The sequence below is a fragment of the Cotesia typhae genome, unplaced genomic scaffold, assembly GCF_013202065.1.
Source record: "Cotesia typhae breed Kobodo isofemale line unplaced genomic scaffold, CoteBio_Ctyphae scaffold_13, whole genome shotgun sequence".
Lineage (NCBI taxonomy): Eukaryota > Metazoa > Arthropoda > Insecta > Hymenoptera > Braconidae > Cotesia > Cotesia typhae.
The window spans coordinates 18,256,539-18,400,717 of record NW_027423774.1 but is presented as its reverse complement, the minus strand read 5'-3'; the positions used below and the strand labels follow the sequence as shown (position 1 = coordinate 18,400,717).

At 30.7% G+C, this 144,179-nt stretch overlaps 1 protein-coding gene and 1 non-coding gene across 2 annotated transcripts; both read left to right on the top strand.

Moving 5' to 3' along the window:
* The first annotated feature begins 55,572 nt into the window (after positions 1-55,572).
* Positions 55,573-118,177, top strand: LOC141535459 (uncharacterized). Its single transcript, XM_074255393.1, has 8 exons — positions 55,573-56,182; positions 62,136-62,518; positions 73,370-74,440; positions 77,271-77,416; positions 105,080-105,214; positions 114,995-115,184; positions 115,450-115,652; positions 116,716-118,177. Exons 2-8 carry the CDS (start codon positions 62,338-62,340, stop codon positions 116,740-116,742), a joined length of 1,953 nt encoding a protein of 650 aa, XP_074111494.1. The 5' UTR covers positions 55,573-56,182; positions 62,136-62,337; the 3' UTR covers positions 116,743-118,177.
* A 17,738-nt stretch (positions 118,178-135,915) lies between these two features.
* Positions 135,916-135,987, top strand: Trnad-guc (transfer RNA aspartic acid (anticodon GUC)). Its single transcript has one exon. It is a non-coding gene; the product is annotated as a tRNA-Asp (tRNA).
* The last annotated feature ends 8,192 nt before the right edge of the window (positions 135,988-144,179 follow it).

The following is a 144,179-nucleotide window of genomic DNA, read 5'->3' as shown; positions in this document are numbered from 1 at the left end:
GTCATCAAAATTATACCTCGGAGAAGCAAAACCGAAAAAAATGGATGCGCTAACGTAAAAATTGATACTTCGATTGAAGTTTCTTCTTTATATGGTCATCATCTGCATTCAAAAATTATTCATCAAATTATTAATATCACGGTTCGCAATAATTTGTATACTGATCAACAACAATGTTGCTCATACGTAAACTCTATATTTATACGAATTATGTTAATTAATTTATGCGTTGAACTTCTTATAATTAAAGCAACCTGGTTTTCGAAGCATGATAAATGATAACGAACAATAAAACATCTTGCGAATATTTAATATTGCTGCTGTTAAGATCTACCTTCTTGATGGTAGATGGTACTTCCGTTGTGATTCGAACGTACTTCATGTCAGTATACAAACAATAAAAATGAAATAAAAAAAAAACTCAAAGTACCTCGTAAAATACAATAATAAAACATGCGTGGGTTAATTTTCTTGTTTAATTATTCATTTGTTATTTTTATAATATATATATTTTTATATTGTTTTATGACCAATTGTGTTTCTTTTTATTTCAGACTACGGTATTGCACGCGAAGTGAAGGTTAAGGCAAAGGGGTATGGATAGAAGGCGTTTTAACATTTGATTTTGGTATCATTATGCGTGGATGTAGATATATAATGCATCTATATCGGCGTAGCATATCGAGGACTCGCAAAACTCGCAACTCGAACTGCTAAGATCGTTACAAACAGCAGTAGTAGTTTCACTTACTGCTAAAGAAGAAGAAGAAGAAGAATATTGTGAAGAAGAAGTAGTAACCGCGTGTGCACACAGCCACACAATCTTCGCACGCATCGACATGTGTATTTAAATTAGTCGCCACTGCAGGCTCTGCTGGATTACAGACGTGAATAAAAGAAGAAGTAGGAGAGGAGAGAAGAAGCAGAAAAAGGTAGAGTATAAAATAAAATATATTTAAGACGATGAACGATGAGTAAGAGAGTAGACGGTTCAGGTACATGTATAGCGACGTTAAATCGACGAAGATACGAAAATTTATTCAAATTTAGTGACCGAGAAGCTTTAATTAGTACGAAGAATTGGCTCCTTTTATTTTGCACCCAGCACCCAGTGAAATAAAATGTCGCTAGGGAGATTGAAAATAAATAAGTTCGCTGAATAAGTTGTCTTGATGAAAAAAAGAGCATCGATGGGCTGGGGATAGGAATGAGGATGAGGATGAAAAAAATGAACAACCGAAACGAAGTAATAAAAAAGGGACATCGGGTGTCGATCACGTGTCGCTGTGCAACAATACGCATTGTGTCCGTGTCAGGGCGTGGATTGTATATCTCGTTGACTACAGACATATCTGACGCGATAACGCGTTATCCAGATGGCATCGAGCGATGACTACACCTACACCTACTCCCGTGATGCTGATGTTTTGCTACTGTTAACTATATACAGTCATTATTCCTCTACATTTTATAGTTGCCCATCACACCATCGGTAGTGTCAATTTTGGTTTTTTGAGCCAGGATTTTTTTGTTCAAGAGGTTGTTTATGAAAGAAATTAGGTTTGAATTCAATTTTTGAAAAATTGGTTTAAAAATTGATTAAAAGAAAATTCTGTTTAAAATAAATTGTTAGTTATAGTATTGAAAGTAACTGATCAAACTATTTGACGACTTTCATGACTGATAACCCCACCAACAATAAATTGACACCTACTAGATTTTTTTTTAAGTTTTGAGCAATTTTAAAAAAGCGATAAGATTAGAAATTGCATTTTATTTTTGTTATTTATTGATCATTTTTTTAATAGAAATATAAATAACAAAATATCTTGATGATTTTAAAATTGATAATATTGATAATAATAATAAAAATTTAATATAAAGAGATAATGTATCTCTTGTATGTAAAAATCTGGAATTCGTCAAAATTCCAATTTCCATGTATTCTTTTTGCGCGTGATATTCATGTGCATCCAGGCTTTATATCTCGGGACTCTTATCGCGGCTTTTATGCTTTTATATTTTATACAGTAAATGTATATATGTCTCGGATACATTCATATATAGCATATATATACAATATAATACCGTACAGAGCGTATGCGAAACGCGGGACTCCCTCTTTTCATCTCTCATTTTTTCATTATTATTATTATATATTTTTTATTACTATTTTTTATTCCTCTTTTGTGGTTGACTGCAACGCGAGCACACGAGACATGGTTGCATGCGTACGGATATTATATACCAGTGGCGTATATATTTCCTGGTCTAACCCGCGACACAGCCCCACTTGTGTATATCGCGAGAAGAAACATTTTTCCAGGGTATTACTTTTATCGGCCTCACGTACTCAACCTCCTACACGTACATTGTACATGAATGCATACATTTATTTTTTTTTTAGTAGAATTTTCTGCATCATTTTTTTATCATGCATTATATTTTCATTTTTTAATGTTACTCCCTCTGTCTGATACATAATACGTGACACCATCCCGAGATCATCATCTTTTAATTAATTGCCTTTTGTCTCATTTTATACTTTTTTACCCTAGAGGGTCGCGGAAAAATATTGGAAAAATTTCTAATGATGATGGGAAGATTTGAATTATTTCTTGCATTTCACTTTCTATTTTCAAAAAAAAATTTTTGCTGGGACAGCATATTGTGGTACCAATTTATAATGTTAAAATAGTTATAGCCAGTCATAAATTAAAATAACAAAAAATAACTTGTGAAAGTAAGCACATATCTCCTGTGAAAAGAACAATTTTTTTTTTTATTGAATGAAAATTAATTTATTTAACATAAATATGTTTTTTGAACTTTTGGAAATTTTGAAATAACCAATTCAGATGTTATCTACCTTGAACATCATCGAAGACCAAGAATCGAATGTATTAATTCTAAAATTTTATATTTATTCTATCCTTCGTTACTACCTCAAGTGTTGACCAATTATTTCAACCATCATTAATAACTGTCGCGTTCTGAAAAATTTTGCTCCTGGATATATATATCAGTCGACAATCCACCATCTATCAGCAATCATCAGCCGTCAGACTTATATGGTTAGGTGGTTGTCTATACATCTGGTATTTACTTTCTTTTATCCAAAATAATTAATCTACTTAAGGATGTGGAATAGGCAGCTAGTGTCCGACTTAACAAGTTAACATCTCAGCTGTCACTCAGCGTTCAATTGATTGATAATTCAAGTGTCTGATCACGAGTACACGCAGCTAATACTTTCGAAATAAATATTGTCGTATGATATCAATTTTCATATCAACTTTTAAAAATATCAGTACGAAAATTCTGTAGATAATATAAATTCTGTAGATGGAATTTAATTACAATTTTTATTTAAATATTTGAACATTTACTTATATAAAGTAAAATAAAATATAAAATCCAGAATCCAATCCCGTCCACAATCTCCCCGACTATCTCTGACGTCTGGTCAAGACACACAGGAATAGTATTACACAGGGGACAGAGGATGGTATAAATAGTACAGAATAACAGCTACTGTAGAACTATACAGCGACGTACTCAGCATACACACCGATGCAGAGAAAACGAATGAAGCTGGACATTCGGACAGCGATAGCGAAATTTTCGTGAGTTTTGTTGGGACCAGGATATGCCAGTAAGCTCAAGTAGATATCGATCTCTTCATCCCCAAACCCAACTACCGGCTACCGGTAGAGAGCCAACGTCGCGGTTTTAACCGCGTCACTCTCGTCAACCCACGGTGTCCGGCGTTCCAAATACACGTATCATTCCCTCTACTCGTTTCTATACTCTTTATCCTCTTTACTTTTCGCCTAAACTTCTTTTTTTTTTTTATTCCCCTTACAGTCTCGTCCGCCCTTTTATATCACGGGGGTTGACCGATCCCCAATCCCCAGTACCACTTGTTCTATATACATCTACACAAAAAGTTGAGGTTTTATACGCAACCGTTTCGCTTTACTGCTGAGTTTTACTTCCGAGTTACGCCTGCTGATGGAGATGACGACGATTTTGGTTAGAATTTTTTTTTAATTTTCCTCAGTTGCGAGGGTTGAAAAAGTGCTGGACAGAATTAATGTCATGATAAAAAAATGTTTTCAACGGAAAACAAATTATTTTTTTTTTTATTAGACTTTATGGCTTAATTCTTTATTGAATTGTAAAGAAACTATAAAAATGTAGTTAATGTTTAATATCGTTCTAAAAAAGGTGAAGAATAAAAATCTCTCCTTGTAAAATACTTTCAGTGATACAAGTAAAATCAAGGTAAAAAAAAAATAGCATGTTCTATATTCGTTAAGTAATCCGTGAAAAAAAGTTATGATTTTGCCACAGATGTCCATACATCGGAAAGTTTGATATGTGAGTATTAATAATTGTTAAAGGACCTGATATGACTTTATATGGCCATATGTGGCCTGATATGGTCCATATGTATCCATATATAATTTTTTTACAAGTGGAAGTATGGAAAATCTTTAATAGGGGGCGCATGATCGCTAAATTTTTTCCTTAAAAAAAGTTGTTAAGTCTGAGCTGTTAAATTCTAAAATAAAAATTATTTTTTTTATCATACTTATAGTTTGATGTGGCCATACATAACCAGATGAGACCATACTGTCGAAATTTTTTTCACGGATACGTAGAAAAAGGCTTCTATTAAAAAGAAACGGGATGAAATCATTAAACTCGAGCTTTGAAAATTGCTGCAGCCAAATACTTTTATTTTTTGGACATTGAATGGATACAAATATTACAATATAACAGTATAATAAATGGTAAAGAACGATTCAATTAAGAGTTTTCGGTTCTCCCAGCGTGATATCGACCCGGTTTTGGCATTAACAAGTGGCTCTGAGACCACCCCCAACACCTTGGTATTTTTTAACCCTTTCAATTCTGTTGAGTATTTTATTATTATTATTTACTCTCTTAGACCCCACGCGTATTTTTCTGACGAATGAGATCATTATAGTCCGAGGGTGCGAAGTCTGTTGGAGGTAAATAGTTTTCAAAGTTTATTTTAAAAAAATTGATAGTGAGCTCATAGCTATATTTTAAGTATGAAATTATTTAATAAACTAACAAATAAAAGTGAAATTAGCGATAATTCTAAGGAGGATAATCTAAAACTTATGATGTAGTCGGAGGAGGGAATTTCTCTGTTATGTTACTCTTAGGTCTTTCAGGTCATAATTGATAGACTGAGACACCGGTATAATGCGGTATAATTTGTCCAACTCGACGAACACAATCAGACTTATTGCCGCGAACGGATGCATCGCATCTGTAATCTTTTATAATGTCTCGGTTCGCATGCATGGGAGAACTGCACACCGTTGTTACAAAACCATACTCTCATCCATGTTTATATTCCATGTGTGTCCTGGAATATGCCCTTATACCCACTGCTACTACTACTTATGTACACATTCACGACTACAAACTCCATTAACATCCTTAGATTTTTTAAACTTTTTATTTTTGTATCCCCAGTTCTTTTATTTAGCTTCTACGTGGTGGCCGGGTGCTCGATGCACACTACGCAGATCACACGCGCAAAAGAGTCTTGTTACCGAGAGATATTTATTCCGGCCATTAAAAAACTCGACGAATGAAAAATAGTCCGGCTAAATGAATAATAAAAATAATATTACGTTTGCATGATGAGTATTTGGCTACCTGTGTTTATAATTTTCTATACCAAGTTACACCATTAAACTTACTATTTTTGTTTGATAACAACAAACTTGTAATTTCACTCATTTATCGTCTTGTAAAATTTTCTTACTTTTTATAATTTTATTAACCTTTATTAATCAGAAAAATGAACACAAAATTATTCATTTTTAACTCTGAATTTTTTGGTTTGTGCTTTAGAAAAATCAAAACGAATTTTGATTTTAATTTTTCAAATTTATAAAATAAATTTAATTAAAAATATTAGTAACTTTAATTACCAAAAGTAAGTAACTAATTTTATTTATTTATATTTGAATTAAAAAAATTATGTACAGTAAAATTTTTTGGTCTTTTGTATTGAAAAATTTTTCATTAATGTATAACATTTTTGTGATTTAATTTGTTACAATTTCATTAAATCAAAATGCAAAAATTAAACATTTTTTGTATGAATTTTTTTGACGAAATGTTTGAGACTTTTTAGACGAAAATTTCATTAACAAAAAAGACGACTTACAAAGGGAATTGGTTGTTTAATAATGTTATTCAGCATCAAAGTCAAATATTCAAACTTGATAATTTTTCAAAAAATTTTTAAGAAAAAAAATTCCTATCTAAAAACGTTCAAATGATTAAAAAATAATAAATTAAGCCCACAGTTTCAAACAAAAAATTCACTCCACTATTTTCGAGCAACCTTCCCTTAAATTCAATAATTATTGGTTATGGGTGGTGTGCCTAATATATTTTCCCCAAAGATCGAAACATATTATACGGTATTTCAGTTCGGGTGTGAAAGGTTCCGAAGATGAAAAATGAATTGTTTGGCAGGAGGGTATTTTTAAAGAAAGAAAATTACTATTTCTATTCGTTCATCCATATAGATATTCCTATAGTATAACATATTTATACACAAAAATAAGTATCTCTTATAACCATGCTGTGTCTTTTTAAAAAGGTAGAGTATAAAATTAACCCAACACAGTCTGCATAATTTACCTTTAGTTTAGGTTAAAGCACTACTACCCATCCCAGCTCATAAAATCAGTGACTTATGGATGTCTCACTGACACGGGTTACACGATTAAGGAAAAAAACTATGGGCTTTTCCATGAATCTTTTGTCTCACAGCAAACTATACGGGTGTATCTTGTTCTATCCACAATATAAATTACCGCACGTACTAAATATCTTTCAAGGTGGCCATCGATACATAGCCCGAAAATCTTTTTTAAAACTTATTACCTGAAAACAATCGAAGCTACTTTTCAAAGATCGGCAAAAAACAAAAATAACATTTTTAGTTTGAGATAAAATAACTGAACACTTTGTATAAGACTATACGCGTACTGAAAATTCTCCGTCGTGTGGTTCCTTAGTGCCGTTAGACTCCCTGCAGGTGGTAATTATTTTTCTACGTTTTATAAAAAAATTAAAATAAAAACAAGGCATATATCAGAGCCCATTGTATTGAATAAAACTAACATTGTGCTAGATTTAAAAAATAAAAGTAATTTATTAATGTTTAAGTATATAAAATGGCGCCTCCGCAACAATGGGACTTTTGTAACGTAGTTTTTATAGCTATTCATTCATTTATTATGTGCACACATATTGTAAATATATATGTATACATACACTAAGAGCTTATGTTGTTATATATAAATATCAACATAAATATAAACACACTATTCAGTAGCAGTGGGTTCTTGATTCTTGAGAACAAGAATAAGACGTTGACACATGGAGCTAAACATTTGTATTGAGCCGTATAAAGTCGAGCGAAATGTAATAAATGACCCAATAATAACAGTGTTATAAAAGGATTTGGGTATATAAAGGATTATTACTGTCTGATGCTTTGTAAAAATATATCCGGACTGCTGAGTTTAGTGCTTATGGCCGTTTATTATCATACAGTTGTGCTTTTTTATTACTTTTCATTCTTCTTATTCTGAGAGAGAAAGAAATGAATAGCATTAGGTGGAATTGAATCATAAATGTAAAAAGTATCAGAAGAACTCTTTTTGAAAAATACTTCAAAGAATAAAGTGTAGTTTTTTTTTTTTTGATTTATTGAAATATTTAGAGCAACTTATAGATCAAATTGTTGCTAAAAATTTAGTAGTATTTCATCGATTTTTGAAACGAAGTGTCGTTCGTCAAACTATTTTGAAAACTAATACAAAAAAATAGAAAAATTAAATATTTACAAATTCTTTTAGAAATATATTTCTTATAAAATTCTAATACGCAGAAAAAATAAATTTCTTGTGCCAAAAAAAATTTTAAGGAACACAAAAATTATTTTGGAGCAAGAATAAATTTTCTTGGCTCAAGAAACTTCGACTTCATTCAAGACATTTTCAATCTTCCTTAATATTTTCTTGAGCCAAGAAAATTTACACTCCAGTCAAGAATTTTTTTTTTCAGCGTAGAAAATTTAATATGAACTTGAATTTTTTTCTTCATCAAGCTCAAGAGTTTTTTTTCTCGAAACAACTTGACTTTTTCATTAGCGTACATTATTAAATGAACTCCAGCAATTTAATTTAATAATAAATTCAAAGTCACATCTGACATAAAGAAAAACAAAAAGTATGGTTTTTTTAGTAGCGTATAAATTCCCAATAAAAAAATCTATCAATGGACATTGATATTGTTGGTTGATCATATATACATAGATATGTGCGATTAATCATCGTCTGTGTGTCCGGTCGAAGCCCAGGTAGCAGAAACTCTCTCGAGGACTTCTCACGCGACCGGTATCTCGTCGTCGGATATACCACGGTGGAAAAGACAGGGACGATTAATATTAACTCTCTCTGCAGAGAGGTTTGGATCCTGCTTGCATGGGTGTGTGTGTTGTGTGTGTAACACGTTAGTGTGTGTCGTACCCGGTGACTCGATCGAGCGTGTTATGAGTCTAGCGACTGGACACGTCGTCGACGGATCTTTTTTAATTTATTATCGCTGAGAATCGTGATGACGTGTGCTATGAATATCATTTCATTTTCTCCATCATTCTCTTTATTTTATTAATATTTTAATGGTATCCCGCAGTGAATGGTGGATCCTGATCTCTTTTTTATTTTTTATACATTCATACATACATACTGGGTATTTCATACCTTGCCTTATACATACCCATCAGATCTTTTCCGTTTGATTAATTTTATTATCAATTTAATCTATGGTGATATATATTTACGCTCCACAATATAAATGTATAACGTTTGACGTCGTCTACTGCCTACTGCCTTTTATTTTTTTATCACCGGTAGCTTATGTATACATATATATATATATATATATATATATATATATATATATATACATATTATTTGCGTGTACGTGCAATTTAAAGGACAAAGAAAAATTTCGTCCCTTACAAAGCGCTTGAAATAATTTAGTACACATTTTTTTTTTTTTGTTGGATCCATAAGAGATTTTTCGTTTAGTGGATTTGTGTATCTGTATATATAATGTGTGTAACGAATAAGAGTAGACATTCTCTGAAAGAGGGTGTGCTGTTGGTGGTACTGGTGGTGGTGAAGATCGTGAAAGAGGGAGAGAGGCATTTGGTGGTAAAAGTAGTGCAGTTTCGCGATAAGGGACGCAATCCGATGCGCGTGCCAGATAAGTGGCTGATGCCTTTGGTACCGCGAAGGGGATGCTTGAGGTAATAGGGAGAAGGGTGGAGAAAGGGCTTTTGAGACACGGGGGAACTTGAATGTAGAAGTAGGACGTTTTCGTTGTGGACGATCGCTGTAGAATCCTGAGTGGTTGTATACACCCAGAATCTGAATCTGAGTTTGGATTTTAGTTTCTGTGGGGTTAAAATGCTCTCTCGGGGCGTCCTAACACCCCAATGCTGCTCCGGGGGATCTCTAGTTGTGTGGATATATATATATATAAACTTTTCTGTTGCTTTAGTTAGTTGCCATACTTACTAGTCGAGCAGATGAGACAAAGATGGAGATAAAATTATACAAAAGGGGATGAAAAGTCATTCTTGAGCCAAATAGTCGGATTAAGGGACTCTAGATCATTAATTGGCTCGCATCTTTTGTGTTCTTTTTTATTTTTTTTGACTGCGGGTATGGAGAATCGTTTTTAAAACTGGATTATGCTGATAAAAGTTATCTTCTAGATTTTTATGGCTTTTGAAGCTGATTAAGAAGACAATTGATGATAAAGGTTCACTTATTAGGTTGATAATTGACGTTTTAATTTTAAGCTTCGTATTTTAAAATTTATCCGATAAAAAATATTAATGTATTCTTCACGTTAGTTGATTACATTTATTCAAGCATGAACTCAGTGCCCAAATCTTTTGACATTCGTGTCAGCGCACACGTATTACTCGTTACACCAACATTCTCATAGTAAAATACTCCATTCATTTATTCACATAATATATACTATTACATTAAATTGTAAATAATGATTTGCATAACATTTATAAAAAATATCTTCATTTTCAGAATTAATTACACACTGATAAAAAAATTAACTTGACTCATTTCTTAACTTAGAATGTTTATTAGAAATACTAATCAAAATTTTTTATATATTTACTACTTACATTGATCAAAGCATTTAAAAATACATTAGATAAAAATTTTGTATCATTAAAAATGAAAATTCTAAATCAAATTAATTTACACCTCAGATGATGTAATTTTTACATTACTTGGTGAAATATTACTACCCTCTTGTTGTGTGATAACTTGAAAAGTGTATCAACTAAAAAAAACTTACTTGAATTACTAATTCAGAAACAAATAATTTATTACACTATTTTTTTATAGATGTCCCCGGAGCAAAGACTTCTCGGAAGCTGTGAAATCAATCAAATGGGATAGCGTCGCGAAAAGCATCCGAACCTGGAAGCCTTGAATCTCAGCAAAGGTAAGTCTCTCTGAGAAAAATAAATAAAAATAGTTAAACAGTCTTAGTAAAAATGCAACTAAGAGACCATGGGGACTCTAGTTCCCATGGGTGGGCAGGTTGGCCCACCCATGGTTAGCACACAGTAGACTCTCGCGCTACGCGTCCATACATTCAATATACAAGTTATTCGGTATCAGTTTCTTCTATAACTTCTCTAGTCTCTTATATTACAAACTACGACTCCTATGTAGGAATAGTAAAGGCAGAAATATTCCTAAGGACGACCGACGACACTTGCCAGCAAAATGAATTGAGTCCTTCAAACTCATGACAGCGGGACGCCTCGAAGAAAGGAAAATAACTATCCGAAATCCTCACTAGTCAGTGTGTTGTGCATTTATATTACATTATGCCTTTCGCTCTTTATACTTATACTCAACTATAACTTACAACTTGAAGTATAATATAATAGACAACTATAATAGTTATAACAACTCACGCCTCTGCTCTCAGCTCTCTAGGTTTCACTTCATACCACCTTTTAAGCTATTCATTTTCGTTAACATTTCTTCACATATATTCATACACAATTCTTCACTTTGCACCGCATTGTTGACTAAACTATGGATTACTTGCTTTGTTGAACCACCAAGAATCCCATAGGATTGCACAAACGTACATATTTAACGCGAGCCTTTTTATTTGCATTCAAGCTCGAGCAACCGGCCCTTTGAAAATGATACCACTTGACGCTTGACATGCTCATCTGCTGTTGTTAACTCATCTTTGTTTTCTTAATAGAAATCATAATATTTTATAAGTTAGTAAAAAGATCTATTACTCGAACCCACATTCTTGTAATAATTTATTTTCCATTTAATTATTATCGTTATTATCATATTTTAATACCCAGGTAGAATCACATAAATTAATTTGACGGAACATCGTTTAATCAATTGCCGTCCGGAAATAGGAGACATTATAATTCAATTATTTTTTCTCATCAGCATTTATTGTGCAATAGAAATTTATTTTATTTTATTTATAATTTATTTTTATTGTTGAGGAAGTCCAATCGCGGACTATTTTAAATAAGAGGAAGAGGTAGTCAATAGTATAGTAAAAGTCAAATTTTTTGTGATAATTGTTGGATGTTATAGTCGAATTTTATGAGCCTGTTGTGGGATTTTTTGATGAATTTTAAATCTGTTATATAATTTTATATGCTTAAAAAAAAAAATTAACTTGATTCGGCTGAAAAAAATTTTAAATTAACAAACTGTTCGTGGTTTAAATAAATTTTAATAGATTTAAAATTTTTTTTCTGCTTAATTCGAAATAATCAAATCAAAATGTTAAAAATGTTCTTGGTCCAAAATTTTTTATAAATTCATATTAACAAAAAAAATTTTTTTTTTTAACAATTCTTAAATCATTAATTGTCATTAAAGTTCATTTTTTTAAATAAAATTTTATTGTCATGCATTTATTGATTTTACCACTTAATATTCAAGACTAATTGGAAAGCCAAAAATATTTTAATAATATTTTTTATCAATAGCATTTGTTTACCTTATCAAATTTTTCAAAATTTCTACCAATTAAAATTGTTATTAATTTTATTACGTAAACTAAAGTAATATTCTATTCGACTCGTGCACCGGCGATCAGATTTTCTCATTAATAACCCACTAAAACATTTAAAACCATGAGAATAAACAAAATTCACACGGTTCTTACGATTTACCGCCGATATCATTGCAATGAATCATATTATTCGAGCCAAAGAATATGAGACACTACCCACCAATATAAAAGCGACGGGTGTTTACATGGACATATCTAGCGAGTGTGTAACGCACGTACGTGGATGTACATCAAAAATGCAGATAATAACAACAGGAACAAAATTTAATATCGACAGCGCGGTTAATTGAAATAGCCCATTTCTCGATTATTCCATCGAGTTTTACAATGGACCCGCGTTCGGGATGTTGATAAACTACGTCATAATGTTGTGACTCGTATCGTAATGTCATACCTTGGATAATTTTATTAGCTCGAATGCGACATTAAAAGTTATCGAACGCTCATCTAATAGCCATTATATTGGATGTGCCGAATCTGTGTACAAAACACGATAACCCAATGTCGTCACGCGTATCATTTTCTGTAGCTCCTATGTGTAATGTGTATAAAAGATGAATTGGAATGAATGATGCTGTATATATATTATATATATATATATATATATATATATATATATATATATATATATATATATATATATATATATATATATATATATATATATATATATATATATACATCCCCACGCCCCAATATTCATCGGAGAAATTGTACGTGTATTATTTAGCCTGATCAGATTTATTTGGAGTGCGTAGTATGGATCATAGATCTAGTGTCTAGTCCGTCTATTCTTTTGGGACTTGAAAAATTTCTCTTTTGGTAAAATCAGTCTCACAAGCATAACATTGGGATAAATAAAATAAAACCACTTGGAGACCGCAGGGGTGGAGTTGTTTTTCCGACAAGTTACTATGAAAATAAAAAAATCTATTCGAAAGTTTTTTACCGTCTTTTGCGTGATATAATAGAAGCTAGAAGCGAACATACAACATAACCTATAGATGCGGTGTTAGGTGTAGGTATATTGCTTAGTCAGGTAAAATTAAAAGGATCCGCTGTGAAATTGAAGTCACTATGGAAGTATTTTATATACGGATGACGTTTTATAGGTTAAAAGGGATTTGGGTGACATCAGTGACTGTCAGAAATCAAAATTTAATGATATGCATCAAAAATTGAAATTATTTCTCTTTTTTTTCAAAGTTTCCAAACGCCGATTAGCAAAACGAATTGTCAGTTTATATCAGATGGTGATCAATGATCATTTTTAATGGATTTCATAGTTCACGGAAATTATATTTTTTCCATAATGTGACTTTCGAAATATTTTGACATTTTATGTCTTAGATTGACGGATAGGTTAAAAAAAATATTGGTTCAAAAGTTTACCTATAAAAAATTTTTTGATATGAAAATCGACCATATTAGGATACATCAAAGAGATTTTGTAGGGGGGATATATGTTTACATAAACATAATTTGATTTTAATAAAATTCGGAATAATTATTCTTTGGAGATAATACAAGAATTATAATCTGAAAAATGTACTTCCATTTTAGCAGTCGAATTGTAATGACCCGTTTTTGTAATCGTAATAAATTCAATATTTATGGACATGACATTGCTGGTGACCGTAAACGACTCGAAAAGTGAATTCCAACGGACTAAGTTCGGAATAATATAAATAAACCGTAAAGACAAAACGATTGAAGGAATAAGGAATTTGACAAAAAGCAGAACCATGCATGTGGAGATAATTTTCTTTATATTTACAAATTCTTAAGATTCGGGATATTTATTTTAATATTGATCGAATAAATGTTTAAATGGATTCCGAAGAATGTAAATGATAAATTTTTTGAAAGTCAGGTTGTTTTTGAAACATTTTCAATACATAATCGGATTACCGTTTAGTTGGGTTATGAATTTGAATAATGTATTTAATATGCACGGTTGAACTAATGGCTGCATTAGAAGCTATCTGGTGGATCAATGATGACTGGTCGTATTTTAATCTTAATTTTATGCGAGCAACAATGAAACATATTTCCTTTTTAAAAAATCTTCAATGTTTCTGGTCCTGGTGCATTCTTTATTTGTCAACAAGCAGAAACTGTCAGGCTTTGATAGTAGAAGAGGGTTACAGCTAGAAGAGACGCTTTTCCTTTTTTCTGAGACTGATGGACCCTAAAGGAGAAAGACAATGTCCTGAAGGAAAATATGTGATGGTGATGAGGATGTATTTTGTGTCGAGTTTAACCATCAAAATATGCCGAGAAAACGTCAAAACGCCACCCAAAACCAGACGGATGTCCAAAAGATTTGTTTAGATTTAGATGTAACCGAACACCAGTTTCTTATCTTGTTTTCTTCTACGTCTTTCATTTTCTTTTTTTTTTTATGACGCATCACATCGACAGATACGAGCATTAATCGATAGTTTATATTTTATTAAACAAAAATAATTATTATCATTGCTCCTTTTGATTTTTGGAATCGTTGAAAATTTTTTTAAATCTAAAAATTTTATTTCACCAAAAATGATCCTAAATTCCGTTCATTCTGTTTCAAATTTAAATGAACTGATCAAAATCTTAAAAATTCCAAAACAGATAGTCAAAAACGATAAAAATAGGATCAACAAAATCGTTTCATTAATTTTTTTTTTTTAAGAACATTATAATAACTCACTGTACGTGAATAAATTTTTCTATCAATGCACCCACATATGTATTTAAATGTACATAAATACATAAAATAAATGTTTCCAGACGTAAGCCAACAACGGCTCCTTTTTTCCATTTCTCGCGTGCTTTTCTTCTATTACTATACAACTCACTGGGAAATAAATCGTGGAAACAGTTTTGCTGGTAATCAAACCAAATTGATTGTAAGCGACTCAACATTACGATCTGTTAGTCGTCATGTATAAACGACGCCAGTAAAGTTTAAAATAATACAAAAGCGATGCCAATATTTGAATCTCTATTCGCCATTTACTCCATAAATAAATAAATAAATAAATAAATAAATAAATACACGCATGTGTACAATCTCCGGGTAGTAATCGATTCAATCATCATTCACAAACTTTATTTATGCTTCCAAATTACTATCGAGCATACAGTGGCACATTTTTATTATTTTATTCCATTAAATGTTTTATTACTTAATCTCCAGCAGCACGATTATTAAATATTACGAGGTACATACTTTTGAGAGCTGCTATGCCGTTTATTAATGATTTTTAAAATTCTCCTCGAGACTTAAGAGACCCAATAGCTCTCTGCTCACTGCTCTCCGGTAATTGAAGCGCAAAAAGATTAAAAAGTTCTCTATAAGCCCTGGTGCATACAGTACAGGGTGGTTACGCGTATGCAAATAAGAGCCTCCCGTACTCTCACGTTCTCCTTTCGACTCCACCCCCGTCCTCAGGCGCTCATTGTACGAATACCAACCAAGGATCTTGTGTATATAAATTCGCTTCCTCGCAGCTCTTTCTTATTTATTTATTTATTACTTTTTTTTAAGTTATATTTCTTCTCTTTTCTTTTTCTTCTTTTTTTTGCACAGTTTAGTTTCATCTTTGTCCGTCTCACTTGCTCTCATTTCGCCCGTAACGGCATTGTCCCAACGTGAAAAATGAAAACGCACACAGTGAGCTGCTGTTTACATTATATTTTTTTATATACGCATTTTATACACAAACATACATACGGACCAATGAATGTATGTACATAATATACGCAGTGGCTCCAGGTGAATTTCATATAATTATACTTCAAACATACGCGATACTATCGAACAAGATTTCCGCCTCAAGAGCTTCACTAACTTTTTATTTATTTATTTAAAAATTTATTTTTTTTATTACACGTAAGTAAAGCTTCATTCTTCGATTTATTTAAAAAAAAAATCATATTTATGTCCGCCAGAAATGGTACAGTTTTGTTATCTGAAAGAAATAAAATGACGGCGTAGTATTAAGGTTTTGATACGAAAAAATGAGGTTTACACCGTCCGGTTTGATAGAGTATTTACGACACGATGCATCATGCCCGTACAATGGCTCATATAAAACGTCCGTGGAGAAAGAAAAACCACCCTCGATGGTATAGGTACTAGTATTGCCATTTATGTTATATGTTTACAGATATATATGATACTGTATACGGCATAGGATGTATAGCTTACCAACTCGTTTTGCCGGGTAAAAACTACCCCCCAGTATGTTGTACACTCTTGGGATTCTATCGTATCGGAACTCGACAGATAACTCTTATCTCTGGCAAGCAGCATTCTTACTGGATTTCGTTTGGGGGAGAAAGGAGAATCTCAAGCTTTTTTAGCTTCTGCTTTTACTTTTTATCCAGTTAAAAAATTCGCTAAAAATATATAATACATATTACGCATAAAATATCCCTCGCTTCTACATATGCATGTAAATTAATCATATAAATTTATTTGAACATAGATCATGCATCAAATTATACCTGTTGGAAAAAATTTAGTTGATAAGAAATAATTTTTTATAATTTAACAATTTGAATATTTTCATAGACTTTAAAATAATTAAATTTTTTTAATTGACAAAAAAATTTTGAGATTGCTTTTAAAGCATTCAAAATTTTCTATTTATACTGATACCAGTAATGATTATTGACAGTGATATTGATTATTAAATTAAAAACCAGTAATGATATTATAATATTAAAAAGAGTAAAATCGGTTAGCGTTTGATGGTTGATCCCTCGGTCAATTTAAGAGGGTGACTCCGTATAAATAACTGTTAGCACTCGGTGTGACTAAACTTAAGGGTTGGTCACGGGTTGGTGAGGGTGTGCTCTTCGAGCATAAGATTCATCCATCCAGCACAACACATCTACATCTGTACATTCATAGATATTACACATTCATCGAAGCAAGTCGTAATTGGGGTAAAATGTTAGGGGTTCGCACACGGTCTTTTCTCCCTTCCAAAGACACTTTCGGACCGATATACTAGATTGTAGGGTGGCTGTGATGCTAAATCGTCCAAACATATACCTCACGCTCAGTTTAACCGGCAAATATGCTTTGGATTTACTTGGATTTACTCGTCCGAGTTGTTCGATAACTTGAGCAATTAGATTTGCTTATCCGCTATCAATAATTAATTTATTGTAATTTAATCCATTTATACGCTAATTATTCATGTAAATATTATATTGATTTATTTAATTCATTAATTATCATTCATCCTCTCAGTTATTCGTAATACATTTATTGAGTAATCGCGACACATTTGCAGCAGGTGGTTATCTCAATTACGTCGAGGGTGAGTTGTCATTAAACAAGCTGTGGTGACGACTGAGGGTTGTTTTGATTGCTCTTTTTGACCCGTTGGAGACAGATGTCAAATGTGTGTAAATTCCCATCGAGTTTGTGTCTTTAAATGTTAATTCCCTAGTTCTATTCTAGAGCTACGAGGATGTGTATGGAAATAAGAAAATAGCCATTTATACTATTATTTATAGTAATCAATCTCAATTTATATAAAATTGTAAAAATGTATTATTCAGATTAAAATTTATTGTATTTTTAATAATTGCTATCTTACATTCTAACTGAATAAACAGTAAATACCGCTATAATATATATAGGAATTACAACTATGTAAAATGGTACGGTCCCATTTTATTCAGCTTTCATTACTGTATATAAATCAATAAGTTACGACGTAACGATGAAAAATTGATAACGACAGAATATTGGTCGTTAATCTTGACGCCATCATAACAATGACAAATTTAATTCAAACAAACATTTTAATTATATATTTTTAAAATAATTTTCAAATTTTGAAAAAAAAAATCATGTTGAATTTTTAATGCGATAATTTAATCATAATTTTTATTAATTCTTCAAGATTTTATTATCAAGCTGTGATTAATTTTATCAAAATTTATAAATCATTTTCAAAATTTGCTTATTAATTGATTGAATTCTTATATTTATTCATAACAAATTTATTTATCAGTGTATAAACTCACTAATTGAATTATACACAAACATATGAGAAATAATGAATGAAACTAAGTAAAATGTCTAGAAAGAAAGAATTCTTAGCTCTAGAATAAACTCTCTTGACCCGAACAAATATTAAAAAAGAAAAAATTCATTTTGGATGAAATGAAATTAAAGAAAATTTTTCCTTTGCTCCAAAACAACTTCAATCTTTTTTTTAATTTTTTTGATTCAAGTAAATTTTTTTCCATCTAGTTATGGTTAACATGTTGGCATAACCGAAGCTTCTGTCAAAATTGTAAGAATAATTTTTTCAAGTAACTCTTGTCGTTACAATCTATAGATAATTATAACATAGTAAATGATAATCATTTTACTTTTGGAAATATAACAATTTTTTTTCTCCGTATATTTGTATTAATAATGTCAAAAAAATGACTTTCAATGTTTCTTAAAATTTCCACAATATTTTCGTTGTTCACTTGGAAGGAGAAAAAATATCTTTTATCATCTAGCCGGAAGGTGTCGACGCAGGATGGAACTTGATCGTGGATATTCTTTAAGGAAGTGGTTAAAAAAAAAAAACGTATACAGTATGCAGTAATAAAGATTGGAGTTTACTATTATATATAATGTAGAATGTAGCTGGGGCAACGAACGACTATGACTACTCCACGGCAAGAAGAGGAGGATGATGATGATGAGGTGGAGGAGGGAATGGAACGGGGAATGAATGGAATTAGTGAGAAAGCTTGATGAATAATATCGGGTCTATCTGCGGGAGCAAGACTCGAGATTGAAGCGTATCTCTGGAAGTATCTCCATGGACTATGAGGTACTCTCGTCTTCCGTTGCTTCTCTTTAACGTTAATCCAACCTCTTTTCTATTGCCAATCTCCCCTTTATACTTTCTTCGTTGCTGCTGGTACTGGTGGTAGTGCTCCTTCTCCTTGATCTTATATACATTTCTTTATAGCGTATATATACAGAGCCAGCAATGAGTTGAGAAAATGATGCACGTGGGTGGAAGAAGGGCACAGAGGATAAACTTTTATACATGCACTTGGGATGATCAAAGAGTCTCTCTCATCAGTAGTTAGTAGTTGGTCCACTATCGCTTTAAAGAGACTCGTCAAAGTGGTCCATGAATTTACAGAGCAGCTTTTTTGGACACATCTTTTCAGAATTTATAATTCAATTTGGCTGATGATTTGCTTTTGATTTTGCTCTTGCTTTTGGTTATTCTTTTTTTAAGGTGCTTTTTTTTTTTTTTTTAGTCACTTTAACTATTTTAATTAATTCACAGAGAATCGTACTTTTTTGTTTTAATTGAATCGTGAGAATAAGAGATACAAATAAAATGGCAATGCGTGATTAATTTGATTATGTTTAAGGTCTCCAATAATTTGATTTTATTCTTAAAGTCTTAAAAATGATGTTCTTATGGCTCATGATTTTTCTCTCTTAAATAGAGTAAATTTTTTCATCAGTGTAGAAAATTTTCTACAAATCATTAAGTGTTACAGAACATAAGATGAAATATTGATTGCTTTTTTTGTATTGCTATTTTTTCTATCATTCTAAATTTGGGTGTGTTGCGTATGTACATAAGAATCGTAGAAAAAAAAAAAAAAACAAAAGTAAAGTGACTATAAACTATGATGAATACATAAATTTCGAAAATGTAAATAAAAACATTGTTTGAGATTAGGTACCACTTGATTATTATTTCGTGAGACCGATAATCTACAGACAAGACACCAATCAGACATCCTGTTATCCCGAAAAAACACCCATGCTTAAAAGTTACATAATAAAAATAATAAAGCAAAGATACTTTGAAGATGACATTTATTTCTTGCGGATACAAACCAAGTTACTTATATGTATATAAGTTAATCTTTGTTTTTTAGTCTGCTTAGCTACTGCCACACCCTTTTCTAGATCTGTGTCTTCAAGGGGTCCAGATCATTGAGAATTCATCTTCTCTCTTTCTCTTCTGATCTCTGGTCTGTGCTTGTTCCTGTCCTCATCTAAGTTCATCAATTTAACGATCGTTTAGAGACCTTCCAGATCCAAGTCTAAATCATGAATTTTCTTGGCGATCGAGAAGCAAATCGCTCGGGACCGGATAAAAATTTAAATTGCCTGATTTTGGTTGAGAATTTGAGCCAAGAGCATACTTCGGTAACCATTAACCTACTGTGGTCTGGCGTAATACATTACTAAGAGCTAGATCTTTACGGGAAGATCGGTGTGGTTTTGGCTGGCGTCTACAATCCACGACTTATGACTGTAGCTGGTGATGTCTTGAATGGATCGTTAAGAATGGAGAATGAAAGGAAAAATTTTAGCGTCGGTTAAGATATTCCATCGTCCATCGTTAAAATAGTCCGCGGTCATTCATGCGTAGCTCATCATCTCGCATCTTGTTTTTTAAAACTTGTTCGACGATCAACGAATACAATACATGGGATCTCGGACCAGGTCTGAGGTCTACTCGTTTATCATTGCAGACATTTGTTTTTACCTTTGAGGATAATTAAGAATCCAAATTCCTGAAATTTCCGGCTGAATGGATAAAAGTTTTCTTGAGGTAATAGAGTATGGTGACCGCAATGCAATGGATTTCATCACATATAGACACTATTTGGAAATTTTTACAAAATTACATTATTTTTGAAGGGTTGAATATTTAAGAACATATAAAAGTCTCTACGGAATAAATCTATATGTTTAACATCAATGAAAATATGTATAAAAATTTTAACACATATCCATGTGTCTTTTTGCCAAAAACGTAAATAAATAATTTTCTACATGCATAATTTTTGGAAAACATATTTATTTTCATAAATATCTGATCCATCTGTTCATATATGAAAATACATATGATTGTTCTGAATCATATATATAATAAAAAATTTCTTCTATACATTTTTGACAAAAATACATTAAAAAAGATGTATGCGTTTGAATGTAAATTTTTTTTATAGTTTTTTTACATGATAAACATACATATTTTTCCAAGGATAAATTTCCTTGGATCAAGAAAATGTTTAAGAAAACTAAAAATTTCTTGAATAAACTCAAAACTTCTCGAATGATGTCAAGATTTCTTGAGTTAAGAAAATTCACTCTTGTTCTAAAATAACTTTGTTTTTCCTTAAAATTTTCTTGACGCAAAAAAAATTTTTTTTCTGTGAAAATAAATGAATTAATCATCAAATTTTATACATATAGTGAAAACTTATACATCATTTTTTCACTGCGTAGGAGGACCTATTAAATTATCATGATCTGATGACATTTATTTTTAAAATGATTGAACAGAAGTAATCTTGCTACTAGAGTAAACATTTTTATCTCTTTACAAAGATTAATACATCATAAAATCAGAAATCTAAGATCTACAACTGATCTAAATATTTTTCAAAGGTTGGGTCTACAAATCAAGCGTAGATATAAGCTTCCAATCTTTATTCAAAGATAAATATTATTTCCCGATCAGTATCTGATTATTTTTATTTTCATTGATATAATAAAACTAAAAATACAGTGTGTACATATAAATATTTATAAACCACAACAAAAGAGCCAAATAGAGCTTTTTGTCAAAAGAATAAATTGAAAAGTCTCGAGAGTGTTTATGACTTATAAATTTTTGGTGATACTCAAAAGTAAAAGTCAATGAAGTCTTGGAGTCAACATAATAATAAAATAATAAAAGCATCAACCAGTTCCAGATGGTAGCGTTGTATAATACGAGGATCGTTATCTATCGAACAATTGGTCTGGTGAGATGAGATGTTGGAATAGGAAGACCTCCTGCCGTCGGTAATCCAACCGCTATATTCTGTATTCTGTTGCTGAATCCGACGTTATGAATATAATATCATATTATTATATTTCGTAGACAAGCTTCTTGCTTCCTCTCATAATACATATATTTAAATTATTTATTGCTCACATCCTCTCCATATAGAACGCGTTATACACCACATAATATCATGAAAATAATAATTTGTAATAGAGCCAAATTCGTAGTACGAGTACGAATTCAAAAAATATTTTATTTATACCTGTTTATATTTATTGGTTGATATATTGAGTGCAAACAATTGAGGACAAATTGACATGGCAATGACAATATTTGATGCTTTGACAATATTTTGAATGAGATCACAATTGGACAATGACTGCGGGCAGTTAGGGAGGGCTTCATACAAATGTGTCGATTTTTAAATAAAAAATCTTTTCTTGTACAGATAAATATAAAAAGCGAGAGAATAAAAAAAAATAAAGAGGCTTGTGTCGTCACTCGAGTGCTGCACATTTTACTGGCATTGTTGTAACAATGGACCCTTACAATGCCCACCAAATTACGGACGTCTCAGTCAAAATATGTCCTATAGTCTCGGCTAGAATCGTAATCACTTGTACCATCTACAATTCACATTGCTAGAACTTTATTATATATTGAGAGAGCTTGATTCTGATGGTGGAGTGTACATGGCATGTAGATACGGCGCGATGCAGGCAGCAAAGCACCTCTCGACATTTTGGTGACCACAAACTAAGGGCCAGCTGTATTTTGAGTTATCAACATTCTCCGATCTGCGGATTTTCGTTTTTATAAGGATGAGGGCTTACTCCCCAGCGTGTCGTTTTTCATTTTTTAAAACCAACTTTTTTACATACACGTGCATGGATCTTTGATTGGTGGGGCAGACTTTTAGTTTTGGTGGGCGTGTGGGCTAGATACACGCACGATCGTCAACTTTAAACTTCCTCGATTTCTGATACCAGGTACTGAGCTACTAAATGAACTAGAGATTTCAGAGTTTAAAGAAAAAAGTAAAAAAAGAAAATTTTTTATGGCGGTAACCCGTAATCGAGACGATCTGGGGCACGTGGCGATCATCTCAGATTATGTTTTACCGTAGCTCAATCATATCTGAGATATCGGAGAATCAATTGTCGGGTTTGAGTTATCTACTGATATGATTATTTAGTTGAAAAGGTTTTTGAGTATTTGTTACCCGCTAATTGTGACATAATGTGATAGTAATCATAATCGCTGTTTAGATTTCTTTAATTTATGTTTATTTCGATAAGCAATCTGATTTAACCTGACCTCACACATTGAGTTCTTTTTTTATTTTCGGGTTTAAATTATTATAAGTTATAAGCATAAAAGATGAAAATTTCTTAATAATTTTTTAGACGCGGTACTTCATCGTTTTTTGGCCATAAAAACTGAATTAAATTACCAACAAGTTTTCTTTTTCAATCTATTTCTGTACATGGCGAATTTAAGAATTATTTATTAAAAGTTTATAAAATTTCTTATGTATTTAGATTGATGGTTGATTTAAGTAAGATTGAAGTAAGCTTAGTATCGAAATAACTCGAAAACATGGACCCTGATTTCTTATTGATCCAGGAGTAGAGCGCGCGCGTAAGCGCGCAATTTGAATTCCTAGTTCTATATTTACATTTTGTTTCCAGTTTAAAAACAAATAAAGTATTTTATTTATAATTTTCTTTTGCAAAAAAATTCTGTTCAATAATCAATTGATTAGTCACAAAATAAATAACTGATAAGATTATTGTATTGAAATTCAGTAAGAAAATTTTTTATAAAGTCATTTGATATACTTAAATCATTGTGTACAATAAAATTCAAATGTCATCCTACCTTAAAATTTACAACTTTTAAGGTGACGTGAAGAATGATTTATAAAAAATTAATGGTTATTTAAAAATAATATTTATTAATTGTATTTTGTTAAACAACTAGTACATTAATTAGTATAACATTCTATAATTTTTTTCATTAATTTATTTGAATTAAATTATTAATTTTTCTTTTGAAATTTTGAACCTTTAAAAATTGTAAATTATGATACGCAGTTGCGTTAAAAAATATTGCCGTTAATATCAATTTTCACATAAATAAAAATACAACATTTAAAAAATGTAAATACCTAAAGAAGACATCAGTGAAATTTCACACTGACACTTTAAAAAATCCAAAGCTATCCAAGGGACGTCTCATATTTATCAGTAGCGATCTAAAAAGCTTTTCTGGGGATGAAAACGGTTTTAGTCATCAGCGTCGACATTCTTCAGAAAGATTTATTCAAATGTATAATGGTAGGTCGGATGTTATGCGTACCATCAGTATTATATCCAAAAGTTTCGCGTCCCGGAAAATTCCCATGTGCAGCGATGGATTCTCAATTCTCAGTATAAACATCCACAGAACAGAACAAAATACAAGGCGCTCTTATAATGACGACTCAATCCAACGATTTTTTGCTAAACGATTATAATACGCGAGGGCGCGAGCGTCAGGCAGCTGTCGCCATTCGAGTCTATTGTAAAACGATGTTTGAGTGTTCCCGAACAGAGAAGAACACCCGGTATTGTCCTGCCTCGAGATCAACGATAACGCCAGTCGCGATACGATCTCATCTGCATCCCACTTCTTCTGTCTCTCCCTTACTTCATACGTATGTATACATACATAAGTATACAATCTCATATAAAGTCTCTCACCCTTACCCTCTGGATCAAGCTCCAGCTCCAGCCCCATCGTCATAAACCTAATACCAAAAACCCTATTCTATTATATCCTTACCTCATGTGGACACTGTCGATGTTGTTTTTTAACCTCATAAGAGCTTCCGATCTAATTTAGATTACCGTGTGAATAACAATTAATTGTTGTTGTACCTTAATATTCGTTTAAGTCATGAATTAGACAACCGAATAAACTTATACCTGGTATAAAATCGTTATATGACAGTTTTTAAATACAAATTTGAATATCGTTGCAGAGAAATCTTTTACGTTGTATTATTAAATTTTAATTCGTCGACTAGAAAATATTTTTATTGTGAAATTAAATTCACTACAGAAAATCATTTATTATTTTTTTTCTATCTATAATATTTTAAACACAATTTTTAATTTAAAATTTACATAAGTAATCTTTATAATTACATTAAATTTGAGCAAAAAATTAATTTCTATAATTCAAGTACTGACAAAATGAATAATTTTCTGATTTTTATCAAATTCGCAACACATTATTCTACATCTTTAAATCTACCCGTGAAAAAATTTTCTGGTAATTCTAATATGACTCGATCTAGTCTTATATAAATGTATCAAGCTATATATGAGAATAAAAAAAATTAAAATTATAATTTTTAATTTTGATATAATTTCTTAAAAATTTTTACGTCAATTAAAGTGTCATATTAGATAAAAATTTGTTAATTAGTTAATTAAACTAAAAAACGAATTTTTATGTACTATCTGTCAGAGGTTTTCAACACTATCTTTCATCAAAAAATTATACATAGACATATCAAGTCAAATATGTCCCGATACGGCCTGATATAAATACGGTGACATCAGACCATATAAAAAATTTTTTCATGGTTGTCCAAATCTTGAAAAAAATCTACTTCACACCCTCAAACTTTCATTCACCTTCTATACTCCAACAAATGATTTTTTTTTTAAAATAACTTCAAGACTCTTTTGACTAAAAATTTTATAGATTGGATCTGAAAATTTTTTGCTATGATTATACTAAATGAAGGAGTAAAAACAATTTAATGGGGACACTACCGTTAATAGTCTAAAAATCCATCAGGTGTCTCTGAAACAACTTAGCCACGCGCAAGAGAAACACCTGCACACCGATTATCACAGCAAACTTTATATCGACACGTCGCATAAAGTTATAAGGTCTTTAATTTTTTGGGATTGCACCTTGCAATTTATATACGTTAGATCCCTCTTATTATGTGCCACCGCGATAATTTCAATCTCATAAATTTATATCAACGTTGCGCGTTCGGTAAGGCCTTACGTATATGAATGTACGAACATACATGTATAATATTTCCTCTCGTTATTTTTTTCGTTCAAGTCTTATTTTTCTCCTTGAGTCACTTTGCCGAAATTATGAACGACACATCGGATCGGACGACTTCCGAATCGCAAAATACTTCTGCAAGGTGTGCCTTTCATATAACATAAGACATGTTTATATCTCGTAATACGATCATTTACACGATGACCCGAATGAAATACTCATTTAAATAAATTCACTAATAATAAATTATGCCTACATAACATTAAAAAATTGTAAAATGCTAATTTTTCCGTGCATCAATTTTATATATTTTTAATACAAAAAAAGCAACTCAGCGGGATTTTTTCTGATCAAAAAAAAAATAATCAAAATAAAATCTAAAATATTTTTTATAAAAAAAATGATGATAAAATAAAATAAGACACGAGTGGATCTCGCGGATGAATCTGCGGGTTTACGGAGCGTGGACTGCAGAAGAGCGCAGAGAACCGCGTCTATAATTATTCTCGGTATGGAATATATACACATATCTTTTATAAGGAAGGGTTCACCATCAGCGTGCACGACGACGTATCCACAACGGTATCTTTATGGCTTATTGCTGCACCGCTTTGGGCAATTTCGTGATCGGTCTCTTCTCTTCCCCACCTTTATAAAAACAGACTCATCTTCGAGTACACATTACACATTACATATATAAGTATACATACTATGAATTTTATATTTATAAAGATGATAAGAACATCCAGATACTTGCATTTATTTTTCAAGTTCACGGATCGCTGAAGCTTTACTCAGGGGTACATTCGTACATTTTCGATCTTATATACATCGCCATAGATAACAATAAGTGACTGATCTGGAGAAGTTTTTGTTATTCGGACTTCACTTTATGTAAACGAGTTCATTTCTTTAAATTTTGACCTTTAAATTCCTCTTTCCTTCATACCTGATAAATGAGATATTTTAAAAAAATGGACCAAATTTTTTTTCTTCAGTTGGTCTTAAAATTTTGTCCAGAAATTTCGAAATAAAGATTCTATTAAAATTTCAGTCTGTAATATTAACATTTAGAAATTTTGAATCAAAATTTTCCATTTGGCACTTGAATAAACATTGCGGTGAAATTATGATTATTATTATTTAGATATAAATGGATCATCTACTTCAAACTGTATCTAATCGATGTGTTCTAACCGGATTTTTAATTCGAAATTTTCTCAGAAAATTTAAAAATTATACGAAGAAAAATTTGTTGATTTTTTGAAATTGCGTATTGATCATACGCAAATTATCATACATTGTCAAAATTCATGCATTAATCGGTACATTTGAACTATTAAAATTTTTTGTTTATTCCTTTCGGTTAAAAACATAAATAAACTGAAACTCAGTACAATGTCGAGCTTCAAGGGTGAGAAAGGGTAAAAAATAAAAGTAAAAACATGAAAGAAAAATATAAATAAAAGAACGTGAGTACGTGACACAGACGTCACATTAGATTTGGAAGCGACATGCTCTCGCACAATCATATCTTCAACTCATCTTGCCCTTTGCACTGGTGCTGCTGCTGTTGCAAGCAGTATAGAGACGAGAAAGAAAAACGAGGAAGCTTTACACCGAGCTCTACAATCTACAATACGTCAGTACATCTGAGTACCTCGTACATCCACATCCTCGTTCTCGTTCTCATTCTCGTTCGCGTTTACACACATGAGAAGAAAAAGATGAAACGAGGGAGCGAGCACGAGAATACTTTGCTTTTCGGCGACACGCAGATACGACCAGATTATAATCTTTAAATCTACGCTAACCAGCCAGCAAGCTACGATCGAGTCTAAGAATAATGTAGATAACATTCATAGCTTACCCTTTTGCCATACTTCTCCTCTCTTCAATTTAATAATAGCCGCACATGGAGGATTTTCAAAATGAGTATATTGTTGATTCAAAGTTCTGCTTCTGCTTCTGCTTCTACTTCTTCATCATCATCAACATCACCATCAACATTACTGCCAGACTATGTACATAGTCCCAGTCCCTTTTGATATACCATCTACCTTACATAAATTATTCAGACCCATTTTTTTTTTACAAACATTAATTTTAACGTGTCACTTTTAATTTACGTTACGGTAATTATCATTTTCTTTGTGCTGTGATTTTTGGAAATCTAAATAAAGTTTAAGTAGACATTGTTGGTTTAAAAGTTGTGCCGTACTGTTAAAAAATTTATTTAATTTAAAAAACATGATTTTACAGAAGACTGATTTTTTTTCTTCTTGTTAACTCGAAAAATTATTTAAATTTCAATAATTCATTATTGTTGTGCACAGAAAAAAAAATGTTCTTGAATCAAGTATATATTTTTGAAGAGATCAATATTCTTGATTTAAGTAGAAAAATTCTTGATTTAAGAAAATTTTTCTTGATTTGAGAAAATTTTATTTAATTCAAAAATTTTTTGTTTTGATTCAAAACAATTACCTTCTTTAAAATTATATTCTTGATTCAAGAATTTTTCTCTTGAATCAAGTTAATTTTTTTTTCTGTGTGTTAATTACAAAAATGTATAACCCAATTAACGATCTCTCTTTTAATTTTCAAATTATCAAATACTGAAATTAATTTCATTGAACTTACTTGTTTAAAATATTATGATGTAAGAAAGTAAAAAAACAAAATAGTAGAAAGTTGAATGAGATTCAGCTGAACAACATAATTCTCTAAAATTCGGATAATCTTCGAAGCGCCCATTGTAAGAGTCCTAATCTCTCTATTGTTTCCACTCTCGGTGGTTTTCTCTGGCGAGTTTAGTGTTTCTGGACCCATGGCTTTTGCTTTCACTTGCTCTTGTCTGTAGTAAGACTAAAATCGAGAGAGTAAGAGGTAATTAGCTGTAGGGGGTTAAATAGGACCTCGGGTGTTGTTGCAGTCCGCAGAGTGTAACTTTGTTATACCTAACCTTAGGTATAACTGTTAAGAGTAAAGTGAATGGATAGTCGCAGACTATCCTCTATTCTCTATCTTTTACCCCTGGTGAAATATTAGCTGGCTACTTTTAATCCAGTGATCAAGTACTAGAGTCGTTACTTGAAAGTAGAGCAGGATTTAATCCTTCCACAATACCGTAAAACCTAAAACCGAGTTTTAGTAACAGCAATGTCTTTTTTTTAAGAATGGTTTTACTTTTTTTTCAATTTTTGGTTACTCATGCTAACTAAAACTAAAACTTTTAATTTTGAATTTGAGAGAATTTTTATTACAAACGATTTATGTTTGAGATTATTCTCTTTCCAGTTAGCAATAAAATAATTATTGTTACATTGAAACATTAATTCATGCTCTGCTGCATACTGTCCAAGAAGAATTATACGTAAAAAAATAATGTAATTTAATTATGAAACAGAGTGGTCTGGAAGTCATTTGAAGTAATTTTACGGTGAAGTTAATCGGTATCTTCAGAGTAACTCTTTTCTATATAAATTAATACTAAGAGTTTATTAGTCTCGTCAGCAAGACGCCAACGACCCCGACGACGGGCGCCAAATCTCCTCGTCAATACCAGATGAATACACTATTGGCCATTATGTACTTCTTTACACAGAATTTAAACTAAAAAACGGTTTACTGGCTTCTATTAAATTTGTAAGCCAATTTAACTGTTTTTATTTTTCGTGTCTGCGATAGAACGCTAATAAGATTATTCTGATGTTGATACTCGTCTTTCATTCCTATTCTTGAGTTGGCTTTTTTTGACGGATAAAAAATTTTAAAGTTTCACATGCATTAAGTAATTTAATTAATTGAATACATTATGAAATTAATTTTTTTTTTAATTTTTCAGAAAGTTTTTAACGTAATTAAAATCGTACTTCAGCTTCACGGAAAACAAGAATCATCATTACCACAAAATGTTGTTGGGTCTAATTCAATCCACCACTTTGACTTCACTGTGGATAAAAAATGATGGATGAAGAAGTTAATAAAGGTGAGAATTTTTTTATATTACAATAGTTCCTAGAATTCATCTTTACGGAAAAATGATGTATCCTGGGAGGATGTATTCAAATTTGCCCAAAAAATGTATACTCGGGAACATATATTTAGTACCTGGAAATTGTGACAGAGGACGTAACATCCGCAAAATTCGTTCCTGTTTACAAAGTTTTATTTTGGATGTTTTATATTTTCAACCAAATGACGATAATGTTTACTTTAATTTTAATATTTCCAAATATTTTTCAAATTAAATTAAAAGTATCATAAAATCATAGTATTAGAATGAAATATTCTTACACCACAATGAAAAGTAACATCTACTGTTGTTATTATTTTTAAAAAATTAATAAAATTTTTAATTCTTCAACTAAAATTCTATAATCCCAATTTAATGGATGAACATAGAGTTAAATAAGAATTAAAATTTTCCAGAATTTCAAAAAAGTTAGAAAAATTTATGTCAAAAATTGTTAAACTAAAAGCATAATAAACACAAACTATGCCATCTGGTGAAAAAGAAATTACCATTCTAAACTACAAGATTAGTAAAGTATTTAATGTCTGGTCATGTCAAGATGGAATCTCGTGTCCAGATAAAACTGGAGTATATATAGGATAGATACAGCCAAGAGGCATCGATATTTACAGGGATTAACGTGGTGAACATTGTTGGGCCTATTTTCGGATACAATGCTTGGTGATGCTCTTATTACGAAGACGCTCTCATTATTTCGGCGCCAACTCTTTTTGTTTGGAGGGATTAAGCTGATCCTTAAACCAGCGGGCATCCAGGACTTCTCTCTACTAGATGGAGGGGCTTTACCTCTGGCTCGACTATATCTGGCTTGACAACGTTCCACTCCTACAACTATGCCATCTATTTCTTTTCCTCTACCTTTGCTTCGAATGCGACGATCTATTCCCCAGACATTAAACACAGAATTCTTTAGTATACGGTTCGGTTTTTCTTTAGTTTCAGAGTACGAGTCCACTCAAGCTCTTGAAAACAGAAAAAAATTCTCTGTTTTGGGGACAATGTCTTGAGACAATATGGCCTCGGGTTTCTCCGTTACTCTGTCGCTTTTACTTTTTTTTTTTATTTACCTCAAAAAGACATTAGTTGGATAGAAAATTTAAGAGAGAGTCCTTCTTCTATTTATTCCACTCGCATCGATGTCGAAGGTGTTTGGGTGCTTGAAAGATTTTTGAGATCGCAAGATTCTACTGTCGAGGATCTCGCGAGATTTTCTTCAAGGATAACACTCTTATTTTATTTAGAGCAAATCTATAACAAGTTTAAGCCGACCTGCTTTACTCATTCGAGTACAAACATCCTTTATTTTATTTTACTTTATTTTTTTGTCATATATGTCAATTCAGTTTACTTTTTATTGTGTTTATATTTCTAAAATATATTTTCATGGTATATTGCAAGCTTTGACAGCAAAAACTATGTTTTGCTCTTTTCTGAAGATTGATTTTATAATATCCTCATCTGGATGGTAATAAGCAATAAAGTCTTGACCAAATTTTTGAAAAAAATTTTTTGACAGTGTAATTGTATCACAGAAACATGAAAAAATTTTTTATAATATTCTCACCTGTAAATGATGAAATTTTTCGGTCTTTATTATAAATATTTAAATTTATAAAACTTCCAACTCTTTCAATTTCCATCCCGCTAAATATAATTGGTAAATTTTGAACATCTATACATGTGTAAAAAAAAATTTACAGGACGTTTGTGAAAAAATGTAAAACGAAGTGGAGAAATAGAAAACTCGCGACAATCAACCCCAAAAAGCTTTCATACATACATGCTAGAAAAAAAGACAACTATAATACACACGTCGACAAGTAAAAACGTCTCGTTTAATTTCGTGGTTTAATTATTTTTTAAATTAAGCCGCCAGTTAGTGTTCGAAGTCGATATATAAGGGAGTGTAGGTGCATTCATATTTCCCGACGTGTGTTCATACACGTACATGAATTTTTATAGATATACGAAATAGTCAGCTTCAGCCATACGCGTGCATGATCGTGTTTTATTCCTTGTCGAGATATGCCAGTCGACCAGAGACTCATTCGGAATAGAAGGGATGACCAGTGAGAGTACAGAGGACGAGGGTTGAAAATAAAAAAAAAAAATTGTCTAAAAAAAAAGAAATTCTGTGGGAATGTTTCCAATGTGAACCATTCGTCTCTCTCTCCATTCGTTTTTATTTCTTTGTTTTTTTTTTTTTTTTTTTTTCATAGCCGGTTTTCATGTCCCTCACTTGCTTCCTCGTTTCTCGCTCCCACCTTTTATCTTGTCCTCATCCTCATCCCTTACTTTATTTTCTCTGAATGCTTTTCTGCTGTATTGCAAATCGAGAATAAGGAAAAATTATTGTATCTTTTGCGAGCGAACACATGCAGCCTCATTCTTTTTTACATAGACTTATTTGTTGAGAATAAAAATGTATCGAGAAAATTTGATAACATTGTATTGTTCTTTAGAAGCCGTGAAATTTAATGTAAGTAAGGATTGGCATTATATAGATTGGAATCATTGTCTTTTAATCATTTATTAAAAATTCATCTATAAATTATGTAATTTTGGATTTTTCAAAATAATCGATTTAAATTGAGAAACACAAATCCTTTTCAAACAAATTTTTCCCAGGTTCATTTGGCTCCTCCCTTATCTCCATCCATTCCGTTATCTCTTGACTTATAAATATAAAATGTCCATTTAAGTTAAAAAAGAATGATTAAATTTAAAAACGAAAAAGAGGTTGCTGTAAATTTTTTTTCCTGGCGTACAGTAAAAAAAGGAGGAAATAAAAAATAGGAAATGTAGCGTGTGTGATGTTGCCTGCGGCCACGTATCTCATAAAAATGACCTTTTCCGCGCTTGAGCGTGTGTACCAGTCGTGCGTGTGTAGTGTATACCTTGGTATAAAAGTAACGGCGGCGTTGGTATATATCTAGCAGAGATAACAGCGATATCTCTGATATATTACGCTGTTCTATAGAGTGTACACCGGCACGAGAGAACTCTCGGTAACACCGCGTGTACACCTAGCTCTTGCAAGGGTAATAGTAGTACCCGGGCTGAAAAAAAATATTAAAATTAAATTTTAAATATAAACTATATATAATACATTCGCGAGTATATATTACGCAAAATAAATTAAAGAGTTTCTATTATAATAAATTTTATTTTTTTTTATTCATTTGTCACAAAAAAAAAAAAAAATAATGAAATATATTTTATTTTAATGTAGAACACGTGGGTTGATTTATTCCGGCGAACACGTAATAAAAAAAGAATAAATGCTAAAGTTTTGATGTTAAGAACGTGCGAATGAGAATGTTTTTTTTTTTTTATCGGCAAAAAGTTCCCGGGTTGATGGTTTTTCGTGTGGCGAAGAATAAAAATAAGAGTTGAATAAACGAAAAAAATAATCTCGCTTGTTCTCTTGGCTGGCACTTTTACATTAGCGAGATAAGTCGCTTGGAGTAAAAAAGATGAAAATAAAGGGCCGGGGTGAAAAATAAAAAGAAGAGGAGAAAAGCGTGTGACGATGGGAATAACAAGAGCAAGAGGCTGGCAAGTACACTCTTTACAGTGCGATCGCTCTGGAGTTTCGCTAGACTGAGGTTGGTATCCTGCTCCTATTTCTACTCCAACTATGGGATCAGGCGGTCGCAGGTTTCAGCTTCTGCCGGCGGATGTAGAGTCGAAGGAGGAGGAGGCGAAAGGAGCAACGTGGATACGGAAATTTTTTTTCACCCTTTCTTGCAATAAATCTGCTCGCGGGAATTAGTTTTGAGATAAAGTATAATATCGGGCCCTGGGCGAACTGACGTCAGAGGCTTGGAGTATTTATGGGGTTGATAGTGTCAGTCGTGTGCGCGGTAGCAACCCCCGACGTTTCCACCCACCGTCGCGCCCTCCTTCGTCTATTCGCGGTCCCACCCGGTGGATATGTATATATATATATATATATATATATATATATATATATATATATATATATATATATATATATATATATATATATATATATATATATATATATATATATATATATATATATATATATATATATATATATATATCTGTATTTCGCAATCCTCATGCATATATGTATATATACAGTGAGCCGGATAAATTATTGGAAAATAGTGGAGGGATACGCAACGTTTGGTTGAATCTTCCGCGGAACTCCGGCGATTCTTCAATTTCTCTGTTTTGTATTCAACGGGACCTTTCCTATATTTTCGTGTCTCTGATTTACTGCTCTCACGTTTTCGCTCGGTTCTTTTTGCTTTCTCTCTTTACATTTCTCCGCATCAGCTACCGCGATCGCGAAATTTTATTTCCTCCATGGCATACTCTCGTTTATATCTTCCCAATTTATTCATCCGTCAGTTAATCCTTACATTTTTTATCCGTTGTGTATTTTATCCGATTCGATTCTCTTATATTCTATTTTTTTTATTTGTTTTCTTATTAATAATTTTACATGTATTGAGCAATCAATAATATTAAATTTTGACGGAGAAAAAGAAAACAAGGAGAAAAAAGTTCTGCTAAAAGTCTCTTGTAATAAAAAAAGTGGTAGAATAAATTTTCTTGACTCAAGAAAATAATCAGAAAAAAAAAATTTATCTTGAACTTGGATCAAATAAAGTTTTTTTCCGCTCTATAACTACTTCGATTTTCCTTACAATTTTCTTCGTTCAAGTAAAACATTTTTTTCTGTACTATAATTATACTTATCATGATTTTATGGAAAAAATTTATTTAAAAAATCTATAAAAAGGATACTTTCAAAAACTAACTTTTTTGACGAGTTTCGTGTATATTTTTTACATTTGCATTATAATTAAAAAATTTATTTTAAACTGTTTTATACTTTCGTAATTATATTTTTGATCTTTTAGAACCACAAAAAAAGACAATTTTTCATACCTATCACAACACATGCATAGATGAATAAAAATGTGTATTTTATTGCCCAATACAACTGGCAATGACCAATAGATAAACCGTAAACATAAATATAAGAAGTGATTACAAGCTGAACAACAAGCAGCCGGATGTGCACTTGTATTGTGACATTTAAATCAACAGATGGCTGGAATAGACGTTTGATTTGGCCAATTGGCCACAGCGGGTAGTCAACAGCCCCCTAAAACTAACATTGTGGCGAAATAAAGTGTCTTTATATACCCCATACATTGAGTAAACTGTCGCCATATAAATAAACTCTGAATTTTACAATACATGTCAAAATGATATCATTAAATAAAGACTATCATTAAATAGAAGACAAAGTCTAAGACGAAGACGGCATAACCATCAAGTATAATTCGACGATAAGGACCATAATAATTAGAGAACCATCCAAGAAAGGGTTGATCTTGATCGTCAAGAGATGGAGCCACATGTGAAGGCCAATTAACCTGAGAATGAGGACCCCGATATGATCGTAAGTGCGTGGATACCGAAATTATCGGTGATTAGAGCACGTCCTGCCACTAGAATCGTCTAATTTACGCAAATTGCACACCATCAGTGCTCCATATCGCTTATGTGATGTTACACTAGAATATAGACAGTACAGAGAGTAGATACTCTCTCTCTCTCTGATGCTGCTGAATAATTCACCAGTAAGTTTCTCTCAGCCAGAAGCCAACTGATGCCTCTACTATACGGGCGCATCATGATTTCGCGCAGAATCTGCTAAACTAAGATCTAATAAAGCGACAAATCAGTTTTAATTACCCACTCTAATACCCGGTCTATGCTTTAACGACACCTAGACTCTGTCAATATCAACATCATCTGCCGTGCTGTGGTCCATGTTCCATGTTCTATGCCGGCTAGCAACTATAAAACACATATATAATGTCACTGCATGTGTGCAAATTTTCCTCCAGCATAAATGCAATTACTGATTTGCTGCATCCACAAATTGCTCAACATGTTTACTATTTGCTTTGTGCATATATAGTTGCTAATACTAATAACTAATAATATTACATTGAACATGAGAAATGAGATGCTGCAGAAATTACTCAACATATGGATGATAATTTGTATGATGTACAGGAAAATTCATTCTTGAGAATTCTATTAGGTACAATATCATTGAAAGTATACAGAAAATTTCAACACCATACTTCAAGAAATTTTTATCTTTTCTTTAATTTAAATACTTTTTATGATAATTATGTATGATTCGAAATTTTGAAGATTAAAATTTTTTTTCAATACTGCTTCAAAAATTTGTTCTTTAGGCAAACAAAAATTTTTTTGCTACATTAAAAAAAATACTCCATCTAAAAAAATATTTTCTCCAAAATTTCATTCTTACTTTCAGATTCTTACTTTCAGATATTCAGTTCGAATTAATTCAAGAAGCACTCTATTCAAATTCAAAATATTGTTTTTTTTGTTTGTTATTTTGAATTAAGAAGCTTGTTTTTGAACAAAAAATCTAACATTCTTAATGAAAACCAAATTATTACAATTATAGCAATATGATAAAATAAGTGATCACTTTTCCAAAATTAATACACATTTTCCAATTCCTTTACATACGAAAGAAAAAAAAAATTCCTCCAGCAAAAAAATAATTTCACAAACCATTCACTTGTTCTACATCTATATAAATCATTAAATCAATAAACTTTTAATAATTACAAATGTTAATTAATTGCACAACAAAAAGTAACAATTAAAGCATCACTAGTTCCGTTGATCATCAGTTAAATAAACAAATTGGAAGACATATAGCTGCAGTAGATGAAATTGATTGAATGATGATTGATATGCCGTCATTACTCAGTGGATGAGATGCACTCGTGAATCAGAAGTGACGCAATGACATTGCATGGGTTTGTCTATGTCTATATTTACATATGCAGAATGCAACACAGTACAATACATAGAACAGCAACATATCCAAGTATCCAGTAGTATTACAGCAGACTGGTGCATCCTGGTATGTCCGTGTCTATGTTATGTGAGTGAATGATGCTATCAACCGGCCAATCTTTAGAAGCTAGAATATGTATCTCTACATCTATATATTTATACATTATCATATACATGCATGAATATCTAGGTATGTATATGTATAGAGGCAAACGCACATAAACTCATATGAAACTGCGGCTGTTACCAGTCAGGAATAGTATCCAAACATCCTACGGTATCACACCGTTAGCATCCGATCGCCGGCGTCGGCGAATTAATTGCACGGTATTTATGTTACTCGCACGTCGCAAATGCAGTTGGATAAGACTTTTCCTATGCTGACGGGAGCGCCAGGGGGAAAGAGAGCTCTAGCGTATGAGTAGATCCACACATTCCCACATATGTGTATACAGTGTATACGTACATACAATAATGGCCGTCTCGTACAGTGAAGGCTAATTGAAACGCCACCGTCCGCGAGATAAGCTGTACCGATTGCCAGCCCGAGAGTTATGAGACGATATTACGATGCCCTCTCTCGTGTGTCAGTCGCGAATTAATTTGACTCTCTCTCAACCCCCATTTGAACTACGTATATCTCTGGTAAACTAATATACTTGTATAGAGTCGAGTCGATGGGTATATATATGCTTCCGGATATTATATATACATGTATATAAATGTGTGTATGTGTGATATGGAAACTGCCTTCGTTCGTATACCGAGAATCGAGAAACTATTGACCTTAAATGATCGCGGTCTAACGGATGTATATAAATCAGATAATAAATAATGTTGTTGCGACTAGTACAGAGTTAAATTATATATATTTTATGATACATTGTTTTCATTTTACTTTATTATTGTTATTGTATGCAAGTAAGATTCGGTTCAGTCGAGATTTAGATTCGATACTTGGCTTTTATTTTATTTAAGATTAAAAAGTTAATAAATTGAAATACTTTCTCGTTTGGGTGCTGTAACATTTGACCCGAGGGTAAAGTTTCTGATATTGTGGTTTGATTAGATACACTGGATTGTAGTTTGTATTTTATTATATGCAGGATATGTTATATGTGTGGTAGGATATTTTTGAATGGGTTCTTGTTATGACTTTTAGGTGTGCGGAAAAAATTACTCGTGAGAAACACTGAAAATTTTATTAAATTAAATATTTTTATTAAAAGTCATCAAACATTATTGGTCTTATAACTTTAATTCGGTTTTAATTTTAAACAAAAATTTTTTAAATATAAAATTTCAATGAATGCGTGACATGACAATGAAAAATAGGTAAACGTCATTGTCTGCAAAAATAAAGTACCGTCACTTGAAAATGAATTGAAGAGGTGAAAGGTGAACAAGTGATGACAAGTCTCCTCAACAGCAAAATCTCTGACCCTCTCTATGGTCTTGTCTGTAGTAATTATACTCGTCAACTTGCGATGCAGAAAACTGTATGAAGAGGCTGCTGCTTTGTTCTATCGTCATCTAATAAATGTCAAGGATCCGTTTAATTTTATTCTAAATAAAATATCAAAAATTTTTAATAACAAAAATGAACAAAATTTTAAAGAGCTGCCCACCTTATTTCTCATTACACATAATACCGGAAAGGATAGTCTCAAGAGGTGTTGAGTCGTAATTTTCAAGCACTCGTGTGGGAAAAATCTCGCAACTAAAACAGCTGGACTCGAGTAAAAAAAAGATGACTGTAGTTTTTCATAAAAAAGTCGGAAGCTGTTTTACTTAAAATGTTTTACTCTCGATAATAACGAGGAAGGCGTGCCCTTGGCGCTTAAAACCTACGGAACTAAGTCGAATTTTGAAAGAACAAACTCTTGTCTTTTTTCCTTTGTCTCTAAAGACCGTAAAAATTTTTTAGTTACACTCTATTGAGTGAACCTCGCTCTTGAAGCTCACCCTCGATTCACAGCATGCACTTCAAATTCTGCAAATCATTCTTGAGGAAACGAAAAAAAAAAAAAAAAAAAAAAATTTCAAACTTCAACTTAAAGCTTGCAATATAAATAATAAATGTAAGTAAAAAACTTTATACAATTTTCAATTGTTTTTGCCTTTTTTTGCTGGTGGAGTTATAATACGGAAAGCTGGAGAATTTATTGAGGAATAAATCATTTTTCTTGTAACCGATAGAGAATGTAAATCAGGATCTACGAAAGAGTTACACAGTGCTCTGATAAGAAGCTTTAATGCTTAAAGTGCTTGGCACATTGTGTGTTTCTATAAAAATTTAACTCATAAAATTTGGGCTAAAGAAAAAAAACAGTCTGTAAAAAAGAAATTGAGAAAGGTGAAAAGAATGAGAAAGTAAAAGGTAGAAGGGAGTGCAACTAATAAATAATAAAATAAAACGAAAGAAAAGAGGAAAAATGGTTTTTCCATCGACAAGACCACAAATACACACCTCTCTCTAGAGTCCAGTATTTTCATGATCGACTTTTGGGCCTGGGCTATCGATTTCAGAGCTAGTAAATAATGATTCCTGTCTTGACAGCTCCAACCGCGCGTCCTTCGTAGCTTTACGACCTCTACTCACTTACACTACATAATAGAGCAGAATATAACTTTTACGGAGTAGTGTGGATCTACGGGGGTGAGCTATAATAAGTTGCACTAAAATTTTTCCTTAGAATTTATTTGTTATTTTCGTTCTTATTGTAAGTAGAGATACTTTAAAGTTCTCTTAACATTGCGGTAGAATATTACATTGTAAGGAATGAAGTTTAGAAGTTGAAGTATTAAAAAATAATTGTTTAAGTGAAACTCCGACTAAATAACTGTTAAAGGTCGAAACGATAACTATCTAAATTTGTATTACTTTAATGAGCAATAATTTGTTTAATAAAAATTTTGGTTTATAACATAACTAAAATTATTATCATTATTTTGAAGGTTTTAAAAATTTTACCGCTAAAAAATGTATAGTCTTAAATATATTCTTTATTACTAAAAGTAATAAAAATTTATTTTCGAACTATTAGGGGTTCTTTTTTTAATTAAAATTCACAGGATTGTTTAACATGTAATAAATATTTAACACGAAATTTTTTGGCGCAATGACGCAAAATTTTTTACTGTATAAACTTAAATTTTAAACGCGTGATCGTGAAAAATTAAAGTCTCTGTAATAAAATATATTAAAAAACAATAATCATTAATATTCTTCAGCTATCCAATAATCCTGTCTGCTAGTTGAATTAAAGATCTGAAATAAGGAAAATTTAACGACACAAGAATTCTCATCCTACCCAGTGGCGCACGTACCGTTTCATCCTTATTTCTCAGCTACACGTCTCCAGATACATTTTACAGCATTTCACGGTGTTTCACCGTCCATAAATCAGGCCCCGAGAATAAGTAAAGAACCATAAAACCATGGTGTGGCGCTAGCTTATATACCTATATTCCGTATTGTTCGTTAAGTTTGTGTCGAGGAGTAGAGGACAAAACAAGAGTCCCACTAATACTGAATTGAGATGACAAAAAGAGACAGAGAGCAAGAAAAATCCTTGATAGTTGCGCGCACGCTCCTCATCCCTGTTACAGTAAAGTATATTGCGTACCTTTGTTCTACTCTGTGTACCGCCTGCACTTATATCTACCTCGCTTTCGGTTTTTCAGTTCCTCAGCTCGTATCGTGTAAAACGTAGACCCTGGCAGGGGTGCGTTCCTCTAACCGCTTACTCGATCTCTTTTATCGTACATTTCTTCACGCTGATTGCCAAGACAATAGCAACTTTTAAGTTGAAGCTAAGATCGTTGCGACATTTCAGAGTAGAGCTAGACTAATATAATACTCTGGTGAGAATTTTAGGCTACTCATCCTCCGCCAAGATTTGGTATCACCTGCTTAGTCTTAAGAGCGTAAGGGAATGAGGACTTTAGCACTAACAGGTGCATTTATAATTTATGGAAACTTGGTTTCTAAAACTGTTTTTATTCGGTGTAGGTCATTTTTCTATGATATACAACAAAAATTGGGCGAAAGTTACTAACCTCTACTCTCTGATAATGTTTGTAATTTTTAAAAATAAATAGGTTTATATGATTCTTAGAAAAGAAGACAGAACATTTTTAACAAGATGTTCCTGATTTAAAGAAATTTTTACTTTTACAAAAACTACACTGATAAAAAAATTCACATGATAAAAGAGAGAAATTTTTGATACAAGAAAATTATTTTGAAGTTCGATTTTTTTTTAGGTTCAGACGAAAAATTTACTTGAACCAACAACCAGTGCAGTGTGAAAGATTTTAAAAAATTAATAAAAGAGAAATAAGAGCATAACTTATATGTAGTGTTTGCATTTTAATTTTACACTTGAAATAAAAATTTTGATCATTTTTGAATAATAGTTTATGTCAAATATTAATTTCTTTGAAACATTGTATTTTAAAAAACTTTTTAAACAACATTTTCGTTCTTGATTTTTAAGTTTAAAAATTAAAATATTTTTCCAAGACAATGAAATTTTTCAGAATAATTTTCTGAAAGTTCAATAATTTTTTTTCTTGACTCCAAATAATTTTTTCATCAGTGCATTAGAGTTTTTTAATAATTTTCATGGTCTAATTTTTTATTCTAAAAATATAAATAATTATTCGTACGTATTCGGCTGGACAAAATTAAAAATACAGTTTTACAATTTAATTAATTAATTAAAAAATAATGAAATATTTTAGGAAAAAAGTATATTTAAGATATATTTAAAAAGAGCACACTTAACGCCTTAAAGTATAATGAGGTTAGAGGCTCCAGTGAGTCGTAGGTAGGCTACCTGAGGAGCGAGGAGCCTTTTTTTAAAAATACGGCTGTGTCCAAAGTATAAGGTAAAGTAAGGTATTGGAAGATTTAAGAATTTAAAGCTTAGACACATAGGACGTGGACAGCCACAGTGTCTCGACTTATTGTCATCTTTAGGCGCCAGTTTTCGTAACCTCTGACTGCGTCATGCCTCATTCTTGGTGTTCATGACGCCAGACCGGAGAAGTATAAGGAGAAAAATATAAATAGTAGTAAAAAAAGAAAAGAAAAGGAAATAAATATAAATAAGAAAAAGATATAAAGTATTTACGGTGAATATTTATTATGTAAGAAGCAATTTTGTGCTCAAGATGATCTAATGATTAACCGTGTGAAAATCGGTGATGGTTGGATAATAGATAATAGTGTTGAATAAAATGGAAGCATATGGATATGTATGAAAAATAAAGTAAAAAGGGTTAATAATATAAATGAAACGGTGTAAGAAAGAGTGTAACAAAAAATAACGATTGGGGAAATGGAGAAAGGAACCTCGACTTTTGAGTTAGAAAAATGGGTTCAAGCAGCACATACATATAATACACACGACGGGAGGTTAAAAGAGCACTGTTTTGTTCGGTTGAAGAATGACCTAGCTCTCAAGCAAGGACGATTGATGATACATCCATTCACAGTACGATTTATTGTTTATTATTTTTGAGTAAATAAATTTTTACCTTTAATATGAACATGGGGTTAAAGTTAAAAATACAAGAAATATCATTATTGTTATCATTACCCTGAAAAAAAAAAAAAAAAAAAAAAAAAATTAATTTGATTAAAGAGAAATATTTTTAAACCAAGTAATTCATTTTGAAGAGCTTAATTGTCTTAAATCAAGACGAGCAATTCATAAATCAAGTTGATTTTTTTTTTCAGTGTATCTTTATAATAAAAATAAAAATTTTTTTAATTATTTAAACTATAAATTACAATTCAAACTGACAGATACTTATTCGATTTCGTAATTATTAAATACACAAGATGTTAATTATTTTACTATTTATTTTCTAAACGTGATGAACAATCAGTTGATATTCAATTTAATTATAACTTTGTCTTCAATGCTAGTTGCATAAATCAATATTATTTTATTGCTATTTCTTACTGTAGTTAAATGTTATTTTAAATGAATCATAAAATTTATTTTGATGTAAATATATGGCTATAGCTTGGAGAAAAAAATTTTTAAATTTACGGTGTACTCAAATTTTACCTTGAGCAAATAAATGTTGTACTTTAACCGACTAAATTTATCAAAAAATGACAAGAAACCTTTTTTTACCCAGCGTTCAATTTTCTGTGGAAAAATGACTTGGGTATCTCTGTACAGATCAATCTTTTAAAGGGTTGTAATAATTGAAAGTTTAAAAAATATTTTTAAGTCTAACCTTAGCACTAATTTTAAAAATAAGGATTTTTATCAGATTGTATTGTTTTTGAGTTATTTGTTTTAAAATTTTTGGATCTTACAAAATACTAGCTTTATTATATAATTTTTTTAAAAAAAAATTGATCGATAAACAATAGACTTTTAATTTTGGAATGATCAAAATTTGAAGTTTAAAAAATTTAATCGTCTTGATCTAAGCAGAAAAATTCTTAAGAAAAAATTATCTTATACCAAGACAAAATTTTTAGTTGAAGAATTTTTTTTTGCTAAATTCAAAACAGTTGAATAAAATCAATTTTTTCATCAATAAATAAGAATCTGTTTTATGGTCCCAAAAAGTCTTATTGATAAGTACTACTTTATATTAAGCTTATTACTAAAGGTAGATGTTTCTTATATTGAAAAAAAAATTAATTTAATTGATTAAGAAAATTATTCCAAAGAGCTTCATCATTTTGCTTTAACTATAAAAATTCTTAAGCTGAATAATTTTCTTAAATCCAGTTAATTTGTTTCTCGTAATATAACAATTAAAAACAAATAAAAAAGACATCACACAAATTCGTCACACAGTACTCATCATTAATTTAACTATTTGTTTGTATATTTACAGAGGAAGAAAAATCAGATGTCAATAGTAGTTGATGTCGACAAGATGGATCGGAGTGATTTCATTATCAAGTTGATAGTCAACCTGTTGGTAAAAGATAAGAGATGGGGACGGGAAGAAGGTAGAAGGAAGAAGATGGTCCAAGTTAACTACAAGGCGAATAGGAAGGCAAAAGGCAACCCGAGCCCAACAATATAGATTTTCAACAGGTAAGAAAAGCATGTAGACTCACGGTCGTTATCTTTGACACACCCACGACATCGTGTAGATCCACGCGTATCTTAAACTCCCATCCTACTCTTATTCTCATCCTCATCCCACTGTATACATCCCGTCGACGGTCGACGGCCAAGCGGTGGCAGTGGTACACCGGCAGTTAATACGAGTAGATAAGTGACCGTTTAGATGATCTTTTACTGATAGTTTGATATACCTGCCTCTGCCTCTGCACTACTACTCACAATCAAAATGTTATATCTATATCTATCTTTGTGATATATTTCACCTTAGGCAAGTGATTTAAACTAAATCAGTTTGTGTACCGTTACCTGTAACTACTTTTATTATAGATAAACATTTATATTTGTACTTGCAGGTACTTATATTTATATTTATACTTAGCTGTCGCTGGGAGACCTTTTTGCAATTATCAGATACTTAATTGCTAGTTCGAAGACACCCGTATTTGTGGTATCTCAAAATTAGTATTTACTAAATATATTAACTCTTTTATCATCTAGAAAATCTCAACTCTTAATTTGCAATAATGCGTGACGTTGTCGAAGAGCAAAGCTCTGACATAAATTTACGTCCTGCTGTTTAAATTTTTTTAAATTTATGCATTCTGAAAAAAAAATTTTTTTGGGTATTTTAATTCACTTAAGTGTGATAGAGATGTAGAAAAAAGATTTGTCACTCGTTTCCATTCTCAATATCCTGGGTATTTACACCTGGCACAGGTTTTTTATTTACTCAGCTCTTGTCTCCCCGAGAGATGTATGAGCACGCGATATATTCGCCAGGACATTCTACGTTTAATTAACTGAGTCACAAATTATCTTTGGTTTGGTCACCAAGTATTCTTCGAAACCTTTTGAATGAATGAATTTAAATAAACTTTCACATATTCTTGAAAAAATTGTAGTTTTAACAAACCTTATTTTTTAATTATCTTTTACTTTATTATTAGTACACAGAAAAAAAACATCGAAATAATTTTGATCTAAGTAAAATTTTTCCAGGAGCAAAAGAATTTCCATCGCTTAAAAAATTTTGATTTTGCCCGAGATACTTATGATCAATATAAATTTTTTTTTTGAGTCAAAGAAATTTTTTTTCCCATTTAAAAATAAATTTTTCTGTATATAATTATCTTTTTTATCAATTATTAAATTTTTTTATTATTAATAGTATTTATTTATCTTTTAATTCACTTTTGAACATTATTTCAAAAAGTTTAATCATCTTGAATCAAGCAAAAAATTTTTTAATCAAGTTTATTTTTTTTGTTATCAATATAGGAAATTATAAATCTAAAAATTTGTTAGTTTTTGATGTAAAAATTCAACAAATTTTCAATATATAATGTTTTCATTAAACATATTCGATAATTACTTTAACGTAATCACACAATTGAACTAATAACTAAAACTTTTATCTATTGCCTACATAATTAAAAATATTTTTTTTCGTGGATAACGAAGTAAAGCGATTACAAATTTAAGCAGGCGGTAGGGACGATACACTCTAAAGGTATCTAAGAGTAAAAATGTTTTTTTACATAAATCATCGTTTACTTAAAAATGTAACCCTTTCAAAATATTCGAGTTACTTATATTCATGTTCATGACAAGGGATGAAATCGTTAACAAAATTATCGTAAGCCGTTGCAAGCTCTTTGTCTTAGTCACTCCGCAAATTAGTCACGTTTTTAGGCACTAGATGACAGTGTGTATATTATCAGCCTTCACTGATAATTTGTAAAAAATCTCTACTTAAGTTAAGAAATTTTCCAAACATCCTTTATGATAATGGTCCTCTAAACTTGAAATAAATATGCATGAACAAATATATGTTGTCAACACTTTAGGAAAACGACTATTCCAAACATATTTGTTATATTTTGTATAGCCAGAGATAGGCAATATTCATATAGTACAAAAATGTTTACATATTTTTTGACCTGTGAACATTTTTGTGTCTCTATTATTTTCTCTAGATATTTCTTTTCGGTTTAGAGGCTTTTTCCTTTCTTTTTCTTCAGTATACGGAATACATATTCCCCTAAATTTGTATAGTTATTAGAGCTAGGTCCATATCTAGATGAGTATTTTGTCCCTCTACCCTCTACTCATCTTTTTAAAAGACTAAATCGTTTTTATCTTACCACGATCGTTGCCAAATGTATAGCTTTTTGTCATCACACCAAACATTCGCTTTTTTTTCTTACAATAATTTCTATTCACATTTGTGCTCTTAAAAAAAATATTAAATATTTACATTAATCTCATGGAAATATAATTTTATCCCCACAAGGATTTATTTAATATTTAGATCAGGTTTCATGTTATAAAAATTTTTTCCCACATCCGTGGAAAAAAACCTTCTAACTTATAAAGTTGTTCCAATTTTTAAATTGAACTTCTTTATGAATAAAAAATTTGTGAATATTCAAATTAAGTTTTGCTATCAAATTTTTTTTCAATAAATTTTAATCACTCTCATTTAAAATTAAGTAAAAATTTATTTTTCATACCGAGGGTTTTCTAACGCAACCTTGTATCTCAAAAATGACAATTTTAGTGTGAGAATAAAGGTGAGAAAAAAAATGGCTTAATAGTTATTTAAAAATAATATTTATCAATTGTATTTTCTAAAGATAGTATCGTATTTATTTTTAATCTGGTTTATATTTTTATTCAGTAACGCGATTATAGTTAATTATTTATTTTTCAGTTGAACCCTTTTATCTTCGAAAATCGAGATACGTGGTTAAGTTAGAAAACCCTCGATACACATTTTAGAATTTCATGAAAATTTTATTCTTACAAATTTTTTTTCATTTTTTGATTTTCCCTTCTTCATATCTACATATAAAATAAAAATAAAAAAAATACGAGTATCCGTAGTTCCACTCGGACTTTCATAGAGTACTTTTCGGTTCATCAAGATAACACTCAGTAAGACCTCTACTATATTCTCGTATAGCCATTGTGCTTGCTTCGGGATGATGTTTTCACCCTCTCGTCTTTCTCGCTGATTTGACGCATTTTTTTCTTTATTTTTTGTTTTTTTTTTTTTCCTTTCTTCTCTTCGCTCTTCTTAATTTTTTTCTTTTTTACTTATTTCCTTTCCTCTACTTATTCAAGTGCTCGTGTCACTACATACTACATGCACTCGTGCGATTCGTCTGGAGTTTTCAGATCATCGTTGACACACGAATTGAGTATTGTATTGAATCTGACGACAACGACGATGGACAACTAAAATATTTCCATCGTTTATCGAGATCTATTGTCTGTTTTTTACAATTTTCCAGTCTCGAAATCTCAAAAGCCCTCGAGTTATTTTCTTCATCACAAAAATAAAGTGAACAATTCCTAAACGTAAATTTTAAAACTATTTTATAAAATTTAACATTTTTTACCAACATTTACATGAAAAAAAAAAAAAAAAAAAAAAAAAAAAAAAAAAAAGAAATATTTTAATAAGGTTAGATATATATTAAACGAGAGTCTACACCCTGGGGTAATATAAAAAAGATAAGAATTTATATCAAGGCCGTTGGAATTAATCCGGCATTAATTCTAATCGCCTGAAGGATTTATTGTTGCGCGAGATAATAAATCTAAGTGACGGAAAATCTAGAAAAACTTTTTCTCGAAGAACTCCGCATCCACCTAGGATAATAATTTTTCTGCATAGATACCGAAATGAATTTATCACGGAAAAACGTTTTTGTCTTTAGTCTTTAGTTTTAAAAAAACTAATTTATTTTCCATATCTAATGAATAATAATGAATACCTTCTCATTTTTTATCTTCACTTTTTCGACACATAGACATAGACATAATGACTAATACTTACACTAATAAGTTAAATGTTTTATTTAAACACTGTTACTTAATATTCCTCTTGTGCGTTTATAATTAATGTTAATTACCGTGACTCATTGATTTCATTCTTAAAATAGATAAATTTTACGTTTTGATTCGTCATCGTTTTCATGTAAATTATAAGCCATTTAGTTAATGTTCCTCATTACCACAACGTGCTTTATTTTTTATTTACCCAGAACCGCCACGAAAACTCAAACTATAATGATTTTTCACACTTCTGCACAATATTCTTTTAATTTTATCTATTTGCTCCATCAGATATATTTTTTTTAGTACATCAAAAATTTCTGACAGGTAGAAGGTTGTCCGAAAAAAAAAACCTTTTACTAAAAAAGAAAAGTAAGAGTTTTTTAATTTTTCTTATTCGAAATTAAATAAAAATATATATTAATGAATAAAATATTTGGATCATATTTATAATTAAAAAAAAATTTTGTTTTTAAGAAGTAAACAACTATTATTTTTCTTTATGTTAACAAATATTCTACGGTCATAAATCAGAAAATTTAACGCTCCAATTTTCTCCGAATTTTTTTTTTTTTTTTTCAGTGGAAATAAAACTATTATCATTGCCAAAAAATAGTAATGACCCTATAACCATTAAAACATATATTATCTTTAAACTTCTTTTTTTTTTTTTTTTTAAATGTGGCGCCGATGGTTGATAAATATTTCATTGCCGCCTAGAAAAGGTATTTCTCACGAGGAAAAAAGTACAATTGCTGTCACTTCTGCGGACATATTTTAAATCCATTAATACAATGCCCCTTTAATAATTCCTTGAGCTGACAATGACATTTCTGTAAGTACAAATTAACAAAATTTTAAGTACACAGGAGATTATTTTGACATTTTACTTAGGCTGTAAAGGAGATATACTTCGAACAAAGCCGAAGTGTGTCTCTTAATCGTTTACAGATGCCTAAAGGAAAAAAATATATTTTAAACCTCGAGCAATACATTTTTATTGCAGTAAGCAATAAATTTTCAACATTTAGGTTTTAAAGGTTGATGGCTAAGTGAAAACATTTTAAAATACACAGAAAAAAAAATGAACTTGAATCAAGAGAAAAATTCTTAAACCAAAAAATAATTTTGAATAGTTTCATTGTCTTGGATCAAAACGAAAAATTCTTGAATCAAGTAAAATTTATTTAAACTAAGAAAAATTTCTTAGTTTAAGAATTTTGTTACTCAAATCAAGAAAATAAAATTCTTCAAAAATATTTACTTCATTCAAGTAAATTTTTTTTTCTGTGTAAAATTAAAATTTGGTTTATTTTTTAATTTTCATTTATTTTTTTTGACTTACTTTTTTTTTCCTAATTAATTAATTTCGCAAAATTTTTCTTTGCACTGATAAAAGATTTTTTAATATTTAAAAATGTTTATCAACTTTTAAGAAATTTTTTTTTATCATCAAATGATTTCATAATTATTTGTAATCAGTTAACGAAAATTTATTAATATTTCAAAAATCTTACACAGAAAGAAAGAAAGTCTTGAGTCAAGCTTAAATGTTCTTAAATCAAGAAAATCTTAAGAAAAATTGAAAATTTCTTGAGTGAAGTTAAAATTTCTTGAACGAAGTTAAATTTTTTTTAAGCCAAGAAAATTTCTTCTTGCTTCAAAATAACTTTGGTCTTCCTTATAATTTTCTTTGTACAAGAAATTTAATTCTACATTTATCAATTCAAAATTAAACTTTTGTCGATAAAAAAATTAATTTTCCATTATAAAGTTCTCTTAGAGAGTAATTTTTCAGTGGATAAATTGTGAACCTTAATAAAAGGTGCGTAAATCTGTTGATTCTGTCGCCGGTACAGAGCGAACGTATTAACGGCGCGGGCTAAATTACGCCGAGAATTATCCGAGATTAAGCTACTGAGAGCGCTTTACCTGGAACAGATTCAAAATCACGGTCGTTACGAGTACCCGGACAAGGGTATCCGAGTGTCCCTGCGGGCTATCTGCAGAGGATATACATAAGTACGTACACATATAAATATATATCAGAGAGTAGAGTACATACCGAGCCAAGTAGAGAGCAGTCTTACTCTATATAGAGTGCAATAGAGTGCAATACATATCCACAGATCCTGATGGCCAAATGCAGTAGAGCCAAACATAAACAGCGATACAAAGTAAAAATAAGCGTGCATTGCATAGGCAACCTAAAAAATAAAATAGAAGAAATTTGAATCCGTGGAAGAGACAACTGAACTAACCAACACACCCATACTCATACCTGCGCCCAATACCAGCAAGGATCGAGAATTTAGTGCACGTGTAAGGGGATAGATTGCCGGGCCAGCAAACCAGATATCCTTTTGACTGTAAAACCAAGACAGAACACAAGCTCCTTTGTTTTTTTTTTATTTTCATTTTTAGTATTATTACTTTATTTTTATTTTTTTATTTTTTTTTTACTGCGAGGGTGGACTGCAGAGAGGAGCAGGATAAGGGCGAGTGCGTTGTAAAAAGGGAGCAAACAAGAGCTGTAAAAATGAATCGATAGGCGGAGTTTTTCGTAACGCTCCGTGGAGAAACTCTGGGGTGGGGGGCCACCAATAGGCGGAGTCAGTCTGATTTAGAGCCGCCATTTTGTGACAATCAACGAGAGGGGGTATGCCTATCTGATTGGCTGATCTACGAACTTCTCTCGTCCTGGACAAGCTTCTACAGATTGTTCGGTTGTCTCCGCCAGTTCTGTATTTTCTCCAGCCACCCGGCCACGCTGCCGTGCTTTTCCTCCGGGCGTTCGAGTTCCCCTCGCGAAAACCGCGGGTATGTGTGTATGTGTGTATCACTAGTAATATCACTGCTCCATCCCCTTTAACACATGGACAATACACTGCCAAGGTGTATTACACACTCGCGATCCTTTTATGTATTCTTACGAGCGTCGACTTTGAGCTTATGTTTTTGTACTTGCGGAACAAATTTTTTTTTATGTTGTATTGGATTTTCTTTGACAGCTGCTTTACATTTTTATGACCATAAAGGGTGTTTTTGGATATTTGGATACTTTTTTTTTGAGAATTATAAAATTTTATGGCTTAAATTTTATCGATATATCTATGTATGACTTTAAGGTAGTGTACTGAAAGTATAGCTTGACGATAGGAAAAATTTTCTTTAACCAATAAGAAAGCCTTCTTTAAGACTTGTACTTAAGATAAGAAAAAATTAAAAAATCTTTGTTTGATTAAAGTAAAAAAGTTTTTGGAGAAAAAAACTGTTTACAAATTTTTTTTTTTATACTAAAGCAAACATTGTTTTGGTCCAAGAAATTTTATTTAAAAATTTAATAAAGGATTGTTCTTTTCTCATGATTAAAAAAATTTTGTATCAGTATAATTATTTTTGTTTTGGAGCAAGAAAAATTTTTTTCGGATTAAGAAAATTTTACTTAATAAATGCAAGATAATGTTTTTCTCTTTAGATATTTTCTTTAGTTAAAAAAATGTATTCTAGAGTCAAGGAAGTTTTCTTTCTGTGGATTGGCCTAATAATTTGAAATTTTAAATTGCACACCTCAAAGTATAAATTCTAAATTGATGAGCATTGAGACTTTCGATTAAATTTTAGTAAAAACATTTTATTTTTTATTCAAAAATTTTTCGTCTTGATTGAAGACAACGACGCTCATCAAAAATATTTTTTTGATTCAAAAGGTTTTTGAGAAATTAATCCTAAAACTAAGAAAAATTTTTCTTTAATCGCAAAACCTTAGCAGTGTGAGAACATTTAAAACCATATTTCAAGTCTCCAGCCCATACAGGAAAATACGACGGGGCCAGGTATGGGCCTCGCTTGGCGCAATGCTGTCAATCTCTGGCCCATGCTCGTAAACCCGCTTTGGCCCAGCTTTGGTAAAAGTCTGGGATGATAACAGGGTGCCAGGCTTGGTTGTTCTCATTGGCCCAGGTATGATCGCCTAGGCTGGTCCATGCGTGGTAGCCAAATCTGGGCCATGCTTGCTAACCAAGGCTGTCCCAAGCTTGTCAGCCTATCTTGGCCCAGGCTAGGTAATCAAAACTGCGTCACGTTTGATTGTCACTACTGGCCTATGCCTAGTTACCAGAACTGGATAATAGTTAATTTTCAAGTCTGGTTTATGCCATTTGATAAAAAATGATAAAAAAAGAATTTTGTAAGTGTTATTTTTTTATTTTAATTTTGATGGAGAGCTAGCGCAAATTCAGACCGTGACTCTTGATTTAAATCTAACTTTCGCTAATTATAGAAATAAAGTGAAAATCGCGTCCGTTCTAACCGAGATTCGAACCCGAGCCGTGCGCTTCCCAGACCGACGACTAACCTCTATACCACACGACCGGTGAGTTGATGCACATCTCATCATTCTTATAAGCTAAATCTATATGGTGACCAAGTGTGACGGTTTATTATTTATATAATTTATGTTATTTAATATTGTGTTTGGATGAAAATTAACTATTTTTTTACAAATGTTTATTAGTTATTAAAAAATGCAAGCGTCACGTTCTTATATTACTTTAGATTTCGTACATCGTTCTGTATATTTTTAATATCTTATTATAAATTTTAATGTTTAAAATTATCAATATTAAAAATTCAACTGTAAATTTTATATTTTAATTTTCTAAAGACTATATCAATTTTGACGGTACGCAAATGTTTTGGTTGAATAATGAATTTTCAATTTTAACGTTTGCTAACAAATATTCGTTGAGCAATAAATATTTACTGTTTAAAATTCTATTGTTTAATGATTAATTAACTTTGGATTTCCCATTGAATGGCCGTGGCTGGGGAATCTAATTCTGACTCAGGCTCGAGCAATCATTGGGCCGGCCAAGGCTTGGTTGCCCAGTCTTGGCCCAAGCTTGGGTCGCCAATGAATGGCCAAGGCTAGGTTAGCCAATCTTAGCCCAAGCTTGAGTAATCATTGGCATGGCCGAGGCTGGGTTAAACAGCCTTGGCCCAAGCGTGGGTCGCCAATGAATGGCCAAGGCTAGGTTAGCAAGTCTTGGCCCAAGCTTGGGTCACCAATGAATGGCCAAGACTAGGTTAGCCAGTCTTGGCTCAAACTTGGATAATCATTGGCATGGCCGAGGCTGGGTGAGCCAGTCTTGGCCCAAGGTTTGGTGATCATTGGCATGGCCGAGGCTGGGTTAAGCATCCTGGCCCAGGCATGGGCCAATATAGGTACGCCAAAGCTAGGTTTCCCAGTACTGACCCAAGCCTGGCCCCTTTGTCAACTCTGGGGGTTTCCTGCATGGGAGGGTCAGAAATCTAGAAGAAAAGATGACGCAGCAACACTGTAAACCAGTAATAGCGTAAAAAGTGAAGATATATTTAAATAGATAGTCCATAAGTATAATAGTGTATTCATTTATACATATTTCATTTGAATGAAAATGAGGATAGAGATAATATTGTGCAGAGACCATGACCTAGGTGAACTTGTAACTCAATACCGTATTTCCGCGGTCACATCTATCCGTGCGAGTTTTAGATTTCCGCCTTGAGATTTGTACATTACGCATACTATAGGGCGTATCTGGCTAACCGTATCTCATCTAGATATATATAGAGTAACTAAAAATTATCAAGATTAACTTCTCGCGCTGTTTACACATATACACTTATACATATATATCTTACCGAGTTGATCAACTAAACGTCGCGGGCCACGTGCCACGATCGTCCTCTTTTCGATCTGATCCGATCTCTGATGATCTAAATTTCGGGGTTCGACTATAATGCCACTTTACTACTCACTACTCACTTTAAATACCAGCTAATCTCTATCGCCTGTTATCTTAATCAACTTTTATTCTATCTCTTGTCACCTGTTAAATAATTGTTTTAATTAATTCATCGCTTTCGTATTTATAGAAAAAACTTCTCAAGGAATTTATTATTTTTAAATATTTTTTTTTTTAGACTTTCAATCAATATTAATTGTGAGATTTGATTACAAATTACTTTTACCAAGATTTTTTATGACATATTTAAAAATGAAAAGTCTTATTTATGGAAATATAGCATAGCAGTAAACTTAAATAAACTCTGATAATAAATAAAGTATGTATAAATTTAAAAAAAAACAAATAAATATTACACCATAATTCACAGTTAACAATTAAAAAAATAATAAATAGCAGTCATAAAAAAATTCTTATTACACATTAGCAGCAATAAATATTTCCACAATATGAATTAACCTTTTTCAAAACTGCATTCATCGCAGTAAATAAATTTATACGTATATATACATATGTATATTATCGTATCATATCATATATAATAATAAAAACATCTATGTGCTCATAGATACATAGCCAGCGAGTATTTATTACGTAAATTATGAGCGTGAAGTTGCGAGTTGCGAGACGCAGAGTGTACACCCCACGGTACGCAGTGATAAACGAGTACCGTATGCCAGATTCGTTTAACGACATACAATCTTTTCTTCAGATTATTTTTCTCATCCATAATATAAATTTATTTTTTTATTTTGAAGCAAGAAATTTTTTAAAATAGTTTCTTTTTGATAAATATTTTCTGAAGTCAAGAAAAAAAAATTATATTGTGTCTAGAAAATTTTTTCCAATTTTTCCAGACTATTATTAATTTTTTTTCTTAATGTTAGAAAATTTTATTCACTTGTCAAAAATTGATTATTTCTTTGTACACTTCTTTCTAATTCACTGCTGGAGTAAGAAATTCTACTGTCTCAAATTAAATTGACAGATTTTTGAATCAACAAAATTTTCTTTTATTAAATTAGGAAAGTCCTTCTTTGTTTAAAATTTTTCTCAAAACTCAAAATAATAAAATTCTTTAAGTGTCAGATTTTTAAATTTTTCTTCAAAATTTTTTTCTCAAGTTCCGTTCGTACAATACACAGATTAAGAAATTTATTGACTTAAGAAGAGTAAAAATCTTGAACCTAGAAAATCACTTCAAGAAATTTTCGGAGTCAAGCTGAAAAATTCTTGAAACAAGTAATGTTCTTAAATAGAAGTAAATTTAACTCATCTCAAAAATTTATCGACTTCATTAAATATCGATTTTTTATGAAAATGAAGTTAGCCAACATTTCAAAATTTTTTTTAATTTGTCTGCTAAACTTCAGTTTCATGATTTTTTGAAAAATGATTTTTTTGGCCCAAAAATTTTTCGCTCAAATCAAAAGTTAGTTTATATCTCAAAAAAAATCAGAGTTTAATTTCATATATTATCTGTACATATATGTGATACGGAACACATAAAATATAAAAAAAATATTGACGAGAACTGAGATCGAGTAGAAGAAAACGGAAGCACAAGAGGAGAACAATTTACCTCCTCTTCGTGGGGGTAAATCAAGTTAACGCCCGCAGTGGGGGTGGGGCGAAAATCGTAGGCGTCGTCACAGCGACCCGAGTTTCCGCGAGGATTCCCGAGGTTTACCGAGTAAACACGAACGTGGGGGACTCTAGTCGCTCGTATTTTCATGCGCTTTAGTTCCGCGCCGGGTGCCACGATAGTTGCATCGGTGAGTCGCGCGTGTGCGTTTTTATCTTACACCGCTAGAAATCAACAGTACGATGACATTCAACTCATTAATATAAATAAATAAATATTTAATTTGTGTATTTTAATCAAGCGATTGATTGTTTAATTTAATTTAAATAATTGTATAAATAAAAATAAAAAACTAAATGAATTTAGTTGAACGAGCTCCAGTGTGTCAGTGGAATATTGGATTATTATTTTTATTTTTAATAATTGTTCAAAAGATGATAACAAAATATTTATCTCGGGTAATTTCAGTGCATTGAGTCCGATAACGGGATTGACCCTGTACCACACTAGGAAATATTTTTACGATAAATAAACAGCCATGTGCCGTGTTTGTGTACAGTGCAGTGTTTTGGTGATAACTTAGTGTCGACAGATTTTTATTTTATTGTCATTGGAATATTAATTGTATGTAATATATAATAGATAACTACATTGATTGTAATTATTCTCGAGGAAATTTATTTATATTTAATTAACTGATTCATAATGGCGATGAGGATTGTTAGTGAACATCACTGGTCACTGGATAGTCTTGAGATAAGGTAAGAACATACCTTTGTCCCAATTATGTTTCAATTCACCGTTTTCATGTGACGATTTTTTTTCAAATGGTAACTAAAATTTGGATTAAAGTTCAGCCACCGGTGGCAGCAGTGTCGCGAGTGATTTTTTTGCTCCAAAATTTATTTTTAAATTTTCTTTAGAGAATTATGTTTGTTCAGGAAATTTTGGTGTGATTCAGTGAATGGTGTAAATGTGGATCAGAATTTTTCGTTAGTTTAGTGCAGGTATTAGTAAAATGGAAAGAGGGCTTAAGAGAAACCACTGATAGCTCCAATTTTATTATTGAAATAATTTAGTTTTGGAAAAAATATTAGTGACGCAAAATTTTTTAAAAATTTTTATTAAAAACAGACACTACTTTTTTAAATTTACTCCAAAATATTTTTTAATTGTCTAATTAAGAGCTTTAATGTTCGTAAATTAGTAGATGTAATAGATTTTAAGTTTTTTGGAATTTATCTTAAAAGTTTAATATTTTTCAAGTGGAAATTACAAAAATTCACAAAAAACAATTTAGATATTTTTTATCTGATAATTTAAAATTTAAATAAAATCTTTCGTATTATTAAGAAATTTTATTTATTGGAATTTGTATCTTGAAAAAAGTTTAAATTTTGAACTACTTGTGTCAAAAATTTATTATTTAAAAAAATAAATTGTACATTAAACAATCTGTATCCAAAAGGAAATCCTTTTGAAGGCAATGTTGGTATTTTAAATTCTAAACATTTTTTATAAACAAATTAATACATAAACTTTCTATAGTTTAAAAAAAAAAAAAAAAACAATAAATATACAAGTGGGACAGACAGAAAAAAAAATAACAAAATTTAATAAAAATACAATAATAGATTTTTCAACTCCAAAACCAAAAAATTAAAAATTTTATTTACCTATTTTTTATTATGATCATAAACTTTGTATTGATCATAAAGTCTAATGTAAAAATATGCATACATTATTTATTTATTCAATAATTTTTTTAACCATGAAAGTTGAATTTTCTAAAGTTTAATAATTTAGAATATTATTTACAAACAAAATTCAATTTTTCTACAAAATTATTAAAAATATATGAAATATAATCAAGATGATGCACTTGGAGTAAAAATCAAAGTTATTTTCCCAACAGCGTCATGATTATAAATAAATATGAAGTATTTATTTGAAAACTAATTCTCATGTCAATATAGTTGATAATTTATTAAATGACATAATAAAACTCGAGCCAAGAGAGGAATATTAGTTTATTAGTTACCGTCGGCCAATACCAGGTACCTTTAACTCCTAAAATAAAAGCTTACATACTTAAAATACAAAACAACATGAAGTAGTAAAATAAAATAAAGTAATAATTAATAAAATATAAATTTCGACATGATTAAGTCGGATAATTATTTACAAATAAAATATCTTGAATAACGATAAAATAAAAATATAATTAGGTTCTCACATATTTCTTAGAAACAAACTAAACCCGTCAAGTTGAAGCGGAACACGTCTGTCTTGCTGGTATATAATATAAAAGAGAACAATAAACGGGTCTGTCAAGTTTTCCCGTCCTTTAAGTATTAACTATATCAAGTAATAAACAATCTGAAAATGTTAAGATTCTTCAATATAAATATTAAATATATTTAATATAATATAATTATTTATATTTTATGTTATATGTGAATTAAATTTATTTATAAGTATAAACGGAGCGAATGAGTTTTAATCGGATGTACGGTATAGAATGAGGAACCCTCATATAAATGATCGTGTATACACCAGACAAGATATAATTGCCTATTTGCAAGTATAATTCCCGGCGGTTTGTGTTTTCATTTTATTACCCGCGAATTGCACCCGCTTATTAGTGGAGCGACGCATTCACTTAGAATAAAGTTATTTATAAATATTTTTATTAATATTTCATTGTATTGCAGTTCTATTATGATTCGTTCGAATAGTTTAGTTGTATTAGTACCGATTAGATACCATGCTTGTTGAAATTCGTTTACTCAATTATTGTTTACTCAAAGTTGTAAACATCTTACTGTTATTATTTTCATTGATATTTGTTTTTTTAATTATTTTATCTGATGAATTTCATATGATTTCACAGAAAAAAAAAATTTTCTTGAACCAAGAAAATTGTAAGGAAGACTGAAGTTATTTTGGAGCAAGAAGAAATTTTCTTGGCTTAAAAAAAATTAACTTCGTTCAAGAAATTTTCAATCTTCCTTAAGATTTTTTTGATTTAAGAAAATTTACGCTTGACTCAAGACTTTCTTTCTTTCTGTGTTGCATTAGCAAATTAAAAATTAGTCAATATTTATTTTTAGTGTCAGCTCTTATTTTAAATTAATTTCAGTTTCTTCAATTTTTATTTAATTAATGTAATTTATTATATCATAAAAAAATTGGAGTCCAAAATTATAAAGAGAAATAGTTTTTGCTCATATTCGTTAAATGATTTATTATTTTATCAAACAATCAATCTATTGTTGAAATTTAAAGTCAATTGAAATTACCTTAACATAATCTAAAGTTAAATTATCGCATTTAAATAATATATCAAAATATTAAAACATATTTAAGGTCTTTGTGTTAAAATTTTAAAATTCATAAAATAGAAGATCCAAAAATTTTTATAAAAATACAATATTACATTTTGAATTTCAAATGACGGCAATTACTTAAATATTGAATTTTTTAAAAATAAAATCATTTATTTACCTGTCTATTATATTTTCTCGATGAATATTACTAGATCTTATAATAATTATTAAAACAATATAATTTTTTTTGCATTGAAATTTAAATAATTTAATTGCATAAATTTATTTATTCTATAAAAAATTAATTTTCTAAGATTTATTACTGACTTTAAAATGATTTAATTACCAGCCAGTGACTCATAAAATATTAAATTATAATTATTAAGTTAATTACAATTCTAATCTTCATTTAACATTCACAATAAAATCCTTGTTATACAAAGTGAATGTTTATTTACTTTTAATTCACAAATCATAAGTGTATATTTTGATTACATACACCATAAGAACTTGAGTAACCAAAATAAATAAAATCTCCAAGTCTCAATTGCGACACTTATACTCGGTTTTATTTAAGTTCATCGAGTTACACTTGCCATGGTTCTCAGCAGGGCGCGTGCGACGGCAACAAAACCGTTTTGTGTTCCCTATATTCCCAGATATTGAATATAATATTCGGACACAAAAGATACCTATATGTGAACCGCACTATTATATATAGAGTTTATAATATATTATATATTATATATTATAACGTCCTACATCGACCTCAAAGTATTTTTTTTTATATTAAGTTACCAAAATGACAGCCAGTCCTTATACGCTTCAGTTTTTTAGAATCTAGAATTTAATAAACTATTTCAGTAGTTTTTATATTACCCAAAGTAGCGCTCAACTTTCTGTTCTTAATAAAAATTAAAACTATTTTAATTATGTAAATAAAATCAAGTCAATAAAAATTTTTTTGAGATTAAAATTTTGCTCCATAAATCTCAAAATTGTTTCAAATTTTTAACAATAAAAATTTACCGCCGGACTTAGTTATTTATATAAATTAATTAATTTCCATCAATTACTACTAAGTTCAAAATACATTCACAATACACACTCAACATAAATGATTAAAATTAAAAAAAACCACAAGGATGTGCCTGTCGTAAAAGTTGTTAATAAAAATAAAAAAAAGCAGTCCGAGTGACTTGACCGTACTTTTTTTTAGCGTGTAAATGCACGAGGAAGATTTTGAAGTAGACGAAAATGACAAGGCTGTGGTTCTGGTTTTTCGATTGGTGAATCTTATATTTTATTATATATACCTTATAGTTTTCGAGATCGACAGACTGCTGATATATATTTTAAATAATTTTTTCATCTGACATTCAATTCATACATGATGACTTTTTATACTTTGTAACATATGTATATAAAATATATAATATGTACAAGAGAATGGTACAAGTCCAACTTTCACATACAGAAAAATAATTGGAAAGTCAATTTTTAGTTCACTTTATTATTTTATTAATAGTTATATTTTATTATATTATTTTATGTGTTTGTATCTATAATATATTTCTATTAGATTAATATATTAAATAACATTTTTTTTCTATCAATTAACCTGTAATTAAATAACTTGGTTATAAATTATAAGCTCCATTTATAATTATTGCATCCTTTAGTGTTATAAATATAACAATAATAATAATAATAATATAAACGTATAAAAAATTCTTATATTATATATTTCTCAGATCACAAGTACGTGTTAATGTTATCTATTGGATATTTTATTATTTTAGTTACCAAAGTCTGATTACCAAAATTCGATAAGATTGCGCCGGGGAAAAGATCAATCGATCGTTATCATATTTATTTACGTCAATACGACATATTTTAATCAACATTTTATTATATTTAAGATTTATATTTTTTTAATAATAATAGAGAGTTTAAATTAATTATAATTATAATAATTTCGCGTAAAATATATATTGTAAGTTTGTAAGTAATATATTACAGTCATTGTTGCCAGTGATTTATAAATTTATTTTTACATACATATTTGTTATATTGGTATTGAAGCACCGTGTTTTTTATTTGTCTAATAATTTTATTTTCGATGAAACAAAACCGCTTATCAATTGTCTTCAAGTCCAAGTTCCAAAAGTATATCTTTTTTATACTAATAATTAGGTTTCATTCTTATCACTCTTTACATTTATTTTTATAAAAAATATCTTGGGTTTTATTGATTATTTCATAATTTATCAAAGAGTAATAAAAGTAATGACGCTTAGCTAATGTTTAAAAATAAATTTGGAATTGATAGTCGAAGTAAAAAATGTTGTGGTAGTCTTAAAATGTTTACAACTTGATAAAATTTTTTTTACTGCAGTAATTAAATTATAATTTGTTATGACAGTCTTTTTCATTAAAAGAAATCAAATGTTAACGACTAGCATTTAATATATATTATGGTCTAAAATTGATTGGAGGCTCGTTTTTATTTTACTTGTTTTTTTCAAATTATCTTTTATATTTTTTAGAGTCTCAACTATCATAATCAATAGACGTTTTTCGCTTTATTGATAACTTATATCGAGATTTAGAGATTTTATTTTAATACCACAAAATTAAACTTGGAGCAAATTCAAATAAGTCTTCATTAATTAACGTATTATTGAAGTTTCTAAAGACAAAGTTATTTAATTTTTATTTAGCTACTTAAATTTTTAAAATCTCAATTTATAAAAATGATTTATAAATTTAGTTTTACCTGAAAATAATCTTATCATATAAGTTTTTTCGAACACATATTCGAATATATCTTATCATTAGTTCTCGAGTACTTTATATTTGACAACGATTAAGTGTACCCGCTTATATTTCTAAATACTTGGGGTAAAACGGTTCAACAGTATTTATTAGCAATTAAAGTTTTTATTTGAGTTGTTTTGCTCATAACCAATTACTCTAATAGCTTTATTTATTTCATAATCCATAAAATGATATATTTATATTTTATCAATTATTTCTTAGATATTCGTGAAAAAAAAATTAGCGGTCACTCTTCATAACTTTTGATAGCGTAGAGCAAAAAAAATAATAATTCATGATAAATATAAATTTTTAAATGTTATCACACACAAAGTAACTGTTTTGCTCCCTACTTAAATATTAACTGTCCAATTAAAAATTCTCATGTGTGTTTTTTACTCATCTATATATTTACGTTTATTTTTATCTTATCAAATCGCTGATAAAAATTAACAATTGACAAAAACTTTTTAAAAATCGCACACCGTTCATTCTATGCACTGTTCTTCTTAACATATTTCTTGTAATCATTCACTTATTTTTTAACAATTAATTATTATTCCAGATAGTCATTGAGGTGTAAAAATAATTCACGAGGGTCAAAATCTCCGGAAGCAACCTTCAACCTACAGGAGTAAGGGAAATCAAGCTCTGTTGATTACCTGGTGCTTCACTTGCTTCACAAAGGAAAAGAAGATTATTTTTCTCTCAAACCGGACGGGGCGCTTCGAAGCGCACGAAGTAAAGCTACAAAAATTCTGGACATAATGGACATGAGCAGCGATTCGAGCGCGGCAGCAAGGTGGTACGAGCCGCCTAGGAGTTCCCTCGAGTCCGCGGGTCCTGGAGGCGCGGGTGTGCCTGGAGTTAACCCCGACTACAGAAGTTATTACCCTCATCCAGCACCGACGCCTCACCACCCCTCAGCTACCGCCCACTATGCTCACAGTGAGTACAAACTATCTCTATTTATCAATTATCATTTACCTCATGCTTTTTCTTTTTAATTAAATGTTTTGCGTACAAGAAATAGTGAAAAAAAAAATTCAAAAAATTTTTTTTTAATAATTAAAATAAATTAAGAGTTGGTTTAATCTTCATCTTTTTATTTTTATTTTGAGGCGTGCAATTTAAATTTTAAAATTACTAACAAAAAAAAAAACTACTCTAAAAAAAATTAAATTGATTCAAGACAAAAAAAATCTAAAATAATTTTCTTGATTAAAAAATTTTTCTCTTGAACAAAATTAATTTTTTTTCAGTCTACTTTTCATTAAAATTTTTCACTGGTTTATTTTCGTTCTAATAAAAGCCTCCATATATACTCTAGAGATCTCCGAATATTTAAAGTCTGGCGTCGGGTTTCCAACCCCCGAATCGTCTCGCCCACGACTAGACTAGACTCTTTACTACTATCCAAACATACATATGTACCGTCCAACACATTATATTAATGAGTAAGCAGCTTCTTTTAATCTCTCGCAATAAGTGAGATGGTAAAAGATTGCCGGGTCGATCACCCTCTCGATTTCCTCGGATCTTCGTTGGCATGTGCCAAGTATTTAACACGCTTCGCCGTAACAAGAACAGCGTCAATGTTATCGCGACTTTACATCCGACTCTTTCTCGTCTCTTCTCATTTATCCAACTTAAACTAAACTCTTGATTCTTTCTTCTTTTTTATCATTACCATATTATTATTATTATTATTATTATTATTATTATTATTATTATTATTATTATTATTATTATTATTATTATTATTATTATTATTATTATTATTATTCTATCGTCCCTTACAGTCAACACTCGGCTAAATAAAACTAAACTGAGAGCCTGTTAAATATTATCAAGTGAGCGTGATTCAATTTGAGCATGCCGATTTTATTCGTGGAAACGTTGACCAACATCCTAGTCGTTACATATATTTATGTATATGTATAAACAAACCGAGACATTAACTACATATACATATTCACAAGTATATGAAGATATAACTACACTTACTAACTGTTATATATTTAGCGATCTACATGTGTGTAGATAAAAAGAGACCCATGTAATTCGAAACTCGATACTTGGGCCCTTGGAACGCGATATGTCTGATTTTGCCGACATTATCATACTAATCGTAGTTCGTAGTTCGTAGCTCGTGGCTCTGATGCTCCCTTTATGTTATCTTTTCAAGATTTTATTCTTCTCTACAACTTGTGTTATAAGTATCTCTGCTTCAAAAGCTTGACCTCGGATTTCAAACTTTTCGACTACTTGTCTTACATTTTAGTTTTTTCACTTTTATTCGGTTAGAAATGGAAATTAAGATTTTATTCAAGATATAATTACTTGAAAATTCAGTAAAAAGTTAAGATAAAATTATTGATAATTTATGGCTGATATTTAACATATTTTGAATTTTGAATTAATAAAGATAAAAAAAAGAATAAATTTTATTTTTATAAATCACTTTTTGCTGATTATTTAATTAAAAAAATATTCAGACAAAGGGTTTTGTGAATATCTTAATAGAAAAAATTTTATTCACAAAATAACCATGAGTAGAGAGAGCTAGAGATAGTTCGTGAGAAAAGCAGCATTAATAACGAAGAAAAAGGAAAGCAGTAGCACAAATTCAATGTCGTGCCCGAACAAGCGTAAAGTTTTGAAGAAGCTAAGCTGTGTCTACACTGATAAAAAAAAACAATTATCTTTATTTAAGTAAAAAATTTTCTTGAACCAAAAAATTATTTTAAAGAGTTTCATAATTTTTATTTTACTTGATTCAAGAATTTTTTTTCTAAACTCAAGAAAATAAAATTCTTTAAAATAATGCTCTTGGTTTAAGAATTTTTCTCTTAAATCAAGCTAATTTATTTTTCAATGTACAAACCAAACAAAGCTTAATGTCTATTGTCTAGCACTGAGGATATAAAAGTAGACGAAATGAAGAGAATAGAGAGCAAAGAAGATGATATTGTCTTCTAGACATGTAAGTGTACTATACAGGGGTAGGGAGTGAATAAGAAGGCGTAAGAGCACGGCGCAGTGGTTGCGGCAGACAGGAAGGAAGCGCAGCCAACCGTAAAGCCACGGGGTCTGAGAGAGGTGCATACATAATTGCTGGCCACAGGGAGGCGCGCGCTGATGCTTCAACTCTTCGTTTTGTAGGTTACATTACATTATGTGTATATGTCCTCATACCTCATACTTATACTTACATACTACACGCTCGATACAAACTTGAGCTCGAAACGTTTAAGAATATGCCTCATCTTTGTTCCTGCTCCCGTGTTTATCAGATCAACTGTCACGTTTGATCGATCATTGATCCATTGACACTGAAGCGCGGGTTTTTTCGTCCACTCACTCCCCAGAATAAATACAACAAAATTACATATTTAAAGCTAACCGTTGAATCTTGAATTGAATACCGATGTATGTCGCGTCGCGGTGATCGGTGATCGCTCGTGGGGGTCAAATCAGGTTTTTATTTTACAATACTCTTCAGATCTCAGATTTTAAATCTCAGATTTGAGATGAGCGATTTAAGAAGGAACTATACATTAAGCGGAAGCGTTTATAATACAATAATGAGATTATAACTATAACACTTTTATTAATATATACATTAATAATGGTTTTATTTGTATTTATTTTATCCACATACGTGGATTTACATGTGAGCTAGTGTCGGTGTGTTGAGACGCGAGAATACACGGTGGCTCGCGGCTCTTGGACGCCATCTTGTGCAAATGTACACGGCAACTGAAGGCGGAGCCAAGAGGAGATTCGCGAACGGATCATCTCAGTTGCAGCCGCGAATTCGCGAATTGTAATATGTTTTGAATTTTTAATTTTTGATTTTTTGAAGGTAAATATCGAGGAGTTTAGTTGGAAAAATTACCGGTTTAATGACAATATTTGTTACTAAAAAATTGTAAATTTTAGAATTAGATGAAATAATTTTTCAATATGGAAAATTTGAAAAAAAAAATTTAATTATAAATTTTGGAGGCAATTTTTTTAATAAATAAAATTGAAAAAAAATTTTTTTTAGATTTTAAACCAATTAAATATAAATAATTGATTTAATGATGGGTTTTTTTTTTTTAAGTCTTTTATGTTGTGATTTGTCAATTGATATTTATTTGAAGTAATTATATATAAATAAAAAAAATTATTATTAGGTTTTGAGTAACGGGATAAAATTTATTATTTCAATAGGATTGTTTAGATCCAGTGAGTGATGAAAGAATTTTAAAATTAGAGTATCGAAAAACTGTGAAGTATACGGGTCAATTTCACGGTGAAAATTGTATGTTATTACGGGGATAAAGAACAGGAGGAACGAGGGAGAATAATGATGAACTTAAAGAATAAAAAAGTACATCTTGCTAGAAGTATATTGCGCTGCTGGGGGCACTTGTGTGCGTGAGATGTTATTTTCTTAGTTTTTTTTTTCTTATACACTCCACGTATATAAATTTATCGGGTCCTTATTATTGTTAAATATATATACCGATATAAATAACATAACAATAAGTGTAGTGGTGTTGTATATCTCGGTGGGTTCAAGGAAGTTCACGGTTTATACTTTAAATTCTAAAAATATATTTATTGAGTGCAAGTTTTAAGAGTTTTTATTTTATCGCGGATAATTGTTTTGTTTACGGTCATTTTTTATAGCTCTCTGAGTGTATGGAGCAATTATAAAAATATATATATGTGAACTGAAAACAAAATTAATGTATAAGTAATTTAACGCATTGGTTAATTATTTGTATTTGGAGTTCAGTTATTTAATTAAACAAATACCTGGAATATCTGCGTATATTCATAAGCGCAACGACGTGAGTAATTGCAGTTTGTTATCCCTCGTGCGTTAAGATATTATATGTACAATTCTACTTTACTGGAGATTAAGAGAAATCCATGAAAGTGATAGCAACCCGATTCAATCTCACAGTTTATTAAACACTAAAAAAAATATAAATAATATATTTAATTATTTATACGCTAAGAAACAAATAGGTGAATAATGTTCATTGAAAATTTTTCAATTGTAGTAATAAAATTTTAATACTTGCATTCAGTTTAATATAAAATTTTTATTTATCAAATTTAAAATAAAAAATTGAGATAAAAATATATTTAATCAATCGAGTGATTAGTTAATTTTTAAGATATGACTAAAAGTCTATTTTTGGAGTTCTGATCCAGCTAAAGTTCAAATGAGTTGTCAGAGGACGATTTCAACTATTTTCAAACTGTATATTCTTTTTTGTTCAAAGCTCAAAATTTTTTAAAACATAAAAGTTTTAAATATGATAAACAATTCAAATTGAATACAAAATGAAAATATGATGAATAATTAATGATAAAAATTCAAAATATTTAAATAAACATGCGGTAAAATTAGAAATGTAAATGTTCGAGTTTAGTAGGACAAAAACAAATTTCTTATCGAAATATAATTATAATAAGTAAAAGTAAACATAAAATTCGGAAAATGTTAATACGTTTTATCAAGTAGCAATGTTTTATCTCAATACAAAAATTGATCGATCAATATATTGCAGTAGATTTCTTTGGTATAAGTTGACTTTAATCACGATCTAGGAATCTATTTATCACGTTTTCTACTTGGATGTCAGAATTACAGAGTAAAAGTGTCGGTAATACATAAACAGCTCAGTGCTTTACTTAACTTCTTTATAGCAACATACCAGACGGTAACTTTTTGCAGTATTTAAAATAAAATAAACATATATTTTTCTATTCATTCCAGATTGATTTAATCCCGGAGGTGTCTTAGCGGCACGGAAATCGCACGTCTTTGGTACGTGATCGATACACCGATCATGGAGACTCTAAAAAAAGTGAATCTTGAGGTTGAGCTAGCATAAGATTGTCGGCAAAGCTTAAACACATATAAGACTATTGCTGATGCACGACATCAAACGCATTTAAATTAATTCTAAGGAGTATCCTTACGTAGACGTGTCATGTTGTTGCCATAATACGATATCATATGATGTACAGATACAGATATACACACCAATATCTTGCTACTGGAATTATCGCTAATTTATATACTCGACTCTTATAATTGTTTTTCTAAGGAGATTTATTTAAAAGCTGTTTATAAATTATATTAGCATTCGTTGGTCATACTCCTTTCGCTCTTCATCCATCAGGATTATGTTCGCTTGAAGGATCTCAGTGACGCTGAGGAATGCAGGCCTCTTACCGGGGTAAGCTAACTAACTCTATCTCGTTAGTCGTTAGTCCATGCTCTCTCGTGTCCACTCGCGTGTACATTTGATATTGTATCTATCAGTCTGCTCGTATTATATCCTCCACTCGTCTATTACTTCTGGCTGGTAATTTACTTGCTGTTAAATTCCCTAAATTTATCGTTTATCTCTAGTAGCTCTGACACCTTGTCTGGGAAATAAACAACAAGAACGTTGCTCAATATTTTCTATTACTTGCTATAAGAAAAATATAACAAATTATAATGACGGTTTTTTATAAAAGTGAAAACACTGAAGCCTTGACCTTGAAACGAGAAAGAAATTTATCGCAAGTTGTAAACTGTAACTGTGTATTTAAACTTGTAAATAAAGACTAGACACACCGGTCGATTAGCATACGAAATTGTCGCCGAACTGGACCCCTTATTATAATACAACTCTTCTTATCCTTCTCTTTTGTGTTTATCTTTCTCTCTAGTCTTCAACAGCAACGAATCGATGTAATCGCCGAGCATTTTATGACTACGCTCGTCGAATAATACACGTGTAAGGACAACTTCATTCTCTGATTAACGTTTATTTGTAATATGTATGTATACTTTTACGAATTTATAGTGGGAGTATACAAAAAAAAAGGTTTAGTTAAAGTGAAAAAATTTTTGGAAGATTCAAGTTGTTTTGGAGTAAGAGGAAATTTTTTTCAGACTAAGAAATTTTCTTGGATAAGTAAAATTTTATTTCAGCCAAGAAAATATTTTTAAATACACTGAAAAATTTTTTTTTATGCAAAAAATCAAAATCAAAAATATTTAGAAGGAAAAAAGTCCCAAAATTTGTTCTAGCAGTACAAATGTCGAAGGATAGAATTGTGGCAAAATTATCAATGTTAAACTTGTCATGTCTTACGTCAATAATAATAATGTTAATGATAATGGTAATAGGGGTAGAGATCAGGAAGAATCCATATTTGATAGACTATCAGAATAAGCTTGCATGAAAATCCATGTGAGTCTGGCAGAGAACCGGATGCGCTATCCACCGCCATCTTGATCTCCTCGTTCGTGATATAATGGCCACCATCTACATTTTTAATGAATATTCATCGACACATTCCGTCTTGGTCTTACGAGTAAGACGCGTGTATATATACATATATATGTATATATAGTCGTTTCTCTGCACGATCTGCTGTATACATTTGCCGCGAGCGTTTCAGTTAAGGATAAGAGTATGGATGTATGTGTTCGATTCCGGCATTATCTAGGAGCGAGACAGCCTTAATACTAATTATCACTTGCGGAATTCTCCGCGGTCTTCGTCGTAATCATCACGAATAGAAGGAAGAAGGAGTAGTTGTTTTTGTTGATTAATATTCCAATCGGTGGATTTATTATCTTCATAACTTTTCAGTAAATATTACATCGCATTTGTTGTAACAATTACAATAACAATTAATTCTTATCCTTTAAAATTTAGATCACTTAATTTTTTATCACGATTGAAATAGATCTGATCGATTATTACAACTTACGGTCGTTAGACAATCAAGTTAACATTTAAACCGCTTAATCTGATGAATGATACATTTTTATCACACTCAATAACTTTCATAACAAGAAAATTAGTTATTTGAACCGTGATAATTACTTAATTAATTAAACGAGCTCCTCATTTTTATCGTCATGTCTTTTGAAAAAATATTTACTAATTATTTCACCTCAATAAAATAAAATGAAATCAATATTGATAATTTTTTTTATTACAAAAAATAAGTAGCAAATTGTTCCAATTATTTACAGTCTCTCTCTCTTTAATAAAATTTTTTTTTTCGTTGTGAAGTGAAATCTAACTAAATGCCTCAAACTTTTTGTCGTCAAAACTGCCGAGCAAAATTTCCATAATTCAGAATTTCAAAAAATAGAATCGATCATTTAATAAAATTTATAATATTGACCAAACTAAAACTCCTTTTGGATTGATTTTAAAGCGAGTTTGTGGTCTGAATTTCATGGACTAATATGTGGTGGCCTGTCCCTCGAGACTGGTAAAAGATGTGTAACATATCGCAACAATAAAAACTTAAAAATAAACAAATAAAAGAGACTGAGAAAAGAAATATATAATAAAATAATAAAAATAAAAATAAGCATCGGACTCCCGGGCGATCTGGAGAACTATCAAGGAAAAGCGGCAAGCGGCGCCGTATAGGATGCCAAGCTGTTTCTAATATGGCGTGCCTTGAGAATTCTCTCTCTAACCACTTTGCTTTTTACACTACAGTGGCTCTGCAAACGAGATCAGCTCTCGTCTCATCTCTTTTTCTTTCTTAAAACTCGTGCTCCTTCTTGGTTGCTCTTTTGATATAAACTATCAATCTCTTGCTCCAGCTCGCTCTGTATTCCAATCCTGGATAGGACTGGAGCAACATAATATAAACAGTAGCACAGAATATAGAATACAGAAGAGTGTCGAACCAGAAGTAAAATCACCATCAGCAGCTTATATTTCTCAACAGTGCTCCACTCTGTATCTGTTGGAATAAAATTCTCAGCGGATAGGAATCCCGCGATATTTGTCACTGCAAGAGTTGAGACTAGATATGCAATAATCCTATCCAGCAATCGATGCGCCTGCCTGGTAGCTACTTTGTCGACGAGTCACGTGTGGATGCAGAGCTTCCAGCTCTCATCCCATCCTGGCAATCGCTTTTGCTACTTATACTATGCTACTGATAAAAAGAACTTAACTCACCTCTATTCCGGATACATACGAGATACCCTTTTTGCTTCCTTCCATTTAAGGTTGCACAATAGCAATATAAACATTCTTTCCAGTGTTAAGATTAAAAACCTTTAAGTACATATGATATAATATAATAATATAAAACGATACAATAGGAAAAAAAAATTTTTTTGACGGCCCAAAAAAAAGGCCCAAGTCGGAAAGTTTTGAATAAACCGACCGCGACTTAGAGCGCGAGCGGCGGCGATTCATGTATCATTTTTTGCTCTCCATAATCTGACACTCGTTACTCTTAAAGAATGTTGTTTTTTATCTGGCAACTTTAACCGGCAACATGATGAATTATATTAAATAATAAAACCTTACAAAAAATATGGGATGGTATTTTTTTGTTTAGTGTTTTAATAAAAATATTACTCTCACTAAAGAGTCGAGGAAAGTGTGAAAATTATTAAGATAATTAATGCAGTTATATATATGGGAGAAAATACATTAAATTATAAAAGATTTTCATTTTGTGATTGATAATTTTTGAGATTTTTTTTTAGAAATTAATTATTATGAAAAAAATTTTGAAAATTTCATATGAAAAACATTTTTAAAAACTGAATGCAAATTAAAAAGAAGTTTTTTTTTTTTTTATTTTACGATAGGTTAAATTAAATGGATTGAAAAACTCATTCAATTTTCTTATCTCCAAAAATTTTCTGCTCACTCCAAAACAATTCAAGTCTTTCAAAAATATTTTTGGTTCAAATAAATTTTTTTTGTATCTACTCTCAAAATATCAAGCCTTACATAAAAAAAATCGATTTTTAACTAGAGCTAAAAATTATTTTAATCCAAGAAAATATTTATGAAAAAAAAAATAATAATTTCAGGTGAAATTAAATTTTCTTTAGCGAAGAAAAAAAATTTTTTTTCTTGGGCCCAGTCATGTATTTTAAACTTCCTTTTTTTTGTGCACTGAATAGTAGATGATAAATATATATATATATATATATATATATATATATATATATATATATATATATATATATATATATATATATATATATATATATATATATATATATATAGGTCTATTGAAGAGTGTGTACTGGAAAATACAACCCACATATTACTCGTTATCAAGGAAACCTGGATAGTTCTGTTGGATACTGAAGAAGAGAGAAAGAGAGAGTTGCATCGGTTATTTTGAGGTGGCAGGCTCGACCCGGCAAGAAACGGTCGATATATCGATCCTGCACGCTCCGAATAGAGCCTCCGTGCCAGGTAAGCCCAGGTAATAAGAGCCGCGTGCCGAGTCGACGCCAAACGAGAAAGAATCCTTTCCATTCGAATGCCTCTTGGGAAAAAGAAAGTAAACCAAGTGGGTGGACTAAGTAAGCTACGTATACATATGACGAGAAAAAAGAAAGAAAAAAATAGTTTAGTCTAGTTGTAATAAAAGAAAAGCAAGAGCCCTAATGTTACACGAACGAGAAGAAAAACTCTTGGGTCTTGAGTATGGTATCACGCGATCATCGGATAGACTTGGCGTCGCGACGCCTTCTTGCGCATTGCCGACACGATAATCCTTTTCAAAGAATTCTTTTCGTTTCACCTACTTGTAAAAATGTTAAATTGGAATCTCAGTTTTGTTTTTTTTTGTCTTCGACCTCTTATTTGTTTTAATTAACCGGGAAAATTTTTAATTAGATTTGTATCTAGGATCTAGATGTTGATGATAATAATAATGATAATATATGATGTGAGAGAAATTTTATTTTTAAAAAATGTACACTCACTATCCAACGAATAAAAAAAATATAAAAACTAAAATAAGATGTCATGAGGGTGATCAAGTTCACATGTGCGCTAACGAACGGTTAATTATCCGCGTAACTTGCGTTACTTATATGGATAATGGAGAGCCGAGAGAGGAAGAAGAATTTTATGTATGTTCTCGCCATGCACATACGAACAGTTTAAACTGATGTCGGGTCCAATGTTAAATAAAAGCGCATAGATAAATAACTGAGTAACTAACTACGTATACATATATGCACACGTGTGTTATACTATGTGGTGAGATTGATAGTGATATCCAGTGTACTTTAGGTTGCGCGTATTTAATTTCCGACATAACAAGGAATAAGGAATTCACCTATTCTTGGGTCCTCTTAATTAACCCATCGCAATTAGTTTTCCCCAGGGCAAAAGTCACTTGCAAAAAGCCAATTATTCGAAACACGCAGCACGTACTTCAGTCACATGACGCCCTTACTTTTATTACATTAAGCTCCTAATCATTCTCGCTGGTATTTATTTAAATGTATACCTCATTATCATTATAATGAATAAAAAATTCTTTTTTGAAAAACTAATTTTCTTGACTCTGGTTTTAGAAAATAAAAAAATTATCTTAATTGAAGTTTTTGCATAAAGAGAAAAAAAAGTTTTTCGCTGTTTAAAAACAACAATTCTTTGAATTGTAGTATAATTTTCTTGAGCTACTAAAATTTTTTTCTTACTTCAAAATATTTTAGGTCTTTTTGAAAACTATTTCGGTCCAATTAAATGTTTTTTTTTTTTTTTTTTTTTTTTGTACAGATAGAAAAAAATTTTAATTACAAAACCAATTTTGTTAAAAACAATATTATTTTAATTGAAGTTTTTTCTTACTCCAAAACAATAAAAGATTTTCTAAAAAATTTTACGGTCCAGAAAATTTTTCGTATTACAATAAATTATTCTTTTCAAAATCTCAAATGATATTTCTATAAAATCCTAAAATAATTATTACGTTTACTGTCAACAGGTAGAATGACAGGAACCGGAGTGCCAGGAACACCAGTGAGCCAGGTCTGCCGTCCACACTTCCACAACGGGCACCCCTGGCTGTTGGCCGCCGAAGCAAAACCCTGGTCATTTTCAGCCACAACCGCGTCGACGGGTGGCGCTGTAGAGGATAAGCCTCAGAGTCCTCTGGGTTCCTCGTTACCTCCCACCTCCGTGAGCTTATCGAGCCACGGGATAAACGGAGGGCATAACGCCTTCTCATTTCCCCCGACACCCCCGAAAGACGCGACCCCAGACAGCATAACCACCAGCACGAGTTCGACCACCAACACCACCAACAACAACAACAACAATTCGGGGAGCAACAACAACAGTAACAACCAGGGCTTGGGTGGCGGAAGCGAGTACCAGGTAGCGGTAGCACACGTCGCGGCAATGGGAGCAATGGGAGCCTTCATTCACCACCAGGACGTTCTGGGAGCGACATCTGGTGGGTCATGTGACGTAAAGCCCTCGGTGATGCTGGGACATCATCACGGCGCCCCATCACCTCCTCACCAGCACAATTCTGGAAACAACAACGGAGCCGGCGGCCAGGTGAAGCAGCGGGAAGGTAATAATAGCCAATCGACGAATAACGGTGCCGGAGCTGGAGGCTCCAGCAGCTCTGGCGTAAATGGCCAGCAACAGCAGCAACAGTCGGGAAATCAACAAGCGAATGCCCAACAGCAGCAACCGCAGCAGGATTACCAGAATCCTGGGGGCGCAACTTCGCCATCGTGCAGGGACTCCTATCATCCCGCCTCCCATCACCACCATCATCATCACGCGACCTCCAGTTCCCAGTATGATCCCACGGCGAGCGCTTACAACATGTATTCGCACCTTCAGTATCCTACCCATCACGCCCACAATCCTCACAACGGATCCTCGTTGTTTTCTGGGTCCCATCACGCAACCGGCGGTGTACCCGGCGTTGTCAGTCCTGACGCAAAACTTCTTGGCTCCTCGCACGGAAACACCCCTAATTCACCCGGTTCCCAACAACAGCAGCAGCAAAAGCCGAGGAACAAGTCCAGAACGTCCGCCGGTAAGCGGCATTTTCTTTTATTATTTTTATTTATTTTTTATCCTTTTATTTTTATTTTATTTATTATTATTATTATCTTATATGGAAAAAATGTATACGCAAATGTGTAAAATATTTATATCCACTCTCTACGACTAAATTAGTGAAAAACCACTTATTGATTTTATTTTCGTTTTTCAAAATATCAAAAGTATGCAACTACACTAAAAAAAGAAAAATACAAAAATTACTTTCTTTTAAATGAAAACTAGAAAAATTTAATTTGAATTATTTTTAATACCAAACTGATTAAAATTAGCAATTTAATAGCTCCGAATTTTCTTTTCAATAGAAAAACAATTAAATCTAATAAAAAATTGTTCAAATAAATTTTCAGCTACAATTTACATCAATTAGACATTAATTTGAATATAAATTTTTTATACGTTTGTCTCTTTGTTTCATACATATATTTTTTCCATTGAGAATTATTATTTAAGCTTGGTTTATGGTTTAATTAACAACCTTGGTTTGCTTCTCATTTAATTTATTAGGTTGACACTTTTTATTTATTTTTAATTACAAGTGATTACGTTTTATATGTTTTATTTAATTAAAAAAATTTGTTTTATTTATTTTTATTGAGGTACGTATTCCTGGAAGTTGTGAAAAGTATGTCTGAGAAAATTATTTTTGAGATTATTAAGTGAAGAATTGAGAATAATGTACATGTTTATTGAGCTTTTAATTAACAGCAAAAAAAAAAATTTTTTTTTTCCTTACATTAATATCAATTTAATTAAAAATGGTAAATTGTTGATCATTAATTTTTTATTGAACAAAAAATCTTTAAAATTTATTTTTTAAATAAAAAAAAATCAATAAACATTTGTAGTAATGATTATTCAATAAACTTTTCACCAAATAATTAAAAAAATTTTTTTTAGCATAAACATAATATTTTTAATAACGTCTAGAAATATGTTACCAATTAAACTTTTAATTATTATTTATTAATTATTTTATTTTGAGAAAATGGACGTTATTGGACAACACGATTGTATTTTTGGCTCACGTTATGACCTATTTTGTTGAGTGGCACCCACCACAATCGCGCGCACCCTCGATTATCATACGTGATAATACAATGATACATAAAAAATGAATTAAAATAAAAAAAATGAAATTTTAAATTTGTCTAAAGGCCTAGGAAGCATCTACAGGCATTACACACGAGCACGTTTATTTTATTTAATTTATTTTTCGATGTGGTGTGGCTAATTCACAAGCAAATCTGTATCCACCGTCGATTATTCTTGTACTTGTTTCACAGACTGATAGAGTCTCATCCTGATACAATATAAAATATAAAATATATACTTTACAAAATTATAAAATAAAAGATTGCCACAGTGCAATTACACGAGTAGGTCAGTTCCGTTGAGTTAAAAAACATCCCTAATTTCGCTAACAATAGACCAACGATTGCAATAGCTCGCTAATTAAACTCTTGCGACACTCGGCCGCGCTCGGTCTGCCGTAGCGAACAAAATTTAAATAGAAATAGAAAACACACACGCCAAGACTAATATGCTTCAAAGTAATGCGTGGATTTCAATTTGGATTAATATTTACATGTGTCTTAAAATATTAAGTCCAAGGAGTTACAATAATGATAATAATTGAATTGAAAATTGCTAAAAGGACTGACTCATTAAATGCGTGAGAGTTTTCTAACTGTATAGTCAGACTTAAATACGTAAAAGTCTTCAGTTATTCGCGAGGAAATCAAACCCAAGAAAAGTTATTGCTTGCAAAACGGTTTAATTGCTTCCCACGATAGTTTCGATACGCAAATTAAAATCTATTCAAGAAAAAACTCGTTTAAAAAATAATCTGATTATGTTACACTGTAAATCCAAGAGTTTTAATTTTTTTAATTTAAAGTAAGACATTAAGTCGCTTTTAATTAATTTTCTTAACAGTAAAAAATCAGCTTTTTTTTTACAATTTATTCGAGAATTTTTTTTTTTAATTTCATGTTTAAAATTAGAAAAAATTATTAAAATTTTTATTTAATATTCAAAAATTTGTTATAATTACGTGAAAATAACAAATATATTAAAATAATTTATCTAATTCTCCCAGTCATTATCATTAGTGGTATAATTTATTTAATGACGCTGCAAATATTAACCGCTGGACACACCTCAGGATGAAGAGAAGCAGCTTTATGGTTTGGCTAAAAACAAATAAGATAAATAATAAAAAAAAAAAAAAAAAAAAAAAACCGTCTTTGCTTTTACAATCGACAATCCGACACAACCTGCTTTTCCTTTTCTCAATCTTCAATATATCGTTAACCCATTAATCCTACATTTTTTTAACCCAATCCTTTCATAAATAAATTGCTGAAAAAAATAACCCACCATTTAACGAACTGCAATGGCAATAAAACTTAATAATTAATAATGTCTTAATAATCTTTGAAATCCTAAGGTTCTGCTTTGCTCTGGTAATCGCTTATTGGTATGTCGGCAATGCATGCGAGTTATTAATGTTTGTAAGACAAAGAAAAATATTATTACTTAATTGGTTAATAAAATTTAACAACAAATCAATGATATATATTTTTCATTGTCCGAGGCTTTTAAAATTAATCTCATTTCACATAAATATTGACATTATAAATTTAATAAATGAGATTAATTTAATTTATAATTAAAATGAAATAATTGGATACTTTAATAGTTATTTTAATTATTATTATTAATAATGATAATGATAATAACTGTAATAGTAATTATGAGGATAATTCGGATTGATATGATTGGGATATAAATATTCGTAGAGGGTCGCGAGTGTGTCAACTGCGGAGCAACTTCGACGCCACTATGGAGAAGAGACGGCACTGGACATTATCTCTGCAATGCCTGTGGGCTCTATTACAAAATGAATGGACAAAATCGACCGTTAATCAAACCCAAGAGACGTCTGGTGAGTACTCAATTTACTTAATACAACATACACACATAATCCACACACACATAACAGCAATAACAATAACAGTAATGTGCAACAGAGATTAATTAATCAATTCAATCTCGTCAAGTGCTTTCAAGCAAAACTAACAGACAACATATAATAATCTATAATATATAATATAATATATTCATTAATCGAGTGTTACACTCTTTAATATTTGATCTTATGAGTATTATAAGACAGATAAATTAGTTTAGTGACAGCCAATAGCTCTCGGATCGCATACTAAACATTACTGTTTTATTATCACTTAAATGTTTCGTTATGATAACTCGGCACGAGTGCTAACTCCTCGTTTAAATCACTACACAGTTCTCAACTATATTTCATTTATATTCATCCTTTATGCTCATTCTCATGTATTTTATTATTTTATCTCTTAAATTAGTGTTTCGATAATTTAATATTTTGATTTAACGACGGTGATTTTGTTTTATTGAGACTGATAAGTTTCTCTTTTTAATTTATGGTTAGTAAATTATCAATGGGTCAAAGTTAGAAAAATTTGTCTTTTAATTAGTAATTAAAAAATGATTAATGATTTTACTGCCAATAATTAAATTCATTGATAATATTAATCATTTAAAGAAATTTTTAAATTATTTTTTTTTGTTAAATTAAAAAAAATTATTTTGATCATTATAAATTTTAAATTAAAAAATTTTTAAGTTTAAAAATTTTGAAATTTTTATTCATAATTTTTATCTTAAAAAAAAAGAACAAATTTCATAAAAAATATTTCAAACAATAATTTGAATTTTAAAATAATTGATTTAAAATCATTTATATAATTTAAATTTTGATAAGTATTTTTAATTTTCGAAATCAATTACTTACAATTATTAAATACATTAAAGCTTGAATTTTGTCAATGAAACAATTTGCAACCCCAACTCATCAGAAAATAAAGACAAATGATTTAAGGTCATTAATATAAATGAAGGATCGGTTTTGAGTGTACTTTTATAAATAAGGTAAAACTGGTGAGGATTGGAGCTCAAATATTGTGACAGGATGATGATATATGGGCACGCCCATCCATCCGTCACCGAGGAAAAGGGCTTACTCAAACAACACAGCCTTATTCTTTTTGAAATAATTCCCTTAAAACGTTGATGACGTACCAATCCTCAGAAAACGTACATACATACACATACATACATTCAGTACTGTATAATATAATATGCGTACATATAATACACGTGAGTGCGTTACCGCAGCTAATAAAATATGTATCGGTTTTATTTAAAGTGCCGGTTGCCGCGCGGTTAACGTCACGCGTCCGTACAGCCTATAATTTAAATCATTACCACGTGAATTTTGTATTATATGTACACCAGCATATCAACGATTTTTGATTTGACAACCACGTGTTTACGTCCACGTACATCATACATTTTATTTGAGTACCTTACTGTATATAGGGGTAAAATATTTTTATATAACAATGACAATCATTTTATTCCCAACCGATCACTATTTAGTCTATTACTTTTTTGACAATCACGCGTTTGTTCGCAATTTAAATATTCATTTTTTAATGCCTGAGAGTTTTACGTATTATTGTGGTAAATTACCGGCTGTCATAAACTCAAGAAATTAGTCTAGAGTATAGAAAAAATAATTATAAATTTCTATGTAAATTAAAAAAATGAGTCAACTACTTTTATTTTTAAATTTTATAATTAAAATTTTTTATTTTATTGATTATTAAAATTTACAACGTAAATTATTTCAAAGTAAAATTAAAGTATAACGACTCTTGTCACATATGGGACTGAAAAAAAATAGAGTTGATACGATCTAAAAAATAAACCGACAACCCGTTACAATAACTCATGTATAATGTACTCGCATTAAATCCCTACGGATCTATTTACACTCCCCACTTGGTACCCACTATCAGCATTTTTTTTTTTTTTTTTTTTTATTTAATTTAGTATTATTTAAGAATTCTTTTAAATTTTATATTGAACCTTCTCAAAAATATCAGTGTGAACTTTTTAAAAATTTTTGGTAATTATTTACAAGTGGAGTATGCCCCATTTTTCCCTATGTTTGGCTAGAGAATTTTTTTTTTTTTTATAAAATTGATCAATTTTTTTTTTTTAATTGTCAGTTTTTTATGTATTTAAAAAAAATATATATATAAAAAAATCAAAAAAAGATGAAATAGAAATTTTACTCAAAAACATGAAAGCCAATATTTTTTCCAACTTTTTTTATCATGAAGTAGAATAAAAAAAAATGTTTAAATGTTAATTTTTCACGTAGTTGTGGCCCAAAATGGGGTTTACCTCACTTGTAAATATTTACCAAATTTATTTATTGATAAGTAACAATTGATTATTTTTATTGAATCGTTTAAAATTTAGATCTGTTAATAAACAATTAGAAAATCAGTGAAAATAAAATTCTTTATAAATTATTAGTAACAGTTAATTCATTTAATTTTGCTGTAAAATAAAAAAAATCTCAAGTTATCTCAACGCCTAAGCACTTTCATTAATTTATTCATCCGTGAAAATCGCGTGTACTCTTGCTCCAGTGACTAAAAAGTAATATTTCGCGATTAACTCCATCATACATTGTACTCTTGCGTGTAATTTATAAAATTAAAAAAAAAAAAGTAAAATCAGTGAGAACAGAATCTCACTTTTCATTGCACGTTTGGCTGCACATGCCGAGTACACAACACATCAAAAAACTATATATAATATAATAATAATAATAATAATAATAAATGCCTCGGAATCAATCGCCAAACAGTGAGATGCATACAACGTACGATGCAGCTCTGGCGAACGCGTTTTCACATAGGAAGTGGAAATGCATTGCACGTAACCGTATTCAGTACAAGAGAGGCGTCTTTCAGGGAGATTCTCTGAGCCCTCTGTTGTTTTGCATCTCACTGCTGCCAATATCTGTTGCCCTCCGACAAACTCGTGGGTACTCTGCGGGGCCGCCGAGTGATCGAGTATACTCGATCACTCACCAACTGTTTATGGATGATCTAAAGATATACAGTGCCAACAAAGATCATCTACAAACGGCCCTCAACATCGTAGCAGAGTACACACGAGATGTCGGAATGTCTTTTGGGTTGGACAAGTGTGCGGTCGTACACCTGGCGAAGGGTAAGTGCTCTGATACGGGTGGAGATGTCGAATTAGTGGATGGGAGCGTCTTAAGAGAATTAGACCCCGGAGAGTTGTACAGATATCTAGGGATTGAAGAGCGGCGAATGCATGCCGTCTCTGAAGTCCGAACAACTCTTCGCAGCGAGTATGTGAGGAGACTCCGGAAGATCTGGTCATCAGAACTTTCCGGCAAGAACAAAGTTTCAGCTACTAACATGCTCGCTGTCCCGGTCCTACTTTACTCTTTTGGGGTCCTGAAATAGCCTCGAAATGAGTTGAAAGATCTCGACATCAAAACCCGTAAAGTCATCAATATGAATCAGAGCATGCACCCTAACTCATCAGTCGCCAGGATGTACCTCTCCCGGAACATCGGAGGGAGAGGATTGCAGAGCTTGGAGCGACTTCACGATCGTTTGGTTCTGGGTTTAACATACGAGGTTGCCAATTTCATAGCAGACGAGGACGACTTCCTGATGCAATTTGTTCATAGTCATGAAAATGCGCGGAAGGGATCGTTCTTGTATAAGGCAGCAATCTACGCGGCAAATACCTTAGGTCTCGGAGAAATAAACGCTCTCATTGAACTCCCGAAAAAGGAGTTCAAGAGCGTCGTCAGGATAGCCGAGGAGAAAAAACTCCTCGGTGAACACATGGACAAGTCCATGCACAGCGTGTATTTCAAACACGTCCGTGACCATGGCTTGTCCACCTAGCTGACATTCTCCTTCTTGAAGTCCGCTGGCCTGATGTCCGAGACCGAAGGGTTTATATTTGCCTGCCAAGATGGTGTTATCAACACTCTCGAATACCGTAGCAAGGTGCTCCAGGCGCAGCTTCCAGACACGTCCTGTCGGACGTGTAAACAACATCCAGAGACGCTGATGCACCTTTTGTCGGCATGTCCTGTGCTGGCAAGAGGTGCCTACATACAGCGTCACAATGCTGCCCTGCGAGTACTCTATTATCATCTCAGATATAGCTACGGTATCGATGAGACACCAGTGCTGCCTTATCTGCCAGGAGATATTCCGCAGGTTGTTGAGAATGACAGTTCCAAAATTTATTGGAACATACCATTCGCAACAACCCGGCGGATTGACCACAACAAACCTGATATTGTGCTCTTCGACAAGGCTACTCGTGACATTTATGTCATTGAGTTTTCGGCCCCAGCCGAATACAATATCTCGGCCAAAGAAGAGCACAAACACCAGATATATCAGGATCTCCTGTTTGAAATTGGCAAACTCTACCCAGGTTACCGTGTCAAGCTCGTCGTTTTGGTTGTCGGCGTCCTTGGAGGGATGAAACAGTCTTTTGTGTCTTCACTTGCGAAGATACCGGCTTGCAGTTCAGCAGCCGTGTCTCTAGCAGTGCGGATGCAAAAGGCTGTCATTTTGGGATCCCTGCGTCTACTTAGGCAAATGAATTTGGCCTGCTGCACTCACTAACCGCCTTGTTGTGCGGAGTGGTGCAGCAGTAATGGATGGCGCTCAGGCTGGGCCCTCGAAGAGTCGGACTCCGGGGAAAACCCCCCTGAGCAATTAATAACAAATAATAATAATAATAATAATAATAATAATAATAATAATGGTATCGCCTCATACTGGGTTTTCACTTTAGACTGAAAAAATAGTTATTATTTTATTTTTTTTTTTTACCTGTATGGCGGACGAGCCGAGTATCCACCCCTCGATGCCGAAGATAGCAAGGGTTGAAACGCAGCCCCTGTTCCGTTGTATGTGTGCTCGCCATGTTCGATTCGATGCAGAGATAGCGATCAACAGCTGGAAATTTTTCCATCTCTTTTATTCACACAAATATCAATATATATACACACGGATACCTTTTTTTTTTATTTTCTTTATAAACATTGGGGGGTAGTTCAGCCTTTATATATTTTTGTAGGCAGGACCGTTATTCTCCACCCTTTTCACCGTAAAATGGCGTCGTTTTAAATAATTTTTATCATATGTACATACATTGGAAACTATTTTTGGAAAAAGGGTTCAAATTTTCAACTTGTATAAATTTTTTTTTCAAACAAATCAAAATTCTTACTGAACGATGCGAGATAGGATAAAATGAAAAGAAACCTTTTCTGTAGTAAATTAAATTTCCTTGAAAAAACATCTCTTACAATTTTCGTATCTTCAATATATTACCCAGAAATTAAATTAGAACATCTATTAAAAATAATTTTCAAAAAATGGTTCAAAATTTCAATTTCTAGTAAATTATCTCAAGAAAAAAAAATCAAAATTCTGGCTTAAGGATGCGAAATACAATAAAATTAAATCATACCTTTTTTGTTGAGAGTTAAATTTCTTATAAAAATTAAAATGGATAATTTTTTCGTATCTTCAATATTTGACCCAGAAATTAAATTTTTACTAATGAGCAGTTTAAATTTCTCCGTACTTTTAAAAAGTAACTTGGTCGTAATTTTCTCACCACTCTGGACAGAAGACCGTTAACTGTTCTGAGAACTGAGTGCTTAACTAAACTTATTATACATAAAATAAAAAATCCAGCCTTTTAAAAAATTCCTCAGTGAAGCAACAATCTAGTCCTAACTCTTGTCTTAAATCCTAGCCTCTTTACGGCAAACCCAGAACTCAGTACCTAACCGGTAAAGTTGCATGAGTTTGCTAACGACCTGTAGTCTCATTAATTTAAAATACTTTTTTTGTCAACTCATTGGATTGGTCCACGCACGGTCCTCGGGATTCTCACCACTAATCTCATCCTCTAACTTTCTCCTCTTCTGCCCTTGCGATTCTTATCTCATACTCCCGCGATACAAGTTACTGTACGGTCCTCGAAAGAACACACTGGGCATTCCTATCCTCTATCCAATATAATACTTATAACCTAACCCGGCGTTAACGTTCTCCATACCATGCAACACCGTTACATTATTCTCGCGATGCTCCTATTCTCACCCAGCACCCTGGACTGGATAATATCGCGTTATTTTAAACCGATCCTAAACTTCAACTTACACATACACTTATATCTATCCTCGTCAGCGAACACACCCAGAATTACGATAAATACATCTTTATCTTTTCACATCTAATAGTACAGTATTAAATTGAATTAAAATTAATTTTATAATTCTATACATGTTTGTTTAAGTTGTCTCATTACTTAATTTTATTGAATTAAAATTATGGGTGCAATATTAAAGGTTTAGAAAAGCAAAAAAATTATTAAAACAAGAGACAAAAGTTCGATAATTTAAAAAAAAATTTGAATTAATAATTAAAAATTCAATTTTTAATGCAAAGATCTTTGGAATGAAAAATTTTAAAATTAATTTCTAAAGAGATAATTAGGATCCAAAATGCTTGTTACAAAATTAAAAAATTACTCTTCATTCAATTTATCCAAATTACAAAATTAAAAATTTTTTAATTCAGATGCTCAAACCTTAAAAATGTTCGAATCACCTTAATTTTTTCCGGCAGTGTATTACATATCATAAATATATTTTCGGATAAGAATTTTCGATAATGTTCTACAACAAAAGCAAAGTCCTGCAGCTTTTTCTCAGCTCGTGGTATCCGAGGTCTCGGAGCGTACGAAAGAAAGGTCTCGACCGTGACATATTGTACGTTGACTTGCGTGTGTGATGCAAAAGTAAGATTGAGAGAGCGAGAGCGAGAGCAGCCGCGCGTGCAAGACAAACTCTTTACATACACGAAAATATATAGACAAACGCGTTATATAAATAACATGCGCATGAGCTATAAAATATATATTTACCGAATACGGTTAAAAGGCACATAGCATATAACATATACACATCCATATATATATATGCTGTGTGCTACCAACGAGGTCGACCGAGTAGAGAGTCCTGTACCGTAGATACACCTATGCTTCTCTTCTAATATGTATAATAAACATATATATACATATAAAATTTTAACGTGTAATGGTATAGCTGTCGTCTGTCTCCACGAGTATTTCGCGAATCGCGTTTAAATTTATAACACACGTCCGCGAGAAACGTGAACTGAAATATTCAAACTAAGCCCGAGGAAAGATTCAAGTGATGGGTTAAAGCGCGAGCGAAACACCAAATTTTTTTACTATTCTCACAACTTTATTCTTCCGTTTTATTTTGAATCAAAATTGAAAATAAAAAAAAAAAATTAAATTAAAATTAAAATGTGAGACAGATTTTGGATTCCCTAAAATTTTTACAGCCTTGTCGAGTCGTGACATTTATCCAAATAAAAGTTTAAAAGTATGTAACACTGTACTTTACTGTCGAACGGAGAGTAAGAGGCTTGAAAGTAGATACTATCGTGGGGCCGAGTAGGTTCAGGTAACTGCCGGGTGAGAAAGAGAGAGAGGATGCTGCACCATCAGCAGGGTTTATCTGAAGCATCGCTGTTGCTCCGGAAAATGAATAGTTGCTACCCCGTTCGCATTGTCCAGCTGATACCACATTGTCTGAGGCGCTAAAGGCTTCATATACATGCCAAACCTTATAATATAATAGATTGTTGTTGTTATTATTATTATCATCATCACTATATATATATATATATATATATATATATATATATATATATATATATATATATATATATATATATATATATATATATATATATATATATATATATATTTAACTTTCATACTTATTTATTATCAAAGAAAAAAGAGATAAATATAAATATATAATATAATATAGTAATACAATGCCTGAGGCAGTTAGTTTTCACTTTCGATTAATTCTCTCCTGAGTACCTCGTACGCAATTGAATTTTTTCCTCGAATCGGTAGATAGTTTGAGCTGTAATACAAACGATTGTTTGGCTCAAGGCTCCGGCATTCCGCGAGAAGACTTCTCACCTTCTTCCTCTCACCATCACCTCTTGCATCTATCTGAAATACAATATATTATATTTTATCATATTATACCTCCAATCTGTTCTCATATATTTAATTCAGATTCAGATAGCTGCACCGGCACCTCATTCTCTCTCTCTCTCTCTCTCTCTCTCTCTCTCTCTCTCTCTCTCTCTCTCTTGAAACAACTAAAATATAAATATATATATATATATATATATATATATATATATATATATATATATATATATATATATATATATATATATATACGGAGCTTTAACATTATACCAGGATACCGCGGATACGTCGCAAAATTGATAATCGATTCTTCGCGGAGAAGCGAAACCGGTGAACGCCTACCCTCTGGTACCCGCCCTCGATCGCTTTAGAACTTGATTCTTAAGCCCCGAGACAAACTCACACTCTCTCATTTCGGTGTAATAAATATAAATACGGCATATGCATATTATTCCTATTGCGGTACTCTCCGGTGCTTTCGCGAATTCACGGCTTTCACGTTTAGTTAGATTATTGTACGAACCACGTTATAGTTAATATAATGTTGCATTATAAATAAGAGGCACGGCTGAAAATTTAATGCGGATGCAAAATAGCTTTTATGCAACTTCAGCCACTACCACTTCTACTACTACCAAATCCCGGCTAAATTTATTCGCTAAATCCTTATGTGTTTTTTTTTTTTACTTTATTTCATTCGCTTCTATGCAATACTTTTTTGTTTTACATGTTCGAGGAATAATAAATATTTATTGCCGCTGTTTTTTACGCTAAATAAATTCACGGGTACTTATGGCACGTTTTAAGAGTGTAGTGTAAAAATTTTTATTATTTGGCGTATTTATAAATAATAGTATGATCTCACTAAAAATAAGAAAAAAAATTTATGTAAAAAATCACAAAAGAAATGTACTAAAGATACGTAAAATAATTATCAATGGTTACATTCATATCATTGCGTAAAATATTAATTTTTAATAATAGATAATATTTAATATTAATTTTTATTACCTTAAAATTTATGCAACGTATAACCTTATAAAAAATTTTTTTACATTAACAGTAAAACGATTAATGTTGAAATTGGTAACTAAACATATCAACCATTATTGTATTTAGTTGACTATTTGCACCATCTAGCGGTAGCGTGGTTGTACTAAATAAAAAGAGCGATCTACTGAAAATTAAACAAGAAATTCACTTATTTGTCTTACATTGTTTAATGTAAGCCGACTTCATTCACAGTAAGTAAATAAACTCACCGAAAAACAAGAAGGGTTGAGTACAAAATCTCGCTTGCGTGTCGTCGAGATACTTGTAAAGATTGAGTATGCACCAAGTTGAACCCTTCTGAACAGAATATAAATAAAAAGAAATACTAGCTCAAGCATTCTGTCTCATAAAGCTCTCGGGTCGTAGTTTAGTTGGCCGGAATAATTGTCATGGAGGAATGCGCTGGTGAATGACATCGTGTAACATTCAATTAAATTTTTTGCCAGTTAATATAACTCAAACAATTCATCATATCATGCGATAAAATATTTAGATCGACAATCTAAATCTAATTTTTCAGATTCTCAGTCCGATAATTTGAATTTTATTTAGTGAAAACTATTTTTAAATATAAATAAATGTGCCGGGATGATCGATTACAATCTGAGTGACGTAAATGATTTAAAATCTGGTGGGTTTATTTATCGTTTTTGGAATAACAATGAGTCGAGAGATTGACAAAATATCGGACGTATGTATGAATACCGAATGTATTATATGAGAACTTAAACGAGCAACACACTCATACAAATACACACTCACATATCTGCAGATGTAAACGTTTCATTTGTCAAATTTATGCGGTGCTCCGGATCGCCCACAGTCGGAAGCAATTTACAAGTTAATAGGTTACCATGATTCGTTCGGTGAATCTCTCACACTTGTCTTGCATATTGCAGTTTATTCTTTTTCTCAAACGGATTTTTTGAGGTCTGCAGTCTTTGCATCCGAGCAGATTGCTGAGACTCACTTAATATGAAAGAGAAGTATGAATTTATTTCGGTCAAGCTTCTTCCGAGCACCGCCCATCTAATTGGCTTGCGCGTCACTTCTCGCCTCCGTTTAAGATCAATCCAAGTCCTTACCCAAATAACTACCATGCTGATGCTTTAAAATATTAATTTATTTTGTTAATTTCAACTAACTTCTATATTACGAGAGTTATATGCTGCTAAAGTTATTGCACCGATGGCACTTTATTAATTTTGAGAAAAAGATTTACAGAATTATATTTTTATTTGATATGAGAGCTCGTTTATTATTTTCAATTGAATTAAATTTTCCTTATAAATTCTCTTTAATATTTATACCTATTATTAATTTTTTATTAAATAATTTTTCCAATTAATATAAAAATTTTCCTATTGGTTATTTTTGGTACCAAATTTTTTTCATAATTAAATCTAAAAAAAAAAGCTCGCCCTTTTTTCTCCCATGTGTTCAATGTCGCATAATAAAACAGTGAATAAATAGATGGTGCGTATGACCATAGTGCTGAAAGATTTTAATTCTTGGGTTAGCATGATATGAGTTCTTTAGCCGACATTGATTCTAATGCAACATACGATGATGGTTCAACTAAGCTCGGACCCCCAATAACTCACGTAATGTATAATGAATAATGAACAATGAATAATGACAATGACAATATAAGGACAGTATATATGTGTGTTGAGCATGATGTATGGATGAGACCTAATGTTACACACGGGAGCGCGTTTGCCCGGAGACACTAGACTCTAGTAGTGTAGCACTGGGGATTGGGGGTAGGCCACCCCTTGGGAAGACCCAGACACACAACCGAAGGGAGCGAAGATGGTTTAAGCAACGGCTGTCGAGGGGCAGCTGCGCCTCGCTATCATTGGCTAAGATCTCCGCAATCCCATACCCTTCCCAGCAATCATGAGGACCAATCCTACGTCTGACTGGAAGGGTAGCTAGAAAGGTACCGATCGGAATCAGGGTGTTTTTGACAATTCAAACATCCCATTATATTACTATATTGTACATTATTTCATTCTTCCTCCTTTCTGCTTTTCACAATAACTTTTTCTGCTGGGTCTAGTCATATTGATCAGCTAAAACGTTGAGAAGGCGGAAGCTGAAATGGATAAATTAAGGTTTTTTTTTAGTTTTTGTTGAATTTTAAATGAAAAAAGCCTTGGGTAAATGAAAGGAGAAAAACACTGTGTCTCCATGGGAGTCCATAAATCTGCTCTGCTACCAGGTCTGCGGGGGAGTTCATGAACAGTCAAGACAAAGAACCGGAAAAAAGAATAAAAGGAGAAATGTTCATAATTAAATAAATGATCAGCAGAATAAATCCCTGAGGATTTTCCGTTGAAAAATTTTATGATGTGATCATGTATGACCTGATACTAAAATTAGTCTTCTATGGGCGTACACAGAAAAAAGAAAAATTACTGCTTAAAGTACAATTAGTATAAAATGAAAAAATTACAAATTTTTACAAACTCGGTAAAAAGTACAGTTATATTACACTAAATCTTGCTTGATATGCTCATTCATAATTTTTAGACTAAATTTAGTGTCAAAAATTTCCAACAGGTGTCGCATGATCGTCAAATCATCTCCTTACAGAAGAATTAAGTTTTATATCTTAAGTAATAAAATAAAAATCTGTTTTTTTAACTCTCGTGTAAATGAACCACTAAGATTAGAACAGTTTTGTTAACTGCATTGTGTCTATGTGAAAAGTGAAGGTGTTTGAGATAAGAAATTGGAACATGATTAAAACAAACAGGAATTGTGACACCGAGCATTTTGTCAGGTCAAGAGTAATCGTTAATGTGCAGCGGTAACAGCAGCTCTACCAACACTGCAACAGATACCATAGACCGTGGGTGTAGTTAAAACATGTATAGATATATACACTGCCGGTGTTGGGCAAGTGACACGCAAAATTGCACCTTCGGTTCAGTAACCACGTCCACATGACAATGTGGGTGAGGACTTGACGACTCTCTACTTCTCGACCAATAAATAACTCCGTTCTGGCAGCCATTACTTATCACTCACCCCTATCCCTATCGTGTCTACTGGATAAAATTATTATTTCTGTAAACTAAAAAAGGCTCCGATTTATAGCGATTATTTTTTCAAGTCTGGTTTGACGAAACGCGATTTAATTCGCGATTCGATCCACGTTCATAATTAATGGAGACTGTCTGCGTCTTTATTATTTTTGTGTTTAAAATCTAGATTGGGTTTTAATATTTAACGGGGGTGAACAACCGCGCCTGCGTTTTATACCAAATTACGAGGATATTATTGCGCAGTACGGATTGAGAATGACATGCGCGAGCTAAGCTGTTACATTGGTGGGTTTGCGCGACTGCGCGAGCGTATTGACTTTACGAGAACTGAGATTCTCATCCCAGTGTCTGGTGCTCTGGTAGAAACAAAAGCACCACGGAAAAAACACCTTTACTTTGTATTAATAAAACGCATCCTCTATCTCTATTTCTTCCGAGGGTTGGGTTAAAAACGTTCCAATCATGTTTCATTAATTTTAATGTTGAAGTTTGAGTATCCTACAAAAACAAAAAACCTGTAGCATATTATATTTTTTGAATTTTTAATGTTGAGGGAAAAACAAAATATTCATTTCAAAATTCTTATAAAGGAATACTAGAAAGAGAATCAGTAAAAAATTTTTGTACTTTAAATCCTTACGTTTAACATTAAATCTTGTAAAAATTTACAGTTTTTATAACAGTAAATTATTTTTAATAACTGATTCGGTAATTTTTCTATTTAATTAAAGTCAAAGAAATTCTTCAAAATAATTTTTTTGGTTCAATTAATCAAATTTATTTTTTTATCAGTTTACATAAATTAATTAAGAGTTAGTATTTGACATTTGACACTACAGTATCAACAGACTGAAAATTTTTTAATAATAAATTTTTCAACAATATATATTTTTATTATAAACAAGCGCTTAGGGCACGTATATTTAGACTCACCAAGCAATATTTATTATATTTATTTAAATAAATACCAATAGTTATTTGGACTGTACAATAAATTGGATATTTCATTTTGGCGGGCAGTATTTATGAGACATGAAATAAACTAAAGCCACTTTAAACCTCGTTACTACATTTAATAAATCAGTAGCCAACAACTTAAATCTCATATGGATGAAAATAATACTACACTTTTAAATAATAAGCTTCTTGAAATAAGAGGCTATCAATTGATCGTTAATTAGTTATTGCTACCTAACGAGTAGCCACAATATACAATATACAATATTCAGCAGATGAAATTGTTTTATGCTGACAATTGTAATTGCATACGAGTTTAGCGGACTAAAAAAAGGAACGAGGAATTATATATTTTATTAGATACGGAGTAAAACGGGAATTAATATAAAAAACATACAACATACAAAATATAATATCAAATCACATAGAGTCAAGTGAGTTAAGTCCAATACTCAGCACGCGGCTCGATTAAGATTCAAACGAGGCGCCTCAGTGGAACGGCATAAATCTCGAAAGACCAGACCGGAGCGTGAATATTAGAAGGCGGGGTGGTCTTTGCCTCGAAACGATTTGTTTGGGTCCTGCTGTTCTTGCATGTCTACTGATTATCGAGTAGCTTTTACTCTGTGTATGCTGTATGTTTATAATTTATAAGTATTTACGCTGGAATCGGTGAGAGAGTGTATGTACATGTGTATATATATATTTATAAGTTATATGGATGGATAAATACCTGGTTTTTTGCTCTCCTTCCAATCATCCCAGCATGTGTGAGAAGAAGCAATATGCAATATACGTATACCCATGAAAAAAATTGTATTTAACTGTTATCGTTAATTTTATGTTGTCAGTTTAACTACTGGTGTTATTTATTTTTAAATTTTATTTATTATTGTGTTGAAAAAAAATAACTTCTCACATTAAAATTACTAATTGTAATTTTTTTTTAAGAAAAATCAAGTTTGGACTTAAAAATTTTTTATTTCTTTTCAACATCTTCATTTGAATCTAAAAATCACATAACATAAATTTTTTCATGTAACTATGATTAAAATGATTCATATTAAATTACTGTTATTACACGTTCATTTAATATTTATGTCCAAGTTCAAGATCGTTTTATATATCTTATTATTAGCGAGTTCTTAGTTAGTCATTAACTTTTTTTACTTATCAAGTATTTACTTTTATTTATTAGACTACATATGTCTTATTTATAGAAAAATTACTCATAATAATTAAAAAAAAAAAAATTCTCAATTAATTTATAAAAATTGGAAGTTATTTTTTAATTTCTTGAGTTGTTTATTTATTCGTTTGGTAAAGTATAAACAAATTACATCCTGCATTATTATTTATTACCTATGCTACATATACTTAGACAAAAAAAAATGTCAACCATATACTTATGTACCCATAAGTTTGAACATATAAACTCAAAGGAATAAATAGTAAATATACATAATGAAATTATTCATTATATTATTTATACCGGATTAATGATACTCGGAATGACAGCTGAAATAAACTACGAACAAATTACAAGCTTACGATTAAACGTATGTGCAATTATAACTTTTTCTCATCTAAATCGTTTGTCCAAGACAGATAGCAATGTAGTTAAATATAATATAAGTAAAACTGTTTTATTGTGCCGGTAAAGACCTAACCGTATGATAGCGCTTTGGAAAGGTAAGGCCGAGCAGACTGCATAGAGCAGTTTACAGAGAGCTTTAAACTGAGAAAAAGAACACAACCAGAAGAGAACACAACCCAGAGTAAGAGTCTGATGTATGTACATTACACTCGATATAAACCCATAGTATAGAATACAAGTATTAGTATAATACTATACGGTACCGAAGGCAACAATGGCGACAACATAATGACGCTATAAATAAACAATAATGCCAGAGTGTATTAGGAATAGTGGCGTTATGCATTAAATTGATAGTTTGATATTATATACTTAATATTAACCTAATGATACACTCACTGAGATTTATTTAAATATTCATATTCCGTTGTTATATTATTTTTTTAATCTCTTGCATTATTGGGGTAAGAAAAAAATACACGCGTTGCAATAATTCACCTCGGGAGCCACGCGACTCAGATGCTGAACTTTCTCTCTTATTATCGTCATATCATATATCATGGCCTTTTTTATAGTATAGCTTCATGCCCGTGACTCTCGAAAATATATTTTTTCTAGCACTTGCTGGATATATACATGCGGCTGATTAGTTATACGCCCACGAGTTATTGGTATTTATATCAATTATACTGTTAGTTTGCTATCACTTGGCAAATTATGGTGGGATAAGTTTGAGAATAAATTTTCAATTATTGAGCTCTAATTTTTCCCTTTAGTTCAACTTTAAAAGATAGAAAATCTTTACTGTTTTTTTTTTTTTTTTTTTTTTTTATAAAAATATTTAAAACTTTTAGATGATAAAAATTTTTCTTGTCATAAAAATTAAAAATAATTTGTGATAAATTGAAGTTTTATTGAATTTTGTGAAAAGTAATATTTCTCTTATTGGAAAAACTGACAAGACAAAATTTAATTAAAAAAAAAAAATTGTTTCAATAAAACAAAAAAATTAATGAAATTACTAAAAAAGAAATTAAATATTGGATAAATTCACGAAATTTTAGTTATCAAAAATTAAAATTGATTCAAAAAATCTTATCATTTTTCTCCTCCCTTCTCCACGGATTACCATACTGAATAAACTTAGCGTTATTTAAATTCAATTACTTATTCAATAAAATGAAAATATTACCTACTTACGTAAAGACACGCATAATATATGCATATTAAAAAAATAATTTATTGTGTTAACCAGTAAAGTACATGCGCAATTCTTGCACGACTTAAATTCTGTTGAGCTTTTTTTATAAAATTAATTTAAACATCGTATGAAAAAACAATAATGTAAAATAGAACGAAATAATATTGAGTAACGTATCCACCGTCCAGAAAATAAAATTAAATAACTAAATTTTTGACAAGCAACACCTGAGTAGATTTAAGTGACAGGCAAATAGGCGGCTAAATGAATTTTAATTCAATTGGAATTATTAAATTGTAATTGAGAATATTGTATCTGTATCATACATACTCATTATACATTATGAATATAGATATAGATACTCATACTAGACTTAGACGATATAGATAAGATGTGGGTGTGCGTAAGAGGTCCACAGCCTTCGTAGATCGCGGCCAGGTTGGGTGTGGCCGTGACTAAAAGTTCACTGGAGCACCAGATTATATTTATATTTATATTATTTCTTACCTATAGTGTTTTACTCTAGACAATAAATTAAGTCCATAACTTTACGAGATATTTATTTTAATTACTGCAGATTTATTGTTTAACATTTTTGTGTTAATGTTAATGTATTAAATTAAAAATTTGTTGCTATAATTAGTGTGATTACTAATTTTGTTGAATAATTAAAAAAATATTGTTTTCTAAGTGAATTTTTGAAAAAAAAATTTTAAATATTTTTTACCTACCTATCAGTAACTTGCTAGAAAAATGAAAAGAATTTTTCGTTCATTTAAAGTTAAAAAAAAAAAAAAATTAAAGAACATGATAAAAATCATTAATAGAAAAATCGTTACTGCCGATCATTGTTATTTTCTCAAGTGTTAATTGATTAGTGAGCTCATCTCACTACTAACATTTATTTCATAATTATAAATATCAATAAACTTATAAATCAATAATAATTACAATAGCACAATGATAATCTTAAATAGGTAATTATTCGAAATAATGAAATATTATGAAGTAGTAGTGATTCATCCACGGTTGCGTATTACTATCCTATATACTATAAAGTGCAATTATCCGTTTGAACGCATCACTTGACTCGACTCAACTCGTATCGGTGTGGTAATTTAACGCTTTTCAATGAGCTCAACTATTTTCCGATAATTAACATGCTTGCTGCTTAACGTTAAGACTTTGCGGCTAGCCGTTTAAACTTTAAACACATATTGTTTTCTCACTTCACTACTAACTACTAATATGCATGCTTGTTATCCACATGTATGTGAATGTACATGTGAAAAATATATAAAGACTAAATTACATTTAATGTATTATTTATAGAATGTTACCTCCCACTTGTTAAGAGCTAAGACTACGAGATCTTAAAGCTGAACCCCGTAAAGTAATAACAGATATATTCTCAAGCTTATATTAAGTGCAATAAGAGAAATCATTGCTTTTATGCTTGCATCTATAAGTATGTATTAATAAAATTTCCTCTGGGTAAATCGATAATACATGTGTTTTAATGCAATTACTCATTGACAATACCGTACATTTAATATTTAATACTAAATTATTTAATATTCAAATAGATTATCATTTTTTTAATAGTCGATAATAGCTATATTTAACAGACGATAAAAATTTATCTTTTTTATAATAATAATAATGATAATAACGTTTGGAGATAAGATTAATTTTTTTGAAATACAGAATGAGTTTTTTTTTTTTTTTAAATTACTCTAGGATTTTTTAATTTTAAATAATTAAAATTTTCAAAACTAGTTACAATTATTGAGGAAAATTTTTGGTAATTTATTATTATATTTAAAATAAGTTTGAAAAAGTAATGCTTATTACCAATTTTAGTAATAAGTCAAAAATTAAATTAGTTATTAAAAATCAAAGACTCCAAATTATTTTGATTGATGAAATAAATAAAGCAAAACCCTGTAAATATATTTACAGGCGAGGACAGTGATCTGTAGTAATTTAACTTTATAATCAGTATTTGTATACAATCACCGTCTGTTGGACCACGGGCGATCTAAATATTAAAATTCCTTTTACATTTATTACTCTAAATTCTAAGCGGTTTATATTGAAATTTTTGAGCTTCTCTGTATTGATTATCGATTATTTTTGACGTCACTTATCCTTGATTCCTCAATCGTCTGGAAAGTAAAACTTCTTGCAACACAAAACAGAAAAAAAGTATCGCACATAGGAATAATAAATATTAAAAATAAATGAAATAGATACAATACATAGGACATTATAGACATTGAGGTGTTTACAGAGTAATGTACAATATACATAAAAGCCTGTGCTGCTGATGATTTAGATCATGTCGTTTTTCTGGTGACGCTTTTGAATTATAAATCGATATTAAATATGCAGACTGAAAAGTGACTGGTTTCTAGCGTGTTTATATATTGTCACGACGTATCTCTTACATAGTACATAGTATCTTTACACTGTATATACATACAGTACAAATACGATAGAAACAACGACGATGACGGTAAATTATAAATAAATAAAAAATAAGAGGAGAAGTGCATATATATAATATCTGCACGCGAAACAACAATACCAAAGGGAAAATGAAGTTGCCTAGTCGTCATGTAACTCTCAAGTGGGTGCGTCGTTTCACTATTCACTTTACACTATACAACTAAATGTTATGTTTATACACATATATATATCTGCTTATGCTCTTATCTCACTCTCTCTGTGCTAGAGACATTATAAATCGTGGAAATCACGAGGATAGACGAGAATTACATACGCTAATGTCACTGGCATCCATTAATCCTTCTTTTGCCACTGCACAATATCATTCATTATATAGATGTTTTTTTTACTCAATTGTCCTTGAGAGTTACTCACTCATTAATTAAATACTTCAATATTTTATTTAATACTGTATTAAAGCTTAAGCAGTAAAATCTGAGGATAGTTTTTTACGTTAAATAATCAAATTCGAGCATTTTATAAAAATTGGCCCTAATCAGTTTGACAGTCAGAGGATGTGGGTTCAATTCTCTATCAGAATTTTAAATATCTTTTTTTTTAATAAAGTAACCATTAAAATTATTATTACTGTTAATTTTAACATTTAAATAATATTCAAATAAATTTTACAGCTTTAAGCAATTTCAAACGTTTAAAAAATTATTAAGATTTTTTTTTTTGTTCAATTTTAAGTCAAAAAAAAATCTGGTTATATATGGGAAGAATTGGATCATAAATATAGAAATTTTTTAAAAATAACTTGAAAAACTTTTACAAAATATAAATTATTTAAAGTTAAATAACTTCAAAAAATTTTGTAACTTTATGATTTACATGTTCTTTACTTAAATTATACTATAATATTGATGAAGGCTAGACTCTCCTTAAACTTTTCTACAGATAATAAAATAAAAATCGATTTTTACTGCCGCGTATTTGAAACAAAACAAAAACTGAAACCGAGGTGATAGAATGTTTTGTTTTACAAAACGAAAAAATGTTTAGATAAACTGACACTAGTCGAACAGCAAAAAAAGTTGTCGGTAGCTGATGGTGAAAACGACAATGTCAGAATCGAAAAATAAAGCAAAATAAAAAAGGTAAAAAGATACGGAGAAAAAGGGTTAAAGTGTTCAGACGAGAAGACAGTGGGTTTCGGTAGCCCGATGCTGGAATAAATTTTATTTATATTCTATTGAAACGAGGAGCGAAAGCGATTCGCCTCTTCTCGTTCCTTTTGCAAACGCCCGGGGGGTGCACCTTGTAATTTACTACCTACGCGAGTTCCTTCTCCTCTTATTCTCGCGTAAGCGGGAAATGTAGCTTCGAGTAAAAAGCTTCAATTAAATTTTTTTAAATAGAATATAAACATAAAAAAATATTACAGCCTCCAAGTTGTGCAAGCCAAGGTAGATACCGTTACTATATTGTTCGTCAAGTTGTTAACTATGTTTTTTTTTTAAATTACCAACACAACAAAATTTTCAGTGTCACCTGACACTTGTTAGATTTATGGACAAGCTTATTATTATTAAAAACAATTTCAACGCTAATTTAAAAATACAAAATTTTTTATTCTGAAAATTTGATGCGTCTTAATCTGACTTGATATGTCCACGTATCGTTGTTATTATTATTATTATTATTAAAAAAAATTTTCAATTAATTTGAAGTATTACATAAAAATAAATGCAGTCTATATTGCAAAATTAAATTATACAAATTGTATGAAAAATAGTATTAAAATTTTCCGGCAGAAGGCGCACGATCGCTTTATTTTCTCCTTACAAGAGAGTTAAATTCCAAAATAAATATAATTTTTTTTTTATCATTCTAAGGAGTTTATCTGTCATTGATTCTTGATTCAATCAATTGTCAAATCAATGTTTGTTTAACGCGACATGTTAATTGACGTAATGATTTTCAGAAAAAATTTTTTACTCTCATACATAGCCGGATATGGTCATATATAATCAGATCCAGCCAAATATAGTCATATCAGGTGATATGTGGCCATACATGAAAATTTTTTTACGGGCACTAAATAAAAGTATAAATATATGATATAAGTGAATTAAATTTAAATACAAAAACTTTAAAAATCTGAAGTCACGAGTCTTAACAGTTAAGTGACACGAATTCGACGGATGATCCTTGTACTTCACATACACACACATGTACATATATGTAACAAAACTGTTTATCATATAGATTGGCCACTGGTAGCCCGGTAGCTCACCGTGATCGTTTCTCTTCTTTGTACATCGCACTACTATACACAATATAAGTACAGTATATATTAAATGTATTACACACATAAATATGTAACGAAGCAGCGTTACGCCTCCAATTCCATGCCGCGGATTCAATTCAATTTTTATTTCAATTTAAATAAACTTGAATTATCTAAACTTTCATCAGAAAATTATCATATTAGCATTCATAACTAAAAAAAAATAATTAGCTAAAAAAAAAAAATTTCCTGATGTGTGATATGACGCGAGAGCATTTCGAAAATGTCTAAAGACGATTACTTACTTTTTAATGTGCTCGGTCAGGGTTTAGTTCTTATCCTCAAACTCATCAATTTACAAACTAAGTCCTGCATGGATAAATATATTATTTTATGAATAAATAATACAGATAGATCGAGTATGAGTATGAGTATGAGTATGAGTATGAGTATGAGTATGAGTATGAGTATAAGTGTAAGGAGGTGAGCTAAAGACAGAGATAGAAGCAAATATAATATAAAGGACCTGGCTGGTGTGGTGTGCAGCTCACCCGTAGCCAACAGCTAGTGTTAGGAATGTGGTACCACTGCTTGTCATAGTCGTGCTCACTAATACACAAATCTTATTATTATATGTATAATATATACGAGTATGTTAGTTATGGTTATAGTTATAGTTATAGACTATGTCCAGCATCTAGTATGTAGTATGCTGTATGTAGCATAGCTGGTCTGCTCATATGTATCATGAAATCATTGCTTTAATGTAATACTATGAAGCTTAGTTGTATTTCGTATTCTTATTCTTATTACTTCTGTATGATACCAACACAAACTTATGATGATGATGATTCGTTACTGCCTACAATGTAGTCTAGGAGTTACACACAGACATTACTTTAGCAACATTAGGTACACATCCTTTCATAAATATACTCTCTGACACAATTATTTCCATCTTCACCTTGATTGTTGTGTGTGATGCGATCCGCGATCCCCCTTGGCATTTGACGTACGTTTAAGACTTTCGAAATACGCTAGCTTTGATGTTATAAGTTATATGATATTATTTGGCCAAGATAATATTTATTAACGGTTGAAATATTTGTCCATTAAAAAAAAATATTAAATATCGATAATATCTTTATTTTTAAAGCAGTTTTTTATAAGTTAAATGAAAAAATGTTGTGGTAGTTTTTTAATTTTTTATTACAATCATTAAAAAGTAATTTATCATAATAGTTTTGTTCGATTGATATCATTAAATATTGACGACTTTAATTTTTTATATCTAATAAAATTGATTATAGCACCGTTATTTCTCAATCTAAAAAATAATTTTTATTATAACTTTCAAAAGCGCAGAATTAAAAAATAACTACACAGAAAGAAGAAAAGCGTAAATTTTCTTAAATTAAAAAAATCTTAAGGAAGACTGAAAATTTCTTGAACAAAGTTAAATTTTTTTAAGCTAAAAAAATTTCTTCTTGCTCCAAAATAACTTCGGTTTTCCTTATAATTTTCTTGATTCAAGAAATTTTTTTTTTCTGTGTAGGAATTCAAATTGCGCGCATACTCACGTGCTTTAATCTTAACCAATAAAGAATCAGTAACCATCCTTTCGAGATTTTCGATACTAAACTAACTTCAGTTCAATCATCAATTTTATAGTATAGAATAATTAGTGATAAGTGTTATTATGTTTATAAAATTTTTATATGTTATCACGCACAAAGTAGCTTTACTCCTCACTTATATATTAACCGTTCAATAAAAAACTCTCATTTGGATATTAGTTACACACATCTATATATGTGCATTTATTACTATCTTATAAAATCGATGACAAAAATTAAGAATTGACTACAATTTTTTAAAAATTCCCCATATTTTATTCTACGATGATTTTGTAACGATCTAGAATAAAAATAATAATCGGGTATTTTAAACGTAGGAGTATCCGAAATGTAATAATCAGGAAGATCCAAGTTCAACTCTTGGCTTGGTCCGATCTCAATATTTTTTCAAAGTTGTTCTTATATTCAGTAGTAAATTTTTTATTGCAACTTTTATAATTTAAGAAAAAAAAATAATAATAGTAATAATAATAACAAATAAAAAAACCCATACTCTCACACAATAAATGTATGAATATTAATAATATAATAAGTATCAAATGTTCTTCAACCTCATTCAAGCTGTTAATAAATAACCGTTGGGCAAACGAGACAAACTCTCGACTCTCACAGCAAGCAATTTGTATCCTGATTGTAACAATGTTGCCCACTGTATATCCGCGATAATGCACACTATCGTCCTCCCCCCTAAGACTCCTATAACGTCAATCGGACATACGCGTTGCCGAGGGCTTCTAGTCATGATTTAGTCAAGGATAGAGCAAGAGATCCTTATCCTCATCTTATATTCTCACTACTCGTGGCCTCTACTTGCTCAGTGGCTCTAATAAATATAAATATGTATAATAACTCATAACCATAATCATATAATCACTCTAACTCTCAACTCTCAATACAAATCCAAAAATACGTAGTTGTCCCGATCCGGGATTCTGGATATGAAGCTCCTACTTCTTGTAATACACTAATGTAATCAACTTATAGTGACTCTCAAGGTAATATAGTGCACTTAAGTCCGATATAATACACTAGTTAGTATGTAGCATCCAGGTACCAGATATACGGACTAATTATTCGTATCGTGTATTTAATAGCACTGCTACTAGATTATCAACAACTCCCACATCTACACAGGATCTTACATTTATTTAATTTCATTTTATTCCCATGTCCAATGTCCGATAGAATTCTTGTTCCATTTTATCCTCGGTACACTCGCTCTCATTTAATTATGGCAGAATAATAAAACAACATATTTATAGAGTTTTATTTAATTAATTTTACGGTTTTTTAATACTTATTTATGTATAATACATTCGTTAGTTAGTTATACTATATAATATAAAATATAATATTATTAGTATTAGTGCTGGGGTCTCAGTATTGAGAGTCATTGCAGGTAATTAATAATCATGATCTTTGATTGCCCAGGATAAGCAAGTTCATCTTTTCTGTGTCCGAGCAGATAAATTCAATCCAGGATTATTTTTATTTAAAGTGTAATCAAATCCTATACAATAAATAAATTATTTTATTATTTTTAAATAAAATAACATAACATGTGTAATTAAACGTCTTTTTGACTTTTTAATTTCCCATGGTGGTCAGTCCATTAATCAAAAAACAAAGTAATTATAATTTAAAAAATAACCAATAAAAACTTTTATATTTATTCACTCAATTTTTTCGCACTTTCTACTCAATAATTACTTTTTTAAATCGCTTGACAGTCATTATTTTTTTTTTTTTTTTTATTAATTACTTGCATTTTATGTCTGTTAAATATATTTAAATTTAAATAAAAAAAAAATTAGTTAACTTTCTTATTTAAAAATATAAATATAATTTTACTTAAAAAATAGATGAAGAAACGATCGATTTTATAAGTGTTTCATTACAGACACATTAAAAACCCTGTAAAGTTATAATAGTTGTAAAAAGTATATCTAAAGTTGATAAAAAAAAAAAAAAATAAAATAAAAATGAAATAAATGAATAAGCACTTGACGATTTATTATGCAGATGGGAAGTTATTTCCAGGGTATATTATAGTGACCGATCGGGTGCAATCAGGACGTTGGTAATTGCTCCAATATACTGATGGCAACCTCATGTAGATATATACTGAATAATACTGCATAGTATGCAGGATAAGGACATGCATGTACACGATGACGACGACGAGGAAACCGGTTGGCCACGAGGGAGGCCGCCCGCCCAGAGCCCAGAGATACACCAACTCCGTATTATATGACATTTGTGACGTTTATCTTAACATTCTCCTCACTCTACTCTCTTTATTCTTGCACTTAATCGTTTACTCTTTATGTACATAACCATTTCATTTTATTTTATTAATACCCGTGACGCTAGGCCGATTAAAATCTAAATAAATACTCCGCAACGAATCCATGTGGATTTTATTTTAAACACTGAAAAAAATTTATGTTAGGATTATACATCTTACAGTTAATTTAAAAAGATTTGTATCTTTTTTTAATCATTTGAGATAATTTTTAGTTTTATACATAGTAAAAAATTTTGCGTCAAAAAATTTTTGTGTTAAATATTTAATACTTTTATATGTAAATTTAACATTTATTGTATTAAATTTTAACATAAAAATTTATTACACAAAATTTTTCGACGCAAAATTTTTTACTGTGTAAAATTATTATTATTTATTCATTTATTTATTAAATCTTATAAACTTTCTTGTTTAGTTAATTTACTCCTTAACTAGTAAAAGGTATAGTAAAGGAAATGGAGAGAATAATCGCGAAGCAATGCGTGTACATTGTCCCAGTTGACCGTTGACTCGTATCTGATTAATTATCTGCCCAACATTCTCTTTCTTCTTCACTTAAATTTAAACAATAAATAACAATAATAAATAAGTAATAACCAACAAAAATAAATACAACACAAAACGTACTCGATAAATTTACAGTCTATTAATTAAACCCTACTTTTGGTTAAAATTCACCTCTTCCATTAATTTATCTTCAATTTCACACACAGCATACAGATATAACACATCGAAGCTTTTATTTAAATAACGTCGGATTTTAGCAAAATTGAAATCGGGGCTTTGGAGCCATGGTGAAAAATCTTTTGATCGAGCGCGGCAGATTTAATAACCATTAGCCAGAAGGTGCTTTAGACTGCGCAAGGGGTTGCCCAATCATTTTCAGGGTGTCAGAGATCTAGAGCACGATAAACCAGTATATTGATGAGGTTCTCGTATTGATTCCTGAGCTTTTCGACTACAGACACTTCTCACCCCTTGTCCTCCACCTTCACCCTTCTCCTCGATCCTCCTCACACTAAACCAAACCAATACTCTTACCGCAGCCCTCGACTGCCCTTTGGCCCTTCGGCGACCTATACTAAGCTCAAGTTGATAAGATCCTGGTGATAGAGCATGATTACAACGTTTCTACCCCTACCAGCTCTAAGACTACCAATCTTGAAATTTTTCGTAAAAACCAAGCACCTATTCAATAAGACGAACAAGTGTGGCATATTTGAGTGGAAAAGTTTGTTGCAAAAAAAGTTTATCATTTTTTTTTATTTTTAATATTTTTATTAAACGCAATATTGATAGATTTATAATAATAATTTAATATTAAAGCTTACTTAATCCTCGATTTAAAATTATTTTTTATTGATAATTTCAATGACAACTTTTCGGTAAATAATTTTGCATTATCAGTCATTTTTAAAATGACAAAAAAATATGTAATGTAAATTCACTGAAAAATTAAAGAAGTTTAAAAAAAATATTATGATCAGTCTAAATCAGGAGTCATATTTTTAGATATAGAGCTTTCGACGCGTAATCGAGGAGACTCAAGTCCTATTCCAATATTTTTTTCAAAGTGGCTCTTGTACTTTTTCAGTAAATTTTCATTGTTATTTTACAAATCACCAAAAGAGCAAAATTATTTGCCGAAATAAAAAGTTGTGATAAAAAATTTTGTAAAATTAAAAATTGAATAGGCTTTAATATCAAATTATCATTATTATATTATACAAATATACTGTCAATCGAGATTGTCCTTGTTTGATAGACTAAAAACATATAATGCACCTTTCACTCGACTCTCAATCAGTCAAATGATATTTTCTTTCTTGTATGAAGTATAAAGTAAAAAGTATACAGTATACAGTATTGTACTTCACTATTATATATACTGAGTGGAGGATTTACGAGCGATCACATTCTGATGCACTGTAAGAGTGGAGCCACTCAATAAAATACCAATAACTCCTGCGAGTGTTCAACAGACCGAAGGTTTTCTACAATGCCAGGTAATATACACACCAGAGTGCGCTTGTATCTTATATATGTGATAGAAAATACAAGACTATACATATATATTATATACATATATCAGTGACATATAAGAAGACATGCGTACACAATCTCAGTGGTTATTTTTTTAATCTCTTTTTCTTGGACTCCTCCTTCTTGTTCTTCTCAACTCGCATCAGGTTCTTGATCGCCGGAATGTCTTCGATAAAATGTAGCATGTCATCTTGTATTGGGGGTTAAGTGGCCCGGAGGAAAAGTGCCCAGGTATGCACGCGCCCTACTGCCGGTCTTATTTTATAATCTTCTGTACACTATACATATATACATTTTTTATAGTAATAATAATAATAATCATAGTATAAATGATAGACTTATGTGTGATGGGAAAAGGTAAATAATAAGGTATAGTTGCCTCAAGAGGGATAATAGACCTTTTTAGTTAAGTGTTTGCCACTCGAAAGTAAAGGATCGGGCTAATTCAGAATACAGGTGTCAGGATAGACCATTTTTCTGAACATTGAAACACGGGCTAACCGTCAATCCGCCTTTTTGTCTTCTTTGTTTCTTCAATTTTTTTTTTTTTTTTTTTTTGTATCTACAGTAAGCGAAGGATTAGAGACTGCGAGGCACCGACTTGATATGTCATGTTCAATCTTTTTATTTTCAATCGATAATATTTTTTTTTCTTCATTTCATCTTAAGAATTTTGAAGTTGAAAGGCATTTGACAAATAGACCAAATTTTTATACAATGAACAATAATCTAGGAAAATATCCTTAAAAAAAAAAAATTTTTTTTAATAAATGACGAAAATTTTGGCTCAAACTTTAATTAAGAAAACAAACTTTCTAATTTTTGAAAAGCAAAATATTCTCGGTTTAATCCATTTTTTTTTTTTTTTTTTTTTTTTTTTTTCAGTAAAAAAAAACATGACACATTTTTTATCTATCAAGTAAAATATAAAAAAAAGGGTTTTATAGATAAAAATTTTAATTAAAAATTTATTGTTGCTGTTACAGTCACTGCAAAGCGCCGCGAGGAGAGCAGGCACGAGTTGTGCAAACTGTAAAACCGCAACAACGACCCTTTGGCGAAGGAATCAAGCCGGCGAGCCGGTGTGCAACGCGTGCGGCCTGTACTATAAACTCCACAATGTAAGTTCCCATATAATATTATCTATATATATGTATATAAATAACATATCCACAAACAATACATACGAGTACTCGACAATTAATAGCCGTCTACAAACCGTAGCAAGGCTCTAAAATAAAGCAGCCCAGAAACTTTGATAAAATCGCTTTGTTCATCGACACTGATTGCCATTCTATACATAGTATAGTGTGGGGTAAGGGCGACTCGACAAGAGGACACAAGTAATATTATTGCAAGACTGAAGAATTATTTACCGAGGGTTGCTGCTCTCAATCCCTCTGGAGAGTCCTTTGGTTTGGTTGTTGTATCAACAATTAAGTCGCGACCGATACGAGATACGAGGGAGGAATCGCTGACGGTGGACAAGAGCGTGCTCAACGGCGTGTGACACAGGAAGCGCCGGAAGTGAGCTCCAAAGCCTTGTCGAGAGCCAATGTACACCCACGTAGATATAACATATGTGTATAATGTGTGTGTAATAAATAAACACACACATAACAAGGATTCTCATGTAATTTTTTTGAATCCATTGTCGTAAGTCTTTGTATCCTCGCGGCTCTGGAAACAGTTACACCATGGCTCGATTTCCGTCAAAAGGAAATTCCCGTATCCTCTTGATGTCACCCTGCTACAAGCTACAAGCTACAAGCTGTAACTATAACACACATGGAAGCTGTGTTCCCATCAGCTTTAATGCTAACGACAATACGCTTGCGACAATACAATAGCAACCCGATACGATAGTTTCGTTGCCGAAACTAACACAGAACCTCTCGACCTCTTACTCTTCAATTTTCGTAGACATTGTAGCGACATATTCATGAATTGCCTTGTTTTTAACATAACATAACATAACATAACATGGCAAAGTAAAGCTGCCGACATTTTATTGGCATCGGCTAATCACCGGGTTTAGTTACTTTTTTAAAAACTAAATTTAGATTTTTTGTACTTTCTGTTTAGTATAATAGAGTCCTAACTACCCCTGGGCGGTGCCTATCCATTACGCTTGCTTGCCAACCAAAGGGGCGCTCTTCCCAGGAAGTCGCTCGAATAATTTAATGATTACTTCTTCTTCGGGACAAAAACACCCGAGATTTTCGACAAATGAAAAATTGCTTTTTTTTTTGGATGTGACATGAATTTTTTTCAAATTTATTCAAAATTTAGATCATGACTTTAAGTTGCAGTTCTAACTCGATAGTGAAATCATCGGAATAATTAAATTTTTTTATCTTCTTGTCTTTATTTTTCTATACAATGACCCTCGACTTTCTTTATTGAATAAAAAACAATAATTTTGGTGTTTTAAAAATCATCACATTTTTTTTTAGCAAAATTGAAACTTTTCATTTTTAAAACTGTCATTTTTTCAAATTTCAATTTTCTTTATTCTGAGTCATTTTAGAAAAAAAATAATCGCTCAATTAGTTTTCTTTTAAAACATTTTCGAAAACTACCTAGTGGTGCATAAAAATATTGTTCAAACTTCTAATACGTAATTGTTTTTTTTATCTTTTGCTTATTCGTACTATTTATTCAATCAAATGAAAGTATATCAATAATTACATACAAAGTGAAGCGCGTGCGCACAGTAGTCGAGGATTAATTATCAGCGATCGCTAATTGGCTCGGACTTGGAACGCATTCGTCAAGTCCTCTTTTCTTTTCTCTCTTCTCGGTTGGTCTTTTTATAAGACGTTTGGTACACGTGTCTTCTTTAGCTTCATCTCTCATTGCTCGTGTAGCACAGGGTGAGTCCTTTTATTTTACAACCGGGTAACTTGCTGTGGATCACATGTAATGGGTACACACCACGACCACGAGCAATATTCATGCAGTACTCGTTCTAACCAACTCACATTGTATCACACAGACACACAAACAGTGGGCCTCTGTGTTTATTTGCACTTGCATCGGATTCTAATCGCCTCGTAAATCTTATGCTCAAAATTTCTCATCCTACTCATCTCCATCTCTCAACTCGTTATCGCCATTTTTATCTCCTCCATTCGATTTTATTTATACATTTTATTCATCAAGATAACAGGACATATTTATAACTCACCGTATGTATACATATATATATATATATATATATATATATATATATATATATATATATATATATATATATATATATACCCACAGTCCTCGTAATCGTCATACTCATGCTCCAACTCCAACTCGAACTCATGTTTGACGAAAATTCTTAGCATAAATTATACACACACGTGACAATTAAACCAGAACAAGACTAGAGGTTACTTTTGTAAAAAAATATTCTTATAATAATAAATAAAACAAAGTTAAGGTCTGCGCAAAGGCCAGCCCAGACACGTTTCCCGGTAATCATTAATTAAGCGGACCGCGGGCCCCCGTTGCTAAATACTCAAGACACGGAGACAACCCGACGAGGAATAAATTCTCCAAGCCATGATTTCAAGCTTGTAACGACTATAAAAATATATGTGTACCTATACCTTGCATGAGGAGGTGGAGAAATAAAATACTAGACTGATGTGGGTCGAATTAACTAACCCTCGTGTCGCCTAAACCTTTTACACTTAACCACGATTTGATTTTCTAAATTCCGAATCTTTAATCTGACATTAGAAAAGTCTATGTTTTTATTTAATTTCTACAATTTTATTAATTGAAAATTTCAAAAATTGTGTAAGAATACGAAAATAATAAAATTTTTTAATTTTTATTTTATAACTTAATATCTCAAACTTAACACTCTAGTAAAGGGAAAATTCAGCGACTATGCGCCATCTTTTAGAGATTTTCGACACTAATTTTTGATAAAAAACTTATAAAAGAAAATTTTTTTAAGAGTCGTGACTACTGACTAGAAATAGCTGCTTACATCGTAAAATACCAGTAATTACCATACTTCCCCTTTTGTTGGGGTCAATAAATATCCCTGATTTCTTTTATTGCTAATTATTTTTTTCAAGACCCCAGAAGTTAAACGTAGGCTCGTTGCTAATGAAAAGTGTGGACTGAAATGGCAAAAAAGTGGTGTCGTGCCGGAGAACTATTTTAAAAAAGAATAGTATAAATTTAAAAGTCGCCACCACTAGTAACAGAATGTCACCTCCACCTATAACCCGTTTAGTTGTTGGTTTTGAGTTTGTGACCTCGGGAAACGGATATGTCGTGACGTGAGACGGTTTCTGCTGTATCTGTATCTATATTTGTATATTTGTATCTACATTTATATTTATATTTATGCATAATAATACGTAATACAGAGAATAAGTAAAATATGTATGGGGCTTTTGACTTGCTAGATTTAAAGCTAAACATTGTAGTTCTTTTCAACGAGTCAAAAGTTTAGTACGAATTGAGTTGAATTTATCGTAACAACTTTTGAGGGTTTAGAGGTGGTAATTTTTAGTTTTTTCCTTAACCTTGCCTGAGTTAGAAGGGCCGTAAGGGAATTTTAAATTTAGAGATTTTAGATACTAATATTTTGCATAGTTTAGGAGAAAAAATAAGAGTGAAATGAATTTTTTAATAAAAATAAAAGATATTGATGTATGAATTATTAAATGGAAGAAATAATCAGAGTAGACGATAGATAAAATAGGTTTTTATAATTAATAATGAATTATTCATTTTAGTGAGGTAATTAGTCTATTGAACGCATGAGTAATAGTAATAGTAACAATATTAATTAAAATAATGATAGCAGTTTAATTAGCGATACATTGTAATAAAATCACTTGAGAATATTTTTATAAGAAAGATATTTATAGATCAATTTTTTTAGTTTTTTTTTTTTTTTTTTTTTTAATCATCTGATTTAAAAAAAAAAACTGATGCTTTCTATGTTAATTTCTAAATTAGATAACTACATATATATATATATATATATATATATATATATATATATATATATATATATATATATATATATATATATATATATATATATATATATATATATATATATATATTTGTTTTTCTCAACCTGTAGTCGTGAGAACAATTCTTCATAGATATAATTTCAAGTTCTACAAAAGTGAGACGTAACTTATGTCTAAATAATTTGTTTCCATAGAAAAAGTAATTCTAGAATCTAGACTCAGGCCCATGTAATTTCAGTTTTACTTTTTTCAGTATCTCTGATAATTATGAGCGGGTTTGAGGAATAAATAATTAAAAAAGTCACGACAAATTATGACAAACATGTAATAAATATAAAAACTCGTGTAAGGTTTAAATAATGATTTTATTCTGAGAAACGGTCTCGGATTTTCGTGGCTAAATTTGAGTTTTTAAATATAAAAATAAAAAAAAAAAAACTAACACAAGCGAAAAGTAACTCCAAAGGGTTTTAGATCTAGTGTTACATATTCCTATTACTATACATATATTGGCTATTATATGTTATACTCTTGTTCCCTCGACCGTGATCGTGTGACCCAAGATTTCTCGGAATTAACAAAACCTGCGTTGTCTCTTCTTCCGATCTGCTGTGCCGAATCAAGGTCACTTGCCCAAAACCGATAATTTTATAAATGTATTTATAATACTGCTTTAATTTTAAAAATATATCAGTTTTGTTTTGATTATAAAAAAATAAAATAGGTAAAACGATATTTTAAAAACTCATAGGTCATGCAAAGTGACTTACAGAGGTTGAACGGTAGCAAGCCGGCTGGTTTGTCTGATCAGAACGTCGAGATCTCAAAAGTGCAGAAAGTCCTAAAATTATGCGTCTTATCGGACAATCAGAGTGCAATATATACCGTAAAGTATATATGTACGTATAGATATAGAAATGCATACACGAGTTTCTCAGTAGCAGCTATATTTATCGTCTCGTACGCGCGAGCTAAGATCAAGACAGGAAGCATTGCGATTGAGATGATATCGAAGGACAAGAAGCTTCTCTGTTTCATCCCAATCTTCCGTGCCAAACTTATTTTTTTTTATTCATTATTATTATTTCATCCATCATTTTAGTTTCAAACTTTAACAAATATTTTAGTCAAATTTTTTTAGATCACTTTAGTCACCATTAAAATAAAAAAAAAAAAGAAAGTGTTCATTGTCTTATCGGCTGCCTTCTACCTCATTTCAAAATGCAGTAATTAAAATTTCTTAGATTTTTTAAAAATTTTTCTTACACGAAAAAATTTCACACTCTAAATTGATAAAAATTTGGCTAAAAAAAAATTTTTAAGCACGAGAATCATTTTGAAGAGCTTCGAAAAAATTAAAAAAAATTTTTGTTTATCTGAATTTTACTTGATTCAAGAGTTTTTTGTCTTGATTTTCATGTTTCAAGAATATTTTTTCTGAATCAATATAATTTTTTTTTTCAATATAATATTCAAAAATAAAACAACACAGTATTAAAATTATACAGTTACAATATTTTAAACATAGATAAATTCTCGTAGACTTGAAATAACGTCAAATATCTAAGATTACACGATGCACTGTCAACGAAACATGCAATAATCTTAGACGTGTGACGTGATTTCATACCAAACTTTTCCACATATGAATATTAACAAACTAAGCAGAAAGGATCAATTAAAGGAAGTAATAGAAGAATTCATACGCTGAAGCATTAAAATTTGTATTCCCTATCCCTCGTGTAAATTCGCCTTTCGTATCGCGATTCTTTGCGCGTAGAGCATCAGAAGCTAAAGAATTTTTTGCGGATTTAATATTTTATTCAATTGTCAGCTGAGTAATAAAAATGAAGGTGTCGTAAAAGCATTTCCGCGAATTTATCGGAAAATAAAACTAAGAATGAAAGGTTTTAACAAATAAACAATACATCGGGAGAAATAAAATATTTATCGCGGCAGTGAGCAGTGGGTTTACTATTATATTTATATTGTGGATGCAGGAGGTGCACAGATGTGCATCGTCAATATCAAAGGACACGGCATCGATAATCCGAGTGTGGTTTAAATATATATATATATATATATATATATATATATATATATATATATATATATATATATATATATATAAATTTGTGTATATATGTATATAATAGTATTCGAACGGCGTGCGGTTGCATCGTGTGTGACCACATCAATCGCCGACTGGATAATATTTTATTTTCTCTCTCAAAATCCTTAGTGTCTTTCGTCTTTCACTTGTCCCTTAGAGTTTTATTTTGTTTATCCAATTTTAGTGTTGTGTAGTGTCCAGACATGCATCCTTTATATACTATATACTATATATACGATATATACCAACTACTCGTCCACTTGCTGTCTCCTTCGTTTGCACCTCGCGCATTTTGGACACCCGCGGATGCGCCCCCGTTCCCATTAAAGTATCTCATTGTATTCAAATTAGTTAAATCCTCCAGCGTGCCAGACAAAAGCTCCCAAAGAGACGCTCATCCTCATCAGGCATCACTGATATATTCTATATTCTATATATACATATATATATATATATATATATATATATATATATATATATATATATATATATATATATATATATATATATATAAATAAAATAAAATAAACAAGAAATAACGAATAACGATTATCCTCTGTGTCTTTGTCATTCACAATCACAAATAATCAAAAGTTTCGAGTTTATTGTTTCTTTTGCTTTTTTTGTGTCGTGGGAAATACTTTTATTATTTTATTCAAATATTAAGGACTTTGTCCTTTGAGGGAATGTCAATTACTGCCATTTTTTGGCACAAAGTCATAGATTAATGAATAAAAATATATATTAAAATTTTTTGAATGTTAGCCAGATATCTGAATGGATCTATCATTACCGCAAATTTTTGTTCTAAAATTATCAATACGAATTTAAAAAAAAAAAAATCAATTGAAAGAAAAATTAGAAAACTTTTGAGACCTTGATTGCTCCAATTTATTTTTCGATGATCAATAAGACCGATTTGAAGCTCCACACCCTCATTTCATTGAAGCGAGACATATATTTTAAGAACGACTTAATTGAGGAGCAAGAAAGATGTAACGCGTAGGTCGTAAATAATTACGATGCAGAAGTTTGTAAAATATAAATGCACATATTTTGTTTTATGGCTCTAATATATGGATGTGCCGACTAATTCGACAAATTTGGACAATTGCATAATTCCAAAAAGAGTCGTTGACCGCGTCTGGAATACCACATTAAATGCAGTAGCCGAGTAAGAGGAAAGACAAAATGACCAGAGTGCCAAGAATAAGGAGTAAAACGGAGGGCAGATAAAACGCGAATGACAATGTAATGCCAAGTGCGAGAAGCTGACGTCGGTTGCAAGCTACTACATATAAAGAAAATATAAATTTTTGGCGGAGTGCACCAACAAGAAGAATAAGAATGAGGATAATAACCAACTAAAACCAAAAAATATAAATAAATAAATTAACCGAGTAGAGAGATTGGGTTTAGTTAAAGTTTAAGAGAAACATACGTATATCTTCTTATTACTTATTGTTATGTTCTCGTTGTCGGTCGGTCCTTGTCGTTTATAATACCGGGAACCTTTTCCCCATGTTGGCAGTTGCGTCACGTCGCGGCAACTACAAAGTCCCGCCGGACGATACACCAACTATCCCTTTACATACTTTACTTCTTTCTTTACATTTCTCTTTCTAGACAATAACTTTGATAACTACCACACTAGGGCATTTCAATCATTTTTTTTACAATTTACTTATAAAACAATAACCATCAATCTAATAATTACTCAATTACAATGTTTCACTTTATTTTTACAATTTTACGATGATAAAATTTCAGCTAATACTGAAACTAAAAGATGGTTATTTTTTAAATTTTATTCAAAAATTAAATGACAAAATATTTTTTTTTTTATTTTATTATCATAATTTTGGTTAAAAAAAATTTTCATACCAGTCAACTGTCTTTAGCATTATAATTTTACTCTTAATATTTTGCTTTTATTTTTCTGTACTAATAAAAAATTTACTTGATTTAAGTGAAACAAACTTGTACCAATAACATCACATTAAAGAATTAGATCACTTTGAATCAAGTAGAACAATTCTTGAATTAATTAAAATTTACTTTAACCAAGAACACTTTTTTAATTCAAAAATTTTTCTTATTTTATAAAAATAATACTTGAATTACAATCAATAAAATATTTTTTGCGAAAAAAATCTTAAGAATTGTCGGATGTCCTTTCATTTCAGTGCATTAATTGTACTCTTAATATTTAACTTTTAATTTCAATTTGAGTAAGATCTTTTTTTCTAATAAAACGATATCTAATTTCTTTTAACATATAAAATGAAATTACTTTAGTCAATTGAATTTCCAACACAATGTCTCTTCAATTTCGCCTATAAAGTTTCTTAACATAACTATAAACCAATTATTCAAAATCATAACTCGAAATAGACTTTTTAATTATCGAGCTGATGTCTGTTACATAAAAACTGATGATTAATGTAACTAATCTAACTTCTTTCCTAGAAAACCACAGTACAATACAACACTATCATCTCAATGTCATTGAAAACAATTTACAGAGCAGAGAAGATACATCGTTACATATAATACAATATAATGATATATAATAATACAGATTCTGATGTAACAAGCATGCACCCGCGCCTGTCACGGACATTATTTACCGAGAGGGCAGCATGCGGACTAAGCACTGCACCGTATACTACCGCGTCTATGGTTAAATATATGCACTCTTACATGCTATACACCATCAGGCCATAAATCGATCCTCGAGTACTTTACCAATCGATAAAACTTTTATACAATATACAACTGAACATATATTGTGTCGATACGAGGACTCGTATTAATCGATCAGTTGTTCTATTCGCGATTAGCATGTCGTGATTAAACACGTGACAACGAATCAATGATCACTTTTTAAATACACATTATTATTATTATTATTATTATTATTATTATTATTATTATTATTATTATTATTATTATTATTATTATTATTATTATTATTATTATTATTATTATTATTATTATTATTATTTATGTATTAATTCAAGGATACAGCACAGGCGGAATATAATAAATAAATGTTTAATGTTTAAGAAATTGCAAAGACAATTAACGAGCAAAAATCAGCAAATTCCTGGTACCGTACATCGCAATTAATTAATATATATTACATAGTGCAGAGTCTGTTTAAATCGACAGCCCTCGCTTAATATTCCCCGTCAGAGTTCAGACTACTGACCACTAAGTTTAGTATTTATATTATACATTATTAAAAGTATGAGTATGAGTATTTGAGAATATTATATTGCTGCAATGTAACAACTTGCATTCTTACACGCCTTAGTTGCTGCAAAAAAGAGCCCTTTAAAACGGCGCCGTCGGCGCTTTCCTCTTTACTCACTTGTGTACTCTGCAATAACTTCAATAACATTATGACAGAGGAAGTGCTGAATTATTTGTTGAATTAATTCAACCAGAATTTAAATTCCCAAAAATTTTAATTTATAAAACATCAAACTGAGTTTTATTGTGTTGAAAAATTTTTTTCTAAAAAATATTTAGGTGTCTAAAAAAAAATTAATTTAACTGTGGAAACATTTAAAAGTATATTTTTTCCTTTTTATTATTTATTTAGAAAGAAATTCGCTAATTTGTAAGGATTTTTTTTAATGTAAAAAATAATTGATCGAATATTTAATAAATGATAAAATTTAACTTCTTAAATTTCAGGAATTAATTGATGATTAAAAAAATAATAAAAAGAAGTTATTTTATAAGTTAACTCAACGAATTGTTATCTCTAAATGTTCCAGGTTAACCGACCGTTGACGATGAAAAAGGAGGGTATACAAACGAGGAATAGAAAATTATCTTCGAAAAGCAAAAAGAAGAAACAAGGCAGCTGTCTTGGTTTAAGCGGTGTTATGGGTGACATGATCAAGGCCAGCGGACACTTGGATCTTGACAATAAACCATTCCACTCTGGATTTGGTTCACCCATGGGTACGCTATTTTATTTATTTGTTATTTATATATAATATATGTTTATTGTATATTTAAATTAGCATTAACATCAGAGTGACTCATTTGCGTTAAATATTTAAATAATAAATTTGAAATTGTAATTACCGTTTAAAATAATTTGTAAGCAATAAATTATTACCGGGTATATAAATAGTCTTAATGACGACGGTATTGTCTTGTAGTATATATTACTGTACAATAATGGGGATAATTAATGATTATTTTATTTATTTGGTGTTAATAGCGACGTCGCAACATCATCACACGATGCATCCAGCAGTGCAACATTACATGTATCACTCGGGAGTCGGTATGGCCGGAGGTCTCCATCAGGGATTCGCGCCACCCGCACCACCGCCAATTCATCCGCATTCGCATCCACACTCCCATTCTCATCACATGACCAGCTTACAGGGTCTTCAACTTGCAGCTACGACGAATGCTATGGTAAGTTTTTATTATTAATTCAGAATTTTTCAATAATTGTGTTATAAATATTCACTTGTAAGTGAAATAATAAAAGTTGCAATTTTTTGTTGGTTCATTTGAGTAAGTGATGTATATGTTTAATACACTGAAAAAATTTATCTTAATTCAAGAAAAAAATTATTTTGAAGAGTTTTATTGTTTTAAATCAAACAAAAATTTAGTTTTTGGTGTAAAACTTAAATCAAGATGAATTTCAATTAAAAAATTTTTCTATTTATTTCAAGACGATGAAACTTTTTAAAGTGATTTTCTTGGTTCAAAATTTTTTTTTTAATCAAGTTAATTTTTATTTTAATGTTTATTCAACCAATACAAATCAATTAAAATTATTAACAAAAATAACCTCTATTTTTAATAAAATTTCGCTTAATAATTAAAAAAAAAAAAATTAAAAAGTTATTCCAAGGTATAAAAATGGACCAAAAAATTATCAAGTTTTTGTATAATATTTCCAAGTTATTCAAGTTCAAACTATTTTGTCAGTTCAAAAAATTTTCACTATAAAAATTAAAATAATTTCCAAATTATAAATTTTTAATTCTTTTTTTTATTATTAATTTTAATGTTCAAAAATAATACTTTTTAAAGTTTTACTTTATTAATTTTTTACAAAACCAAAAGCTTAAAAAATCAAAAAGAAAAAAGTTATTTGATATAAAAGTAAGAAAAATTTGATTATGTTAGAATAATCGTGAAAAAAAAATTTTACAAAAATATTTGCCCAAATATTATGAATAAATACTCAAAAAGTTTCCACACAATTTTAAACATTTTTCTTTATTGCTTTCTTATAAAAATACATAAGTTAAAAAAAAAGCTCAACTGCCTGCTATTTAACGAATAATTTTAAACCACAAAGAATCCAATAAACAAATAAATAAAATACAACCCAGCAAAATTGAAGCAATATGTCCATTTAAAAGGATCAGTTATTCTCTCAACCGGACACAGAGAGTAAATAAGAAACCTCTTTGATCCAGTAAATGTAATAACGTTTTTTTGTTATTTTTATCTGTTGCAGACCGGTTGGAGGTCCGAGTACACATGAATGAGTACTTATGACCAGTAAACAGCATCAGCAGCTTAAGCAGCAGAACCAACACCAGCAGCTCAGGACGCAGCCCACCATTCTGTCATAAGCTTCTTTTAAAATTAAAAACTCCCGATTGGAATCCGTGTACACTAACACGCCAGATAACTCTAACACACACTATTGGTCTTAAGTTTAAAGACACGGTATGATATAAGTAAAGCCACCAATATGGAAAAACCTCATCCGCGTTTGCAAGCATCTTTCAGTTGAGACGATTCCCGTCGTCCTGATTTTTATTTTGTTTTTTCCTTTTTTTTTACTTTTATTATTTTTAGCCTGAGGGTCGCGCACCTTTGTTATTATTATGATTATCATCATTTTTAATATTATTATTATATATTTAGCTATTTCATAAATTTATCAGCAAACATCATTTATCTTTTAACAGCAAATGATTATATTAAATAATAATTATATGGTAACAATGCTTTACGCATTTGAGTTAGATTTTTTTGTAAATATGTAAAGTATACCGTAGGGTTCATCAACCCCCCGGTCCCAAGTACAAAGTCAGCTGTCGTTTAATCGAGTCGTTATATAATATGTTTAACTGTAAATATCAAACATTTAAATTATAATTATAATTAACATAATAATTGATTATGAATAACTATCGTATAATTAAAATACTTATATTAATAAATTCAATAATTGATAAATAATAATAATGGTGTACAATTTATTTAATAACGCGTTCGTATTTGTCTGAAGCAATGAAGGTATGAAGCCATGGACGCAATTATAGTTTTAATTATTAAATAATTCGGTTTTGTTTTTCACCTCAGTCACACCCCTAGAATGTATAAAAAAAATGGATATAATTATAAATATTAAAAATATAATTCTATATATAAATAAATATTGAAGATTATTTAAATAATGTGTATGTAAATTTTATATACACAGATGATTAATAAGTGCACCTCGTGTTGTGGGTTTGCTCAATTTACGTGAATTGGCGAACGTGATGCGAGTAGAAGCACAGAATACACACGTAGGGATGGTATATAAATAAAAATAATCTTTGTCGGTCATTATCGTGCAATTTAAGGTAACAAGTTAAGATTTTTATCGAAACACGACGACTGCTTCCCTCAGCTAACCTTTTTCTCCTCAACTAATCATATATTTGTCATCATTAATACTTGGCTGACAGTTAACGTTAAATTACTTATCACAGTATGTAAATCTTATTATAATTAATGTTATTATTATTATTATTATTATTATTATTATTATTATTATTATTATTAATATTAATATTGTTATTCATTTTAACTGTGCTAATAAACTTTCAATTTCAATTCTATTCAATTTGTGTGATTATATTAATTATTTTCAGATTATTTTTGTGATAACAAAATTATTAACGGGAACAGTCGTAGGTGTTTAGATTTTCAGTTTTTTTTTTTTTTTTTCAATTGCAATTTTTTTTTTAGAGATAAAACTTTTAAAATTTAATTTTTTTTTAAATTGATTCTTTGATTTTTCGCGAAAAATTTTTTTTAAATATTTAAAAACTTAAAATGATAAAAAATTAGTAGAAATAAAAAAAAATTCTTTGAATATTTTCTAAAAATTAAAAATTTTGCAGACTACAATATTTCTATGTAAATTTTGTATTTGAAATTTGTGTATCCTAGAAAAAATGTTATTACAACTATAACTAATGTTATTTTCATAATTAATTTTATTATTATTATTAATTATTAATAATATAAAAATATATGGAGACATAAATATATATTGTAAACGATAGTATGGTTAATAAACCATTGGAAGTAAGTGATTGTGTATAATTACTCGTAATAAAAATACATAAACTTAGATAGTCAAAGTATTACGATAAAAAATGAGAGATAATTATAATTATTGATAAGTAACAAAAAAAAAAAAAACTAGGGATAAGTAAATAAATTAAATTAAATAAATGTTTAATTACTCGTTTATACGAATTTAAATGTCAAGATTTATTATTAATTATTATTATGGGGGGAGAGAGAGAATTACGAGACCACATTGTGATTTTTGATTATAGACGTTATTGTTCTAAGTTTTTTGATTAATTACTTATTAATACTGACTAATTAATTGATTGATAAACTGAGGTTCGGCAATTTAGGGCTATGGCCAGAGAAGTCATCTCTCAGCAATAATTGCTAACATAAAAACAACTTTTTTATTCTCTAGATTGCGAGCGAATTATTTGTGATCTACATGAAATTATTATTACTCGTAATTAATATTTAATTGTTTTTTTTGTTTTTTAATAACAATTTCATATAAGTAATAACTATACATAGTAGAATAATGAATAAATAAATAAAAATATATATTACAGAGTACTATTAGGGCCGTAGATGGTAGAGTGTAAAATATGATTTTTAAAAAAATAATTAATGAGTATAATAATTAAATTTTCTCGCCGAATGAGAAAAAAAAGCTATTATATGATAAATATTAATTAATAATAAAATAAATTTAAATCCGTACGTACGATACTTGTCCGTACTAGCGGCAAATGTAAAAATGAATGTAAGATATTATTGTAAAAAAAGTTTTAACTTAAAATAAATTAAATGATAAATAATAATTATATTACTGATTTTTTTTTAATTTTTAAGTCTAAATTTTTTTATCAAATTTTATTAATTGCACGACTAAGAAATTTTTTTTTGTAGAAAAAAACCTAAATTCTAAAAATGATTAAAAATTTGAATAGTGCGCTACGCGCGCGCATAAACTTTAACCAATAATGATTTGAAATGTACTAAAAAAATAAAAAAAAACCAGTGCAACAGCAAATTTCATAATTGGCATAGCGGAATAAGCCATAATTTTAAGACTACACATATGATATGTTACTCAAATTGAAGCTTATTTAAAGAGCTTTAAGATACAATTTACAAGGATTCAATAAGTTATCCCATTCAAAAGTTATACGGGTAAGAGAGTGAAGAAATATGAATTTTTATAATTTTGAAAATTTTGAAATTTCAAGTTTAAATATTTTTTTAGTAACATGAATTAATTTATAGAGTTGAAATAAAAATTTCTTTCCCCTCCGGGCGTAAAGCGTCAACTTTAGCCCCGCTGCGCTAAACGAAGTTGCCGCTTTCCGCCTTCGTCGAGGAAAAAATTATTGTACATTCCTCGGGAAGTAAATAAGAAAACCTCAGATCACATGCAATTGTTGGCTGAGGCGAAGCCGAGGTCAACAAACATGTGATCTGAGACATTTCTTACTGTAATTCCCTAGGGGTGTAATATACTATAATTTTTCTATAAATCATATTACAAACTTTAGAATTTTATGCCATTTATTATATTACTTTATTAAATATTACTCATTTAAATAAATTTTCCACAAATACATGATCTATTAATTAAATCGAATAAAAAACTCACATAATCTTTAACCGTAATTATCACTAATTGGCAGTTTATTAAAATAAGCTATAAATATATTAATTAACATATTGATAAAGCTGTAAATCATCATAGTGTTAGTGTCAGTTAAGTGACAACTGTCTTAATATGATAATTAAGACATTAAAATCTTACATAGCATGCATACCCGCTTGAATAATCATTATCAGTTGGAGGTGATTCCGTCTCACTATTAGTTATTTATTGAATCAATTAATCATAAATTATCGAAGCTGAGACAGATCCAGCTTTTCAAGTCCGCGCGATCATAAATCAAACGGGACTTTCCCTTTACACTTACGTTTTTCTTTTATTATTTAAAGTCAAAAGATAAATTTAATAAATATAATAAATTTTTATTTATTTAAGCAGACGAAAGACTTGAGACTCTCTACTCGGGATTAATGTTAATACGTAGCTGTTATGTATCTTTATCTGTATCTCTGATTTTACTAGTATAGTCTTCTTTGCATATATGAATGTCCATATATACATATATGTATATATATATTGTGTTATGTAGTGTTAGTTGGACCCGTTGATGGACGATGTGCGAAAACAAAGTGGGCAGCGATCGTATCGATCGTTGTGCAGTATATTAATTAGCCGTAGTAACTTAATTAAAGCCTTATCGGACTACTCGATATACGAAAGTGTTTACATGCAAATCAAAAGCGCCCGGGTACGCGATAACGGATACACACTGTAGTTATGATGTGCCGTTACAAATAAAATAACTGATATGATAATCATACTATGGCTACTACCGGATACTAAAGGGATTGTGCATCCACTCTGCATGGATCGGGAAATATGTTGCGTTATTTTATTAACTTAACCATATACTACCTTATTAATTTATTGTTATTGAAATCTTTAACAGTATACTCTAAGATTTATTCTTTAATTAAAAGTTATTTATTATAAGCCGTTTCGCACTTTTAATCTTTATTTATTCGGCTATTTTTGAATAAAAATTCTCCAGACTAATTTTTATGAATTTTATTATACACAGAAAAAAAAAAAATTGTTTCAAGTGAATATTTTCCTTTAAAATTTCAGCCTTGTTTCAAAATATTTCCACTTTTTTTAATTGATAAAATTACAATTCTTAGACGGAGATCTAAAAAATTTCCATTCAAGAATTTTATCTTTTTACTGAGTATTTTATTGTCTTCAAACGAGGTAATTATATATTTTAATCCCATAATATTTTTTTCTCTTTGTTTATGGCCGGTAAAATTGATTCAAGATAATATAAACTTTTTTTAAAAATACCTCTTTTTTTAATCAAGCTATTATTTTACTCAAAATAAATTTCCTTATATTTTTTAATTATTGAACCGTGAATTTTTAAAGTTACTCATATCAAATCCTGATTATAAAATTGAATACATTTTTTATTTATAAAAATTTTTGTCTACAAATATTCGATATTACATATACTAGATGTTTTTTAATTAAAAAAAATTTTTCAGTGATGTCAGATTTGTTTTATTTAATAAGCAATTTTTAAATTATAAAAAACTAGTTATCGTTTAATATCTTGAATATTTTATGACTAAATGATCAACGACAGAAGATTTTCTAGTGGATAAAAATGATTAATTATTTATGTTAGTTGACTAAATCTTTACACCCAGTAATTTTATAAATTACATTGGATTTGATTCTAATAAAAATTATAGTTATTTATATATTACAATAATAATTAGACGCAAAAACATGAATTCATGAATTTATTATTTTTTTTATATCAATCGTTAAAAATCTCCAGGTGCGAGTTGATTTTAGCGGTGGATTTAAAAAACACTTTTCTTGAATATAAAAAAATCAATGATCTGGGTGATCCTCCCCAATAATACTATACAAGATATACGTACTCTACTTGAGGTTACATATCCACATATTTGACATTAACTGAACAGAAAATCCCCACAAATCCGTCCACAAAAATCTTCCGCGAGACTATTGTCATTTGTAGCACAAGTCGGTTTCATTTCACGGTGAATTTAATTCCGATGCCGAGTTAAGTCTCGGGCAGCTGTCGTAAGTCGGGGGTGACCCTTTACGAGATCCAAACTAACAATAATAACAATGATTATAAAAATAAATTTATATAAAATCAACGTGAGATGGGACTTAGAGCTTTGTAGTTGGGTCTGGTACGAATCTTCCTACAAAATTGACCGGGATTACGCAAATCCTGTTTGGGGAATTCATAAAAAAATCAGTAGGCCGCAGTTCTCAAACTGTATTTTTATATTGTATACTTTACATTTAATATTTAAAGTTCCAATTGAAAAATTTTGTGGTTTAAAATTGAAAATTTTTTAGAATTTAAATTGAAGTAAAAATTATTTAAAATTCTGTAGGAAAAAAATTAAAAGGTTCAATTTTTTGGAAAAAAAAATTTATGACTAAAAAGTTTCAATTTAAATTCATTTTTTTTATGAAGAAAAAAATTTAATCAAGTCCCGTAACATGACTCGATACAATCATTATTGACAATATTTTCTCGATAACTCATACTGATACTCATGACCCAAGATTCAGTGAAACCCAGGAGTCAGTGTCACGTCAAGTGTGAAAATGGGGCTTCGAATCCGAGATCTGAAAATCCAACATTTTTAGTAGCTCAATAGCCTATAGGTTTGATATTTGTTATAACCCCAGAGAGTAAATCAACAATCGATTGTACATACACATAAGCTTTGAAAAATAAAATAGAGAGAATCAATGACTTTTAGATAGGACCTATAAAAAAAAAAAAACTAGAAACTATATTGAGATTGAAAAACGATTATGAGCGTCATCGTTCCACGCGGATTAACATTCCTCAGATTTTCCGCTGAAAATGACTCGGATAATTTTTATGACGAGGATCAATCACTGCGAGTTCAATTTAAAAGTCATACCATGCTTTACTTCGATTGTATTACATTGTGTTCTATTAAGTATATCGACGACAATTAACAAGTGTACTGATTCTTGAATTTAACATTTACCAAATGATTAAAAGCAGCACGCTATTTTATTGAGATTGAGAGTAACACGCACCGCTAAATTCATCTGCTTGCGTAGAGTCTAGATTCTGCCGGCTGCACTGTTTATTTTTGCAGCTTCCACTTCTATTGTATTTTCTTGCAATCACACCAATTACTCTACTTATTAGTCTTGATTTAGGTCACTTTAATTAGCGAAACTTGGTCTTAAATTAAATGACTGGGGAAACAATGTCTGTTAAATGACAGTCGTGTGAAAATTGTCAACTTTCTCTTGGCTGTTAGCCATTGGTCATTGGTCATCCGTGATCTTTAGCATTTTTATCAGTAAACGTGATGTGAGACGTGCCAAATAATCTTTGAATTGTTCAAGTGTTTACTTTCTTTCTCACTTTTAAATTTTCATTATTGCACAAATATTCTACACTGAAAAAATAGTTAAATTGATAAAAGATAATAATTATTGAACCAAGAGAATCGTTTTCAAGAGCTTTTCGATAGATAATTTAATTTTTATTTATGATTTTTTTAATTTGAAAAAAAGTCTACAAACAAGTTCAACTTTATAAGAACTCGAAATTATGATACATTTTACATCCCTAGGGATTCAAATCTTAAAAGGAAAAGTATAAATACAAAATAAGTTCAGGTGTCTGCTCATAAACAGATCTCCATTATTAATGGCTACGATTACTTGGCAAAATCCTGGTTCCTTACAGTATCCTTCTTATCCTGTCCATCCTTACCCTCTGGTAGTTCTGGTACTACTGATCATAATAATAAAATCTATAAAGAGCCATAACTAATATTCATTTCACACCTGCATTGAACACAAAAGATCCCATGAAATTTTCCCACAGGATCAATATTTTTTATTTACATTCTATATCATGGTCAATTCCACTTTTGGGGTGATTAATAATTTTAATTATTTATGGCTCATGTCGCGAAAAAATTGGTGTGAAAATCGCATCAAGTAATACAAAAACTGTAAAACTTATGGTATAAACCGAGTTGATTTTAAATTTGCATCACTTGGTGATACAAAATCTGTGTTTAATGGATTTTTAAATGAAACTAACATTCAGGAATTTTTGAGAGGTATTAATGAATATTCTTTTAATTTTAAATACAGAACAGTGTCATTTTTAAACCAATATTTTTTTCCGAGTAGCTGAAGGCTAATGACAAAGCTGTTGTACTAAAACTTAACACACATAATATTGCACACCCCATAACGCGAGTGGTGCTTTACTTTGAACATGTCAAGGTCAAACAATTTTGTTAATTATCGTAGTTTGAGTGAAATACACCGAAAATAAACAAAATCTTGAACATCAATCACGAATTTTCAAAATATGATGATATCTTGGTGCTCCTCACCCTCCTAGAGCAAAGAAAAGTAACTTTTATTTAGCATGGGCGTGTTCGCAATCGAGGATTAAATTAAAAATATGGTGTATGCCGTTACAACCTGTGAAGCAGCCAGTGTATATCATTAAAAAAAGTAATATGCAGCGCATGTATAGATATTGAAGCACCTACAGGTTGGATGCAATCGACCGATGGGATTAATCACATCACCGGTTGATCGGATCGTCTGGGACTAATCTAATTCTACCTCTCATATATTGAGCATAAAAGGTGTGTGGTGTGTGCAGGAAGGCAGTGGAGAGTCGATGTGAGCTAGACCAGAGAACAAATCGGTATTGGTATTGAATTGGTATTGGTATTGGTACGGATTAATAAAAGAAAGAAGAGAAAAGAGGAGAAAGGGCTCGGCAGGGCGCCCGCCTCGGGTGCTAAAGCGTTAATACATTGGATATGATCAAGAATCAAGACGGTGAGAAGGGATTTTTCTATTTCTTCATATTCTTTAGCTTTAGCTTTAGCTTTAGCTCATTCTCAACCTTTTTGTTGATCCTCTTGTTGTTCACTTTAGAGCGAGAGTAGAGTAGAGTGTATACTATCTACTATAGAAAAGGGAAGTAGATTCAAGTTTAAGAGCTTCAATATCATCATCATCATCATCATCATCCAGCCGCAATCTTCAGGCATTTAAAAACCTTTTTATCTTCCTGGTAAGAGTATTATTTCTTATTTTTTATAACTATAAGAAGATGTGATAAAAAATTTCTTTATGGATTCTCTTTCTCTTGAGGCCTTTTAGCCCACTGGCAACTGCCCAATACGAATGTATCAGTAAAATATACTGACGTCTGAATGTTATTTTGATAATACTTGACCAGCAAATCGACTGGCACTTTGGACGTTGAATTTTAGAGAGCCAGCATGACTTAACAGTTTACTCCTTGTTTGATCTCATCTTTTGGGCACCCTGGCCCATCATACTTCGTATACTATTAGTATTATACGGCTTTTGATGCTTCTAACGAATTAGCTAATCGTCCATCCTCCATCGACATAATATTCTGAGTGGTTGTTTTTATACGTGCATTGTTCGGATACTTAACATTTACCGATTACCGATTACACAATAACATAATGATGGGCATCAGTTCACTCTCCATTATTGGGCTACTACTTTGACGTTTATTAGCCGACCGTGACCATGAGGATGGAAATTCCTTAATAGCTTTAATAGTCTCGATGTTTGGATATCAACTCGTGCTAGAAAATTAGATTACTTGCATTGAGTTGAAGGAATCGAGAGGTAGCAGACTCTGATGTAACAGTTGAAGTATGTTTGGACAAAAAATAGGTATGCTTGACAAAAAGACAGATGTATAAAAATGCGGAGATGGGTATAGACTGTAAACTGTCCTAAGGTGGATGGAATATAAGACCGACAATCGACAATAGGAAGATTACGTGGCGGAGAACAATCTCGGGGTGGCATTCACCTTTATAACAGGATCCAGAGGGATGAAAGAGCTTGAGGAAATTATAGGTGGTGAAAATCTGTAGGCAAACAGGAAGCTCTTGAGCCTTTATAGCGAGTCAATCCATGCAGGAAATCGCTTTTTAACAAACTTTTTTGTCCTCGATGGTTTGACCTATTCAATTTGTTTTGGATTTTATTTTTCTTTTATGGGACTGAGTTTTTTCGCAAATAAAAGTTATGATTTTAGATCTTTAATTTTTTAAAGATTAGTGAGTTCTGTTGATAACAATGATTTTTTTATAAAATTTTATTGTTATTCAACTACTTATTTATAATTGGAGAAGTATTCGCATGTGTTGTGTGGGTTTAACTTACGACAATTTGATGTATTATTCAATTGTGAATATTCCAATAATTTTTATATTTTTAGATAAGTTTCTTGGGAAATATGGCCAGTTTTATACATTAATTTTACAAAAATAGCATTGGTCCAAAAGTTTATGCAGGTATGTTATATAAAACGCAGTGAGTTGTACTGCATCTACAATTCTCAACCGATCTTATTGAAATTTTATCTACTTATTCCGGGATTAAATATATTAATCAAGTTCAAAGATAAGTAAGATCAGTCGCTCAGTTTGGGGCTAGTGTTTTTCAAAAGTTTGAATTTTTTTTATTTTGTCAAAATTAGTTTTCAACTGTAAAACATAGCTTAAATTTAATAAATTTATTTTCACCCAATTTTATTTGATTTAAGATATTGTTTTTCCCTTTTTAATATTTTTTTCAATTTAATTCGTGACTTGGAAAATCTGAAAAAATTTTTCAAAAAATTAATTTTTAGTTCAAATAACTTTTATGCACCATGAAGAATTTTAATTTACTTTTTAATGTTGTTTTGTTAGTTTAAAATAATCAACGAAGTGTTGAAAGCCTAGAAAACTCAACATCTGTTTATTTTTTTACCATAAAACAAGTTCCCAATATTTTTACAATAATTAAAAGGATACTAATGATATTTTGTAATGAGTAGAAGAGTATGAAGAAGTATAAAGACGTAGAGTACTTGAGTTTTGAAACAAGACATGCGTACATACATGTAGGCGTTGATAACGATGTTGAAGCATGCATATTGGTACCGATTCGCAGTACTACCCGCTAGTTAGAGTCTCGTAAATGCCTCGGCGTAAATTATCCAGAAGAGGGTTATTCCTCAGTAAAGTTGTTGGAGTTGTCTGGTTGATCTGGGAGTGTTTGCAATGGTCCACCTCCCGTCAACGCCCTCAACATAATCTCTCTCACTAGAATATTTTAGTTCCTCTTTCCTCTTTTCTCTTCACACACCTTTTTTCTATGCATGCTCCCATCTATTCTCGACGGATCGCCAGCTTATTTTATCTCTTTGCTTCACTCTTAACTGCTGCAACACACTCAACAAAACATTTACGACGGAGGGCGTCACTCCTCTTGTCATCCTTTAAAAGTACAAGTGAGCGAGCACTCGTAATCAGTAAATATTGTTTATTGAGACGTCAACTAAAACTTGTTTTTATTACCGTAAATATCCTCATAGATAAATTATTTTCTGCCCGCATTTTTCAGTTACTTACTTTGGTAATAACAATTTTAAGCTTACCATTGATCTTTTCAATGTACATCCAAAAATATTTTCTAATTGTAAGCTTTACTGCTTGACGAATTTATTTAATGCAAAAATAATCGATTAAGTTGTGAAAAATATTTATTTACTGACAAAAACATTAATTTAATTTTAGAGAAAAAATTTTTAATCAAGAAAATAATTTTTTAAAATTTGTCTGGAATCAAGCAAAAAATTTTCTTTAATTAGAAAATTTTTTATGGTATATTGAAGATAAAAGATGATCAGTTTCTTCAAAATAATTTTCTTGGTTTAAGGATTTTTATCTTGATTTTTTTATCAATGTTAATCTTTAAAATACGAATAGGTTTACGACTACGGACTTTTATAAATTTTCTAAAAATATAAATAATGTATATAATTTATTGAAATCAAGAAAATATTTTATACCTATCTTTAAGTGAGATTATCAAATTTTCAAAGAATTTTCTTAGAAATTAAGCAAAAATTCAAGGAATTAAGGGAAGAATATCAATTGTAGAATTACTGCAAAAATTTTATGAAATTTGACGTATTAGTAGGATATGATAAAATAATAATCACTGAATTTTTGAAGGGTAACAGACAATTAATATAAAGATGTTGAACTTAAACAATTTTTAATTTATCTTCGAATCATGAGAATTGACAGTTTTTATTTTATTTTACAAAAAATACTTTTTAGATTTAAAAAAAAATTAAGTCAATAAGGGAAAATATTTTTCATAATTGAAAGTAGATTCAGAGCCTTGATAGTTCTAATTAATAAAAATCAATCAAAAATTATCCTTATCTTACTTTTTCAAACTCAAGTTAAAAAATTCATTAAAAAATCAGTAAAACAAACTAAAGGATTGAATACAAAAAAAAACGATTATAATTTTTAAAAACAGGATTTATTTTTATAAATTCAATAAAATAATAAACAACGACCAAAAAATATCACAACAACCCCCGGTACTTAAGTTCCGCCCTCTAAAACCTAAACAATGAATCTTAAAAACTCTCCATTATCCATTATGATGCCAATTGTTTGATTTTTAAAAATATTAATCTTTTTTTCACTCTTTTGTATTAAGCTTTTAGTTTTTTGTTTTGCCAGGCCTTTTTTTCGCCCATCATGGAATAATCGAATAAGATTGATGAGGACAGCGTGACTGGCACGCTCGCAGTCCAACGCCAGAAGGAATCGTATTATATAGTTTTTTATTTTTAAAAATAAAACCAATGACTTACACACACGCGTTTAAATGTGTGAGAAAGTGTGTGCTTAAATAAAAATACCGTGTATTATTATTTATTGACTGTGTAATATATTGCTGTATTGTTTCGTATTTTGCACTGCCCTGAACCGAACAAAGAGAATCAATACAATGTTGACTTATTAAAACAAGTACCAGCCGAAACCAATGACCGTAACATCGCATATTTTATGGGTAATTATAAGCAACTTGCTTGTAATACATTAATTATAATGATAATGATTGGATTGGTTACTTTTAACTTTTTAACCTGGTACTTAAACAACGAGCCAACTCAATTTTACTTTCTCGTTCTCGTCAGACTCTGGCTAATGAGCCAAATACGTCAGATCCAATAATTCGGGCGATCACTCATTGAATATTTTCATTCTCAAAAGTAAGTTTTTGTTGTTAGTAATAATAAGAATGGTTATTTAAAACAAAAATAAAGATACAAGTGTATATTTGAATGGAACATTTGAGCGATGAGATTAAAGAGAGGAGAGCAAATTTTTAGAGAGCTGCGTTCTCTGAGGAGCGTGGACCCCTGGCGTGAAACAACGAGCAGTCAGAAAAATTGATGGGCTGCTAACCGTGCCACCCATGGCGTTCATTTCTTTAATCTTCTCTTTACTTAAAACCGTCCAATCACACGTTTTTAATAAGCGGTTTGCTTAATTGCACACTCACTTGTTATTATTAGCCTCTGCTGCTTTTCGTGACCTCGATAGTCCCGGTCAAATCATGTGAGCTTGACTTTAATAATCAATTATATACAGTTACTTTCTTTAAGCAGCTGTGAGCTTTTCTACGCATAAATGTCTTAATAAAATGAAATTGTCTTTAATTTTTTAATTATTTAGGTTTTTGCCTGAAAAAGTATTTAATTAAAGAGACTGAAAATATTGTTACTAGAGTTTTTTAAAATAAAATGTAAGAAAAAAATAATTTTTGATATTAAATATAAAAAAAAAAAAATCTATATTATCAAGAGAATAAGAAAAATTTCATGGAAATTTTTATTTCGAGTGTACAATTGATATATGAACACTATAAATAACATATGTATCAAAAATTAATTATTATTTTTTTTAAGTCATTTATATACTCGTAAAAAAATTAACTTGATTCAAGAAAAAAACTCTTGAACGAGAAAATTATTTCAAAAAATTCAATCAAGCAAAAAATTCTTGAGCTAATAAATTTTACTCAATCTAAGTAAAATTTTCGCCTTAATTTAAAACAATAAAATTCATCAGAATGATTTTTTTGGTTCAACAATTTTTTTCTTAAATCAATTTTTTAAATATTTAATGGAGTTATGACTCTAAACAACGATCAAAATAATTGTACTAGGAATAAAAATAATAATTGTACAGAGTAGAATATTCCCAAAAGCACCCTCACTCCGAGGAAGATTAAAGCTGGTTGATAAATATATAAGACTAAGCCTGTGAATCTTGTGTAAGACGCATTACTTCCACCTCTAGTATCCGGACATTTGTCCAGCACGACACGTCCAGGAACTAAGCTGGTGACCAAGAACCAAGACAACCACATGCACTAGGGTAGAATACATATGCTGTCTTCGATCTTTTCCACTACCGTTGTCCTCCTCTTTCTGCTATTCAGAGTCGCTGCTGATAGTTACAATAACAATAACAGTAACAGTAACATCCACGGTATTAGTACTAGTAATAATAGCAATAGTAGTGGTGGTGGATTTAGTGCCCGACGTGATCTAGAACTGCAGGGATTTCGTGATTTCCCTTGCTGTGCAGATCGATTGTCGTCGATTACAAGATCCAATCTACGAGCACTTCCTCCTTTCTACAAATTTCCCTCGCGTCTTGAGAAATTGGTGCGACTCACGTTTACAGTTGACTGCTGCTAAAAACAATAGACCTTGCTGGTAATACATTAGACTCTTAAATTGAAAGCAGATCATCATCTGGCTGGACTTAACTTTAATGTAATGTCTGGTTTACAAGACAGGGATGGGAAAAAGTGACCCAGTTTGAATGATGGGATCTGGATTCCCGTAAATATACAATCTACTATAATATACAAGACAATACGTTGGCAAATCCCTCATGTCCAGTCAACTGGGATCGGCGTCATTATTATAGATTGCCGAGAAGAAAAAGTAGACAGCGTCGATATATAAGGTGAAAGGAAGAAAAAAGGAATTACGTTTAGCCGAGGATCAGGGGTCAAGTGGTGTCCGATTCATTGATCCCGTTGCTGATGCCACGAAACCAACGGCTGGAAAATTGTCATGGAAAGTCCTTATATACCAACCATGCCGTTCAGTTGATGGGATGAAAACTTTCGAGTAATGTAATAAAAAGTTTAAGCTCCGGATTTATCGTTATATATATTCACTATCGCACTTATTTTATTTTTTTTTTTTTTTAAATCTCCAATTAAAGTTTGTTTTCTAGATGCCTCTGGTTATTGTAAAATCAATATATAATGGTAGCTGTTATTATTATTTGCGGAATGCATGGTATAAATGTAAAAATTTATAAGTTTGTGTATAATGTGTTCTGAATCAGAAATAAAGAGTAAATTCGTGTTAAAGGTACATGGATGTGTGTAGAGCAGGTCAGACAATTTGGAAGTATAAAAAAATAAGAGTGAAAAAAAATTCAGTATACTTGAGCATCTCGTAATAAATTTTATTCGACAACATTTATGGTCGTTGTAAGACAATGGGGCGTTCTGTAAGTTTAACCGAAACAGTTACGCTCGCGTGCAAGAGGAAAACGATGCCACGATGTATCTCTTTAGTATACATATAGATATATTATATATGTATATATATGTAAACAGAAAAGTTGCTTCGAATATGTTTCTCTTTGGGAGAGGATAGAAGAGGAGAGTAGATATTGTGGATAGTAGAGAGGAGGCACAGGTGGATCATGGATATTTACTGCGCAATAATCGTTAAACCTAAGACACGAGTCTCGAGACTTTGTTTATACTCAATATACTCTACAAAATGCATGCATGAGATGAGGAAAAAAAATTTTTATTGCCAAGTTTATCGGTGTCATCGATGATGCCAGACTTCCTCTATTGTCTTGGATCAAAAAAATAATAACCGTGTTTTAGGAAATATTGCTAAATTATTCATATTATTCTTACTATCGTTATATGTATTCAATAAAAATAATAATAATACAATAATGCAGTTTTTAAATTAGCTATAAGTGAGGTAATTATTAAAAAAAAAGAAATAAGAATAATAAATGCAAAGCTGCGGTTACAAATGAAGTATTTTGCGTGTAGCGGAGCTAATACAAAACAGTTAGTGATACAAATAAGAGAGCTATTTGGTTCTCAAAAGGGATGATTGAAAATTGGAAGGAGGCAAGGTGGTGATACGCTGACGTCGACGTTGTAGCACGAGCTGGAATTTTGTGGTTCAGCAGAGTACACGGTGCCACATCAAGACAAGTTAACTCTCTTGGTCTTTATTGTTTTGGGGTTTTCTCTTTTTAGATATGTGCTGCTGCACACTTATACACGTATTGGCATTCGGCAGCACCTGCCGAGAAACCGAGATATATATGTACAACACGCGATCAACAGGCTCGCTGGAGTTCAAGCTCGAGTTATATGGCTACTTTTTAAATGGACTGAACAAAAAATTAGGTGAGCCACATCCAAATTATGATGAAAGGATAATAATTTCAAGCATTCGTATTTGTGCCTTCAGATTTTTTCGGCAGATGTGCGGCTTTTTTTTTTACCTTTCATTCTAATTTTATACTATTCGCGGGCTAATGTATAAGGAGTCTCGTTATAAAATGCATTAGTTGATCGGAAATAGGTTTGATATAGAATGAATTTATTCTTTATTGCGATTAACGTGTTTATACATTTTATGTGAAAGGTTTTGATAGTTTGGAGTTGGATTGGACAACAGTTTAATTAGATAAGATTTTGAATAATTTGTAGTCTGGTAATGTGAGTACAGGTGTTTCTACTAGAATTGACTATGGATTAGCTGATGTTCAGGATATGTATAACTCAGTAATAATGTGCTTGACTCTAAGCACGAAATTTTTTTTTAAATTGTTGTTTTAAGAAATGGTTCTTTTGTTTAAAATTATTGTAATTTTTTTCTTAAATGTATTGAAAAAAAATTAATTTAAAAAAAAAATTTTCAACCGAGAAAATTGTTTTAAAATAACATTTATTTAAATCAAAAAGAAAATTTTTCAAATAAAAATAATTTATATTTAAATCAAGACAATGAAGCTCTTCAAAATGATTTTCTGAGTTTAATTTAATTTTTTTTTTTTTCAGTGTAAAATTATAAAAAATGATTGAATTACATCAAATAAAATAAAGCTTAAAAAATGTTTAATTAAGTTACATTTTATTCAAAATTTTTAACAACAATAAACTAACACATTTTTTGTCTGAAAAATATTTTATCGGTTACTCTTACTCTTAAAGTAATGACGCAGATAATTGCATAGCAACGGTAAATATTAATTAGTAAATTTTTGGTGGTTTCAGGTAAATAAGAGCCAAAAAAAAGCCCTGTCATGTAGAAGGTTTAAGTGCATGGTGCATTGAATTGCGTTGGTAATTAGTTCAGGTGCATCAGAGACGAACGCGAGTGAGCAAAAGTATAAAGACGCGTGCCATAGCACCTGCATTTACCTCTTGCCTCTCGCTACCAATCGCTTCCAGCCCTCGGAACTCGACAAACCTTATAATCGTATATAAAAGGCATACACAGTCGTCACTCATTCTCATCCTTCTCGATATAACGTAATATAAGTGCGTGTACTTGTTCTTATTCTTGAGTTTTCAAGTAGATATTCTTTACTTGCGTATGTTTTACTCAAGGGTAAATTTATTATAATGACACTGGAGAATAAAAGGCTTTAAAAGTACATGCGCTTTTTACTCAAGTACACCAATGCCTTTTTTCCATCACTCTGCTATATTTATACTTACAAAATATACTCCGGATAGATATTATGTTCCTTGTTTTACTAAATAAATATTGTTCTTACAGAAGAGTTAGTCACTGGAGTTAATTATTTGTAATAATAAATTTATTCAAAGTTTTTCTGTTTTTCACCGATTACAGAAACGAAAGACATCAGCGAAAGAATTTATGAGGTGGAAAGAAAAAACATCTGCTTCCGAGACTCATTAGTTATGTATTTTATAAAATTTATTTTCCAAATCGAGGAAAAGCTCGAACCTTTTTTGGACCTTCAGCCGCTTATTATTAACTTGTAAACGTCAGAATATATTAAGTGTAAATGGAGGATAGAAAAAATTCAAAATTCATCAATGAGTCGCTTAACCGACAATTTACTGTCTACCGACATTCACCTGCCTCTCGACTCGATATTTTTTTTATTCCACATCCGGATTTATAAAATAAAATTTATCAATTTAGGGACAAAATATCTTGTCACCTGTCTTTCCTCTCCGTAGTTTAGAAAATTCTCACCCTCTATAATTTCTTCATTTCTTCAGAATTCAGATTTTAAACTCTTGTCTGTTGATAATTATTAGTTTTTGGGTTTGTGTCAGGTAAAATATATTTATTTTAGTGAGATGACAAAATATTCAATGTGGAATTCTTTGAGTCTCGAAAAGACAGCAATGAAATAGTTCGACAACGGTTGATAGGTGGCGACAAATAGCTCAGGGTTCGCATTTGCGAAGCGGTAGACTGAGTAATTAAGTTCTATTTAAGATATAATTTTATGCAGATTTTTGTGTAGGTCAGATTTGATTGAATGTATTATTTCTTTCATTTCGTTCTACTTTTTACTTTTTACTTTTTAGTCAAAGTAACTTTTAAATTAAATTTTTGACTATTCAATTGCAGACATCTCATTGAAAAAATTTGTTCGTTAATATTTTAAATTATTCAATGATTTTTAATATCTAAATACTTCTAAAATGAATGTATAAAAATAGAATGTAATGGTAAATTTTCATTTTTTACTTTTACAAGATCGCATTGTTCTAAAACATTCAGATTCGAATTAAAATCCATTTTTGTCTCTATTGTATTTTCTACCATATTATAAAGATTTATTAATCTTATTATCTTTTAAGACAATAAACACTTTAATTAAAATAAATAGGAAAAAAGCCAATTTAGTAACTCAGCTGTCACGAATAATGTATTCTTTGGTAGTATATTATTTATGACTTGAATTATTGCTATTAGATTTGTTCCTGGTTTGCGCGTGGTAATTATGAATTCTTCGGCTTGCTTCCTTTTTTTTTGGCTAATCTCTCTAGATGGTTGTCTCCATAAGATGGATACACATTTGTCGGGATTAACTCTAAGATTCCATATTGCATAGTCCTTATTGATGTTGTTGACTATATTTTCTAGTTTGGGTTGAATTTCTTCAGGTGTATCTTCGGCGACATAAAATATTGTGTCGTCTGCACAAGCTATGGAGTGCGTGTCGTTGTTTTCATTAAGCTTCTAGGAGTTTATGACGTCAAACGTGTAAATATTGAACAGGATCGGTGAGTTTACCAGGCCTTGCATTAGTCTTTCTACTATTTTAAACGTTATTGTTGATGTGTTGAGTCCATTCCATGTGAAAAAGGTTCGATTGGTTATCATGTTCCATCCGAGTCCGACTATTTCTTTTTCAAATTTTTTTTTCAGAAGGATGGCCCTTCTTTCCGGGCTTTATAGTAAAAATTCGATTAACTAATTAAAAATTGTATTAATCAATAAAAAATTGGATTAGCTTAATTAAAATTGGTTCAATTGTACAATTGAAAGTAAATAATTAAAATTTTGAGTAATTAACAAAAAATAAGATTAATTAAACAATTTAAATAAAAAAAATAGGAAAAAAGCCAATGTCTGGACTTTAACTAAACAGTATATGGCATATCGATTCCGGGATGTTTTTCTCACTTTATTTAGTAACTTAGCTGTTACAAGTAATGTATTCTTCGGTAGTATAGTGGTCAGTATCCCCGCCTGTCACGCGGGAGACCGGGGTTCGATTCCCCGCCGGAGAGATTTCTTTTTTTTTTTTTTCATTTCGAACCATAAATAATAAAAACAACGATTTTTTTTATCAACAATTATTTATTATTTCAACAATCATCCTCTGCAAGGTATTTCAACGATAAAAATACGATCAAAATCACACTATGGCATTGTGTCATAAGCCAATATTAATGATAACATAACCTTACGTTAGTTTCGTCAAGTATCGAACATTCTCGAAAATATTATATCAAAAACTATTGATAATAGTTTATATACACCGAAATTATATTATCTACACCGACAGCGTAATGTCTGACTTAAACAGACAGTACTATAGCTGAAAGTATAATCGCTGTCTTACGAGCACTATACATAAACTGTACAGTATAGTATATGTATAAAGTGACTACCATGCATCATAAGTATTCGGACAAGTTCAAGATACTTTCTACCAGGATGACGTAATTTGATTACATACATGAGCCACGCAACTACCTGATAATTGTGAATAGGCGGCACTCGATTATTTTGATTGATATATTCTTTGCATGCTCATTTATTATATCAACACATTAAAGAAAAAAAGCTATTAATTTCCCCACTCGTTTCCTATATGTCATTCTCTGCCGATGGTCATTATTTTTTTACTTGCTTCATTTGTAACGTTCAAAATAAACTTTAATATTTAATCATCAATCAACCATAAAGATATTTTGCCAAATAGCTCAATATAAATTAAATACGTTTTTTTTTCTTAAATTTTATTCATAGACACTTCATATTAAAAATTAACAGAGTGTAAATGCAAATTAATAATTTGTACAAATTAATAGTAGCAATTACATTTGAGAATAACGTATTTAGAGTAGGAAATAGATTGTGCGGATATTATGTGTGATTTAGTAATTGTCTACAATTATCAGAGCAGACATTTTTTTATATTGTCTGTATGTTTGTATTCAACAATACAAAATTGGTATTTATTGAAAAATACTGGTAAATATAATCATAAGAGTGGCGTAAAATAACCAACTCTCTTTTTGAGTTTCTTCCAAAAATCAGCTTCATAAATAAATTTGAGGGTCCGTACAAGACTTTTAAAAATTTCATTCTCTAAAAGTTGCTCAAAATTTTTCAAAATCTTTTACGAACCCTCAAATTTATTTATGAAGCTTATTTTTGGAAATCAAATGGCTCTCAAAACATGTTAAACTTACATAATTTTGCAGGAAGCTCAAAAAAACAAAAATTCTTCCAAAATTTTTGCGCCACTCTAATTATGATGAATTATAAATATAAGTATAAATGTTTATGTTAACAACTATAAAATGTTGTTGAAGCAAATAGATTTTCGTCCTTCCCACACCCCAACCTGTAAATTAAAAGCAGCATTAACATGCATACACCAAGCGGTCACGGTGAACGAGTCCTTTATCTCGTTTGAAGTAAATTAGATTAGCTGAGACGTGTGTTGGGCATATCCCGTAGCCCGTAGCATGCATATGAGCTTTTAAACTTTTTCATTCATGCGTTTGATGTCTGCTGTCTGATGTCCGATGATATATACAAACGTATACGATATTCGTACGTGGTACATGTAAATATCCATATATACATTTATATGTATGTAAGTAAACAGGTAAGTACATGACAGGTCTTCCTGCACATGGAAAAAGGATCGTCTGGTTCCATGCAACGCGACTATACACCACACAGTATTCACCTTCCGTTTCGTTCTGCCCACACACTTGTTCGCGCGATAAACCGCCGTCGCGACTCGACAATTTACAAGTTACTTCCTGTTCTCTCGAGCTTCTTCACTAAGTAGATCAAAAGTAACGAGCATCGTGTATCGTGCGCATGAAAAACCTTGTCCTTGTTAGCAACAGCAATAATAAATAATGATAAAAACAATAAATAGATGGACTGATTATTAATCTCAGAATTTCATAATTTATATGAATATGTCACAAAAAAAATTTTTCTGATATGGTCACATATGTCCTTATCTGTCACATGACCTTATATGTTCATATATACCCTTGATATGGTCATATCAGGTTCAATGTGTCGTGATGTAACTTAGAATGATCACAGATGGTTTGATATGGTCATAATTGCCTATATATAATTTTTGATATGTTCTTATATGCTTATAGATAGCCTGATATAAAAATTGGTTGTATAAAGACATACATGGGTATATCAGACATACATATGAACACTTATCATGCCAGATATGTTCTGATATGACTTGATAAAAATTATTTTTGTGACACATTTATAAGAAAGAAGAAAAATCACCATAAATAATTTTTTAATTTTTATAAAATGATGATTACTTGATTGTGCATAACTTGGAGCATAAGAGGTTAAAAAAAAGAAAATTTGCCGGTTGTCGGACACGGACGATAGGTCAAATAAAAATTCTGGTCGATAATGAAGTGATGAAAAGAAGCAAGGCGATGATCGAGTCTCGCTGGTGGTCATCACGGTGGATCTTGGATTTAGTTGGGGCAGGGTATATATGAGATCGGTAGTGCTCTGGAGCCCGGTTAAATGTTGTGTGTCGGTTTATCCATCAAGTCGTATCTCTTCTGGACGTAAATAGCTCGTTCTCATGGGTTTCACAGAGTGAAGAACCTAATGGGACGCGCGCCGAGTCTATAATTACAAAGATTGGCCCGCTATCCGCGTTAAAGCTTTGATCGTAAGGGGGACAAAGACAGAAATAATCGATATCCCCGATTAACTACTATCCGGTTTCCTGATTGGATCGATTACATTTTTTATTTACCGATCGAGATGCTAACACGATCTTGCACTTGTTATTTTATTTATAACTTATAAACCAATTTGTTCATTGATTAAAATTAACTTTTACTTACTTTTATATTGTCTTTTTTTTTTTTTTTAATTATTTATTGTTGTGAACTTATGTAGTAATAGGGAATATTGATCAATACAGTAGGATAAAATGCTATAAGAATATTAACTAAATTCTCATATAATTATTTCTTAATTTTTTACATTGATAAAAAAGTTAAATTAATTCAAGAGAAAAAATCTTGCACCAAGCACATTCATATTAATGAATGTTATGATTTTCAGTAAAGTTGAAAAATTTTTGAGCCAAGAAATTTTTATTAATTTAATTAAATTTTATTGATCTCTAAAATTTTTCTATTTTTCTTAAAATTCATTTTCTTGGTTCAAGATTTTTTCTCTTGAGCCAACTTAATTTTATTATCAGTGTACAAAAATAGAAAAAATTTTATACCTATTAACCTTTTTTCTTTTTCAAAGGTGTAAATCATTCTATTTCACCGATTTTCTTCAACTTATTCATCAAAACACTAAAAACCAATGATTATCATTGCTAAAATAAGTATGTTTAAAAAACGATCAGAGTATCAACTTTTAGGGGTTAATATTCACGATTGATATCACCTGCTTGGGGGAAGAGACTTTTCCCTGGTACCCCGGCGAGAAGAAGACGTCGCCGATAATCATACCGAGAGAGAAAGACACGAGAGACCAGTGGCTCAGGTGAGCGAATCAAGATTCACCTGCCGGGCGTTTCGGGCAGCTGTGCAGGTGTAATTCACGAGGTTTTGTCGACGTTTGTACGTGCCGGGTGATCTCTTTTTTTCTACAACTTCTTGCACTACTTCTTACACCGATAGCTCCCGATCTCTATAAGACACTAAACATCCCGTCATTAAAACCCTTGAGCTGAAAAAAACGTCTAGACAACGTTCGTCAATATTCGAGTCATTGCTGCCAGATCATCTTCACTTATTATGGATAGTTATTGTTGTTATTATTGCTATGGTAAATATTATGACCCTCATAAGCATCCACCTTAGCGCCTCTACCTCTTCTTCAAGAGCCCTCGAGTCTAAGCCTTCAAAACACTCACTCATATTGTGTTCAACTCAAGTTTAACTTCTCCACTTACAATTAAAATAACAAACACCTTTATGCTACTGCTTACATATTTTATCACCGCAAGTGTTGGATTAATTAATTGAATAAATAAACTCAAGTCGGAATAAAGCAAATCCCAAGTTACTTAACGCTGTTCATAATATCGTGATGCATGCACTCGTGTAAACCTTTGTATGTAATTCTTAAAATTAAATTAAATCGAGGAGAAAACATGGCGAATGAGGTAAAATAAAACGATTATGATATATTTATGTCATAAATATGTAATATAAATTGAATTAAATTATGCCACACCCCTTCTTTGGTACTTAAAAAATAAAACAACAACAAAATATTAAAATTAACGCAACAATAAAACGAATTGTCGGCAATTATTTTTTATGATGCGAAGACTCTCAATGCAATTTCCTGAACAAACTTCCATCAGTAATGTATAACTAAATGATAAGTCAAATGCATATTCAACGAGTCAACATTTAGCAAAAGAGTGCATAATATTGTTGTTATTGTAAATTATAAATAAAAGAGAGAAAGAAACTTATTGAGGGAGTGTTTGGACGCGTGTAAGGTAGCTGGAAAAGCAGGTGTAAGGAATCCTTCTTGTTTAATATATGTCTACATACTTACACATTATTATACATACGCATGGTAGAAGACAAAGGGAACGTTGAGGTTGAGATCAAGACTTGTCGGCTATGCATGCTATAATATTATACCATCTCCATCTTCATCACCCGTTATTTCTTCTTTCCTTGTGTGCTGTGTGTTGTGCGTATCAAGTACATGTTTGCAAATAAAATTTTATGTTTTGGTATTGGTAGTTGTGGTGAACGACAACCGTTCATCCATTTTCGTTTAAGTTGTTGTTGGTTCGGTTGCTTGTTACTTGTTACTTTACGCGGATTGATATAGGATAAAGGACGCATGCACGATGAAAAAAGATGGTGAATGGCAGCTGAATCCTCTTTCCTTGTATTGTGGGACGAAAGTAACTGAGTTTTGCACGGTCAATTTTGTGCATGGGAATTATCGATCTTCTATCATTTGATATGTGAGTAAAAATTTGTTCGATCATTGTTTTTGTGCCTGTAAAAAAATTTTCTGATATGGTCATATATCCCCACATATGGATATGTTCCAATATGCCCATATATGGTCTGATATGTCTGTATATGGCCTGATGTGATCGTATATGTATAAATATATTTTTTCAATAAAATTTAGTGTCGAAAATTTCCAACAGAAGGCGCATGTTCGCTAAATCTTCGCCTTACCAGAGAATGATGTTTAAATTATAATTTCTAAAACAAAAATCATTTTTTTTAAATAATTTATCTAAGCGAGGAATTATCAAATAATAATTAATAATTAAATAAATAATTTTTATATAATCAAAAAAAATTTTTTGTTTTTACTTTTCTAAGGATTTATATTATCTATTATTAATTATTAGTTTAATGAAATACTTAGCTCAACTTTTATCTTAAAATTGGCTTTTATTACTGGTATCAGTCGTGGTATTGATATTGGCTGAGAGTAATGACATGCTATTAATTTAATGGCTTGGTGCGTAATTTTTTTCTAATTATTTTTAGATAAAATTATTCAAATTAAACTATAAATTTTTTATACTTTAAAGTTATATTCTACAAACTTTTAAAGAAAATAAAAAAATTGCAAATTTATAAATAACTATTTTTTTATTCTCACGCACATGGTTATGCATGACCAGGTCAGAGTCCATAAGGTTATATGAAAATTTTTTCTTGAGTAGAGACAAGAATTATTTTGTTATTTTTCATAGAGAGGTTGTTTATTAAAATTCAAAAAAAAATAAATACCTAAAGCTCAAGTAAAAAATGAGAAGATCAAACAAACTACTAGGGCTCTCGATCTCAACTATGGGATATATCACAGGTCAAGTCACGTACCATCAGCACATATATAAAATCCCGCGTAGTTTTGTTCGCTCTTCGGTTAAAAGGCATGCACGCGCCAAGGGCTATAAATATCAGCTTATTTACGGACACAACCGTCCAGAGCCACGGGAATAAATTCACCAAAATCCCCCATTTAATTAACACCTTATTTATTGAGACGTCGGACTCACCTTTGGCTTTCTTTCTCTCTCTCGGAAACCTAGCAGAGAGCTGTCTTCCAGAAATCTCCACACTCTACACACTGGACTCATTTTATTTACCTTCCGTGGGTGGGATCTGGCAACTGGAGCACCCTCCACTCTCTTCACCTTCACCTACAAATCAATTAAATCTCCTATCTAAATAATTTATAACACCCGTAACTTGATCATTTTTTCTTCCGAGAGAATTCCAGTTATTTATTCATTCACATCCATTCATTCGCTATAGCAGTTTACCGAATTCTAGCCTTTTTTCCGTCCACCAATAACTTTTAATTTCTACCTGCTTGCTTACTTAAAAACTTTAGAAATCTTCTTTTTTCTCATTTTTCTTTTTATTTATTAATATTAATATTTTATTAATTTTCTTGAACATTTTGTAGAGCAAAACATTTTTTGGTGAAGTGAATACTAAAATTTTTAACAATTTATTTTTTTAAATTATCAGTGGGTCAACATTAAAACATATAAATAAATTTGAAAAAAAAAAATTTTAAATCTTATCTTTTGGAAAAATTAACACACTAATGAAAATTTATTGTTACAATTTTTCTTGAAGACTTTTTCTCACAAATGTTAATCTGGTAAAAATTACACAAAAAAAATTTCTCTCTGAAAAAACAATTTTCTTAACTGAAGAAAATATTCCGGAGAACAAACCAAGAAAATTTTTATTGCTTCAAATCAATTTGTCTTCCAAAAAAATTTAATTCAAGTATAATTTTTTTTTTTTTTTTTTTGGATAAAGAAGTAAAGTTAGTCTTAGAAACAAATGCTTAGTATAAAAGCTTAATTTTTTTTTAATTCGTAAAATTTAAGTCATAGAGTTAATGTAAAAAATTATTATACTGATAAAAAAATTAATTTTTATGCCAGAAAAAATTTCAATTCCTAAAATTTAACTCCCCAAAATTTTTTATTTGGTTCAGAAATTATTTTTTAATTAAACTTAATTTTTTATTAGTATATTCATTTGACATTTTTTGTAATAATAAAATAATTACATTTTTTCAATAATAAAAATATTTAACTGAACATGAAATACTTCTCATTTTGAATTAGATCATAAATTTTATTTATACGATAAGATTATTCTATAATTGACACGTCCAAATGTATATTTTACTAAAAATAACTGATATTAATTATCAATTAATCTTACGTACAAAAATAGTCAAAAAATCATATCTTATCATTTCCAAAGTCATTTGTTTCATCCCTCCTCCTTCTCCTTCCACTGTTTCTAATTAATTAACAGTTTAAAAATCAAATTCGTTGAATACATTACAATTAACAATAATCTTGATAACTGATTTCTTTCTTAGTCTTCAATTGTTGAACCCAGGGAATAATACTTGGTCTTACTCGTGGAGAGTAAGGAGAACTCGCAGTTAATTACCGCGCCTAATAAGCCCTCGGTCTCATCGGTTAAATAAGTATTTTAGCGTACCGCTCTCGGAAAAATAATCAACAAAAAAAAATAACTTATCAAGAAGACGCTGCCAGAGAAGAGGGAAGGAGCGAGTGAGGATAAACTATAAGAATAAGAATAAAATAAAAGCGAAAAGGAATAATTAAGAAAAGGCAAGACACGGGCAATCGCCCGGCAAATCGACACGCGGATCCTTAGTTTCTCTGGCTCATTGGCGCGCAGAGGTGAGCTGCTGCGCCTCCTATAATTCCTTTTTTTATTCATTTATCCCGTTTATTTTATTTCATTTTATTCCGTACGCTGTTTAATCGCGAGAAGGAGTATAACAACAAAAAAGACCAACGGAGGAAAGAGGAAGAATGAGAGAGAATACAACTTTTTGCCAAATAAATCCGCGTTGAACTTGCCCGGAGATTCGCGATAGTACGGATAGTCCCACAAACTCACTCTTCGAAAATTCAAAAAAATTTATCCATGCTTGCACCTGAGACTTTCCTCTCTCTCTTTCTCTTTTTTGGTTTTTTTTTTCTTTTTGTTTCTCTCGACAAACTCTCCAACTCCTCACTCCTCTCACACTATATTTATACACAGTTAGGTAGATTTTTTGTTGTCCCGAGGATTTAATTGGTTAGAACTTTTATTTCTTGGAATTGTGACACACAGATTGGATTGGGATTGGGATTGGATATGTGTAT

What these genes read in the sequence shown, in the direction of transcription:
- LOC141535459 (XM_074255393.1), top strand. Translation starts at nt 62,338, where the DNA reads ATGGACATGAGCAGCGATTCGAGCGCGGCAGCAAGGTGGTACGAGCCG. An exon ending in TACCGCCCACTATGCTCACA is followed by an intron (nt 62,519 to 73,369) that starts GTGAGTACAAAC and finishes TACTGTCAACAG; the next exon opens with GTAGAATGACAGGAACCGGA. An exon ending in TGTACTATAAACTCCACAAT is followed by an intron (nt 105,215 to 114,994) that starts GTAAGTTCCCAT and finishes TAAATGTTCCAG; the next exon opens with GTTAACCGACCGTTGACGAT.